We start from the raw sequence: 144,179 nt of genomic DNA on the forward strand, positions 1-144,179 counted from the left end.
ACAATTTCTGAGGCTTCAATTTATTTTATAAAATGAGTAAAACTATTAACTACATTTATTTCTCCAGTGTCAAATATCATTGCATTGGTATAGTTCACAAACAAAGTTTCAGCCAAAACAGCAATAAGACCTAGTGCTCCTTCAATAATGTGCACAGAGAAATGCAACGTTTTAGAAAGAATTAATTTTGATTTCATCAAAAATTGTTTATACTCTATCAGATACTTCTTAGTGATAGCTTTGACTGCATTTGGACAAGAGAAAGAGAGAAAGGAAGAAAAAGAGACAGCAAAAAAAGAGACTCACAAACATAATCGTAAATATCAAAACAGAAATTTGTTGGAAAAACCCAGCAGGTCTGGCAGCAGCTGTGGAGAGAAATCAGAGTTAATGTTTCAAATCTAATGACCCTTCCTCAGAATTCAGTTCATTGGACCCCAAGGGTCACTGGACCTGAAACGTTAACCCTGATTTCTCTCCATGGATGCTGGCAGACCTGCTGAGTTTTTCCAGCAATTTCCATTTTTAGTTTCCGATCGACAAAATTGGAGGTGTAGAGGACAGCGAAGAGATTTACCTCAGATTACAAAAGGATCTGGACCAGATGGGCCAATGGACTGAGAAGTGGCAGATGGAGTTTAATTCAGATAAATGTGAGGTGCTGCATTTTAGGAAAGCAAATCTTAGCAGGACTTATGGTAGGGTCCTAGGGAGTGTTGCTGAACAAAGAGACCTTGGAGTGCAGGTTCATAGTCCCTTGAAAGTGGAGTCGCAGGTAGATAGGATAATGAAGGCGGCATTTGGTATGCTTTCCTTTATTGATCAGAGTATTGAGTACAGGAGTTGGGAGGTCATGTTGCAACTGTACAGGACATTGGTTAGGCCACTGTTGGAATATTGCATGCAATTCTGGTCTCCTTCCTATCGGAAAGATGTTGCGAAACTTGAAAGGGTTTAGAAAAGATTTACAAGGATGTTGCCAGGGTTGGAGGGTTTGAGCTACAGGGAGAGGCTGAACAGGCTGGGGCTGTTTTCCCTGGAGCGTCGGAGGCTGAGGGGTGACCTTATCGAGATTTACAAAATTATGAAGTGCATGAATAGGACAAAGAGGCAAAGTCTTTTCCCTGGGGTGGGGGAATCCAGAACTAGAGGGCATAGGTTTAGGGTGAAAGGGGAAAGATATAAAAGAGACCTAAGGGGCAACTTTTTCACGCAGAGGGTGGTACGTGTATGGAATGAGCTGCCAGAGGGAGTGGTGGAGGCTGGTACAATTGCACCATTTAAGAGGCATTTGGATGGATATATGAATAGGAAGGGTTTGGAGGGATATGGGCCGGGTGCTGGCAGGTGGGACTAGATTGGGTCGGGATATCTGGTCAGCATGGACGGGTTGGACCGAAGGGTCTTTTTCCATGCTGTACATCTCTGACTCTACGACAGCATTTGCAGTTCTGTTTTCACAATCATTTATAATATAGGTTGTAATGTTATGTTGCTGTGATGCTCCGTCTCTAGAATACAATCAACAGAAAAAAAGACAACTATTCTCAATACCCAACTTGCATATATCAAGTAGTAAAGACCCTGTCTCCCAAACCTGCTATCTAAGCACTCACTTAAACATGACAGGATTCAAATTATGCAGGAACCATATAATTAATAAATCCCAACTTCCAGCAACAGTTTAGCCCAGATATTTCTAAGAAGCAAAATCTGCCTGGAATAACTTTGTGCACAGGTACTGTCAATCTACACACACTTTTTTAAAAGATATCTCCAATCTGGTTGCTATTCAGGTGGCACTCACTGCACAAATTATTGTGTAAAACAGTCCAACCATTCACTGGCAGAATCCAGCCCAGCCTTTTGTTTCTATATTCACTCCTGCATCCACCTCTGCATTACCCTCAAACATTCTCCTCCGACGTCAAAATCATTTCTGGTCCAGGGTAGCTGTCCAACAAGGAAAGACACAATTTGGCTTTGGTTACAAAGACATCAGATACCCCCACCCCCAAATTCTCATTTATTCAAGCACAGGAGGAGGGTGTTGCTGGTTATGCAGCATTTACTGCCCACCCCCGATCGCCCAGAAGGTAGTTAAGAGTCAATCACATTACTGTGGGTCTGGAGTCACATGTAGGCCAGATCAGGTAAGGATGGCAGTTTCCTTCTCTCAAGGACATCAGTGAACCCAGATGGGCTTCCCTGACATTAGCAATGGATTTACGGTCATTATTAGATTCTTAATTCCAGATATTTATTGAATTCAAATTCCAAAATCTGCCGGAGCAGGATTTGAACCCGGGTCCCCCGAACATTACCCGAGTCTCTGAATTAACAGACTGACGATAATACCACTAGGCCATTGCCTTGCCTTTAATGGAGTAATTCCATCTCAAGGCATGTCACAGGTACATTGACAAAGTGCGACACAAACAGGCAGGTGTTGGACAAAGAGTTTAATGGAGTGTTTTAAAAAAGGAAGACAGAGATTTAAGGAGGCGTACTAAATTATAAAAATCAGGGATAGGCAGGATACCAGAATGTGCATCTCAGGTTACAGAGATACCAAACAGACAAGGGCCTGGACCATCTTGAACATGAGCGTGAGAACTATAACAGAGGCATTGTCAGATCTGGCAGCAAGGTAAGTGGAAGCATGGGACTTGGTGTGATCCAGAAGATGAGTGTACCTTCAGGTGGATGAAAAAAGGTGGGTGAGGTGGTGGTAGGTGGGGGTAACTGGGCTGGTTAGGAGAGCATTAAAGTAGGCTATAGACAAATGGCAGCAAACACGATGCAGGTTTGTATGCTGACGGAATGGAAAGAGCACCCACTTCCCAGGGCAAAAAAAAAACTTATCACTAACAAAAGCCATGCAACAACTTATCCAATTCAATATATACACAGCTTTCAACAGCGAATATGAAGAAACATTAAGAGTCTACAAGTGAATTTGCCCCTGGTGTAATCCTGCATGGCACTAAAAATGGCAGTTATCCAGGAAATGTTGCAATAATGTTCTCTGGAGAAATCCATAAATGCATGGTAATGGATAGGTCGCAGGAACACATGCAAACATTGAACTGTTACAGCACGGGCCTCAAAACAGCACACCAGTCAAAATGGACTCTCGGAGTCCCAATGTCCCAAACATTCACATTTCCCCAAAACAAAAACCAACCAGTCACCCAGTTATTATTACAATCCAGCATTGAATATCAGTCTTTTTTTTTGCTGAAACAGGATATGTACCGGTTACAAAGGCATGCTTTAATCAAGTTTAGACCCTCCCTGTTCTGTTCTGGATCCTGCTCAGAAGGCTAGTTCCACATTAAAACAAGGTTATCAAGATGTTCTTCTGTGTAAAAGTTTGTGCAGACTGCAGGGACTGCATTGTAAGAGAGTTGGGGCCAGAGGGGTGTTTACACCGAAATACTGCATCTGTTTTGAACCTTGCTAAAAAAAAATACTTAGGTTAAGTTAAAGATAGTGAAATACTACAAGGAGAAGAGAAGCTGCCAAGGACACTTGATTGTAAAAACGCAACGATGGCTCACCTTTGATCTTAACAGTTGGTGAATTGGGACCAGCAGACTGCTTCCTCCACCCTCGCCAGTTCTGACACAAGCTCTCTGCCTCAGATATGAAGGAGCAGAGGGAATCCTCCTCAAACCGGTCACTGTCTTCAAAGGAAAATCTCTCGCCATCCTCCCACTCTGCAAACATTAGTTCCATCACATTGACAGCGGCAGGAATGATCCAAAGAAAGCAGTCAAGGTGTGTAAAGGAATCCAAGCTCGTAGGCACTTGGGAACAATAGACTTGTACACAATTCCTTGGGTTCAGGGGCCTTCTAATTGACTCAACTTCCTCACATTTAAGTCGATTTCCGAAACAGCCCTGGTGTCCCCTTAAGGTGGAAATGGCCTCTTGTCATTCATTCGGGTCTCCAACCCTTTGGATAAATGAGTCAAGCAAATTCTGCATTCCAAATTTCCCACTGAAATAAACAAAACCTCCAAAAGAGAATTTAAAACATCCTTCAGGAGACAGATCCTTTTTTTTGATGTTGTGGCAATCACTTTGGTGTCCCTTTTGTTCCCTTTACATGCACACTCTCTCTCTCTCGGCTGGTTGGAGGGGGTGGGAGGGATGGTGGAGTTGGGGAAGAGAAGAGAGATACAAAAGTCACCTCCAGTCAATCCTCGGAACCTGAAACAACAAAAGGGTAGATTTCAAAATAAAATAACTCATATTTTCTCCCCCTCCCCTCAGGGGAAATGATGGTTAGAGGGAGGGCATGCACAGAGCCTGAAATTTTGCTGTTGCCTCTCTCCTTCTGGGCAAAATTGTCCTTGACCAGTGAATGTGGTTTGGAAAAGAGAGACAGAGAGACAGAGGGAGACACAGAGGGAAGGGGAATCCCACCCCCTTCCCATGAAATGGCAACAATAAGGGCGCTGGCAACAAATGTGTCAATTTCAGCTGCAAATAGAACGGGGAACCCCCCTCCCCCCCTTTCATGTAGCAAACTTCAAACCCAGCCAGATCCCCTCTCCCCTCTGGGGGAACAGGGGCAGGCACACACATAAAAAGAAAGTTGACACACGGAAACAATTACGAAGCAAAATTTAAAATAAAAATCTCCGACGGTGACGATAGGAATCACCAAAACGCGGAGAGCCGGGAGCTGTTTCTCACAGTTTCTGTTATTGTTTGAGAACACCCTCTCTCTCTCTCTCTGAGTGTCCTCTCTAAACATGGATACTTCACCTGGGTCAGTCATCAGCTGTTGGCTACTTCCGTTTCTATCACATGATTTCTCTCTCTCTCTCTTTTTTGCACAGGCTGAGAATTGAATGGCTCTGAAATTGATCAGCCCCTTCTCTGTGTGTGTGTGTGTGTGTTCTGTCAATCCTTTGTTGCAAAGACAAGGAGTAGCGCAGCAGCATACAGACAAAAAAAACACCCCTCACCAACCTCTTTAGATCCTGATCTTCCTTTCTCTTTGCTAAGATTGTATGTGTGTGTATATATATATATATATATAAACGACCTCTAACCCGGGTACTTCCTATACGTAAAAGGAAATGAGAGTCTGACGTTTGGACACTTTTGACAGCACGCTTTCTCTGTCTCTCTCTCTCTCTAAGTAATGCAGCCTTGCAAAAGTGGGAGGGAGCAGAAAGAGAGAAAAAAAATAAAGGACTCCCCCCACCCCAGTCACCTCTCCTTTCTTACTGAAGCCTGCTTTACAACACAACAACAAAAAAAATTAGCTAGGGGAAAGCCAATGCTATGCTCCCACCCACTCCCCCAATCTTGTCATGAGCTGAATGGTTCATGGTTAGAGGTGACCACATTAGAGTCATAGAGATTTACAAGCGCGGAAACAGACCTTTCGGTCCAACCCGTCCATGCTGACCAGATATCCCACCCCAATCTAGTCCCACCTGCCATAACCTGGTCCCTATCCCTCCAAACCCTTCCTATTCATATACCCATGTTGCAAATTTACCCTCCACCACAGCTCCTACAGTTTCAGTCTTGGTACCATCAAATCTCCATTCATTTTTTTTTCTTAATGGAGAAGTTTTGTTTGACCTTACGTCTCCACCCCCCACCCCCCATTCTGGCTGCACATTCCTGAGCAACATACTTTTTTTTGTTATTTAGGAAGTTATAGATAGGAAAGTACAGAATCAGAAACTGCCTGAAAAACACAGCAGGTGTGGAGAGAAATCAGATTAAGAAATATGAATAAGGTTTCGGGTCCAGTGACCCTTATCGACTTGAAACGTTAATTCTGATTTCTCTTCATAGATGCTGACAGACCTGCCGAGCTTTTCCAGCAATTTCTGCCTTTGTTTCTGATTTACAGCATCCACAGTTCTTTCAGTTTTTTTAAAGTGCTCTAGATGCAGCATGGAGATCTGAAAGATTAACATCTTCAGCTGCATTGGCAGCATCTGTAGAGAGTTATGGTTTAAAGTCTCACTATGAGTGATCTCTGGTTGTAGGGGGGGCAAGCAATACAAGTTTTAAAAATGTTTTCACTGTTTTAGGGGAAATGGTTGTCTTTCTGGCCGGGAGGAGGTTAAAACAAAGTAATAAAACTGAGGAACAGGACATTGGGGTCTGACCAGAACCAAAAGCAGAAATTTCTGGGGAAGCTCAGCAGGCGGCACAGTGGCACAGTGGTTAGCACTGCTGCCTCACAGCTCCAGAGACCTGGGTTCAATTCCCGCCTCAGGTGACTGACTGTGTGGAGTTTGCACATTCTCCCCGTGTCTGCGTGGGTTTCCTCCAGTTTCCTCCCACACTCCAAAAATGTGCAGGTCAGGTGAATTGGCACCCGTAGTGTTAGGTTCAGGGGTGAATGGGTCTGGGTGGGTGCGCTTCGGCGGGTCGGTGTGGACTTGTTGGGCCGAAGGGCCTGTTTCCACACTGTAAGTAATCTAATCTAATCGGTCTGGCAGAGTCTGTGGAGAGAAATCAGAGTTAAGGTTTTGAGTCCAGTGACCTTCCTCTCTGGTGTGACCAGATTTGTTTAATTGACCTGTTTAGGCACTTTTCAAGAGCAGGTGAGGCTTGAACCCAGGCCTTCAGGCCCTGAAGTAGGGACAGTATCATCCCTAATCTACCACAAATGAGGGTGAAGCAATGGCCTGGTGGTATTGTGAATCCAGAGACCCAGGTCACGTTCTGGGGGCCGTGATAGATGGTGCAATTTGAATCCAACAATAATCTGGGATTAAGAGTTGAATGATGACCATGAATCCATTGTTGATTGTCAGGGGTTAAAAAAAACCCATCTTGTTCACTAATGTCCTCCAGAGAAGGAAATTTGTCATCCTTACCTGGTTTGGTCTACATGTGATTCCAGACCCACAGCAATGTCGTTGACTCTTAACCACCATCTGGACAATTAAGGCTGATGCAGCCGGTGATGCCCTCATCCTGTGAATGAATAAAAAAATTCAGAATTTGTCTTGTATACTTGAAAATAGAGGTGTAGTATATAAGCAGTGTGTATATTTCCAAGTATTACTGTTTAACTTGTTTCCCCTCTGGAAAATATGTTTGTTGTAGCATCTCTATACTTTATGTGAGGGGGAACGGCCACTTTTAACTGGGATTGAACCTAAGATTAAGCTCATGGGGAGTAATGAGGGGTGTTGGAGTGAGTCCTGGGGATCTGGTTGACTGGAAGCTGGAGAGGTGGTGCTCAGATTTGGGAAGGGTTCTGTTTTCTGGTCATTCTAGGTCCATCTTCACCTGACACCCCATGCAGCTGGGGAAGGGCCTATTAACTGACTGTGAGGCTATACGAGTGGTAGGTGGGATTAATCACTGCATGCCAGTTGCTAGGTTACACCTCCAGGTCACTAAATACCAGACTAATGCCATTTATAAGTTCACTGATGGCACCATCATAGTCAGTTGAATCTCAGATGGCGATGAAACAGATTACAGATGGGAGGTGGAAGACCTGGAAAAATGGTGCACTGAGAACAACCTAGCTCTCAATGCCGGCAAAGCCAAGGAACTCATTATTGACTTTCGGTGGGATGTTACTCATGCCCCACTACACATTAACACACAGAGGTGGAATGAGCAGAGTGTCAAGCTCCTGGGAATGGTCATTCACAACAAGCTTTCTTGGAATCTTCATGTGGATGCACTTGTTCCAAAGGCTCAACGTCTCTCCTTCCTCAGGCAGCTGAGGAAATTTGGCATGACGGTAAATACCCTTGCCAACTTTTATAGGTGCACCATCGAGTGCATTCTGTCTGGATGTATCACTGCCTGGTATGGCAACTGTACCATTCAAGATCGGAGACGGTTACAGAGAGTGGTGAACTCAGCCTGAACAATCACAAAGGCCAACCTCCCATCCATAGATATGGGAATATTGGAGAGGATGAAAATAGATAAGTCTCCTGGGCCTGATGGCATTTACCCTAGGATCCTATGGGAAGCTAGGGAGGAGATAGCAGAGCCATTGGCCTGGATTTTTATGTCGTCATTGTCAACGGGAATAGTACCAGAGGACTGGAGGATAGCGAATGTGGTCCCCTTGTTCAAGAAAGGGAGTAGGGATAGCCCTAGTAACTATAGGCCAGTGAGTCTGACTTCAGTGGTGGGCAAAGTCTTAGAGAGAATGGTAAGGGTTAAGATTTATGAACATCTGGATAGGAATAACGTGATCAAGGATAGCCAGCATGGTTTTGTGAAGGGCAGGTCGTGCCTCACAAACCTTATTGAGTTCTTTGAGAAGGTGACTAAGGAAGTGGACGAGGGTAAAGCAGTAGATGTTGTGTATATGGATTTTAGTAAGGCGTTCGATAAGGTTCCCCATGGTAGGCTAATGCTAAAACTACGGAGGTATGGCATTGAGGATACATTAGAGGTTTGGATTAGGAATTGGCTGGCTGGAAGGAGACAGAGGGTAGTAGTTGATGGACTATGTTCATCTTGGAGTGCAGTTACTAGCGGTGTACCACAAGGATCTGTTTTGGGACCATTGCTTTTTGTTATCTTTATAAATGATCTAGAGGAAGGGCTTGAAAGCTGGGTAAGCAAGTTTGCGGATGACACAAAAGTCGGTGGAGTTGTGGATAGTGAGGAAGGAAGTGGTAGGTTACAGCGGGATATAGATAAGTTGCAGAGCTGGGCAGAAATGTGGCAAATGGAATTCAATGTAGCTAAGTGTGAAGTCATTCACTTTGGTAGGAGTAACAAGAAGATGGATTACTGGGCTAATGGTAGGCTACTTGGTAGTGTGGATGAGCAGAGGGATCTTGGTTTCCATGTACACAGATCTCTGAAAGTTGCCACCCAGGTAAATAGTGCTGTGAGGAAAGCATATGGTGTACTGGGCTTTATTGGTAGAGGAATTGAGTTCCGGAGTCCTGAGGTCATGTTGCAACTGTATAAGACTCTGGTGCGGCCTCATCTGGAGTATTGTGTGCAGTTTTGGTCGCCATACTATAGGAAGGATGTGGAGGCATTGGAACGAGTGCAGAGGAGGTTTACCAGGATGTTGCCTGGCATGGTAGGAAAATCTTATGAGGAAAGGCTGAGGCACTTGGGGCTGTTCTCATTGGAGAAGAGAAGGTTTAGGGGAGATTTGATAGAGGTGTATAAGATGATTAGGGGTTTAGATCGGGTCGACACTGAGAACCTTTACCGCTAATGGAGTCAGGTGTTACTAGGGGACACAGCTTTAAATTAAGGGGTGGTAGGTATAGGACAGATGTTAGGGGTAGATTCTTTACACAGCGGGTTGTGAGTTCATGGAATGCCCTGCCAGTAGCAGTGGTGAACTCTCCTTCTTTATGGTCATTTAAGCGGGCATTGGATAGGCATTTGGAAGTTATTGGGCTAGTGTAGGTTAGGTAGGATTCGGTCGGCGCAACATCGAGGGCCGAAGGGCCTGTACTGCGCTGTATCTTTCTATGTTCTATGTTCTATGTTCTATAGAATCCATCTTCCAGGCCCGCTGTCAAGGAAAGGCCACCAGCATTCTCAAAGATCCATCCCACTCTGGGAATGTTTTTCTACAACCTCTACCATCGGTGAGAAGGTACAGAAGCCTGAACACATGCACCAGCCAGTTTTGCAACAGTGTCTACTTTACTATTGTTAGAATACTGAATGGACTCACAAACTCTTAACATTTGCCTGTTTTTGTTTTTGCCACTGTTTGCCTATTGAGGAGAAAGTGAGGACTGCAGATGCTGGAGATCAGAGCTGAAAATGTGTTGCTGGTTAAAGCGCAGCAGGTCAGGCAGCATCCAAGGAACACGAAATTCGACGTTTCGGGCATAAGCCTGATGAAGGGCTTTTGCCCGAAACGTCGAATTTCCTGTTCCTTGGATGCTGCCTGACCTGCTGTGCTTTAACCAGCAACACATTTTCAGAACCGTTTGCCTATTATTTACTTATCTATGCTACTTATCTCTGTGATCTGCCTGTATTGCTCACAAGACAAAGCTTTTCACTGTGCCTTGATACAAGTGACAATAAATTCAATTCAATTCAATTCAATTCAGGTGATGTTAGATTCTTCCTGACTGAAAAAAGTTCTCATGATGTTCAGCATGATGCTATACCATTACATAGTATGGTGGCTCAGTGGTTAGCACTGCTGCTCCACAGCACTGTGGACCCGGGTTTGATTCCAGTCTCGGGCGACTGTCGTGTGGAGTTTGCACATTCTCCCCGTATCTGCATGGGTTTCCTCCCACAATCCAAAGATGTGCAGCTTAGGTGAATTGGTCGTGTTAAATTGCCCATTGTGTTCTGGGACGTGTAGGTTAGGTGCAATAATCAGGAGTAAATGTAGAGTAATAGGGAGTGGGTTTGGGTGGGGTAAACTTTGGACGGTCAGTGTGAGTTTGTTGGGCTGAAGGGCATGTTTCCACAATGTAGGGATTCTATTCTATGATTATATTTCTCCTCTGTACCTGGAGTGAACAATTTGTAAGTGTTCATCACTCTTTAGGAGAGTGTTGGAGTTCAGCCCTCATCTACCGAAATGTCAGCGTTACTGATATGGGAGAATATCACAGTTATATCGAGGGAGGACAATGTAGAAGGCTCATCCAGCAAGGCCATGGGGTAGAGCTCAGGTACAGGAAGAGCACAATTGCTTTGATGGGCCAGTGGATGATAGAGGAATAGATAGATTATAAAATAATGTATAAACAACAGGATTGTTGTGGTGGGTGATTTTAACTTCCCAATAATGACTGGGGCTCCCTTCACACCAGGGTCTTGGCAGAATCTGTGTGTCCAGATGATTTCTTTGAAGCAATATGTAAATAATCCAACTAGGGAAGTGGCCATATGAGACCTGGTATTGGGGAATAAGCCTGGTCACGTGAGCAAATTTTCAATGAGAGAGCATTTTGGGAACAGTGACCATTAGATTAGATTACTTACAGTGTGGAAACAGGCCCTTCGGCCCAACAAGTCCACACCGACCCGCCGAAGCACAACCCACCCATACCCCTACATTTACCCACTACCTAAACTACAGGCAATTTAGCATGGCCAATTCACCTAACCCACACATCTTTGGACTGTGGGAGGAAACCGGAGCACCCGGAGGAAACCCACACAGACACGGGGAGAACGTGCAAACTCAATATGGTCCCCATATTTCCCCTGAGGCGGGAATTGAACCTGGGTCTCTGGCGCTGTGAGGCAGCAGTGCTAACCACTGTGCCACCGTGCTGCCCACTGTGCCGCCCATTATTCTGTAAGTTTTAGATTACTTATGGATAAGGATAAGAGTAGGCCTCAGGTGAAAATATTTAATTGAGGGAAGACTAACTACATTAACCTGACCTCCTAGTCGCCGCCCATTTTAATTCTCCTTCCCTTTCCGACATGACCATCCTCGGCCTCTTCCATTGCCACAATGAATCAGGCTGCAATTTTGAGGAACAACGCCTCGTCTTCCGCCTGGGCAGCCTACAGCCCAGAGGACTTAACTTTGAGTTCTCCAATTTCAAATGACCTCCATTTCCGATCCTCGACTCCCTTGAAAGCCATTCCCCCTCCCTTCCCCTCCTCTCATTAACTCTTCCTTCCAGCTACCAACCGGATTCATTCCTTGCAACAACCAACCAGCTCATACCCTCTACGTATCCCCCTATCTTCTTTATCTGCAGCTCCCCTTACACTCACCCCTAGTCCTGAAGAAGGGTAACACCTGAAACATTGACTTCTCCATTTCCTGATTCTGCCTGGCTTGCTGTGTTCTTCCAGACCTCCTACTTCTCTACCTTGGATTCCAGCATCTGCAGTTTCTTTGTCTCTTACTACAACATTAGACAGGAACTGGGGAATGTAGGTTCGGGACCAGCTGTTTCAGGGTGATTCCACATCCAGCATGTGGAAATCTTTTGATTAGAGTTCAGGACCAGCATGTCTCTGTGAAAATGATGAATAAGGATCGCAAGATTTGGGAACGTTGGATGACAAATGAAATTGAGAACTCAGTTAAAAAGAAAAATAGGCATATATAAGGTTTAGGATTAGAGTGGTGCTGGAAAAGCACAGCAGTTCAGGCAGCATCCGAGGAGCAGGAGCAGGAAAAGGAGCAGGCAAAGGCCCTTCATCAGGAATACAGGCAGAGTATCTGCAGCATCTGCAGTAATTGTTTTTACCTATATATAAAGTTTAGGAAAATGAAGACAAATAATGCCCTCAAAGAATACAAAGATAGCAGCAATGAACTGAGAAAAGGAATTAGGAAGGCTGAAAGTGGACACACAGGCCACCCAGATGGATAGTGCTGTTAAGAAGGCATACGGTGTGTTAGGTTTCATTCATAGAGGGATTGAGTTCTGGAGCCGCAATATCAAGCTGCAACTATACAAAACACTGGTGCGGCCACTTTTGGAATATTATGTACAGTTCTGGTCCCCATATTTCGGGAAGGATGTGGAAGCATTGGAAAAGGTGCAGAGGAGATTTACCAGGATGTTGCCTGGTCTGGAGGGAAGGTCTTATGAGGAAAGACTGAGAGACTTGGGTCTGTTCTCATTGGAAAGAAGAAGACTATGGGGGGATTTGATAGAGACGTACAAGATGATCAGAGGATTAGATAGGGTGAAAGTCTTTTTCCTAGGATGCTGACGTCAGTGTGTATGAGGGAGCATAACTACAAACTGAGGGGTGATAGATTTAAGACAGATGTCAGAGGCAGGTTCTTTATGCAGTGAGTGGTAAGGGTGTGGAATGCCCTACCTGCTAATGGAGTCAATTCAGCCACATTAGGGAGATTTAAACAATCCTTAGATAAGCACATGGATGATGATGGGATAGTGTAGGGGGACGAGCTGAGAATAGTTCACAGTTCAACGCAACATCGAGGGCCAAAGGGCCTGTTCTGTGCTGTATTGTTCTATCTTCTATGTTCTATATGGAGAATAATAGAAGGTGTATGTTAGATGGGCATCAGATTATTTTCACTGTTTGGCACAACATTGACGGCCAAAGGGTCTGTACTGCTCTGTAATGTTCAATGTACTATGTACTAAATATGAAATGTCCTTGGCAAACAGGATTAAGGAACATCCGGAGATATTTTATACACAATTAAGGAGCGAGAGGGTAGCTAAAAAAAGGGCAAGGACAAAGAAAGGAATTTATGTAGGGAGCTGGAGTAAGTGGGTGAGGTCCTTAATGAATGTTTTGCATTGGTATTCACCCAGGAGAAGGGTGTGGTGGATGGTGAGTCTCTAAGGCACATCAATAGAAAAAAAGGAAGACATGTGGGCAGCACGGTGGCACAGTGGTTAGCACTGCTGCCTCACAGTGCCTGAGACCCGGGTTCAATTCCCAACTCAGGCGATTGACTGTGTGGAGTTTGCACGTTCTCCCCGTGTCTGCGTGGGTTTCCTCCGGGTGCTCCGGTTTCCTCCCACAGTCCAAAGATGTGCAGGTCAGGTGAATTGGCCATGCTAAATTGCCCGTAGTGTTAGGTAATGGGGTAAATGTAGGGGTATGGGTGGGTTGCGCTTCGGCGGGTCGGTGTGGACTTGTTGGGCCGAAGGGCCTGTTTCCACACTGTAAGTCTAATCTAATCTTGGATGTTTTGAAATCATTAAGGTGAACAAGTCGCCCAGGATCTGTCGGGATCTATCCCAATATACCAAGAGAGGCAGGTCTGGCAATTGCTGGGATCTTGTACAAACAAGATCTTGTATTTTTATCCTTTTTAGTCACAGGATTTGTTTCTTTCTTTAAGAACGGAACTTACAGGTCAGTGAGCCTTACGCCAGTGGTAGGGAATTTATTGGAGAAGATTCTTAAGAATAGGATTTACTCACTTTTCGAAAAATATGGACTCACCAGCGATTGACAGCATGGCTTTGTGTGGGGAAGGTCATGTCTCACAAACTTGATTGAGTTTTTTGCGGGAGTGACAAAGATGGTTGATGAGGACAGGGCAACGGTTGTTGTGTGCATGGACTTCAACAAGACCTTTGGCAAGGTCCCCCATAGCAGGCTGATAAAAAGGTGAGGTCACATGGGATCTGTGGTGAGCTGGTAAGATGGAATTGGCTGAGTCACAGTAGACAAAGAGTTGCAGTGGAAGGGTGTTTTTCTGACTGGAGATCTATGATAATGTTCTGCAAGGATCAGTACTGGGATCCCTGTCATTTGTAATGTACGTAAATGAATTGGAGAATAATATAGGTAATCTGATTAGTAAGTGTGTCAATGACACAGACAGGGGGAGCTTTGCAAATTGGAGAGGATAAAGCAGAATATAGATAGGCTATAGACTTGGATGGAGAAGTGGCAGATGAGTTAAATCCAGACAAGTGCGAGCAGTTGCATTTTGGAAGATTTAATGCAGGAGGGAAACATATATTAAATGGCAGCACTGTTAGATTAGGTTAGATTAGATTAGATTACTTTCAGTGTGGAAACAGGCCCTTCGGCCCAACAAGTCCACACCAACCCGTCGAAGCGTAACCCACCCGGACCCATTCCCCTAACACTACGGGCAATTTAGCGTGGCCAACTCACCTAACCTGCACATTTTTGGATTGTGGGAGGAAACTGGAGCACCCGGAGGAAACCCACACAGACATGGGGAGAATGTGCAAACTCCACACAGAGAGTCGCCTGAAGTGGGAATTGAACCCGGGTCTCTGGAGCTGTGAGGCTGCAGTGCTAACCACTAGAAGATTAACATACAAAACGGATCTAGGCATGAAGGTTCACAGATGCCTGAAGCTGGCAACACAAGTGAATAAGTTGGTCAAGAAGGTATGTGGTATGTTTGTCTTCATCGGTTGAGGCATTGAGTATAAAAATTGGCAAGTCATGTTGCGGCTGTATGGAACGTGGTGAGGCAGTATTTGGAAGATCATGTACAGTTCTGGTCACCACACTGTCAAAAGGATGTGGGGGCTTTGGAGCTAGTACAGAAACAGTTTACCAGGATGTTGCCTGGATTGGAGCATATTATCTCTGAGGAGAGATTGGACAAACCTGGTCTGCTTTCACTTAAACATCAAAGGCAATGTGAAAGAAGTTTAGAAAATAGGAGAGGCATGGATAGAATGGATAGTTGGAGTCTTTTTCCCAGGCTAGAAATGTCAATAACAAGGGGACAAAAGTTTATGGTAAAGAGGGATAAGTTTAAAGGAGATATGAGAGGCAAGGTTTTTTTTTAACAGAGGATAGTGCGTGCTTGGAAGGCACTCCCAAAGGAAGTGGTAGAAGCAGATACAATAGCAATATATAAGAGGCACCTTGACAGATATAGGAGTAGAGGGATATTGTCCATATAGAGGCAAAAGTTTTACAGTTTAGAAAGAGGTCATGTGTCAAGCGCAGTCTTGGTGGGCCGAATGGCCTATTCAAAGTGTTCTACAGTTCTCTGTTCTTTAAAAAAAATTGAAAAGCCTATGGCGTTCACATCTGGTGAGCCTGTCCGAATAGCCAAGGAAGAAATTTGGCATTTGAAGAGAGAACAGGATCTGTACATTATTTGCATGTAACCAGGATTAGGATCTTTGAAGAGGATGGTGGACGGGACAGGTCAGGCTAGAAACCTGGGATTCTCAGGTTGAAAAGGATCAGTATTGTCAACCATTAGGTCTGATGACAATTCTCTAATTCATTTTCGAAAGATTACCTTACAGTTATATCCTGCATGCCTACCTTCTCATCAAGGGTCAGTATTCAGTTTGCATTTTCAACTGCTCTTCAGGTTGATCATGGTAGTTGCCAGGAGTATTGATTTTGTTATCAAGAAGAATATTAATTGTTATTCATAAAGAAGAGTTGTAAGAACTTAAATCACTGATTTTGAAAGTTCTCTCCTATTAAGAAGACTGGAAAGCATGAAGTCAGAATAAAACTTGAAGAAAATGATATTGAAGATAGACAACATTACAATTTATTTTGCTTGCATATGAGATGGATACATTTTGATAGTGCTCATTGGAAATTAGTTAGTTGAAAATATAATGATATTGTTACAGGCATGATATGTACTGCTATTGCAAATGAGCAGTAAGCTGACTGAAGCATCTATTGCAAGCATTTCCTGACATGTTAAACAAGAGCATAAGAGGTGTAGTTAGTAAGTTTGCAGATGACACCAAAATTGGAGGTGTAGTGGACAGTGAAGAGGGTTACCTCAGATTACAACAGGATCTTAACCAGATGGGCTAATGGACTGAGAAGTGGCAGATGGAGTTTAATTTAGATAAATGCAAGGTGCTGCATTTTGGTAAAGCAAATCTTAGCAGGACTTATACACCAAATGTTAAGGTCCTAGGGAGCACTGCTGAAAAAAAAAGACCTTGGAGTGCAGGTTCATAGTCCCTTGAAAGTGGAGTTGCAGGTAGCTAGGATAGTGAAGAAGGCATTTGGTATGCTTTCCTTTATTGGTCAGAGTATTGAGTACAGGAATTGGGAGGTCATGTTGCAGCTGTACAGGACATTGGTTAGGCCATTGTTGGAATATTGTGTGCAATTCTTGTCTCCTTCCTATTGGAAGGACATTGTGAATCTTGAAAGCATTCAGAAAACATACAAGGATGTTGCCAGGGTTGGAGGATTTGAGCTATAGGGAGAGGTTGAATAGGCTAGGGCTATTTTCCCTGGAGTGTTGGAGGTTGAGGGGTGACCTTATAGAGGTTTATAAAATCATGAGGGGCATGGATAATAGGATAAATAGACAAAGATTTTTTCCCTGGGGTGGGGGAGTCCAGAACTAGAGAATATAGGTTTAGGGTGAGAGGGGCAAGATATAAAATAGACCTAATGGGCAACGTTTTCACGCAGAGGATGGTACGTGTATGGAATGAATTGCCAGAGGAAGTGGTGGAGGGAATTACAATTGCAACATTTTTAAGGCATCTGGATGGGTATTTGAATAGGAAGGGTTTGGAGGGATATGGGCCGGATACTGGCAGGTGGCATTAGATTGGATTGGGATATCTGGTCGACATGGACGGGTTGGACCGAAGGGTCTGTTTCTGTGCTGTACATCTCTCTATGAGTATGTTTCCCAGCATGTTGGGGCTGAGTGAGCTGTTAACCAGGGGTCTGAAACAAAAACAAAAATTGCTGGAGAAACTCATCAGACCTGGCAGCATCTGTGGAGAGAAAGCAGAGTTAATATTTCGGGGCCAGTAACCTTTTTTCTCAGAACAACTTTTCTGTTCACCAGAGTTACTAGTGTCATAGAGATTGGAAGGAAATCTGTTGGGTTGGGGGGTAGGGGGGTGGGGTGGAGGGGGCTAGTTATTTTTGCGGGTGTAGTGAGTAGTTTTTGGGGTGATTGATTCCTCTAGTAAGGGGTATATTTTGTGACTTTCCTGACAATGCTGGGTTTCATTTTGGAGGGTTTTACTCATGTGCTGTAACGAAGTGGGGCTCCTTTACGAAGAATAAGAGCTGTGACCAAGATGTTCCTTAAGGGATTCTCAAGGGATGAAGTGGTGGGGTTAAAGGGCAGCACGATAGCTCAGTGGTTAGCACTGCTACCCCACAGGGCCAGACACCTGGGTTCAATTCCACCCTTAGGCGACTGTCTATGTGGAGTTTGCACGTTCTCCTCATATCTGCATGGGTTTTCTCTGGGTGCTCTGGTTTCCTCTCACAGTCCAAAGAGGTGTGGGTTAATCATGGGAATTACAGGGATAAGATAGGAGACAGTTGGGTCTGGATGGGATGCTTTTCAGAGGGTTGGTGTGGACTTGATAGGTCAAACAGCCTGCTTCTACATGCAGGGATTCTATGAAGTGTTATGTTGGAGCTATGAGGAAGACTTTGTGGTGTAGTAGGGTCCTTGTTTAATGAGGATTGTGGTTATTGCTGTAATTGGCCCTGCACCCTCACAGTTCGGTTTTTGAATGATTCCTCACTATCTTGACATTGACCTTCCTACAAGGAGATGCTCCCAGTCCATTTTGGCCAGGTCCTGTCTTAATTGAATTTAAAGTGATCACATCTCATGGGTTCTTACTTTAAGCCTCTGAATCACTATCTATTAACATATTCACAATGCTATCGTCCCACTGTATAAAATATTCTGAGATACCTCAGAGTCCAAACCAGCTTCATATAGCTATAAACAGCTGCTTATTCATCTCTCTGACATCCAGCTACCTAATGTGCTTTAGCTTTGAAATGTGGATTTTACTGTGGAGGTTAAGCTGTTGTGATGAGTCGGTGTTGTTATGTGCAGGGTTTTAATTTAACTTGTGATGTTGGACCAGGCTGAATTACACTGAGTGATTGGTAATGGTGATGATGGGGATAGCCAGGGAGAGAAAAAAGCCACCATGAGTGAGGCCAAGGGAATGCTACACTTGGAGGGCAAGGTCACATCCATATCAGTGACATTCTGGTTGCCCTGAGAATTGGTGCTCAAGTACAACAACAGCATCAAACATTATTGACTGAGGGAGTGAACCCAGCATGGAGGAGTCCCCTTATGCCATTGATGATTCCCTCAAATTAGTATCTTCTGATGAATCCTGCAACTAACTGAGCTGGCAGACTACAGGCTTTCATCTAGATACTTGCCTCTGAGATTGAGATGACAGGCAAGTCTGCACATGGAAAGGACGATGGAGGAAGACTTGCCATCTGAGGTAGTTTGGGCTGAGGTTAGAAATAGGAAAGGTGAGGTCACCCTGTTAGGTGTTTTCTACAGGCCTCCTAATAGTCCGAGAGAAGTAGAGGATAGTATTGCAAGGATGATTCAGGAGAAGAGTGAAAGTAGCAGGGTGGTTGTTATGGGGGACTTTAACTTCCCAGATATTGACTGGGAAAGCTATAGCTCGAGATCGTTAGATGGGTTGGTGTTTGTCCAGTGTGTGCAGGAGGGTTTCCTGACACAATATGTAGACAGGCCAACAAGAGGTGAGGCTATACTGGATTTGGTTCTAGGTAATGAACCAGGCCAGGTGTTAGACTTGGAGGTAGGTGAGCACTTCGGGGACAGTGACCAAAACTCGGTGACTTTTACTTTAGTGATGGAGAGGGATAAGTGTGCACTGCAGGGCAAGAGTTATAGCTGGGGGCAGGGAAATTATGATGCGGTGAGGCATGACTTAGGATGTGTGGATTGGAAAAACAGGCTTCAAGAGAAGAATACTAATGATATGTGGAGATTGTTCAAGGAACAGCTACTGAGTGTCCTTGATAAGTGTGTACCAGTCAGGCATGGAGTTAAGGGTCTTGTGAGGGAGCCGTGGTTTAATAAGGAATTGGAATCCCTTGTGAAAGGGAAGAAGGCGGCATATGTAAAGATGAGGCGTGAAGGTTCAGTTGGGGCGATTGAGAGTTATAAGGTAGCCAGGAAGGATCTAAAGAGAGAGCTAAGAGCAGCGAGAAGGGGACATGAAAAGTCCTTAGCTGGTAGGATTAGGGAAAATCCAAAGGCTTTCTATAGGTATGTCAGGAATAAAAGGATGACTAGGGTAGGTATCGGTCCAGTCAAGGATAGTAGTGGGAAGTTGTGCGTGGAGGCGGAGGAGATTGGAGAGACACTAAATCAATATTTTTCGTCAGTATTCACTCAGGAACAGGACACTGTTGCTGGTGTGAATATTGAGTCACAAGTGATTAGAATGGATGGCATTGAAGTATGTAGGGAAGAGGTTTTGGGAATACTGGAAAGGATGAAAATAGATAAGTCTCCTGGGCCTGATGGCATTTATCCTAGGATCCTCTGGGAAGCTAGGGAGGAGATAGCAGAGCCATTGGCCTGGATTTTTATGTTGTCATTGTCAACGGGAATAGTACCAGAAGACTGGAGGATGGCGAATGTGGTCCCCTTGTTCAAGAAGGGGAGTAGGGATAGCCCGAGTAACTATAGGCCAGTGAGTCTGACTTCTGTGGTGGGCAAAGTCTTAGAGAGAATTGTAAGGGATAAGAGTTATGAACATCTGGATAGGAATAACGTGATCAAGGATAGTCAGCATGGTTTTGTGAAGGGCAGGTCATGCCTCACAAACCTTATTGAGTTCTTTGAGCAGGTGACTAAGGAGGTGGACGAGGGTAAAGCAGTAGATGTTGTGTATATGGATTTTAGTAAGGCGTTCGATAAGGTACCCCATGGTAGGCTAATGCAAAAACTACAGAGGTATGGCATTGAGGGTGCATTAGAGGTTTGGATTAGAAATTGGCTGGCTGGAAGGAGACAGAGGATAGTAGTTGATGGTATAGGTTCATCTTGGAGTGCAGTTACTAGCGGTGTACCTCAAGGATCTGTTTTGGGACCATTGCTTTTTGTCATCTTTATAAATGAGCTAGAGGAGGGGCTTGAAAGCTGGGTGAGTAAGTTTGCGGATGACACTAAAGTCGGTGGAGTTGTGGATAGTGAGGAAGGATGTGGCAGGTTACAGCGGGATATAGACAAGTTGCAGAGCTGGGCAGAAAGGTGGCAAATGGAATTCAATGTAGCTAAGTGTGAAGTCATTCACTTTGGTAGGAGTAACAAGAAGATGGATTACTGGGCTAATGGTAGGCTACTTGGTAGTGTGGATGAGCAGAGGGATCTTGGTGTCCATGTACACAGATCTCTGAAAGTTGTCACCCAGGTAAATAGTGCTGTGAGGAAGGCATATGGTGTACTGGGCTTTATTGGCAGAGGAATTGAGTTCCGGAGTCCTGAGGTCATGTTGCAGTTGTATAAGACTCTGGTGCGGCCTCATCTGGAGTATTGTGTGCAGTTTTGGTCGCCATACTATAGGAAGGATGTGGAGGCATTGGAACGAGTGCAGAGGAGGTTTACCAGGATGTTGCCTGGTATGGTAGGAAAATCGTATGAGGAAAGGCTGAGGCACTTGGGGCTGTTCTCATTGGAGAAAAGAAGGTTTAGGGGAGATTTGATAGAGGTGTACAAGATGATTAGGGGTTTAGATAGGGTAGACACTGAGAACCTTTTACCGCTAATGGAGTCAGCTGTTACAAGGGGACACAGCTTTAAATTAAGGGGTGGAAGGTATAGGACAGATGTTAGGGGTAGATTCTTTACACAGCGGGTTGTGAGTTCATGGAATGCCCTGCCAGTAGCAGTGGTGAACTCTCCCTCTTTATGGTCATTTAAGCGGGCATTGGATAGGCATTTGGAAGTTATTGGGCTAGTGTAGGTTAGGTAGGATTCGGTCGGCACAACATTGAGGGCCGAAGGGCCTGTACTGCGCTGTATTTTTCTATGTTCTATGTTCTATTCTATCTGGATGCATCACGGCAACTGCTCTGCCCAGGACCATAAGAAACTACATAGGGTGTGAACATCATGCAAGCCAACCTTCCATCCATTGACCCTATCTACACTTCCCACTGTCTCAGAAAGATAATCAACCTCATCAAAGACCCCTTCCATCCTGGTTATAATCTCTTCCAACCTCTTCCATCAGGCAGAAGATACAGAAGCTTAAACACACGTACCAACTGATTCAAGAGCAGCTTCTTCTCTGCCGTTACTAGACTTCTGAATGGGCCCCTCAAATTTCAAATTTAATGTTGACCTCACTCTTTGTGCACCTTTTCTGCAGCAGTAACACTGTATTCCTCACTCTGTTTTATCGTCCTGATGCACTTTGTATGGTAGGATCTACCCTTACTGCATGCAAAACAAAACCTTTCACTGTACCTAGGTACGATGCAACAATAATAAATCAAATTCAATCACATCAAAACAAATCTGCAGCTTGTAAGCTCAGTCCATGCAGCAAACAGGGAAAGGTAACCTAACACAGAAACACACACCACATTAAATAGACACTGGAATAGGCCATTCGACCCTTTAACCATGTTCTGCCATTCCATATGGCTAATCATGCTACTCAGTACCCTTTCCCATTTCATTTCATACCCTTTGATCTTTTTATTTGCATTTATATTTTGAAAATATTAAACGTTTTTACCTCAATTGCATCCCCATTCTCTGGATGAAGAAATTTCTCCTCATCTCTGTCTCACCCCATATCCTTAGGGTGTGTCCCTTGATTCTGGACTCCCAGGTTATCAGGAATATGTTTCCTGTGTTTGCCCCATCTAGAGGAACCTTTCGCCCTGAAAGCTGAGTGTGAGGAGCATATGCCCTGGTACAAACAACGAGCTGTAATCCACACCCCTGACCACTTGGGAGCTGTCCAAGTTGGTGTTAATGTTGCCATTTCAATGCCACAATGTCTTTGACACATACAGAAAGAGCACTGAATGCTGCACACTGTAGGTGTGGTGTAGCTTTTGCAGTAAGATCTTGGTTAGCACAGTACACTGAGTTGCCAGTAGCAACATCAAAGGGCCACATCTCCTGTGATTGTCATCTGATGGGAGTACACTCAATGTTCTAGGCACCCATATACCCAGCTCTGTCTGTCAGCTTCTCAGACAAAGAACATTCCAACGATTCCTTAGGTAACGGTCTGAGGAGCATTTAAAATGGCCAGAAACAATTCAACCTATGTGACTTTGGCTCACATCGGGCAGACATACCGACCCGCCTCAGTCAACATGACATGGGTAAGGGCAATGCCTTCTTGAACTTTGTGCCCTAGATCAACTCTGTGCCGTCATCACTCTCCATCAGGGCAGTCATCACCCCGAGGCATCAAGGCCTAATTACTGGCACCTTGTCATCATGAAAAGTTGAGATTTGTCCTGCGTAATATCTACAAGATGCACTGCATCAACTTTCCAAGGCTCCTTTGACAGCACCTTCCAAACTTGCAACGTTTTGAAGATCTGCTGCTTGGTTTTAGACCAGCCAGGTACCTTGCAACGTAGGTATGAAGTGTTAAGTTATTATTAACTGGCATTACTCACAGTGAATGACAAGAAACAAGCGTGAAACTGAGAGGCTGTGTGAGGTGGAAACATCATTTTCAATAATGCAATATACGTGAGAAATTGTATTTTTGTTTGTGTATTAATAAGGGTGTGTAATACAATCTCATTCTGTATGCATCACACTTTAATCATCATGTTTTGAACTGAGATTGAACAGCATTAACCTGGGATTGGAGATGTGAAGTAGACATGAGTCAGGGAAGTCAATAGCTACGGTCACACATCATTCATTTTATGGCAGAACAATGTCTTGCTGTTTGTCACCTGCATCTTGACTTACACCGTGTTCAGGTCACCCACTAACCTGCACTCACTGACCTACATTGGCTCCTAGTCCATATTGCCAGGTATGGAAGCTTTGAGTTATATAGAAAGACTGGGACTTTTTTCACTGGAGAGTAGGAGATTGAGGGGTGGCCTTATAGAGGTTTATAAAGTCATGAGCCATATAGATAAGGTGAGTGGCAGGTGTCTTTTCCCTAGGGTGGGGGATTTCGAGACTAGGGGGTATACTTTTAAGATGAGAGGAGACAGATTTAAAAAAGACATGAGGGACAATGTTTTTACACAGGGGATGATTCACATGTAGAATGAACTGCCAGAGGAAGTGATGAATGTGCACACAGTTACAATGTTTAAAAGATACTTAGATAAGTACAAGAATAGGAAAAGTTTGGAGGCATATGGGCCAGGAGCAGGCAGGTGGGAGTAGTTTAGTTTGAGATTATGTTCGACGTGGACTGGTTGAACCTGTTTCTGTGCTGTCTGACTCTATAACATTTTGGTTTAATTTATGAAAAGAAAATTCTTTAAAGTTTACATTGTGGTGTTAGCTGTTTAAGAGTGATAGATTGCTAAAGGCTAAATGTGTCAAGGGTTATATGGACAGAGTGGGACTATGATTATATTGAAGGGTACATCAGGATCAATCAGTCTATTCCTGCTCCTATTTTCTATGTTTCTATGAACACAAAATGTGCATCTGTTGGGGTTTAGAAGAGTTAGAGGTGTCTTGATGGAAACATATCCAATTTTAAGAGGCCTTGATGGAGTTGATACAGAGACAATATTTCATCTTGCAGGAGACCCTAGAACTAGGACTCACTGTTGACATATAAGGGTTTGCTCATGAAGACAAGATGGAGAGAATTATTTTTTTCTCTCAAAAGAGTCATGAATCTTTGGAATTCCCTTCGTGGAAAGGTAGTGTAAACAGAGTCCTTCAATATTTTTCAGGTGAAGGTAGATTCTTGTTAAGGTGGAGCAAGTGAAGACTGCAGATGCTGGAGATCAGAGTTGAGAGTCTGGTGCCAGAAAAGCACAGCAGGTCAGGCAACATCCGATGAGCAGGAGAATGGACGTTTCAGGCATAAGCCCTTCATCAGGAATGAGGCTTGTGGGCCAGGGGGATGCTGGGAGATAAATGGGTTCCAAACCCTTATGACCTGACGCCTGGAGGAAGAGTTCCTCATATTCTGCCTTGGGACCCTGCAACCACACGGGGATCAATGTGGATTTCACCAATTTCCTCATTTCCTTTCCCTCACATTATCCCAACCCCAAGCCTCCAACGTGGCTCCGCCCTCCTGACCTACTCATCACCTTTCCCATTAATCTGCTCCACTCTCCTCTCCAACCTGCTGTGCTTTTCCAGCACCACACTCTCAACCCTAGATTTTTGTTAGGCAAGGGGTGAAAGGTTATCTGAGGTAGGTGAGAGATTTACAGTCAGATTGGCTATGAACTCATTGACAGTCAGAGAGCACGGTCAAAGGGCTGAATGGCCTACTCCTGTTCCTATTTGCTATATTATATTTCGGTGTAAGGTCATTATTACATCAGTTTTTATCTCTGGTATTTAGAATTCAAATATTAAAACCTTTCCCAGTGGGATTTTGAACCCATGTTCTCCAAATGTTAAGCTGAAGTTTTAATCTGTGACATTACCACTGTGCCACCACCTCTATAAACATCCACCCAGCACTTTTAAACAAACTTCATTTATCTTGTCGTTTGATATCCAATTAAGTGGGTCAACATTCTGCATAGAAACGTGCAACTTTATAATGTTAATGCTTTGAGGCAGTTTGGTGGCTTAGTTGCCAATTCCCTTCCTTTCTTACTTTGATAGGAAATATACCTCATTCAACTTTTAATGAAAATTGAAGAATACCTGTGTCAAAGCCAGGTGGCAATTAATTATAATCCCCTGGGGTTTAGTCAGCAAACATTCATGTCAGGTGGAATGAGTTGAGAAATCCATGTTTATATTATCTCCATTTCCTGTGAATTATGGATGACCCTGTTTTCTTTCCTTTAAAAGCTGCCTGAGCTAATCCAGTACTCCCATGTTGCAGTGGTAGTGTCCTGGGTTGGGAGATCCAGGTTGAGGATGACAGACATCGGTTAGAACATGTCTGAACAGGTCGATCATAAACATTAAGGAGCCAGTTGACGCTGCCAGTCGCAGCAGTGCAGCACAGCAGTTCTGGTGTTGGAACCACGCTCCCTCAAACGATAAACACTGCCATTCCCCTCGCTGAATCCTTACAAGGGAAAGGCAGAAACTGGAGGCTGAGGATTTACAATTGAGGAATGTCTGCTGGAGAAAACAGCAAGGCGGCACTCTCTGTTCGCCATGAGGTATCAGCCACTCCTAGACCTGAGGCAACACTGGGCCTCAGCAGCACTCCTGCAAAATAGGCCGCACTGTCCTGATCTCCCTACCCATCAGGGCTGCCATCCCTCATTGGAAGGTGAAAGCACTAGCTTTCGGAGCGCCACTTCTTCATCAGGTGGTTGTCACCTAGCTAGTGTGCTTCCAATTAAACCTGTTGGACTACAGCCTGGTGTTGTGTGATTTTTAACTTTGCATTTATATAGTTACTTTCAAAATTGTTGGATGTGTCAAACAGCTCTACCAGCAACAGAATAGTTCAGACGTGTGTAAAATTGCACGCACAGCAAGTTCCCACAGACAGTAATGTGGGTGTTACCCAAAAGGAGTACTCGAAGCTTTTACCCAGTGTTGTTTCCTTGTGTGACAGACAACAGGCACGTGAGACTTTAACTAAACAAAACCCTTCTTTATTTAACTATTTAGGTACCAATGCTCAATATAAAACATGCATTGATTGCAACATTTACTTTACCAAACTTAACTTCAACTCCTACAGTCCCCACCTTGTGGAAGCAGGCCATTTGGCCCATCAAGTTCACACTGACCCACCGAGACCCAACCCCATAACCCTGTATCTCCCAAGGCCAATCCACCTCGCCTGCACAGTGTGGGCATTTAGCATGGCCAATCCACCTAGGCTGCACAGTATGGGCATTTTAGCATGGCCAATCCACCTAGCCTGCACAGTATGGGCATTTTAGCATGGCCAATCCAACTAGCCTGCACAGTGTGGGCATTTCAACAAGGCCAATCCAACTAGCCTGGAAAAAGTGAGGTCTGCAGTTGCTGGAGATCAGAGCTGAAAACATGTTGCTGGTTAAAGCGCAGCAGGTCAGGCAGCATCCAAGGAGCAGGAAATTCGACATTTCGGACATAAGCCCTTCATCAGGAATGAGGAAAGTGTGCACACTTTCCTCATTCCTGATGAAAGGCTTATGCCCGAAACGTCGAATTTCCTGCTCCTTGGATGCTGCCTGACCTGCTGCGCTTTAACCAGCAACACATTTTCAATCCAACCAGCCTGCACAGTGTGGGCATTAGCAAGTCCGATCCACCTAGTCTGCACACTATGGGTATTGTAGCAATGTCAATGCACCAAGCCTGCATATCATTGGACTTGGGAGGATAGCAGAGGAAGCCCATGCAGACACAGGGAGAATGTGCAAACTCCACACAGTCACTTGGGGGTAGAATCAAACTGGGGGTCCCTGGTGCTGTGAGGCAGCAGTGCTAACCACTGAGCCACCGTGCCACCCCATTTCATTTCACTTCACTATACCATACTTTAAGTTAATGCACATTTAACTCTATAAGTTTGGCTTGAAATAAATCCCACCCCGATTCGAATGAACTGGCCAACTCTTGCTCTCAGTGTAGATTCTGCCCCGTAGTGTGATGGTCTTGTCCCAGTATGGAGATCTTCGTATGTGGTGTCTGGGTATTGCAGCTGCCCTGCAGGCGTTCCTGTCCCCATTTGGGTCTTCAGAGTATTCCATCGTTCCTTACTTGGCTTTCCCCTAGCCCGGGAGCCATTAACTGAACTATGATGAACTTTGTCTTAATTTAATTATTATTTTATTATTATTATGCATGATTTCTGTCATTGACATAGGCACTGTGGAGGAACGAGTTATTAAACTTTTCATTGTACTTTTCATTTAAAACTACACGTGACAATAAATTTATATTCTATTCTAGTTATTGTCTTCTCTTTAAATTAGCTTCAGGGCACCTGCTTTATGAATATTGGTCGCGAGGGCTCCCTCCTGCAAATTCCTCTTGTTTTGGCAACTTTTATCCCAAAGTGCGTTCACTTTCCAGAAACTTCTCTGACACTCAGCCAATGAATTGACCCAACCCAATCACAATGTTCGATCCCAATGGGTTTATTGGTAAACAACTCCCAAATGTTCATACAGGGTTGTAAGGAGTTACATACCGTATTCCATACAAGGGAATATGTCCAATATGTCTAGGAGACACCCCGTGAATCAATGAGGGAAACTGCAGATCACAGCTTACAGGATTGGTCTCAACATTGTAGAAGTTTATAAAATAATGAGGGATATAGATGGGGTGAATAGTAGTTGTCCTTTCCCTAGGATGGGAGATTTCAAGATTAGAGGACACACTTTAAAGGTGAGAGGAGAGAGATTCAATAAAGACATGTAGGGAAAAGGTTTTACACAGAGAGTGGTTTGTGAATGGAATGAACTTCCTGAGGAAGTGGTGGACGTGAGTACAATTAGAATACTTAAAAGGCATTTGGATAAATACATGATTAGGAAAGGTTTGGGGATATGGGCCAGAAGCAGGCAGGTGGGACTAGCTTAGCTTGGGATTATGTTAGGCATGAGCTGGTTGGACCGAACGGTCTGTTTCTGTGCTGAATGAGTCTATAATTCTCTGTCTTAACCTCTGTTTTAACAGGGTTCAGAGTTTAAACTAGCTTGATCTAGGTTCCCAGCATGCTTGGTTATAGCTTTGAACCAGTCTCATAGCCATTTCTCCTGTTGGACTCCTGACTACATGATAATGACCAGACGATCTATTTTTACAATGCTGAGGTTGGGGGGTATATATTGACCAGAACACTGAGTATAACTTCCTTGCTCACCTTCAAGATTTTGCCATGGATTTTTTTGTTGTTGTTGTTGCAATTGCAACAGTCATGCCCTTGCTTTTGACATTTCATCCAAAGGTTGAACCCTCCAACAGGGCGGCACTGTCCTGGAATGTGGGATTGAATTTTGAGCTTGAGACAATGAATATGTTATTAGTTAATGAATTGATGAGTTAATTCCTCGAACGTAATTTTAACTCAGAAGTTTCCTGACTCAGCAGTAAGAGATGCTGTTAACTCAGTCACAGCTGAAACTTAATATACCTGCCATTTCTGAATCCTGCACAAACTGGGCTCCAAATGCATCAATTTTGAATGAGGCACAACAAAGGAAATTGCGTTTGAAAAGGATAAACCTTGAACTGTAAACCGGCCTCACTTTACTCAAATGTTGCATGACCTTTCAGCTTTCCTACCTACCATATGAGCTCATGACTTCAGCACATGATGAGTTTGCAAATGCACACATGAACGTATTTCAGACGAGCACGTGAAGTCGGAAATGCACATGACTTCCATCCCAGGCCTGATGAGAAGCTTTGACTTTGGGTCCCTTCCTCGCAATGTTTAAATTTTATACTAACAAACAATTACTGCATATGTACAATATCGATATGCGGGGGCTTGTAGCAACTGGTTTTGACCAAACAAAATATCTCTGGCACACTGTTAGGGAAGACTTTGCTTACAATTGTTTAACACCAAATTCATTCTCAAGTTATAGAGATGTACAGCACAGAAACTGACCCTTCGGTCCAACTCGTCCATGCCGACCAGATATCCTGAATTAACCTAATCCCATTTGCCAGCACTTGGCCCATATCCCTCTAAGCCCTCCCTTTGTATATTCCAATCCAGATGCCTTTTAAATGTTGAAAGTGTACCAACCTTCTCCACTGCCTCTGGCAGCTCATTCCATACATGCACCACCCTCTGTGTGAAAAAGTGACCCCTTAGTTCTCTTTTAAATCTTTCCCCTCTCCCTTTAAACCTGTGCCCGCTAGTTCTGGACCCCCCTATCTTGGGGAAAAAAGATCTTGACTATTCATTCTATCCTTGTCCCTCATGACTTAAGTTCAGACATTGCTATGGGCTGTACCATTCCTTTAGTATGTTGCCCGTGTGAATTTTAATGGTTGAGATCCCCCACCAGACTGTTTTGTAGCTTTGTCACTGATTAAATATGTACACAGTGCCAATCCAGTATTAATATCCATCTGCCACTAGTAATTAATGGTGTATAGGCATCAATTGATCATTAAAAACCCGTGTCATATGTTTCAGTCTTTTGAGGCCCCAGTTTATCAGTAGATAGTCACTTTGTGTTCTCAGCTTCTGGGTATCATTCTTAGTTACAATAAATATGCTGGCAGATCACATTAACTGTGATTTTGAGCAGTAATGATTATTTATGTTTATTATAAAACTGTTCAGCTGCTCCTCTATTTCAGACAACAATAACTTGTATTCACACAACCTTTTTAAATGGTGAAACAAGCCAAAGTGTTGCTTAGCACTCTTATAAATAACATCTTGCAACAAGCAAGTCATGGAAGGAGTGGTGGAGAGATTTGTGGAAGGTTTTCCCAGAGTTCAGCCCTTGGTACCTGAAGGCACTGCTCCTTCATCTGGTGTTCACAACTACCACCTGATGATGGTCGTAACCACTTGATGAAGGAGCAGCACTCTGAAAGCTAGTGTTTCCAAATAAACCTGTTGGACTATAACCTGGTGTTGTGTGATTTTTAAACTTTGTCCACCCGAGTCCAACACCAGCACCTCTAAATCATGAAGTTTAACACTGGCTGGAAAAATCAGATACAATAGATTGCCACCAGGACATTCGGTCCCTTCCGGCTATGATCAAGTCAAACACGTTTTATGAGCTATTCCCAGCCTCACACGCTTCTGATATTTTTTTCAAACATTTAAGAGTAAGAAGTTGGTGTTGATTGTGCCTCTTCTGGGAGTGCTCCAAATATCCTCAGAACTCCAACATGTTTTCTGTAGTCTGCGCACAAATTTCTGGGTCAAATTACGTGGAATGCCACGTTGGTGATGGTTTGAATGCTTGCAGTGAAGGTTCCCGAGAGTAGACGTGCAAGGGCATCAAGTTGTGTGTGACATGGAGTTGACATCAGTACAACAATTTTTGACAGCTCGGTACTCCAACAAAAGCCATCTCTACATCTTCCACAGCTGAGCACATGCTCTGAGCAGCAACACCCTCCCTCCCACAGCCAGTGCTATTTGAAGGGATCACCAACCACCTACACACTCATAGCTAATTGATTTCTTTTGGGTTATTCTATTTCCAAGACATCTATAGTAGCTCAACATGAATGAAAACAACAGCGAGTCTCATGGTACAGTGGTAGTGTCCCTACCTCTAAGCCAGGAGGCATGGCTTCAAGTCTTACCTGCTCCAGATGCATGTAATAGCACAAAACCTTGAGGTATAGGAGCAGATGAGACCATTTGGCCCACTGAATCCACTCTGCCATTTGATCATGGCTGATACGTTTCTCAAACTTCCCTCTCCCAACTGTCACTACCTCCATGGCTTACGGACTGGAAATCAAAGGCAGGATATCCTTCAGATATGGGATAACAGTAAAAGAAAAAAGCCAGCATCAGCTCAGTGGGCAGAATGGCCTGCTGCTGTGCTGGATCATTCTGATATTCCTGCTAGAGGTTATTAGCCCAGACGCTAAATACGAACGTCACCTCCAGTGTCATAAAACACCATTTTCCTTGCTTAACTGACCCAGGTACAGTCTTTCCTAATTTGCTGTCTACCTTTCCACAGCCCTTGAGGAAATCCACTGACAGAACCTCCACTCCACTGCAGGAGCATCTGCTACTGAGTCCTCGCCTGTGTCTTAGTCACCTCGATCAAAGGCACTGTCGGTGTCAAACATTTATGAGATTCTGCCCCCGTTCCGCTAATCTTGAATGCATAATCAATTTAACTTTCTATTTCTATTCCTGCCTTAATCCCACTCTTGCCTCAGTTGAGGTGTGACATTTAAGAGTTCCCATTGCTTCCCACACAATCCATTTCCATTCAGTTTGTCGTTCTCCTTCCGTACGTGGGCTGATAGGATTTCACCAGGCTCAGCCAAGATCAGATTTACTTCCTCAATGCAAAATGGGATTCTAATCAAACTTTTGCTCAGTTAATCCAGTCTGTTCTATACTTTGTAAACCAGTGCAGGCATGTAGACAGTACCGGACATCAACCTTTAACTTTACACAATTTATTCTGCCACAGTTTGTTTGTCCATTCTGATAAAAGTCTGCAATGTTGTGCTTGCTTGCATTGATTGATTAAATTAATACAGAATGGAGAGAAATCAGATTTTGGAGGGTATTTTATTTATTTTTGTCCCTCTCCCCATCAACCGTGGTCAGCTGATAGGCCTCCACGATCACAAAGTATCTTTGCATTCCTAATTAGATTAGATTAGATTACTTACAATGTGGAAACAGGCCCTTCGGCCCAACAAGTCCACACCGACCCGCCACCCAGACCCCCTATATTTACCACTTACCAAACACTACGGGCAATTTAGCATGGCCAATTCACCTGACCAGCACATCTTTGGACTGTGGGAGGAAACTGGAGCTCCCGGAGGAAACCCACGCAGACACGGGGAGAACGTGCAAACTCCACACAGTCAGTCGCCTGAGGCGGGAATTGAACCCAGGTCCCTGGCGCTGTGAGGCAGCAGTGCTAACCACTGTGCCACCATGCCACCTAATGAAGGGCTTATGCCCGAAATGCCGACTCTCCTGCTCCTCGGATGCTGCCTGACCGGCTGTGCTTTTCCAGCACTACACTCTCGACTCTGATCCCCAGCATCTGTGGTCCTCACTTTCTCCTATTGCCCCATTATCCCTTTTGTTTGTGGGAGTTTCCCGTGTCTAAGTTGGTTGCCATATGTCCTATATCATAACAGTGATTGCACTTCAACATGAGGTTGATCTGCTCAGTTGGCTAGTGATACTGACAGCATGGGTTCAATCCCCACACCGGAAGAGGTTACCATGAGGGACTGTCCTTCTCAACCTCTCCCCTCGCCTGAGGTATGGTGACCCTCAGGTTAAACCACCACCAGACACCTCTCTCTGTTATGAGAGAGCAGCCCTATGGTCCACTGGGACTATACTGGCTTTACCTTTACCCTTCAGAAGTAGTTAATTGGTTAGCTGATGTAGAGGAAGGTGCAATATAAATGCGAGACTTTTCTTGTTTTACTTCTTTGACTTTTCGATCTGTCACTTTGTTGGAGTCATGTCACTTTAGTGTCCTCTCTCCTTGGCACTTTCAATGGGTTTTATTTTCTCTCAATTCTCATTCCATTAATTTGTGAGAGGAGGATGGAGGAGGAATAACGTAATCGAGGATTGGTCAAGGGTGAGAGGAGAGGAAGAGGGATAAGTCATAGAATTGTAACACTGTCATAGTGCAGAAGAAGGCCATTTGGCCCATTGTGTCTGCAGCAACTGCCTGAGCATTTTAACAGCACCTATCACCTGCCTTTACTCCTAGCCTTGTATATCGTGACTATTTAACTAACCATTCAATGCCCCTTTGAATGCCTCAACTGAACCTGGTTCCAACTCACTTCCACACATTGTGTTCAAGATCCTAACTATTCAATGGATGAAAAAGATTTTTCTTACCTCTCTTTTGCTTCCTTTATAAAATACTTTAAACTTATAGTGAGTTTTGAAAAGATTTGTCACTCAGGCTGAGGTTCTGGATGTGAGTTTGCTCACTGAGCTGGAAGGTTCGGTTTCAGATGTTTCGTCACCATACTCAGTAATGTCATCAGTGACCCTCCAGTGAAGGCTCTAGACTTAGTATGGTGATGAAACATCTGAAACTGAACCTTCCAGCTCAACGAGCAAACTCACATCCAGAACTTGAAACTTTCGTCCTCTGGATCTTGATCTGTTTCTTCGTACTCACTCCATCCAGCCCCCTCATAATTCTGAGAGCTTCTGTCAAATCTCCTCACGATCTCCGTCGAGAATAGTCTAACTTCCCTGATTGTTCCTTATAACTGTGGGCGGCACGGTGGCACAGTGGTTAGCACTGCTGTCTCACAGCGCCAGAGACCCGGGTTCAATTCCCGACTCAGGCGACTGACTGTGTGGAGTTTGCACGTTCTCCCCGTGTCTGCGTGGGTTTCCTCCGGGTGCTCCGGTTTCCTCCCACAGTCCAAAGATGTGCGGGTCAGGTGAATTGGCCATGCTAAATTGCCCGTAGTGTTAGGTAAGGGGTAATGTAGGGGTATGGGTGGGTTTCGCTTCGGCGGGTCGGTGTGGACTTGTTGGGCCGAAGGGCCTGTTTCCACACTGTAAGTCTAATCTAAAAAACTGAAACATCTCATCTCTGGAACAATTTCTCATTAACCCATTTTGCACTCTCTCCAAGGCATCCACAACCTTCATATAGTGTGGTACCCAGACCTGTACACAGAGATCCACCTGTGGTGTGACCAGTGTTACCAGTTATCACAATCTCCTTCTATTGTACCCTGTGCCCTATTAATGAAGCTACAATACCGTATCCTTTATTAATTGGTCTCTCTGCCTGTCCCACCATCTTTAATGATTAGTGGACATATACACCCTGCTCCTGCACACTCTTTAGAATATTACCCTTAATTTTATACTTTCTCTCCACGCTCTTTACACCAAAGTATTTCATCTCACACTTTGCTGTATTTTCTGCCACATATCCACCCATTCCCACCAACATGTCAATACCCTTTTAAAGTTCAACAGTGTCCTCCTTACAGTTTCCAAGTCTCCTAAGTTCTGTCATGCAATTGTCCGCTGCACACCAAGATCTAGTTCATTAATCTGAGTTAGGAAAAGCAAGGGATCCCAATACTAACCCCCTGGGGAACTCCACCACAAATCTAATTTCAGCCTGAAAAATACACATCATAGAATCATATAGCACGGAAACAGACCCTTCAATCCAACCAGACCATACCGATCATAATCCCCAGCTAAATCTAGTCCCAGCTGCCTACTCCTGGCCTATGTCCTTGTAAACCTTTCTTATTCATGTACTTATCTAAGTGTATTTTAAATGTTGTAATTGTACCCACATCCATCACTTCCTCAGAAAGTTCATCCTACATATGAACCATCCTCTGTGTAAAACATTTGCCCCTCATGTCTTTTTTGAATCTCTCTCCCCACACCTTAAAAATGTGCCCCTTAGTCTTGAAATCCCCCAACCTGGGGAAAAGACAACCACCATTAACTCTATCTATAGCCCTCATTATTTTATAAACTTGTATCAGGTTGCCTCTCAACCTCCTATGTTCCAGTTATAAAGTCCCAGCCGTCCATACCCACTGCTGTCTGTTTGTTATCCCTCTGCCAATCTTATACCTACCTTGCTACCTCTCCTTTTATTCCATGTTCTATAACTTACCGGAAAAGACTGTTGTGTGGCACTGCATTGAACACTTTCTGGAAGTCCTTATTGTTTAGATTAGAATCGCTACAGTGTGGAAACAGGACCGACAGCCCAACAAGTCCACACCGACCATCTGAATAGTAACCTACCCAGACCCATTCACCTACATTTACCTGATTAATGCACCTAACACTATGGGCAATTTAGCATGACCAAATCACCTGACCTGCACTATCTCTTCAAAAAAACTCCAGCGAGTTAGTTACTCACAATCGTCTGAATCAATTTTTCACGTGACCGAATGATTGTTTTCTAAACGTTTTCCCACCAAAGAAGTCAAACTGACTGATCTGTAATTGCAATCTTTATAAACATTTTTCGAACATATGGTGTCGGGGAGGGGAAAGGTGTGAAGGTGAGAAAGTAATGAATAACTGGAAAAGAAGAGGAACAAAAGACAACTAAAACACACCAGAGACATCAATAGTGACACAAGACACGGGAGAATGTATTTGGCAACTTCTTGTGAGAAACAAAGAGTCAAAATGGCACAGAGGAAGTCTATCTGCAAGATATCTTTTAGAAATGTAATTTAACAATTAAAATTACCTAACAGCTGATGCAGCACATCTACAAATATCTATTTTTCAGATCTTTGTTATATAATAGTGGACATCTATACATTTTCTAAAGTGACAGGTTTTAGTTTCGCAGTGGAATTCAAGCTGGCATCTGGATGACACAGGGAAGCAACTGCAGCTGTAGGAACATTGTTATATCAAACAATTCAACTTACAGACAGAAGAAACCGAAGGAACTGCAGATACTGGGAATCAGAAACAAAAACAGAAATTGCTGGAAAAGCTCAGCAGGTCTGGCAGCTTCTGTGAAGAGAAATCAGGGTCAACATTTCAGGTGGACCAGAAACGTGAACTCTGATTTCTCTCCACAGATGCTGCCAGACATGCTGAGCTTTTCCAGCAATTTAGAGGCAGCTGCTTGGTCGTACGGAGCTTGAATTTTACTGAGAAGGAGATACATGCTGGTGAAGCCTTTCATCTGGCATTCTTCAGGTCAGATGCAAGAATGCCAAATTTCAAATGATCACAAATGTATATCCCTTTTCTCCTTTGGTATAAATGAGATTAATTCTCATCCTTGAGTTTAATTGAAGGTTTGTCAATAAGGTTTCAAGGATGCAGGTCTCACAGGTTGATGAAAGAAATGGTTTCCAATTGTAATAAATCCATCATTGGTGCCATTGTTTGAATGTTTATTCCTAGTATGTGGTGTCACTGGCTAATCCAGCATTCACTGGCCATCCCTAATTGCCCAGATGGCAGTTAAGAGTCCATCATATTGCTAGGAGTTGGAGTCACATGTAGGTCAGTTAAGGATGGCATTCTCTTTCTCTTAAGGATACGACTGAACAAGATGGATTTTTGGAGAGAGTGAGGATTGCGGATGCAGAGTCATGAGTGTGGTGCTGGAAAACCACAGCAGGTCAGGCAGCATCCGAGGATCAGGAGAGTCGACGTTTCAGGCGTAAGGCCTTCATCAGGACCCATCAAGATGGGTCTTTCCTAACAATTAGCAATGGTTCCATGGTCAGCATTAATTCGAGACGTTTTAATTGATTTTAAATTGCAGGATAAGTGCATGGCAGGATTTGAATGTGGGCTGTCAAACGTCAACTGGGTCTCTGAAGTTAATAGTCTAGTGATTGTACCATTAGGCCAGCACTACCTCTGATCACATTGCCATTTGAGAGAGCTTTCTCTGTGTAAATCAGCTGCTGTTTTTGCTACCTTCCACCAGTGACTGTACTCCAAATGAAATTGAAAGGCTGCAAAGGGCTTTGTGACATGCAGTTATTTTGAAAGGCACTAGAGAAATGTAAATATATTTCTTTCCATCATGTGACTCACCAGCCCACATCTGACCAAAGGTAATAACAGATGATTCACCGATATCTTTACATAAGAGTTCCATTTTCAATTTTCCATTCCCAACTCAGGCGACTGACTGTGTGGAGTTTGCACATTCTCCCCGTGTCTGCGTGGGTTTCCTCCGGGTGCTCCGGTTTACTCCCACAGTCCAAAGATGTGCGGGTCAGGTGAATTGGCCATGCTAAATTGCCCGTAGTGTTAGGTAAGGGGTAAATGTAGGGGTATGGGTGGGTTGTGCTTCGGCGAGTCGGTGTGGACTTGTTGGGCCGAAGGGCCTGTTTCCACACTGTAAGCAATCTAATCTAATCTAATCTAATGACTGCATTGTGTGAGCCAACTAGAATGACATAACAAGCCTTAAAGTAAGAGGAAGTGATGGCCTAGTGGTATTATTCAATGGTAAGACTGGATAATTAGTGTTTGAATATTAATCCAGGCAGAAACTGGTATTAAATTTTCCTGTGGAGATTGTGGTAGGATTCACAGAATGATAATTAACCTCTTTGGTCAGGTAATGGACACACTTTCTTTAGCTATCAAGTCCTGAGGTGGGATTTGAAAGCTGGGACTTCTAGTTTAGAGACAGCAATTCTTCCCAGTGTGCCACAAGACCTTGTCTTTAGAAATTGTGCCACTTGGTTTTTTACCTCGTGCAGTTAGGGTATTGAATGCACTACTTATTGGAGGCAAGTTCAGTTGAGCCATTTAAGAGGACACTGGGTGATGATTCTGATAGAAATGGTTTGTAGGAGTATGGGGAAAAGGCAAGGGGTTGGCACTGAGTAATAGAACCGGTGCAGGTATGATGGGCTGAATGGCCTCCTGTGCTTTTACAATTCTATGATTCTGATTCTGCAGCACCTACCTCAAGAACATGCAATGGTTCAGATTTCATATCTTAACAGAGGGTCAGCATCAGTGACAGTGCAGCACTCCCTGAACACCGCACTATTCCAGGTTATTCTATACTCAAGTTCCTGAGGAGGAATCAAACCTGGAACATTGTGACTTTATCGTAAGCTGAGCCACGTCTCACCAAGATGAAAGTGTTTCGTTTACATTAAACAAGTTGAACACCTGTTTTTAAACATTGATGCATTTGAGGTTAATATATTTATGTGCTTTAATGTGAGTAATTTCCAGTCCAAACTATTTTTAGTGAAATCTCTTCCCACACAGAAAATAAGCACTTGGATGCACTGTTTTTTTGGAAAATGTGAGTTAGACATGAGTGGAGTGGAGGTAATTAGGTTTCAGAATGCAGTGGCTCGGTGAGGCAAGGAGGTGTGTGGATGTGAATTCCCACTCTAGAGTCTGATCCAGGCTGTACACTTCAGGGTGAGGCTGTGGGAGCGCTGCAGTGTCAGAGGTGCTGTTTCCAGATGAGATGTTCAACTGAGGCACTTCCTCAAGTGGACTGGAAAGATCAGAGAGCCACAATTTCAGTGTTCGCTGAGGAACGTCAATACTTATCCCTTGAGCAGAGACCACAATTGCTAGCCTTCACCAGATGAACGGGAGCAATTTACAACAATTACTGTCACTGCATTCATATTATTGTCAACATTGAAAAGAAAGAGCTGTGTTTGAGCAGCACCCTTCTCAACCCCAGGAACCCCTAACCCCAACAAGCCAATTCCATACTTCTGTAGTGCAGCAGGACACCTATACAAAGCATGATCGCACTAATAGCAACCATATAGAATCATAGGGAAGTATGGAATTGGATGCTGTTCAAAGTGGAAGGTCCTGAGGTTGAGAAAAGTGCGACTGAAAGGGCAACTCGTTCTTTTCGATGTTCACAATCTGAATGCAGTGACAGTAATTGTTGTAAATTGCCCCCACTCGTGTTGTGAGTTATGTGACAGATTTTTTGCTGTTGAGCAATGTGAAACATTAGTTTGAGGTCAGTAGCAAAATGGTTATTACCCTCAATGTAGTCACTCTCCCCTCAAAGTCATTGATCCTGAGGTGGTGAAAATTCATAAAAATGTGTTAGATCGTCACCTGTTGGTGTTTCTGCAGAACTGCACTCCATCCAGGGACTCTCTTCAGTATGCAGATGAACACAACGGAACCTATCAATATTAAATGAGCACTTCATATTCACTCCCGCTGCTGGTTGGGAGATGCAGCATTTCAAAAGCTCATTACAACACTTCCATCAATAAATGAAGGAAACGTGGTCTCTAGCATTCTTTGTACCGTTTATAGGTGGAGACAGGGATATTTATTGTTGATGACTGCAGGCAAAGACAGCTTGCTTACTGCAACAATTCACAGGATTAGCAAAGAGCCCCTTAAAATTCAAAAGCAGAACTGTTACACAGTACAGTGCTCACAAAACCAATAGAGTTTGCACATTTTTCTTTGATTTAAATATTAATACATTGGCGAAAACATGGCCATAGGTGGCACCGTAAATCTACAAGGGTGTGCAGAGGATTGTGCCACATGCCATGAGATTTAGGAGGCTCAGTCCATACAGAAGTGACTGAGATCTGTTCATCCGAATGCCCCGTGAACTGTGACATCCAACTCATGGTGTGCTGTGTCTCTCTCACAACCAATCCCATTTTGTAAAAACATCTCACACCCTTTCCAGGAGTGGCTCGATAAGTGGTGACCCGCCAACCAGCTAGAAACGAAGTTAATTAGTTATCGATAATTTTAGGTTGAAAATTCCTGTTTTAACCTCCTCGGGGCGGAGCCTGCCCAGGGCAGTTGGTTTAGCCGGATATCGGACATCACAGTGCCACAAGGTGCACCACAGCATGTACACAGTGCCATCACTGTCAATGCGGCAGCTGCTGGACTGACTACCAATGGAGGATTCTCAGGCAGGTTCACAGGAGTGGCATGCCTGTGTGTACTGGGAGCTACATGAACGAATCCACAGGGACCCTGTTCTATGCCATGCACTGCACCTAAACAAAATACATAGCAGCTATTCGCTGGTTCATTTCTCAGGGCAGTGCCTTGACCAATCAGAGTCAACCTATCCAGTTTAAATTTAAACAAACGTTGGCAGTTAACTGTCAGTCATCAGCAAACTGGTGCAATCCCCCCAGCAGAGTCTCTATCAATGAGAATCTATCTGCCAACCAGTCAGAACTCCTTTTTTATTGTTTGTGGAAGAGAGCTCTGAATTTCCCCCATCCTTCGAATGTTTCCCAGTGTCACTTCCGAGAGGTCTCACTTTGATTACTAGACACTCCCCTCCAGTCCTGGACTCACAACCAATAGAAACAATTTACCTTTATCTATCCTATCTGCTCTGTTTAACATTTTGAAAGTAAAATTACAAAATGATGTTGCCCTTTACATCGGTACTTGCGAATTCTCCTCTGAGCGCACAATGTAAAAAATGCGATTTATTTCTGTCAGCAATACTAAAATCCTGCACCATCTAATGGCCATGCAAACACTGAAATTAATGAATTTATTTATGCCAAGTATTGTTTATTGAAGTGTTCAGGTCTAGTGCATAGGGTGTTGGTTGGTGGAAGGTGGGGTTTGAGACTGGGGACCGTGAAGGCTTCAGTGAGTAAGACAGTGAAGGAAGCCATGAACAGTGTGGCAAGGGAGGTGGTGAGTGCAGTGGAAAGCAAAGCAGCCAGGCAAGTGGAGGACCAAGGGGAACAGTGAAGGGACTGACCAGGGGAATAACAGCGTTGAATCTCTAGAGTGTAGAAGTAGACCATTTGGCCGATTCAGTCCACACTGACCCTCTGAACAGTATTTCACCAGACCCACTCCATCCCTGTAACCCTGCATTTCCCACGACTAATCCACTTACATATTGCTGAACACTATGGGGCAATTTCCCATAGCCCATCCACCTAACCTGCACATCTTTGGACTGTCGGAGGAAACGAGAGCACCTGAAGTAAACCCACGCAGACACAGGGAGAATGTGCAAACTCCACACAGTCATAGAGTCATAGAGATGTACAGCATGAAAACAGACCCTTCGGTCCAACCCGTCCATGCTGACCAGATATCCCAACCCAATCTAGTCCCACCTGGCCCAGTCGCCCAGGGCTGGAATCAGACCAGGTCCCTGGTGCTGTGAGGCAGCAGTGCTAACCACTGAGCCACCATTTAACCCGCCATGCAGACCTTTACAAAATCCAAATAATCAGAAATAATCAATAACCAGAAAGACTATGGGAATACTAGTCTTTGTATTGAGAGGACTAGGATGCAATGAGGTAGAAGACGTGCATCAACTATCCAAAGCACTAGTTACAGCACAGAGAGTCATCGTGAGCTGTTCTGGGCACCATACCATTAAAAGGATGTTTTGGGGAGATGGAACAACATAGATTCATCAAAATAGTCTCCAAGAGCTATGTTACAAGGAGAGATTACATAAACTATCATAGTTAAAAATCACACACCACCAGGTTATGGTCCAACAGGGTTAATTGGAAGCAAATTTCAAATTGGAAGCAAAACCAATTAAACCTGTTGGACTATAACCTGGTGTTGTGAGATTTTTTACTTTTGTACACCTCAGTCCAACACCAGCATCTCCAAATCATGACAAACTAACATGGCATTCTCTGCAATTTCTATGGTTCAGGGAAATTTTACTTTGAAAATGTTAAACAGAACAGATAGGATAGAGAAAGTTAAATAGTTTCTATTGGCTGTGAGTCCAGGACTGGAGGGGAGTGTCTAACAATCAAAGCGAGACCTCTCAGAAGTGACGCTGGGAAACATTCGAAGGATGGGGGAAATTCAGAGCTCTCTTCCAAAAACAATAATTGAAGCTGGGCCAGTTGTTAATCTGGAAGCAGGTAAATCTTTGTTAATCAAAGACATTGACGGGTACAGGGAAAGGGCTGGTCTATGGATTTAGCTGACAGATTAGCTGTAATCTCACTGAATGTTGCAGACGGTGAATATTCACTGCTCACACCTCCATTCATATATTCCAGGCCACTTATACCATCGCTCTATCCCCTGCTATCCCATTGGGTAGAATGTTGGCACCCAGTGCTTCTGTAGACACATGCCCAGGCTAGGGTAAAGTCATGATTCACTTGTCACTCCCCTCACTACTCTGGGGTGGCGCGGTGGCTCAGTGGTTAGCACTGTTGCCTCACAGCACCAGGGACCTGGTTCGATTCCAGCCTCTGGTGACTGTGTGGAGTTTGCAGATGCTCCCCGTGTCTGCATGGATTTCCTCTGGGTACTCTGATCTCCTCCCACAATCCAAAAATATGCAGGTTAGGGTGGATTGGCAGTGCTAAATTGCCCATAGTGTCCAGGGATGTGCAGGTTAGGTGAGCTAGCCATGTGGAACGTAGGAGTACAGGGATAAGGTAGGGGAGTGAGTCTAGGTGGGCTGCTTTTCAGAGGCTTGGTGTGGATGTGATGGGCTGAATGGCCTGCTTCTACACTATAAGGTTTCTATGATTCTCCTTGTGATGCAGGGGATAGTGCTCTTGCCTCTGTGCCTGACCTTCCAGGTTAAAGTCCTGGAGCAATAGTTTGATAGTCAGCTGGAGGAAGCCTTCCAATGTACTTGCGGAAGGCACTTAGAGTGGGAGACTCACACTGATCTGCCATGTCTGATGTGAAGTAGTGTCCCTTAGGTTTAAGACTCCGTTACAAGTTACTAACTTATTATCAGGAGAAAAAAACTAGCCATGGATGGTATACGTGAATGTGTACCTCATCCACAACGCTGTGTGTGTTGGAAAAGAATTATTTGTGCAGAAGACAAGTGCTGCAAAGCAGGATGGCCCACACTACCGCACCTCCACCTCCCTTTTTCACCACACCTTCCCCTCCTCAAACTCCACAGGAAAATGAAATGTCCACTCAAGCCCAGTGAGCTCAACTTGAACAGTTCCTCATCCAAGCCCGTGTTTCTAGTTCACCAAACAAGGAGGAACTATCTGGGTCACAGTTACCGATATCAACTTTAGGAAATGATCTTCACTAGAAAAGAAAGTTGAGGCAATCTTTCCCCGTCAATTAAATCATGAAATAAAATAATGAGAAAGAAGATGCCATTCTGTATTTAAATAACCGTCAATGGAATTGCAAAATGCAAGTTGCAATTCGGCAAAGCGATATTATCACTGGACTATTAATCCAGCGACCTGGGGTTAATTTAAAAAAAATAATATATATAAAAAATATATAACCAGGAGGCCCCCTTCACTGTTTGATTTAAAAAAAACAGGAATGTTTCACACAGCATTAAAATTAATCCAGCGACCCAGGTAATGTTCTGGGACCAGGGTTCGAATCAGCAGATGATGGAATTTGAACTTAATTAAAATCAAATCTGGGGTTAAGAGTCTAATGATGACCACAGGACCATTGCTCATTTTCAGGAATAAACCCATCTGGTACAATAATGTCCTTTTGAGAAGGAAACTGCCGTCCTTACCTGGTCTGGCCTACATGTGACTCCAGACCCACAACGACATTGCTGACTCTTAACTGCCCTCTGCACCATTAGGGATGGGCAATAAATGACGACACTGAAAGTGATACCCTCAGCCTAATCCTGTCGTAGGTTGGTGGTCAGAGTTGGTTCGAACACTGTGTTTGTTGACAGCTGTCAAACTCCTGACACACAGAGAGGGGTTATAACACAGTTATCACTCTGAGAGATCTTTGGTTCATTTGTGTAAGAAATGAATTTGGCAGCTTATTGTTTTTCAGCCCACCATACCCCTCCCCACCCTCACCCCTTTCCCGCACACGTTTATTCCTTCTGAGCTCGCTAGCTCACTGGCTTTCTGTGTCCTTTCGCTTTGGTTTCCGTCATTTTCTTGATCCAAGAGACGAATTTGGCCACTTTTGTGTAAACGCCAGGGGAGTCCTTCCGTCCACATCCGTAACCCCACGAGGTGATGCCCAAGATGACCCAACGTCCACCCATGCGTTGGCACATCAGAGGGCCACCGCTGTCGCCCTGGCAACTATCAACCCTCTTGTGCTCGGACAGATTGCCCGCACAAATCATACGGGGGGTAAACTTGTCCCTGTAACGGCTTTTGCAAATCCTCTTTGGCAGCAGGGGGACCGCACCTTGCAGTAAAGTCCGTGAGTAGGATCTTCCTAAAAAAAAAGGGTTAGAACAACAACATGTCATTGCATTTACTTGCCTCTTGAGTGGTGACTGCTTGAGATACCTTCAAAAAGAGCTCACTACAGACAAACAATGTTTTCCCCGATATATTTTCAAAGCAGTCAGTTGCTACGGTCCACAATATTGCACAGTTTGTACTTGAAAATTAAAAGTCTTGAAATAGAAGTGGGCTTAACAGATTTTGGTAGCTTTTCCAAAGAGAAATTGATATGATGGGCTGAATGGCCTCTCAAGTTGCTACAGTACCATCTGGATGCCAGTTGTACACAGGGGTATTTTAGTTTAACCTGTGTAAGACAGTGTACACAGGTGATGTACTGGATGCAGAGTGACAGCACTCAGACTTTGTCGATGAAAGTCCAGTTCTGATCGTCGCAGTTACCACAACCTCTGATACACAGGCATCTGAGCCTAAAGTGTCAAACCAGGGTGAACCAAGCAAAGGACAGAAATCTCTCCCATCGATGGGGTGTCCCCCAAAGGGGAAAAAGCTGAAGTCTTTGGAGAGTCCCATTGTGAAAAGCCCAAACATTAGTATACTAAAATGGAGCACCGACTTGATCACTGCCACATTGCTGGTTGTAAGTCTTGATTATGGTCAGCCCAAGTTAAATCACCGTGACCAATTCTGGACATCACACTCCAGGAAGGAGGTGAGGACTTTGGTGGGTGGATCGAAGAGGTCTTTTCCCCAGAGTTTCCCCAGAGCTAGAGGGTGCAGGTTTCAGGTGGGTCAGAAATCTGTCAAATCACTTACCTGTATCTCCCCAGCCAGTAATATAGCAGGATTGCTTGTTAATTCTGATCCTTTCCTTCCTGGCTGGCAGACAGACTGGGGTTGCATACTGATTGAATGTCAAACAATGGCCTTCCTTCCCCTTCATTCTGACCAGCGCTATGTCATTGTCACTGCTGTCTGGCTTGTAGTTCTTGTGCGTGACAATCCTTTCAATGGGGATTTCTCGCTCAAACTCATCCTCCACAGCTGTGTGGTAATCTCCGACACGGATGTAGTAATGTCTCGTCTCATTACCAAACCTGTAACGTTTAACAGCTGAGTAAAGGCCATACCCCTCTCTTTGAAATGAATGCTCTCAAAAGTGCGGTCATCCCCTTTTTCTGTTTCATGCACCACATTCACGGAAGAGATCTTTGAGAAGCAGGTGCTGTCATAGAGTCATAGAGATGTACAGCACAGAAACAGACCCTTCGGTCCAACCAGTACATGCTGACCAGACATCCCAACCCAATTTAGTCCCATCTGCCAGCACCCGGCCCATATCCCTCCAAACCCTTCCTATTCATATACCCATCCAGATGCCTTTAAAATGTTGCAATTGTACCAGCCTCCACCACATCCTCTGGCAGTTCATTCCATACATGTACCACCTTGTGCATGAAAATATTGCCCCTTAGGTCTCATTTATATCTTTCCCCTCTCACCCTAAACCTATGCCCCCTAGTTCTGGACTCCCCCACCCCAGGGAAAAGACCTTGCCTATTTATCATATCCATATCCCTCATGATTTTGTAAACCTCTATAAGGTCACCCCTCAGCCTCCGATGCCCCAGGGAAAACAGCCCGAGCACAGTCATAGATTAGAGTGGTGCTGGAAAAGCACAGCAGGATGCTGCCTGACCTGCTGTGCTTTTCCAGCACCACCTAACCTTGATTCTAATCTCCAGCATCTGCAGTACCCACTTCTGCCTAGTGTAGTAATAGGCTAGTCATAGTCATAGAGTCATACAGCGCATAGAAACAGACCCTTTGGTCCAACCAGTAAAAAGTAAGGTCTGCAGATGCTGGAGATCAGAGCTGAAAATGTGTTGCTGGTTAAAGCACAGCAGGTCAAGCAGCATCCAAGGAACAGGAAATTCGACATTTCAGGCATAAGCCCTTCATCAGGAATGAGGAAAGTGTGTCCAGCAGGCTAAGATAAAAGGTAGGGAGGAGGGACTTGGGGGAGTGGCGATGAAGATGTGATAGGTGGAAGGAGGTCAAGGTGAGGGTGATAGGCTGAAGTGGGGTGGGGGCGGAGAGGTCAGGAAGAAGATTGCAAGTTAGGAGGGCGGTGCTGAGTTCGAGTGAATCGACTGAGACAAGGTGGGGGGAGGGGAAATGAGGAAACTGGAGAAATCTGAGTTCATCCCTTGTGGTTGGAGGGTTCCCAGGCGGAAGAGAGCGCCTCATCTCCATCGCCCCTCCCCCCAAGTCCCTCCTCCCTACCTTTTATCTTAGCCTGCTGGACACACTCTCCTCATTCCTGATGAAGGGCTTATGCCCGAAATGTCGAATCTCCTGTTCCTTGGATGCTGCCTGACCTGCTGCGCTTTTCGAGCAACACATTTTCAGCTTTGGTCCAACCAGTCCATGCTAACCATAATCCCAAACGAAAAAGTCCCACCTGCCTATGTATGGCTTATATCCCTTCAAATGTTTCTCACGCATCTACATATCTAATTAATCTTTTAAACATTATCCACTACTTCCTCTGGAAGTTCATTCCACAGATGAGCCACTGTGTAAAATGAATTGCCCCTCAAGTTCTTTATAAATCATTCTCATCTCACCTTAGAAATATACCCACTAGTCTTAAGTTCCCCACCTTAGGGAAAAGACACCTACTGTTCCCCTTATCTATACCCTTCATTGTTTTATATACCTCTGTAAGGTTATCCCACAACCTCCTATGCTCCAGTTAAAAAAAGTTCCAACCTAAGGTAAATCTCTTCTGAATCCTCTCCAGTTTAATCATATCCTTCCTATCACAGAGCGACCAACAGTGAAGAAGATTACCTCAGAGTACGATGGGAACTTGATCAGTTGGGCCAGTGCACCAAGGAGTAGCAGATGGAGTTTAATTCAGTTAAATGGTGAGGTCCTGCATTTTGGAAAAGCAAATCAGAGCAGGACTTATACACTTAATGGCTGAACAAAGAGACCTTGGAGTGCAGGTTCATAGTTAGTTGAAAGTGGAGTCACAGGTAGATAGGACTGTGAAGGCGGTGTTTGGTATGCTTTCCTTTATTGGTCACAGCATTGAGTATTGGATTCAGGAGGTCACGTTGCGGCTGTATATGACATTGGTTAGGCCACTTTTGGGATACTGTGTGCGATTCTGGTCTCCCTCCAATAGGAGAAAGTGAGGACTGCAGATGCTGGAGATCAGAGCTGAAAATGTGTTGCTGGAAAAGCGCAGCAGGTCAGGCAGCATCCAAGGAACAGGAGAATTGATGTTTCGGGCATGAGCCCTTCTTCAGGAATGAGGAAAGTGCACCAAGCAGGCTAAGATAAAAGGTAGGGAGGAGGGACTTGGGGGAGGGGAGTTGGAAATGCGATAGGTGGAAGGAAGTTAAAGTGAGGGTGATAGGTCGGAGTGGGGGTGGGGGCGGAGAGGTCAGGAAGAAGATTGCAGGTTAGGAGGGCGGTGCTGAGTTCGAGGGTTGGGACTGAGACAAAGTGGGGGGAGGGGAAATGAGAAACTTCAAAGACTGCAATTTCCCCCCGACATGGTCGACGATGCTCTCCACCGCATCATCTCCACTTCCTGTTCCACCGCCCTTAAGCCCCGCCCCTCCAATCGCTACCAGGATAGAACCCCACTGGTCCTGACCTACCACCCCACCAACCTCCACATACATCGTATCATCCATCGTCATTTCCGCCACCTCCAAACGGACCCCACCATCAGGGATATATTTCCCTCCCCTCCCCTATCAGCGTTCTGAAAATACCACTCTCTCCGTGACTCCCTCGTCAGGTCCACATCCCCCACCAACCCAACCTCCACTCCCGATACCTTCCCCTGCAACCGCAAGAAATGCAAAACTTGCGCCCACAGCTCCCCCCTTACTTCCCCCAAAGGCCCCAAGGGATCCTTCCACATCCGCCACAAATTCACCTGCACCTCCACACACATCATTTACTGCATCCGCTGCACACGATGTGGCCTCCTCTATATTGGGGAGACAGGCCGCCTACTTGTGGAATGTTTCAGAGAACACCTCTGGGACACCTGGACCAACCAACCCAACCACCCCGTGGCTCAACACTTCAACTCTCCCTCCCACTCCACCAAGGACATGCAGGTCCTTGGACTCCTCCATCGCCAGACCATAGCAACACGACGGCTGGAGGAAGAGCGCCTCATCTTCCGCCTAGGAACCCTCCAACCACAAGGGATGAACCAAGATTTCTCCAGTTTCCTCATTTCCCTTCCCCCCACCATGACTCAGTCCCAACCCTCGAACTCAGCACCACCTTCCTAACCTGCAAACTTCTTCCTGACCTCTCCGCCCTCACCCCCATTCCAGCCTATCACCCTCACCTTATCACCCTCACCTTAACCACCTTCCACCTATCGCATTTCCAATGCCCCTCTCCCAAGTCCCTCCTCCCTACTTTTTATCTTAGCCTGCTTGGCACACTTTCCTCATTCCTGAAGAAGGGCTCATGCCTGAAACATCGATTCTCCTGCTCCTTGGATGCTGCCTGACCTGCTGCGCTTTTCCAGCAACATATTTTCAGCTCCCTCCAATAGGAAACATGTTGTGAAACCTGAATGGATTCAGAAAAGATTTACAACCATGTTGCTTGTCAAGAAGAGTTTGAGCTACAGGGAGAGACTGAATAGGCTGGGGCTGTTTTACCTGGAGTGTCAGACGCGGAGGGGTGACCTTATAAAATCATGAGGTGCATGGATCCGGTAAATAGACAAGGTATTTTCCCTGGAATGGGGGACTACAAAACTAGAGGACATAAGTTTAAGGTGAGAGGGGAAAGATTTAAAAGCAACCTAAGGGGCAACATTTCTCACACAGAGGGTGGTGTGTGTATGGAATCAGCTGCCAGAGGAATTGGTGGAGGCTGATACAATTACAACATTTAAAAGGCATCGGGATGGTATATCAATAGGAAGGGTTTAGAGGGATATGGGCCAACTGCTGGCAAATGGGACTAGATTAATTTACAAAAACTAGTCAGCATAGACAAGTTGGACTGAAGGTTCTGTTCTGGTAGCCAATTGGCAAAAATAAGGCCCTTTAGATGAAATGTGAATCTGAGGCCTTTCCTGCACCTATCCATTGTTCTCAGGTGGATGCAGAAGACCCTGTGGTACGATTTCTATAGAGAACAGGGCATTTTCCCTCACTGTCCTGCCCAATGTTACTCCTTCAATCAACAAAATAATCCAGTTGTTACCATATTGCTGTCTCTGAGAGCTTGCTATGCCAATTGGCGGCCATGTTTCCTCACTGTAGCATTGACAACCTACGGAAAGTGCTTCATTTGCTACAAACCATTTGTCAAGGTTGGATCACTAGGTACATCCAATACTGAGAGAGATTTTCAATCAGGAAGGAAAACAAGGGTTATGGGGAAAAGACAGGAGGGTGGGGGAAGGATTATCAGATTCCTAGAATCCCTAGTTTGGAAACAGGCCATTCAGCCCAACAAGTTCACACCGACAGTCCAAACAGCATTCCACCCAGACTCACCACCATCCTGCCCCCCCACCCAATGCTTGTAACTCTGCATTTCCCATGGCTAATGCACCTACCTACACATCCATGCTGTGGGTAGAGTCACATGTAGGCCAGACCAGGTAAGGATGGCAGATTTCCCTCCCTCAAGGACATTAGTTTTAGAATTATCTCAAAATCCCTACAGCGTGGAAACAAGCCGATTAGCTTAACAATTCCACACTGACCCTCTAAAGAGAATCCCACCCAGACCCTGTATAACCCTACATTATTCCCACGGCTAATGTACCTAACCTACACATCGCTGAATACTACTGGGCGATTTCCCATGGCCAATTCACCTGACCTGCACATCTTTGGCCTGTGGGAGGAAACCAGAGCAAACCCAAACAGTCACAGGGAGAATGTGCAAACTCCACACGGACAGTCGCCCGAGGCTGGGATTGAACCCGGGTCCCTGGTGCTGTGAGGCAGCAGTGCTAACCACTGAGCTGCCCTAGTCATGATGTCATTGATAGGTGGGGCACACTTGAGGGGCTGAATGGCCTACTTCTGATTCGATGAGTACTGCATACAATTCTGGTTGCTGTGCCATAAGAAGGATGTCATTAAATTGGGAAGGGTGCAACAAACATTTAGAGGGTGTTACCGAGACTGGAGAGTTTGACATATAAGGAGATGCTGGATAGGCTTTTTTCCCTCAAGTATCAGAGGCTGAGGGGTGACCTCATAGAGGTTTAAAAATCATGAGGGGCATGGATAGGGCAAATAGACAGGTCTTTTCCCCAGGGTGGGGTAGTCCAAAACAAGAGGGCATAGGTTTAAGGTGAGAGGGAAACTCAGGGGCAACTTTTTCACACAGTGGGTGGTACATGTATGGAATGAGCTGCCAGAGGAAGTGGTGGAGGTTAGTACAATTGCAACATTTAAAAGACATTTGGACAGGTATATGGATAGGAAAGGTTTAGGGGGAAATGGGCTAAATGCAGGGTCTGTTTCCATGCTGTACATCTCTATGACTCTATGACTATAAATGAGACTCATTCAGCCTAGGAACCCTGGTCAGCATGGACGAGTTGGGCCAAAGGGTCTGTTTCCCTGCTACATGACTCTATGGCTATCTGACTTTGGGGCATTCTGGAGTCATATTAGGTGCTATATAAATGCAAGCCACCCTTCCCACAGTAGCTGTTTTTCACTGAATGCTCCCCCCTTTTGTTCCCTCTGTTTGTGATAATGCTGAGGTGTAGTCCAGGCACCCGCCCACTGTCCTCTGTAACATGAAGCAGACTCTAACCAAGTGGTTATGAAATGCTGCTGTCTCTCACCACAGGAAGATGGCAGAGGGGAAACACCAGCCTACAATCAGGCACAGGAAGCAGTGTTAGGAAATGAAAGCTGATTTCATTGTTCACTCCCAGTTACCAGGCCAAACACGCGAGGGAGTTCAATTAAGATTAACCAGGATATTGCTGGGAATGGAGGGGTTTCAGATATAAAAATTGACAGCAAAGACAGGAACCTCTTCCACAGGGGCATAGCAGGTTGAGGGATGACCTTATTAAGGTTTATAAAATGATGATAAGGTGAATGACAAGGGTCTTTTCCTGAGGGTGGGGAAGTTTGAAACTAAGCAGTATACTTTTAAGGTGAGGGGGGAAAGGACACGAGGGGCAATGTTTTTACATAGAGAGTGGTTCGTGTATGGAATGAACTTCCTGGGGAAGTGATGGATATGGATACATTTACAATGTTTAAAAGACATTGGATAAGGACATGAATAGGAAAGTTTGGAGGGTTATGGGCCAAGCAGGTGGGAATCGTTTAGTTTGGAAACATGGTTGGCAATAGACTGGTTGGACCGAAGGGTCTGTTTCCATGTTGCACAATCCTATGAGTCGAGAGTGTGGTGCTGCGGGAGCGCAGCAGGTCAGACAGCACCTGAGGAGCAGGAGAATTGTCAGTTTCTGATGAAGGGCTTATGCCCGAAATGGCGATTCTCCTGCTCCTCCGATGCTGCCTGACCTGCTGCGTTTTTCCAGCACCACACTCTTGACTCTGATCTCCAGCACCTGCAGTCCTCACTTTCCCCGAGTACAATTCTATGACTCTAAGACTGAACATTAGATCATCACAGCACTTTGTCGGAGGTGATTAAGTTCAGTTGTTGCTATTTCTGTCACCTTCCAGAATATCAGCTGATGAAACCATGGCAAGGATTTTCACGTATCGTGCAAAGCCTCCATTTTCAAATTCTCCTTCTTGTTTTCAAAGCCCTCCGTGGTCTCAATCCCTCCGTCCCCCCCGTGGCCTCTTCCATCCCAACCCATTCCTTGGACACTTCTCCAATCCTGGCCTCCTGCACATTCACAACTCCCACTGCTCCGTCACCGACTGCGTAAGCCCTGGAACTCCCTTCAGAAAAATCTCTACCTTCTTCAGCGATGTTCGATAATGGGACTGTGAAGTCACTTGGGCCACTTAAAGGTATTAAAGGCACTATATGAATGCAGACATTGGATTGAGGAGTGGGAAATGTGGGAAGTCACCAACAAGACTTTCTTTGTGATGACTGGCAATGTTTTTCTACAACCTCTACCATCAGGGAGAAGGTACAGAAGCCTGAACACACGTACCAGCCAGTTTCAAAACAGTTCCTACCCTGCTGTTGTTAGAATACTGAATGGACTCACAAATTCTGAACATTTGCCTGTACCTGTGTTTTTGTTTTTGCCACTGATTACCTATTATTTACTTATCTATGCTACTTAACTCTGTGATCTGCCTCTATTGCTCACAAGACAAGTTTTTCACTGTGCCTCGGTACATGTGACAATAAATTCAATTCAATTCAATTCAATAAACCCCATCAGTCAAAGGGCAAGCTTTGAACTATCACAGCGAGCATGGTCCTTGCCAAACAAGGTCAGGATAAGCCAGGGCCCCTGAACAGATAACTTCACCACAGAGACCTTACGTACTTGTGGAGAGAAATACAAACATTACCGCACATTACAGAGCAGTGTCTCCTTATACACACTCCGAAATTGGGAGCCTGTTGTTAGACTCCAACAATTTGCATTCATTAAGGAAATAATTCACATTGTTGTACTGTTCGATGTCACTCACCAAAAATCGTTTTAAAATATTTTTTTTTAAATGATTTTGGAGGGATAGGCAGAGAGAAAATAAGAGGTAAAGATTGTCACTAACTGGAGAAAGGAGATAACACGCTGAAAATGTGTTACTGGAAAAGCGCAGCAGGTCAGGCAGCATCCAAGGAACAGGAAATTCGACATTTTGGGCATAAGTCCTTCTTCAGGAATTCCTAAAGAAGGGCTTATGCCCAAAACGTTGAATCTCCTGTTTCTTGGATGCTGCCTGACCTGCTGTGCTTTTCCAGCAACACATTTTCAGCTCTGATCTCCAGCATCTGCAGATCTCACTTTCTCCCCAAAGGAGATAACACTAAAAGATAGACCCTGAGAACTGGCACAACATGATACGTCGAAACAAAAAACCGAAAAAACTGCAGATGCTGGAAATCAGAAACAAGAACAGAAATTGCTGGAAAAGCTCAGCAGCAGCTGTGGAGAGAAATCAGAGTTAACGTTTCGGGTCCAGTGACCCTTCTCCAGAACTGTTCCATCAGATGATCATCCCTTATTAATACGGCATTTCCCGAGTGTTTCATTGGCTGCAAAGTGCTCTGGGACATCCTCAGATTGGGAAAAGTGCTTTTTAAATGAAAGTCTGCTATTCATTCTTTATGTAATGATTACATTCGTATTATTGACAGCATGAGAGTTCCTACGCCGTCTTTAGACTTTGCCAAGTATACACTGCAATCTGTGAATCTGAAATTTCCCTTTTTATCACATTAAATCCAGACCCACTGATACTGATATTATCATTCAGAATAATTATATTTCTTATACATAATTCAAACAGAAAAGGCTGGAAGTACCCAACAGTCAGGCTGAATGCATGGAGAGAGAAACAGCTAACAATTGAGGTGATGACCTTTCGTCAGATCGATGACATAGTCTTCTGTCTTTCTTTAATGTTTCCAGTATTCACGGTATTTTGTTAAGAGTCATCGTCATAGAGATCTACAGCTTAGGAAATGCCCCTTCAGCCCGTTGAGTCTGTGATAGTCAAAAACGATGCCCAATTCTAATCCCATTTTCCAGTACTTGCCCCATAACCTTAGCATTGCAAGTGTACATCGAAACTCTTCTTCAATGTTCTGAGGGGTTCTGCCCTCCAACATGTTACTTTCAGATTCCATCTAATGTGTGCGAAGTGTTTTCCGAGCACTGAGGTGTGCCATGAGTCACTGGGATCTAGCTGTAGCTTTACTGTCCACGGGACATGAGCATTGCCGGCCAGATCAGTCTTTGTTGCTCATCCCTAGTTGCCCTGGAAAAGGTGGCAGTGAGTTACCTCCTTAAATCACTGCTGCCCATGTGCTGTAGTTACAGCCACAATGTTGTTAGGGAGGGAATTCCAGGACTGTGACCCAGTGACACTGAAGGAACAGTGATGTCTAGACCATGAGTGGCTTGGAGGGGAATTTGGTGGTAGTGGTACTCAATCTGAGTACTCAGCCCTTGTCTTTTCAGTGATAGAAGGAATGAGTTTGGGAGATTCTACTCTTTCATGATGACTTTGGTGATTTTTCTTTTCAATTAACTAATGGTATGAGAGCTTTCCTGGTTAGGTCAGAATAGTATGTCCCTAACCATCCTTAAGATACCCGTAAAGCATATCGAATATTAAAGCAATTCCAATACCTATCCGAATAGTACAAGATACTGCAGATACTGGACACCTGAAACAAACACAGGGAATTCTGAGAAAGTGTTGTACTAGAAACATTAACTCAGTTTTTCTCTTCACAGATCCTGCCAGACAGAATACTCATCCTCGTGCACTAAGACTTAAAACATCTTGAGCAATTGAATTGCGCCTAAGTCCGCCATGAGCCAGTGTAATCCATCTGAGTTGGTTTATGGAGGATGGTTAAAGTTCCTCACAGTATTATAATGAAATATCCCCGTAATGAATACTGGGAGGGTTTCGTTTATGGAGGTTAGATATCTTCCAGTACCTTCACACATGAGCAAAGACACAAAGGCCGCGCCATTCAATTCATGTGGAATACTCTGTGAGAATATTAGACTCAAAGCACCTTAGTGCTCAATTCCTTTACCAATCGTGTGATGATAGTTTAGTACCGTGCATATATATTTCATATCCATATGACTAGAAAGAAAGACTGGCATTTACAAAGCCCCAAGGTGTTCCAGAATGCTTGATAGTCAAGGAAGCATTGTAGTGTAGTCAATGCTGCAATCTGGGAAACGCAGTGGCTAAACTGGGTACAGCAAGATCCCATAAATGGCAATGCGATAATGAGCAGACTATCTGCTTCTGTGATGGTTTACTGAGGGATAAATGTTAGCTTGGACCACAGCTCTCCAATGTGGAGATGTGAGATCGTTTACAGCGAGCTGCTCAAATTTAACTGGGTGGTACGGTGGCTCAATGGTTAGCACTGCTGCCTTACAGTGCCAGGGACCTGGATTCAATTCCAGCCTCGGGTGGCTGTCTGTGTGGAGTTTGTACATTCTCCCCGTGTCTGTGTGGGTTTCCTCCGGGTGCTCCGGTTTCCTCCCACAGTCCAAAGATGTGCAGGTCAGGTGAATTGGCCATACTAAATTGCCCGTAGTGTTAGATGCATTAGTTAATGGGTCGGGGTGGGTAACTCTTCGGAGGGTCGGTGTGGACTTGTTGGGCTGAAGGGCCTGTTTTCACACTGTAGGGAATCTAATCTTAACAGCTCCTCTCAAACACAGCCTCAACGGTGTGTCACTCTGGAGGTCACACTCAGGGGCTGGAAGGGGACTTGACCCCTCAACTTTTGGACTCCAAGGCGAGAGTGCAATCCAGCTGACACTTCACAATCCTCAGCCTCACCACAACCAATAGGCCCCAGGTTTTACATTGTTACTGCACCGGGCACCGTGCTGGGCACTGGCATACGGCTCACGCATAAAACAAAAACTAAATGTTAACCACGCCGATAAATCTGAAGGGAATGAGAAAATGGGTCTTTTACAATGAAAGCGACAGACAATGCTCCCCTTCACCAACCTCTTGAAGCAGTGAGCTGCCGTCAGCACCCAGCAGTTACTGATTAATGTCGCTCCGCACAGTAAACGACTCTCTCGGTGAAACGTCTTGAGCCTCAGTGAAACTTGCCATGGCCAGCCACCTCTGGAATCAGAGTCCAAAAATATTGTCACACCAGACAGGGAGCAAACTCACCCAAATAGATAAACAACAAGCGACACATTGTGTTTTTGTATGAGAGGAGTGTGGCTCACATTGGGCCCACCCACTCAAGCCTGTTTCTCCTATCACAATGGGATCCAAGACATAAATAGAGAACACAGTCAAGGAGGTTATGCTAAACCTTCAGGAAACCACCAAACATGGTCCTCTGAGCGCCTCAGTTATAGAGTCATAGAGATGTCCACGCCGACCATATCCCAAATCAATCTAGTCCCACCTGCCAGCACTCAGCCCAAATCCCTCCAAACCCTTCCTATTCATATACCCATCCAAATGCCTCTTAAATGATGCAATTGTACCAGCCTCCAGCACTCCCTCTGGCTGCTTATTCCATACACGTACCACCCTCTGTGTGAAAAGTTTGTCCCTTAGGTCCCTTGTATATCTTTCCCCTCTCACCCTAAACCTGTGCCCTCTAGTTCTGGACTATCCTCACCCCACCCCCCCAACCCCACCCCCTCCACCCCACCACTCCCCCCACCCCACCCCCTCCAACCCCCAACCCCACCCCACCACCCTACCCCCCTCCCCCCTTCCAGGAAAAATACCTTGTCTATTTACCTATCCATGCCCCTCATGATTTTATAAACCTCTATAAGGTCACCCCTCAGCCGCTGACGCTCCAGAGAAAACAGCCCCAGCCTGTTCAATCTCTCACTATAGCTCAAACCCTCTAACCCTGGCAACATCCTTGTAAATCTTTTCTGAACCCTTTCAAGTTTCAGAACATCCTTCCTATAGGAGGGAAACCGGAATTGCACGCAATATTCCAAAACTTGAAGAATGTCAAGGCCTTAGAGTGAGAGACGGAGGAGATTTCCTCGAGTGGTCCCAGCAGGTAGAGAGTAGCTAGGATTGTTCCCCTTGTTCGGGAGAGAGCTGATGGGTGGTTTAATAGAGGGCTTGAAAATGATAAAGAATTTTATTAGCTTGCACCTATAAGCAGAGTGAAACCAAGCAGCTCTACCTTAGCAGTACAAATATTAGGAATGGTTATGCAGAGTGGTGATGCAGCTGTAAAAGCAGTGGGTGTGCAGTAGGGGTGGGAGTCCAGAACTAGAGAGCACAGGTTTAGGGTGAGAGGGGAAAGATATACAAGGGACCTAAGGGGCAAACTTTTCACACAGAGGGTGGTACATGTATGGAATAAACAGCCAGAGGAAGTGGTGGAGGCTGGTACAATTGCAACATTTAAAAGGCATCTGGATGGGTATATGAATAGGAAGGGTTTAGAGGGATATGGGCTGAGTGCTGGCAGGTGGGACTAGATTGGTTTGGGATATAGTTGGCATGGACATCTCTATGACTCTGTAAGCAGAGAATGTACAAAATGTAGAATATTTTATACAGGTCAGAATTCCAGGTCCAACAGGTTTACTTGAAGTCACAAGCTTTTGGAGTGCTGCTCTTTCATCAGGTGGAATAGAATCTACTTGTTGGACTATAATCTGGTGTTGTCTGACGTCTAGAGCTGAAAATGTGTGTTGCTGGAAAAGCGCAGCAGGTCAGGCAGCATCCAAGGAGCAGGACAATCGACGTTTCGGGCATGAGCCCTTGTCTGACTTCTAACCAGGTCCACCCCAGTCCAACACCAGTACCTCCACATCATGGCTTCTGATCGAACTGTTCAGAAATGTAATGACACAGCTCTGGAGCAGGTGGACTGTGAGCCCTCGCTTGCTAGCTCAGACGTAGGGACACTACCATTGTACCACAAGATCCTTAGTCATTGAACTCAAGATATTTTCTAATCAACCTGTTCAGAGATATAACGATACACCTCTGCAGCAGGTGGGACCTGAAACTCAGCTTCATGGCTTAGAGGTAGGGACATTATCACAAGAGGTCTTAGGAACTTAGGGCAGCACAGAGGCACAGTAGTTAGCGCTGCTGCCTCATAGTGCCAGAGAACCGGGTTCAATTCCTGCCTCAGGCAACTGTCTGTGTGGAGTTTGCACATTCTTCGGGTGCTCTGGTTTCCTCCCACAGTCCAAAAATATGCAGGTTAGGTGAATTGGCCATGCTCAATTGCCCGTAGTGTTAGGTGAAGGGGTAAATGTAGGGGAATGGGTCTGGGTGGTTGCTCTTCGGAGGGTCGGTGTGGACTTGTTGGGCCGAAGGGCCTGTTTCCACACTGAAAGTCATCTAAACTGAAGGCAATTTTTAAAAGAATTATCCTACTTTTGTAATCAACCTGTTCAGAAATGTTATTACACAACTCTGCAGCAAGTGAGACTTAAAGCTGACCCTCCCAGCCCAGGTGTAGGGCACTACCACTATACCACAAGAGGGCCTAGGCAATGAATGTGATAGCAGCAAGTGTTTATATGCAACATCTTTTTTTCATTCATTCACAGGATGAGGGGGTTGCTGACTAGGCCAGCATTTATTGCCCATCCCTAATTGCCTAGAGGGCAGTTAAGAGTCAATGACATTGTTGTGTGTCTGGAGTCACATGTAGGCCAGACCAGGTAAGGACGGCAGTTGCCTTCCCTAAAGGTCATGAACCTGGGCTCACTTTGAATACCTGCTGCACTGGTCAATACAGAAATGCAAAGAATCAGGTTCCAGTTTCATTTAGATGTTCTTTTAAACTAAGTAGCCCACAAGACAAATTCTAAGTGCTTTATTAAAAATACTTTATTCAATCTTTCCACCACTAGGAAAACATCCACATGGCCCAGAAAACCAGTAACTTCCTTATTGAACACAATGTCAAGCAGATTCTGTGTGACTGAGAACAATGAAAATTACAGGTTATGGCTGTATTGGCAGTGGGCAATGAGATGTAATTAAACAATCTATCCACTTAATGTGACTTCAGTGTCAATTTAACCTGTAAATTTAATCCCTGGGTTTGCTTTTCAGTATTTGATGGATGCAGTTACCCACTGCAAACATGTCTTTTCCAGATAGAGTTCTCACTTATTGAAAGCTCTTGTATTTTTACACTTAGTTTCGACTGATAAGAACATGAACAGGCAAAGATACACTGGACACATTGTGGAAATCCTCCCACACATGTCAAATTCAGAAGAGGACTTCAGATAACACTGAGTATGTTCAATCGTGAACTTCATTAACCTTGGAGCTAGCATTTAAGAATTGCCAACTTGTTGGTCAAATTGTTGGGAAGTCAATTTTAAAATTGGAAACACTTGGAGATGGGGAACCGCTCTAAACCTCTCTCCCTAGGTCTCTCTTTCTTAAATTCATTCCAGGTATGTGGGTAGCGCTGGTGGGCCAATACTTATTGCCTGGGTCTACTTGCCCCTTGAGAGCTGCCTTCTTGAACGGCTGTAATCCATTTGATGTGGGTAGGTCCACAATGCTGTTAGGGAGGGAGTTCCATGTTTTTGACCCAATGACACTGAAGGAATGGTGATATATTTCCAAGGCAGCATAGTAAGTGGCTTAGAGAGGTAAGGCCATTCTGTCCTGAAATTGTTTGAGCTACACTCATCCAAACAAGTGGTATTCCATTGACTCTCCCAACTGTGCCTTGTAGATGGTGGACATGCTTTTGGGAGTCAGGAGGTGAATAACTCACTGCAGTATTCCTAGCTTCTGACTTGATCATGTGGCCACAGTACTTACATGGCTGGTCAATGGTAACCCCAGGATGTCAATAATAGGGAATTCAGTGATGATAATGTCATTGAATTTGAAAGGGCAATAGTTAGATTCTCTCAGGTTGGAGATGCTTAGAGCATGGCATTTGCTTGGCATGCTATAGCCATTTTGCCACTTATTAGCCTGCTCCTTGATGTTGTCAAGGTCTTGCTGCATTTGTTGAGCTGTGTCAGTATCTGAGAAGTTGAAAATGGTGCTGAACATTGTGCAATCATCAGCAAGATACTCACTTCTGACTTTATGATGGAGGGGGAGTCCATTGATGAAGCAGCTGAAGATGGTTAGACCTGGGATACGGCCCTGAGGAACTCCTGCAGAGATGGCCTGAGACTGACACGATGAACCTCCGACAACTACAACCACCTTCCTGTATGCGAGGTATGTGTCCAACCAATGAAGAGTTTTCCCTCTAATTTCCTTTGACTCTAGTTTCACTTGGGGGCCACTGATGCAATATTCGAGCAAAGGCGACCTTCATATCAAGGATGGTCACTCCCACCTCACTGTCAAACAAGTTGCTAAGGCTGGGAGTTAGTGAGCCAAGGTTCTTGTGTTTTATGAAGCAGAGACTCATACAGTTATCTTATTGTACATTTTGGTCACTAAATAAAAAAGACCTATGAGCTTCCTTCTCTGAGGGTATGGTCTACACTCTATTTCCTATATCTTCAGGCTATCTGATGGCACAGTGGCTCAGTGGTTAGCACTGCTGCCTCACAGCGCCAGGGACCCGGGTTTGATTGTAGCCTCAGGTGACTATCTGTGTGGAGTTTGCAAATTCTTACTGTGTCTATGTGGGTTTCCTCCCACAATCCAAAGATGTGCAGGTTAGGTGGATTGGCTGTGCTAAATTGCCCATAGTGTTCAGGGATGCATAGGTTAGGTATATTAGTCAGGGGCAAGGATGCGTAGGTTAGCTGCATTAGTCAGGGGCAAATATAGGGTAGGGAATGGGTCTGAGTGAGTTACTCCCCAGAGGGTCGGTGTGGACGTGATGGGTCAAAGGGCCTGTTTCCACACTGTAGGGATTATATGACCGAAATTAGGAGCGTCAGTGTCTTGGGAATTAGAGCTAGGAATGCTTGCTGGTTAAAAACAACACAGTTTGCCATTAGCTGAATATTTTGAATGAAGGAGCGTGTGAAGATGATCCCAAGGAAACGTAAGGAGGATTGACAGACGCAGAAAGGAGAAATCATGTTATTACGTAGATAGAAAGAACAGAAGAAGCCTGAGATAGACAAAGGGTTAATTGATGGATCAAGGTATCATGTTGCTACCCATCAATGTGCACTTAAATCCCTCTACCTCTCTAATTTCTTCATAAATCATAATAAGACATCTCTAATTTCTTCATAAATCCGGTGAGAATCAACCTCATCTATTAATAATTCCATAACAGCCTCGATCCTGAAACTTTCTCCACAGACAATGATTCCAATCAGTTAAAACTTCATCAAGCAAGCACAGAATTAATTATATTTTCTGGTGATCTAGTAGGAAGGCGAAATAATCTACAGAATTATTCATTTCCCTTGATTGAAAGTTTATCAAGAATTGAAAACCATTCCGTTCTAAACTCAGGTAATCAGTGGCTTCCTGAGCTCAGCAAAGTGTTGATTTAAATATTATTTTCAATTCCTACCTGATGGATTTATTTCCACCAATAATTCGCTTTCTGCGATGGTTCATCAAACGGAGTCCACAGACTGCAAGCAAAGGACCGAAAACATCCCCAAACAAAGTTGATTAAAATTTAAGCTTAACCACTGAATGACATTTCTCTGTGTCAAACTTCCACCAAAACCAATTGTGGACTGACTGAAACATCTTGATCAAAGTTACCAAGAAATACATCTTAGTGTTTCTTTCAAATTTCAAAAATACACTTTATTCACAAAAAATATATATATATCGGCACACACATAGTCACAAACGCAGTTCAATTCTGGACAGTAGCTTATCGAAGAAGTAAACAAACATTGGAGTTTGACTCTACCCTCTTACTTGAACCAGACTATATTTACATGCATTGGAGGCACTAGGAGGGTCCAATAACTGAACAGATCCCCATTTACCTTAAGCAGGAAGCCCTCAGACTGTGGTCTTTCCCCTCTACGCCTTGGCAGCAGCTGCCCCAACCTTTAGTGCGTCCCTCAGCACGTAGTCCTGGACCTTGGAATGTGCAAGTCTGTGCCACTCATTTGAGGTCAGCTCCTTGCCCTGGAAGACCAACAACTTTAGGCAGACCAAAGTGTGTCTTTCACTGAGTTGAGGCCCTCCAGGCGCAGACAATGTTTGTGCGTCCCAGGGAACAGACCATAGAGAACAGAGTCCCGCGTCACGGAACTGCTTGGGACAAGCCTCCACAAAAACCACTGCATCTCTCTCTCTCTCTCCAGACTTTACATAACCGTACCCCTCTTACCCATCAGTCTCGGTCAGTACTCACCGCCGCTGCTCAGTTCCTCGAGTGCATCCTCCTTATAATCACAGATAACTCCTGCATCTTCCCCGTGCCAGCAGTTATGGATTCCAAAACCAGGTGTGCCACACTCATTCAGGGAGTTCTCATGGCCGGTGCACCTTACATTGTCCAAATGGATAGGTCCGTGGCCCTCCCCGAAATAGGCCATTGTTCTGGCTTTGGATTGGCCGCTGTAAGAGAAGGAGTCCTCTCATTGCCGGTCTTTCCCTCTGCAACTAATGGCTGGGGTCTTGAGATGGCAGAAATCCTTTGGCCTCAGTGTGGATGCTTACCCCAAACATACAAGAAAGATTTCCATGCAGGAGATCTTCTATTGATGTTTCTGACTGTATCAGCACATAGCGATTAGGGAAACATCTACACATGGTGGAAAATGTCTCTGCAGTTGGGTGGGTGGGGAGCAGTAGAATATTAAGATTTAAACTCAGCCTTTCTTAATTGATTTTCTTTTATACAAATGCGGAAAACTGGAATACCCTCAACTCCTCCAAAAAAAGCTGCAGTCATTACAGAGGCTGGGGCTGAGGGGCTTTTGAAATTTTTAAAACTGGGCTCAATAGATTTTCGTTATCATGTGTTGTAGAAACAAGGAGTCAAAATCCAGATCAGGCAGTGTCTCATTGAACGCTGAACAGATTTAAAGAGATAAATGATGCAGGACCTTTAAAATATATTTGTTCATGGGATGTGGATGACGTGAGCTAGGGCAACATTTACTGCCTGTCCTGGATTTCCTAGAGGGTCGTTAAAAATCAAGCACATTGCTGGAGGGTCTGGAGTTACATGTAGGCTAATAGATTTCCTTCCCTAACAGGATTTCTGTGAACTATGTAGGTACTGATGGCAATTAACACCATGAGGTGAGCTCTTTGGTGAACTCAAATTTAACCATATATCATAGTGGGACTCAAACCCGTACACCCATGGTGTCATGATTTGGAGATGACCATGTTGGTCTGGGGTGCGCAAAGTTAAAAATCACCAGGTTATAACCCAACAGATTTATTTGGAAGCACTAGCTTTCAGAGTGCTTCTACTTCCTGATGAATCACCTGACATTCTGGTTCACTAGCCCAGTTACCAATACACCAATACGTTGCCAGTGGAGGTGATAGGGGCAGGAATGATAGTGTCATTTAAGATGTATCTAGACAGATACATGAATAGGCAGGGAGCAGAGGGATACAGATCCTTAGAAAATAGGGGTCAGGTTTGGATAGAGGATCTGGATCGGCGCAGACTTAGAGGACCAAAGGGCCTGTTCCTGTGCTGTAAGGTTCTTTGCTCTTAATACATCACCACAACCTTGCCTTCAGACAGACAATTGTGATCAGTTTAGACAAAGGAAAAATGAGACTTTTCTTGTTGGAACTGAGGACTTTAAGGGGTGATAAAGGGGATAGATTGAGGGAGATAGAAGATGTCACTTGCTTTTTCTCTCCAGGAGTGTGGTGGGGTGCCAACTTCAACAGAAATCCCAAACGAGCAATCTAATAAAAATGGTTTCCACTGGTTGGTATCCAATCAGGGACAAGGGATCAGTTAGCTCATTTCTAACACAGAGGAACGCCAACTTCATTTGTTCAATTCCTGCTCTACCTGAGGTTACCATGAATGACTCTCTTCCTCAACCTCTCCCCTTTGTTTGAGGCATGGTAATCCCCAGGTTAAACTACCACCAGTCATTTTACTATGGTGACTTTAACTTTAATGGGAGAGACCCTGAGGAAATTCCAGTTATTAAGTATTCAGAAGCAGGAGATCAAAGAAAAAATCAGAAGCAAGGTGAGGTTGTTTGTTAACTTGCCAAGCTGCTGGGTTATTGTGCAGATGATTCATTACCATGCTGGGTAACGTCAGAGCGACTTCTGTAAGACACGGTTGTTCTGTCCCGCTTGGTTTTTATGGGTCCAGTCTGTTGGGGTGAGTGTCACTTTGGGTCTTCTATGCAGCGGTCTGTACACTGGGTCTATCTCTATGTGTTATGGTAACACACCAAACAACAGCCACACTATGCCAACTATTTACCAGGACTAAGGACCCCAGACCCACAGCACACAGGACCAAGGTTCTACACAAAATCCCTTGTGACAACTGCAAAAAGCATTACATCAGACAAACAGGAAGAAAATAGCCACCTGACTTCACAAACACCAACTGGCTACTGAACAACATGATCCACTGTCACTCATCTCCGTACACAATTCAACTATGACAAAGTTACTATCCTAGGAAAATCCAACCAGAGACATGCCAGAGAGCTCTTGGAAGCCTAGTTTTCAACCAAAAAGGCCATCAACAAACACAGAGAGATAGACCCCGTGTACAATCTACACCACCACTCAGCAGCTCAGTAAGCCAACCAACTACCTCATCCACAACCCCAGCCACAGATCTTCACAAAAACCTCAGAAGCAAGGTATTTCCCTCCCTCTAGGGACTGCAGCTGACTTTATGCCACTAGGATTGCATGCAGTTCAAAATGTCATTCACTACCACCTTCTTTGGGGAATTAGGGATAGATGGAGGCCTAGTTAACACCAGCCACATCTTATACAAGTGAAGATATAGGAAAAAGTGCAGGTGAAGCTTTGAGAATGAGAGTTATGAGGAACAGTTAGTCAGGGAAGCAGAGATGAATGTCAACATATAGGACTAAGTTTGATGGGTGTTTAAATAGATGGGATTCAAGGAATTTAGGAATATAGGGATTATCAAGGATGACGTGGAATGGGTTTATACTCATTGGAATTTTGAAAAATGAGAAGTGATTTCATTGAAACATAGAAAATTGCTCAAGGGTTTGACAGGGTCAATAAGGAGGTGCTGTTATTCCCTCGGCAGGGAATCTCAGACAAGGGAGTCATGGCTGTAGTGTAAAGGGTTGTCTATTTAGCCCTCAGCTAAGGTGAACCTTCCTCATTCAGGATCTTCAAAAATCATTTCCCAGAGAGCCGTGGATCAATATATTCAAGTGAAGATTGACTTGTGGATTCTAAAGGCAAAGGGGAATATGAGGACTAGGTGAGAAAGTAAAACTCCAGGACAGGATCAGCTATGATGGTATTAAATGACAGAGGAGGTTTAAGGGGCCAAAATCTTCTTTCAGGTTCCTCTGGAATAGGATAGCTATTTGAGAATTAGGGCTATGGCCAAATGTGAAGGATAAACATCAACATGAACCAATTGGGCTGAAATAGCTGTGTTCTAGTTCCATGGCAGTGATCTTAACTTCTCCACCATCAACAAGGACCCAGCCAACAGAGAGAATCTTCCCCAACAGTTATACAAAATAGAACCTGAAACAATGACTCCTTCGTCAGAGGTTCCCTACCAAGGGAGAAACAGCCTCTCCCTACTGACCCTGTCAAACCCTTCAACAATTTTAGATGGTTCAATGAAACCATTGCACATTGTTCGATGTCTCTATGTAATGTGAGTGAAATATCTTTCTCTGGATCTGTTATAGAGTCGTTTTAAAGTTGCTGGAGAAATGAAGACAATTATAAAACATGTAGCACAATTATTGTGTAAAGGATCCATGGAATTGGACAGTGTGGACACATTGCCACAAATTTCTGGTCAATTAGGACCAGGTCAACTCAGTATCATTCTTGACAATCCCTTTATTCCTGAATTCCTTGAATCCCATCTATTTAAAACCCATCAAACTTAGTCCTATATGTTGACATTCATCTCTGCTTCCCTGACTAACTGATCCTCATAACCGTCACTCTCAAAGTTTCACCTGCATTTTATCCCCTATCTTCACTTGTATTAATATATATAGGATGTGGATGACTATGATACCATTTATCCCTGACGTCTGCTTGTACACGACCCTCAACTTTTACTCAGTCTATCACAGATGTGACATGTTGAGTTACATAACACAAAGTGATGGTCCCAGTTTGAGTGTCACTTATCAGAAAAACAGAATAAAGAATGGGACACAGAATGGTACAATTGCAATATTTAAAAGACATCTGGATGGGTATATGACTAGGAAGGGTTTAGAGGGATATGGGACAAGTGCTGCCAAATGGGACTAGATTAGGTTGGGATATCTGGTCGGCATGGGCGAGTGAGACCAAAGGGTCTGTTTCCGTGCTGTACATCTCTATGACTTCATAAATATTGTTCAATAATGCAGCTAAACATTAGACACAATTCTTAGGACTGAAGGGATCGAAGGTTATGGGGAGAAAGCAGGAACAGGATATTAAGTTATGATCATATTGTATGGCTCAAAGGAATGGCCTACTCCTGCACCTATTTTCAATGTCTCTGTGGGAATGTAACTGAAATATCTTTCTCTGGATCTATCTGTTATAGAACAGTTTGGAACTTGCTGGGGAAATGAAGACAATTACAACAATGTGGCACCATTACTGTGTAAAGGAGCCAGGGATTTATGGTATGGAATTGGAGAGTGTGCATGACACATTGCCACAGATTTCTGAGTAGTTGGGGGCCAGCCAATGATTCGTCTCCTGAAAACTACAGCTTGCTGTCAAGCTTCCCAGTAGTTTTAGGGAATTGTCGGATTTGCGATAGAAGTGTTGTTTCGTGTCAAAGTGCTCTTGCTAATTATTGGATTTATTGACCTAATATGGGAGTCAGCCTTCAAGGTCCAGAAAATAAATGATTGAAATTGTGAAATCTCATTCCAGCAGGCAGTAAGTTGTTACTAGAGTTTATGAATCATTTATTAAATCTTTCTTACTTTTCTTTCCTGGTCTGCCTCTCCGTTGCTTCAATCCTTCTCCTCTTTCCTATATCTAACTTGACTTTATTTCCTCTCCAATGTTGCTTCATCCTTAGGTTCTGACATTCCCTGGATTGCTGGTCTTCCTGTTAGCAATTTAATATTTTCAGTCATTTGCAGCGATGAACACAAAGGCCCACCTTGGTCCACAAGATGTCCTGCTCAAGGAATGCAATCGAGGGAAGGAAATCTGCCACCCTAACCCAGTCTGACCTACATCTGACTCCAGACCAATGGCAACATGGGTTGACACTCAACTATCCCCTGAAGTGAACCAATCAAGCCCTGCATTTCAAGGGCAATTAGGGATGGACAATAAATGCTGGTTTTGCCCGTGACACCCACATCCAGAGAAAGAATGAGGAAAGAAAGAGTCATAGCTGAACAATATTCCCCCATTGGCATGCTGACTACTGGTTCTGGAACTATGGATCACCAAGATCCACAAAGCAGCAATTGTAATTCCAGGATAATTACTCTGGCAGTGGAACATAATTCAATTGTCAATGCATTACTTAGATTTCTGAACTTAGCCATGTCTTGGATTCAAACATTTGGAGAGCTCATTGACTGTTGACTAACACTCATGCTCTTTGACTCACCTGTAACCCAGCTGCCTGCAGACAACTCTCGCATCCCTGTCTGTCCAACCATCATCACAGACGCTTCCCCACTCTCCGTCCAGGTACACCTCCACACGCCCCTCTTTGCTGTTCTCTCCATCCACAAGGCGGATAGCTGGCCCTGTGAACACACCGTAAACAGTCACAGAACGAGCATGGCTGTAAATGGAATCCACCAGGCGGTTCCGAGGAGCTCCGCATAGGGAGCCTTCACATCGTGTTTGCCACCTTCCTTCAGGGCATCTGCGATATTTCACCACCGCTTTGCCCTATACCTATGATCCCCTCTAAATCAGGGCAGTGTGGTGGATCATCGGTTAGCACAGCTGCCTCACAGCGCCATGAAATAGGGTTCAGTTCCAGCCTTGGATGACACTGTGTGGAGTTTGCACATTCTCCCAGTTTCTGTGTGGATTTCCTCCCACAGTCCAAAGATGTGCATAATTAGGTGATCGGCCATGCTAAATTATGCAGGATTGGGGAATGGGTCTGGATGGGATGTTCCTCGGGGATTGGTGTGGCCTGATGGGCCAAATGGCCTGTTTCTACACAGTAGGGATTCAAGGGTAAATAGAGACAGGTAACAAATATCTCCATCCTATTAAAGAAAAAAAAGTTCTCTCAATATGCATTGAACCATCGTCCCTGTCGAAGTGCTTAATGGGAAACAGTTTGTTGCTTACCTATACTGGACTCGCTTATTTTGTTGGTCTCTTGCTGTGCACACATCACGCCCACATCTTCGTGGTGTGAGCAGTCATGTTGACCCCAGTTGCTCCGAGCACAATCCAGGAGGTTCAGTTCAGTCCCTGTACAAACCACCTCATCCAGGAGTATGAAGCCAGTCCCTTGACCAAACCTGGCCTCTGGTGCCACAATCCCTGGGCCACTGGTCAATGATAACCACAAGTCACCGAGAGCTGCAAAGTACAATCTCAACAAAGGCAATAGCAAAAGGGGAGCAGGGTTCACTGCAGTCAAATCCTAAAATGTTTAAAAACCATTTGGTGGTGGAAAAAAAAATCAGATTACCGTGCACAAATTAATCCATTTCAGTTCATTTGTTTTCTAACATGACTTCAGTTAAAGTTCATTTTAAATGAGCAACTTTGGATCCCTTCAAGATACCAAGATGTCACTACAGGAGTTCACCTCTCTCTGTTATAAACCACCAGTCAGTTCTTTAAAGCTTTGGACAGTTCTGTACTCTCCCATGTGACGCTGTTAAAATATTTTAGTGTGTACAGTTGAAGTTGGTTTCAAGAGTGTTACTTCTGAACCTATCGACAACATAGAGGTTCATAAAATAATGAGGGGTTAATGGTAGCTGTCTTTCTCTCGGATGGGGGATTTCAAGACTCAGGTGAAAGGAGAGAGATTTAAAAAAGACACCAGGCAACATGTTCACACAGAGGGAGGTTCAGGTGTAGAATGAACTTCCTGAGGAAGTGGTGGATGCAGGCACAATTAGAACATTTAAAAGATATTTGGATAAGAACATGAATAGGAAAGGTTTGGAGGGATATGGATTAGGAGCTGGCAACTGGGACTAGTTTAGTTTGGGATTATGTTCAGCACGGACTGGTCGGGCCAAAGCGTCTGTTTTTGTGTTATATGGCTCTATGGCTCTTTGTCAAATCCCTTCAATTTCTTTTTCAGGATTTTCTTTCCTCCTTCGCTGGTCTCATGCCTTCTCTGACCAACCTACCTGGCTGTTATACATGGTATTTGAGTGAAGTAGAGGATGTGTATACTGTTATACATAAGATATCACAAGGCCAGTAACTAAAACCTGTCCACCACTTTCTATGTGTTTGTGGTACCCTTCTTATAAAAGAAAGGAGTTTCACTTACCCAGCACTTCTTACAGGAGAGCAATTATTTACCGGTCAATGGAGAATTCTAGAGCAGTCACAGTTGTAGTGTAGCAAAGTTGGAAACCAATTAGCCTACTGCAAACTCCCACAAATACCATGATCATCTATTTTGAGTGATGCTAATTTTCCAGATACTTACTGGCCAAGACACCTGAGAACACTATTTTGTTCTTCTTCAAAGCCACAACATCTTTTATGTCTATCTCAGACAGCAGATGGAGTGTTCGTTTAATAGTTTTATATAAAAGATGTTACTTATAGAGTCATGGAGATGTACAGCACGGAAACAGACCCTTTGGTCCAACTCATCCATGCCGACCAGATATCCTACATTAAACTAGTCCCATTTGCCAGCATTTGGCTCATATCCCTCTAAACCCTTCCTATTTATATACTCACTCAGATGCCTTTCAAATGTTGTAACTGTACCAGCCTCCATCACTTCCTCATTCCATACACACCCTCAATGTGAAAAAGTTGCCCCGTTAGGTAGCCCAAACCTCCAACCCTGGTGACATCTTTGTAAATCTTTTTCTGAACTCTTTCAAGTTTTTTTAAGGATTTATAGTGACATGCAAAAGAAGGAAGGGCGAAGTGATGCTTTTTCATACAGTGTGTGTGGTTCGGGTCTGGAATGCACTGCCTGGATCTGTGGTGGAGGTAGCTTCAATTCAGCCATTCAAGAGGGTTAAGCATTCAATAGAAATGATGTGTAAGGCTATGAGGAACAAGCAGAGATTGGAACGAGTTAATGATGTCCAATGACCAAGACAGGGCAGACCAGGACTTTTGGCACTATAACATGTTTTGTGATTCTGGCAGTGCACAGAATAAGCCTAGGTGCTTTGGAACTTGGTGAGGGATTTGAAAGCACAACCTCAGAAGTGAAAAGATGAACCTCAGAGTGATCAAGTGAGCTACCATCGAGACAACAGTAAGGGCAGGGTTCTTTCCAAGAACTAGCACAAGCACAGTGGGCTGAATGGCCTCCTCCCGTGCTGTATCACTGTATGAAATAAGGCCTGCAGAAAGTTACCTGAATCCAAGCTGCCTGCAAACCACCCGAGCGTTCATGTCAGTCCATCTGTCATCACACACTGTACCCCAGGCTTCATTGCGATAGATTTCCAACCTCCCCTCGCTGGTGTCCCGGCCTCCAACCAGTCGGATGGCACCATCTGCAGAGATCATCCAGTGAACACATCATTTAGTTTAAACAGAAAGGGACGCAGACCAAGAGTGGAGGAGTGGGGAAAAGGACTAGAGCTTGCACTCACGTTGACACATCTCTTACATATTTCATTACTTTGGAAGTAAAGGTCCATTACAATGTAGCAGCAACCATCCTGAGCTGCAGAAATCTCAACATGATGAATGGCCAGCTAACATGACCTGGTTGTGACAGTGGACACTAATGGATAAGTTGGAGGTTTTATTATTTTTTTTTAATAGATATTTTTATTGGAAATTTAACATTTTTGCAAATTTACAAAAATAAACAAAACTCTCAAATACAAACATTGATGTACAATTAAATCATATATACAATAGTCAAAATTTAACAAAGAGAAGAAAAAGAGAAAAAAAAGGAGAAAAGAAAAAAAAACACAACTCAACTTTCTACTAATCTAACCTATAACTAACCAGAGTGTATACCTAAGTCTCTTACATGCTCGGAATGTATTAACATCAAATATAATAAAACCCGTATTCGTGCGGGATTCCTCTCCCAAGGGGCCCCGGAGCAGCCAGGTCTGAAATCTTCACTAAATAAAAGCCCTTGTTAGGATGGCCGAAATATCTGCATTTATATAATTCAAAAAGGGCTGAGGTTTTATTATTTGATGGGGGCCAAGCAACCACTCCTTCCTCTTGATTGAAACTTTGAAAGTAGCGCAAGAAACACTGGGATAGTCTACCTGCGTATGGGTTGCAGGAGACACCAGCGTCTTCTGCATGCTCACAGTTGTGCTGTCTCCAGTTGCTTTTCTTACATTCGTCCAAATGCAGCTCATTGCCAGTGCACTCAACATCATCCAATAGGATTACACCAGAGCCATGACCAAAGTGGGACAACATCCAGGACTTGGCAGTGCCACTATGGAGAGAAAGAAACAAAGATTCACCTGGGTACAAGAGGCACAAAGTTTGTAACATTCCCATCTGCACCTCCCGGGTGTTTAGCTGTTCTGTAGTTTCGGTTATCGTTTGGGGTGGCATGATGGCTCAGTGGTTGGCACTGCTGCCTCATAGCACCGGGGACCTGGGTTTAAATCCTCCTCTGGGCGACTGTCTGTGTGGAATTTGCACACTGCCCAGGTGGGTTTCCTCCCACAGTCCAATGATGTGTAGCCTAGGTGGATTGCCCATTGTGGCGAGGGATGTGCAGGCTTATGTGGATTAGCCATGGGAAATGTTGGGTAGGGGGTGGGATGCCCTTCAGAAGGTCAGTGTGGACTTGATGGGCCAAATGGCCTGCTTACACAGTGTCGCGATTCTGTGAATTACATAGTAAAAGTAAAATCACCACTCGAGAGAGACAACTGGTGATGGTTTAACCTAGGGGTCACCACACCTCAGATGAGGGGAGAGGTTGAGATGGAGACTCCTTCATGGCTACCTCAGTCAGTGTGGGGATTGAACCCACTCTGTTAACATCACTCTACATTGCACACCAGCCATCCAGTCAACTGAGCGAACCAAGCTAGGCCCCATACAAAGAGGGGTCACAGGACCCAAGATGTTAACTCTGCTTTCTCTCCACAGATGCTGCCAGACCTGTTGAGTTTCTCCAGAAGTTTCTGATTAAAGAGCTTGATTTGACTTGAACCCTGATCAAAGGTGTGAATGACACAATAGAAGAGACCAATTAAAATGGCAGCCACGTAGAGTCCACTTCATTTATTAGCATTCCCACCCTCCTGACATCTGAACCGCTAATATATTTGGAAGGTGGAGATATTGGGGTCCAACAGCACTATTCAATTATGAAAAGCTTCACCCAGAGATGCGCCAAAAGTGTCCAGTACCTAAGTGTCCAGCAAAAATTGGAGTCAGTAAACGCCCAGGTGAATAAATCATTATTTTATTTCTTTGGATGATCCTCTGTGAATGAAATTGCACCTGGGGAGTACTGTGTAAAGTGTTTACCTCCCCACTTAAGGAAGGCTTAACTGGATCGGAAGCAGTTCTGAGAAGATTCACTTGCCTGGTTCCTGGGATGCAAGTGGTGCCTTATCAGGCCAGGTTAAGCAGGTGACCTGTACTCACTGAAGTTTCGAAGTGTGAGGGGTGATCTTATTGAGACATAGAAGGTTCTGACAGGGTTTGAAGGTGTAGATGCTCAGATGATGCCCCCTATCCTGGGGGAATCTAGAACTAGTAGATGCAGCTTCAGAGAATAAAGGGTCTGCCATTCAAGATGAAAATGAGAAGGAATTTCTTCCTGTGGAAGGTCACGTAGCTTTGGAATTCTCTTCCTTAGCCAGCAGTCATTGAGTATGTTCAAGATTAAGATAGACAGCTTTCTGAAGTATAGGGGACTCCAGGAGTATGTTGAAAGTTTGGAAAATGGAAGCAAGGACAACAGCAGCATCCTACTGGTTGGTACAGCATTTTCAAAGGGCTGAATAGCCTGCTCCTGCTACTAGTTCTTAGGTTCTTGAAGGTCAAGAGGAGAAAGAACATAACTCCTAGCCAACAAAATAAACTTTGTGTTTCCGACTCCCAGTGGCAATAGCCTGTCCCCTGCCACTGCACAATGCAAGGGACTGGAGAGAGTTTCATTTGGATTCCACCAGCATTCAGATCCTGACCATCAAGTGACACATCATTGCTGCCATCTCTCTGGGACAGACAGGTTTATAACCCAGGTCGCCAAGAATGGTAGTAGAATCAAGCTTACCTAATGTAATGTTAAGCTTAGCTTAGTTGACTGGATGGTTAGATTGCACTGTGGAGTAATTCCAACAGTTTTGGGTTCAATTCCCATACTGACTGAGGTAACCCTGAAGGATTCTCCTTCTCAGCCCCTCTCCTTACCTGAGACGTTGTGACCCCAGGTTAAACCACTATCTCTGCCAAGGGACTATGGTGACTTTACCTTTTCATTTACTAACAGAATGATACACAGCACATACACACCTCCCAATTTAACCACATACAGTTCCACAAAGTGTCTTTTTTTTTAGATTAGATTAGATTAGATTACTTACAATGTGGAAACAGGCCCTTCGGCCCAACAAGTCCACACCGATCCGCAACCCACTCATACCCCTACATTTACCCCTTACCTAACACTACGGGCAATTTAGCATGGCCAATTCACCTGACCCGCACATCTTTGGACTGTGGGAGGAAACCGGAGCACCCGGAGGAAACCCACGCAGACACGGGGAGAACGTGCAAACTCCACACAGTCTGAGTCGGGAATTGAACCCGGCTCTCAGGCGCTGGGAGGCAGCAGTGCTAACCACTGTGCCACCGTGCCGCCCCACTGTGCCACCGTGCCGCCCAAGTAAGTACTGAAACAAAACCCAAGTAATGCCCTTGACATGTACATACTTAACCATAATCCACATACAATTCACAGACAGAAAGATGCTCCTGAGAGGTGGTTATGTAGGCCGGGCTTTGTGAGAAGGTTGTAGTGGGATTCTCAACTGCCTGAAGCCACCCCTGAGTTAAATCTTTCTGAATCATCAAACAGGAACTGCCAATGCTGGTGACCCTCTTGTTATTTCATCCGTTTTGTTGTTGAGATGTTAGTTTTAAACAACTCCACAGTGAACATTACATGAATGTTATCCAGTGAGTATGCATCATTAATTTTACTGCAAATCTTGAGAAACTATTATGGGTTTTTTTAAAATAGATGAATAGATCGAGAAAATAAATACTTATTGGTTTTACGCATCAGTAGTCTAGAAAATCCATTATGATTCTAACCACTTTCTGTAGTTGCTTCTGTATCATAGCCCACCGTTCATATCATTTTAATATTTAGTTATTGAAAAGTAGATAGGTGACAGAATTCTGCTGAGGATAGATCAACTGAAGTACAGGGACAATAAAACTAGCAGACTGCCATAATGGGTCAGTGAAGTTCAAGTACAGACCAACCGCAATGAATCGAGCCTGAAAGACTGACACTACCTCACTTTTGTAGTTTCTAAGACAGTTGCACATTGCGGCACAGAGCAAATTGAGAGAAACTGCTTCGTTGTCCTGTCGTAGATGATATGGAGGTGCTGGTGTTGCACTGGGGTGTAACAGGTCAGAACCCACTTAGCCCTCACACTTTCCCACAGTCAATTCACCTAACCTGCATATCTTCAGACTGTGGGAGGAAACCCACTCAGCCATAGGAGGGGCTGTGCAAACCCCACACAGATGGTCACCTGAGGCTGGAATCAAACCCAGGACCCAGGCGTCGTGAGGCAGCAGTGCTAACCACTGTGCCACCCACAGATGGCTGGGTGTGGTTTAGCCCGAGGGTCATCCCACCTCAGGTGAGGGGAGAGGTTGAGAGAGAGAGTCCTTCATGGTCACCTCAGTGGGTGCGGGAATTGATCTCATGCTGCACTGCAGACCAGCCATCCAGCTGACTGAGCCAACCAACTCAAAACGTTAACTCTCTCCTCCAGTGCTGCCAGACCTGCTGAGTTTCTGCAGCACTTCCTGTTTTATATTTTGGATTACCACACCTGCAGTATTTTGCTTTCATTTGGACAAAGGTAATACTTCTACTGCTGCGGTGATCCTACCTTAAACCTAACTGTCTACAGACAACTTCTGCGTCCAAATCATCCCAGTGGTCATCACACACAGTGCCCCACTCCCCACCATGGAAGACCTCCAGACGGCCCTCATTGTCCTCTTTCCCTCCAACCAGACGGATGGGCGTTACTGAACCTGCACTTGAAAGAAACAAGACAAGAGTATGTAAAGTGATACTTCAGTATCAGTCCATTCTGCAATGACTATTGTCTGACATTTGCACTGAAACACCATGATAAGAAGGCTAGGCTGCTCCAGTTCCAAGCCACGTTGGTGGTTATGGCTTAGAAAGGTGAGTATTGTATGCCCAATTACGCCACCCAATGGGCCCTGAGTTGGAGAAGTGCCACCGAATGTTATGCTATGCTGGGGAACGGCCAGTCCACTTTTCCAAACTCTCACAAAATTCTTTTGAGTTCAATGAACGGCAATACACTAGCAACCTCAGAATCCCTACAGTGTGGAAACAGGCCATTCAGCCCATCAAGTCTACACCGACCCTTCAAAGGGCATTCCCACCCAGACTCAGCCCCCTACCGTATCCTTGTAACTCTGCACTTCCTGTGGCCCATCCATCTAACCTGCACATCTTTGGATTGTGGGAGGAAACCCACGTAGAGGTGGTCTTTACAGCAATAAGGTAGGGACCTGGGGTTGGGTCTGAGTGACAGCGCACTTCAGTGGATCACTATGGACTTGATGGGCTGAATGGTCTGTTTCCACACTGTCCAGATTCTACGATACCTCTGAGCTTCCTAGTGTCTTGCCATTCATTGAGTACTCCTTTGAACTCAAAAGAGTGTGAAAAAGTGGGCTAACTGTCCTTCAGCGCAGGATATAATTCAGCAACATCTCTCCAACGCAAGGCTTGTCGGGTGGAGAATGTGCAAACTCCACACAGACATTCACCTGAGGCTGAAATCAGACCTGGGTCCCTAGCATTGTAAGGCAGCAGCGCTAACCATTGAGCCATCATGCCACCCACAGGGGACTAGAGGGGTCTTTGGGTACTTGTCCACAGATCCCTGGAGGCAGCTGGACAGGTTAGTAGCATAGTTAAGAGGGCATACAGATCACACCTTTACCAGTTGAGGCACAGATTATAAGAGCAGGGTGGTCATGTTGGAGTTGTAGAGGACCTTGGTTCGGTTACAACTGGAGATCTGCACTATAGGAAGGATGTGCTTGCACTGGAGTGGGTGCAGAAGAGATTCACCAGAACGTTGCCTGGAATGAAACAGTTTAGCAATGAAGAGAGACTGAATCAGCTTGGGTTGTATTCTTTGGAGCAGAGAAAGTTGAGGGGGGACTTGATAGAGGTGTTTAAGGTTATAAAGGGCATGGGCAGGGTGGATAGAAAACAGCTGTTACCCATAGTTGAAGGATCAAACAAGGGAAGGGAGCATTGTTTTAAAGTGGAAAACGGAAAGTTTAGAGAGGATTTGAGGAAAAAAATCGTTTATCAGAAGGTGTTGGAGCTCTGAAATGCACTGCCTGGTAGGAGCATTGAGACAGAAATCTCCATAGCCTTTAGAAGTTCTTGGATGTGCATTTGAAATGTTGTAACATTCAAGGTTATGTGTCTCGTGTTGGAAAGTGGATCAAATGTAAGTGATAGCATACCTTTGGCAGTACAGACTTGTTGGGCCAAAGGGCATCTTCTGTGCTGTATGATTCTATAATTCATGCAACTTCATTGCTACATTTTGTGACACTGCAGACAACATGGGCGTATGAGGCTTAATTGTTCCTTAAAGAGACATTTCCATTTATAGAGTCACAGAACCATTGAGATAAACAGCATGGAAACAGACCCTTCCATCCAACTCATTCATGCCAACCTTAATTAATCTAGCCCCATTTGCCAACATGTGGCGCATATCCCTCCAAACCCTTCCTATTCATATATCCATCCAGATGCCTTTTAAATATTGTAACTGTACCAGCCTCCGCCACTTCCTCTGGCAGCTCATTCCATACACGCACCACCCTCTGCGTGAAAAAGTTGCCCCTTAGGTCCATTTTATATCTTTCCCCTCTCACCCTAACCTATGCCCTCTAGTTCTGGACTCCCCGACCTCGGGGAAAAGGCTTTGTCTATTTACCATATCCTTGCCCCTCATGATTTGATAAACTTCTATAAGGTCACCCCTCAGCCTTCGACGCTCCAGGGAAAACAGCCCCAGCCTTTTCAGCCTGTCCCTATAGCTCTAACTCTTAACTCTGGCAGGATACTTGTAAAAGCTTTCTGAAGCTAAACTGAAGATTTTATATGAAAGGGTCTCTGGATTTATAATGTTGGCAAGTCATGTTGCTGGGGAACAGATGTGGCCTTGTTTTGATATGTGTGTTTTAAGATCTATCAAACTGCATTTCTACATTTAGTTCATTAGGTTTGTTTTATTTCAATTTTTTTGTAAAGAACTTCTGTTTTATTGTTAAAGAAAATCTACAGCCTCATGTGCCCATGTTTCACTGAATGACCATCATGTTAAGTTAGAAAAAAGATCTATCAAGTCAGATTTCATCTGAGATCTGACTTGTTGAGTAGTGACACCAGCTGGGCGTACAATAGACATTGAACAATAATCATGGCATTCTTCATTTGCAAATTCCTTGCTGAAGAGTTTACTTCTGACTTTTACCTTCTGGAAGTCCACACACAACCCCTGCATCATTGTCGTGTCTGCAAGTTCCAGGCGCTAATGTGCTGTTTCGACATTGTAACAAGGCCGCTTCGTCACCTCGACAGTGAACCCCGTCCATATGAATGGGACCTGATCCAGGGCCGAACAATGAGTTCTTCTTGGTCACACCTATTTCACTGTGGACGCAAGTGACCAAAGAGGAGGGGGTGGGGGAGGAAAGGAAGAGATACGAGGTTGCCGTGGGAAAAGGAGAGAATGGAAGGAGGAGTCGGAAGAGTGGGAAGGAGGAGAAAGAAGATTGGGAAGAAGGAGAAGGAAAACAGGAAGGAGAAAGTTGACAAGAGGGTTATTTCATAAGTGGAATTACTCATGGCACATGTTTTGAAGATGAATTTCCTGTGTGAATTATTATTAGTTTGCAAGTAAGCACATTTGTGGAATTTTAATGCAGTCATTACATTTCTAAAAATAAACAGATTAATGACTGACAAAATGGTGTAGAAATTTAACCAGATGTTAATCAACGAGCAAAAAATATCGTCCAATGCAAATTAAGTTCCTTATGTAGATTTGATAAATAAATAGACTGCTCCTTGATGCATCAGATAACATTTCCTCAGATTATTGTGATCCTGGAGACAATCACAGGGCAGCTAACAGAATCTCATCCAGACAAAATTACCTGCTTGTGTCCCTCAAGTATGTTTAGATTAGATCCCCTACAGTGAGGAAAAAGGCCCTTCAGTCCAACCCAACCCTCCGAAGAGTAACCCACCCAGAACCATTTCCCTCTGAGCAATTTAGCCTGACCTGCACATCTTAGGACTGTGGGAGCACCCAGAGGAAACCCACACAGACAATGGGAGAACGTGCAAACTCCACACAGGCAGTCACCTGAGGCTGGAATTGAACCTGGGACCCTGGTGCTGTGAGGCAGCAGTGCTAACCACTGAGCCACCGTGCCACCCTGCTCACTTTCCCCCATAATGCCAAGACAAAGAGCAAGAGAGAACTCCTTAATGCGTGTTCAGGTTCCTCTAACCCAAGTACACGTAGGAACTGGAAAGGGCTATTCAGCTGCTCTGGCCTGTACTGACATTTCATGAGGATCCCACACTGATATGTGACACGCTCCAATCACCCACCTTTACTACCTACCCATTCGGAGAGTTAATAGATATGTCTAAAGCAATTAAAAATGAACCATTGACATAACTAGAGCAACCGGATTTACATAAGTCAGCCCTGAGAACCGCTGAGCAAGGGGAGCTACACAAAGATTGACACATTAAACACACTAAAGACAGGAGCTGAGAGGAGGGGCAGGTGAAGGTCAGGGGTCGTCTCCCAGAATACCTCCAGCCAGAGCTGGCGACCGTTTTCAGTAGATTGTGTTTTTTAATTCACTTGAGGGACGTGGGTATCGCTGGCTGGGCTAGCATTAATTGTTCTGTCCCTAATTACCCTTGATAAGTTGGGAGTGAACCACTGCAGTCCCTGTGCCTGTAGGTAGACCCATAATTAGAGAGGGACTTTCAGGATTTTGACCCAGTGACACTGAAGGAATGGCGATATATTTCCAAGAGAACTTGCAGGTGGGCATATTCCTTCCAGGACAGGCTTGTGGAATTATCACTAGACTATTAATTCAGAAATTCAGCTAATGTTCCAGGTTCAAATCCCACCATGGCAGATGGTGGCATTTGAGGGTGTAATTATGTTCACTGAGCTGGAAGATTTGTTTTCAGATGTTTCGTCACCATTATAGGTAACATTATCAGTGAGCCTCCAGATGAAGCACTGGTGGTATGGCCCACTTTCTATTTATGTGTTTGGGTTTTCCTTGTGTTGGTGATGTCATTTCCTGTGGTGGTGATGTCATTTCCTATAGTGATGCCTTTCCTGTTCTTTTTCTCAGGGGGTGGTAAATGGGATCCAAGTCTATGTGTTTGTTGATAGAGTTCCAGTTGGAATGTCATGCTTCCAATCATGACCGTCTCTCACTAGTATCCTTACATATGGATGACGAAGGAGACCACTTCGACTGGTACAACACATCCATCCTAGGACAAGCCAAACAGAGACACGTGCTAGAATTCCTAGAAGCATGGCATTCCAACTGGAACTGTCAACAAACACATTGACTTGGATCCCATTTACCACCCCCTGAGAAAAAGAACAGGAAATGACACCACAGGAAATGATGACACCACAGAAAATGACATCATCCACCTTTGGAAACCCAAACACATAAATAGAAAGTGGGCCACACTACCAGTGCTTCAACCAGAGGCTCACTGATGATGTTACCAAATATGGTGACGAAATGTCTGAAAACAAATCTTCCAGCTCAGCAAGCAAACTTACATCCAGAACCTCAACCTGAGCTACAAATCTTCTCAAAACTCAGTGGTATTCGCATTCAATAAAAGACTGGAAATAGGGGTCTAAGGCTAATGATGAAACCAAGGCTGACTTTCATTAAAACCCTTTGAGTAAAAAGTGAGGGCTGCAGATGCTGGAGATCAGAGCTGAAAATATGTTGCTGGTTAAAGCGCAGCAGGTCAGGCAGCATCCAAGGAACAGGAAATTCGACGTTTCGGTGATTCCAGATGAAGGGCTTGTGCCCGAAACGTTGAATTTCCTGTTCCTTGGATGCTGCCTGACCTGCTGCGCTTTAACCAGCAACACATTTTCAGCTTTCATTAAAACCCATCTGGTTCACTAATGCCCTTCAGGGAAGGAAACTGCCATCCTTATCCTGGTCTGGCCTACATGTGACTCCAGACCCTCAGCAATGGCGTCAAAAAGCTCATGACAACTTTCTTGTAAACGCCAAGGGGGAGGAGTACAGGTTCCAATGCAGGCATGGTAATGCAATGGGGGATGACTGGAAGAGGGAGGAAATTTCTTGCAAATTTTTCATTCCCTTCCCCCACTGCCCCAACCATCCAATCCCAAATGGGAAAAGGCCAAAACCAGGGCACTTAAACTAACCTTAGGAAATTGTCAGGACACCTAATGGAAAACCAGGACTGTCCTGGTCAAACGCTAATTCACCCAAGAGCTAGCAGGAATTGCCATAGCTCTTTGCTGAATTGTTAGCTTTAACGTGTATAACTTGAGTGGGACCTGAACCCTCAACTTTATGGGTCAGAGGTAAGAGGTGCTGCCAGCTAAGCCCTTCAATGCGTGCACAACATCATTATTTCGCTGGGCAAACTATTTTCTCATCATCACCAGGCGGCAAGATCCTGACTTTGGTATGAAGTGTGATTCCACAGCTCCAGGCTGCTGAGTGCAGTTTTTGCTTACGGGTAAGTTTTGTGAATATAGACGAGAAGAAACTTTCTTTGAGCGGCCCACAGCATTCACAAATCTCTGTGGACTGTTAGAGTGAGGAGAAAGGTACGGTGGCACAATGGTTAGTACTGCTGCCTCACAGCGCCTGAGACCTGGGTTCAACTCCCGACTCAGGTGACTGTGTGGAGTTTGCACGTTCTCCCCGTGTCTGCGTGGGTTTCCTCTGGGTGCTCCGGTTTCCTCCCACAGTCCAAAGATGTGCGGGTCAGGTGAATTGGCCATGCTAAATTGCCCATAGTGTTAGGTAAGGGGTAAATGTAGGGGTATGGGTGGGTTGCGCTTCGGCGGGTCGGTGTGGACTTGTTGGGCCGAAGGGCCTGTAATCTAATCTAAAAAAGCAGAGGGGGAGGGAATGGGTCCTTTGTGTCACTAAGATGTACAGGAGGTGGGGGGTCAGTACTGAGATTAACTGCAGATTTTCGTTCCTGCCATCTCAGAGAGGCAGGAGAAAATTAGATACCTTGACCCAATTGTGGAACTGATTAAATTTTGCCTCAAAAGGCAGGTTTGAGGTTTATGTTAGGCGAGAGTAACAGGGTAGGGGAATGGGTCTGGGTGGGATACTCTTTGGAGGGGTGTCAGTGTGGGACTTGTTGGGCCAAATGGCCTGTTTCCGCACTGTAGGGATTTTATGATTCTTTGAAGAGTGGGTCAGGGGGTGTGGTAGGCAACTCTCAATTGTAGTCTGGTTAATCTACAATTGTAGAAATGTAACTCCATTCTTTGTATTTTAAGTCTATGAAAATATAAATGGTCAAATCTGATATAATCATGTGCACGTAATAGGGCCAGAAATTCCAATAACACCTCAAACAGGGGGATATGATGAATCATGGGTTAAATTTGTTGGCCAACTGCAGATCAGAAGATGATTGGTAACACAGAGTGAACAAAATATGACAAACACCACAAGAGTTAGTGTATCGTCGAATCCCACAGCATGAAAGAGAGGACATTCAGCCTATCACGTGCTTGTGAGATATCCCATTTGACTTCCATTCCAACTCTTTTCCCACAGCCAGATAAATGGTCTGATGGTATTATCACTAGACAATTAATCCAGAAACTCAGTTATGTGTTCCGGGGACCGGAGTTCAAATCCTGCCACGGCATTGAATTCAATAAAAAAATCTGGAATTAAGAGTCTACCAAAGAATAAAGAAAATTTACAGCCCAGGAACAGGCCCTTCGGCCTTCCAAGCCTGAGCTGATCCAAATGCACTGTCTAAACCTGTCGGTCAATTCCTAAGCATCTATATTCCTCTGCTCCCCACCTACTCATACATCCATCCAGACGCATTTTAAACGAATCTACCTCTTACCATCTCTGCTGGCAACGTTCCAAGCGCCCACCACCCTCTGTGTGAACTAACGATGACCATGAAACCATTGTCAATTGTTGGAACAACCCATCTGGTTCACTAATGTCCTTCAGGGAAGGAAACTGCCATCCTTACCTGGTCTGGCCTACATGTGACTCCAGACACATGAGCAATGTGGTTGACTCTTAACTGACCTCTGGGTAATTAGGGATAGGCTGTTACTGCTGGCCCAGCCTGGGATGCCCACATAACATGGATGAATTAAAAAGAAACCACTTCACATATGTTTCTTATGTTTCTGCCAAGCCTTAAGGGCAGTACAGAATGTAACAACCTGTCAAGTTCAATAAATTCTCCCAATCTTCCTTCTGATCTAATTAAATTCAGTCAGAATATCAACCTCAGGCCTACTTCACCATTTAATGAGATCACCGTTATTCCTGACTATTCCCGAAAACCTTTCATCTCCTTGTTTATCAAGGTTCGAGTCACTGTTTTGAAGAGTTAGGACTGTCTGGTAGGAAGGACTGTGGTAAAGTATTTATACTTCTTCCCTTCTAGTCCCTGCCCATGCTGTCTCATAGCTTTGCGCCAAAAGATAGGCCTGTTCCCAGGCCTCAGCTCTTCTGCTCTGGTAATGTGCAATGAACAGCCTCCTTTCTTAGTCTTCAGTTTTCACACTGCTGTCATTTGGCTAATGCAATGCGAGGCCAGTTGCCTGCGCCACTGCGTTCACCTAACTTCAAGAAGCTTTTGTCATTTCAAACCGTGGACGTGTGAACGGGACAAATCCTCAACCAACCAGCAATGAAATCTTTCTGTGAACAACTCTTGCAGTGGTAGAATAAAATTATTGGGTGTAAAGTGATTAAATATTGAGCAGCAGGGTGCCAAGAGCTATCCGTGGCATAATAAAACCTTGGGAACAATCGTAATGACTACATTCGGAATAATTGCTGGATGTTTCGCTCCAACATTTCATACCTCAAGCTTAGCTGACGACAGACCACACTGGCATCTCGATCATCCCAGGTTTTATCACAGACAGTGCCCCATTGTCCATTGTACAGTAACTCCACCCTTCCCTCATGTTGACCAGCTCCTCCACTCAGTCGGATGGCACCTGAGAGAGCCAGGAAAACTATGAATAGCCTTTTGTCCTTTGCAGAGTAATTATTCTTTCATCAAAATAAATTGGTGCATATTACATTAATCAAAAATACTTTGAACCTGTTTAAGTAAGTGTTTGAAAGCCAAGTGTCCAAAATACCTGACCAATTTGCTAGAATTGAGCATCTTAACCCACCACCGCTCTAACGTGTCAATTTTGTCTTTGCATTCATGGGTGTCCGGTATTTCTGGACCACATTGCGAATTTCCTCAAGCCAGCTAAAAGGCACCTCCACAAGCACCACTGCAGCTCCACTCCGGTGACCTTGTGGAGGTGACCTCTAGTCACTGAAGCATTGTTGCCGGCACTACATAAATGCAGTCACCGCAGAACTCAGTGTTTTTGATATTTAGGCCGAAGGCATTTGTAGAATTAACTCGGAGGCAGTTCAGAAAATGTTCACTAGGGTGATCCCCAGTATGGAGGTATTGACGTATAACCAAAGATTAAACAGACTGGGACTCCACTAACTGGAGTTTAGAAAAGTGAGAGGTGACCTCATTGAATTATATAGGATTCTTAAGGGTCAATGCTGAGAGGATGTCTCCGCTCATGGGAGAGTAAAGGGACTCCAGTTTAAGACTGAGGTGAGGAGGAATTTCTTTTCTCAGAGGGTTGAGTGTCTTTGGAACTCCTTACCACAGAGAGCTGGAGTGGGGAGAGTCCTTTTGTATATTTAGGGCTGAGACAGATAGATTCTTCATCAGTTGGGGAATCACATGCTATGGGGAAAAGGCGGGAAATTTGACACGAGGAATGTCGGATCAGCCATGATCCTTCCGAATGTTAGAGGGACCGAACAATGACTGCAGATGCTGGAAACCAGATTCTGGATTAGTGGTGCTGGAAGAGCACAGCAGTTCTTTGGATGCTGCCTGAACTGCTGTGCTCTTCCAGCACCACTGGGAAAAGAGGGACCGAACAGCCTACCGTTCTTGTTTCTCATGGTCTTATGGGATCGAAAATGCTGGTTCTGACCCACATATAGGTGTGAGTAACAGGATATCCTGGATGGTAGTGGGATCTGGAGAGTGGGATTTTCTTCCTTTTCATTCCTTCTCTACCTCATCATTAAGCCAAGTAGCCTTTACTCATGTAACTTGCCTGTGAATTTTAATTGTTTTCATCAAGAATATTTTGAGGCCTCTTTCAGCTATCCACAGCTAGCATTCCCACTTCTTTACAAGTCCCTGCATGGAGAACTGGGAGTCCTAGACCCAGCTGTCCTTTTCATAATATTTTCCAGTCTTGCCCAGATTTGCATGTGTGCGATCCCACAGAAATCCCTGAAACCCCCATCGAACTGGCAGTAATGAACATCAAGAACAATGCAAACAGTTTACCGTGATTGCAGTCACATTCTGACCAACTAATGGACCCCGTTTTCTTCCTGTAAAAACACCACGGAACTGGTTCACCATCCGGGCTGCGGCAAAAGTTGTGGTCACCAAGACCCTTGTTGGGATACTGCTGGACATAGTCTGGGAATTCTGTCCATTTCAGGCACTCCTCCCCGGTCACAGTGTACGTTACTGACCCAGTGTAATAACCCAACTTGGTAAAAACGCCCAAACACCAGCTAACAGCTGTTGGAACAAAAGGCAAAATAAAAATTGAGTTTATTCCTCACTGTTGGGAAATTCCGCTCAGAATAAAAGCCAATGCCATGTCTCATTCAAACACAAAGCAGCGTTTGGGAATCTATTACTTTCTGCTAACCACTTCCACTTACCTGTGAGAATTTCAAAGCCTCACTCAATGTGCATAATGTCTATTGTATCAACTCATTCAGAAAAGACTTGTATTTATAATTCAAGACCCCAGGACAATCCAGAGCACTTAACAGCCAAGGAAATACTTTTGGAGTGGACTTACTGTTGAAATGTTAAGGAATAAAGCAGCCAATTTACACACAGCAAGCTCCCACAAATAGTAATGTGATAATAAACTATTTTTAATTGTTACTTCAGGGATGGGTATTGCCAAGAAGACCAGGAATAATCCCCGTATCTTCTCCAAGTAAATGTCATGGGATCTTCTACATCCACCCAACTAAACATAAGACTTCCACTTACTATTACACCTTAGAGACATCAGCTCAGGCAGTACAGCACTCACTCAGTGTTACTACACCAACCATGAGTTTTGGGTTCGAATCTTGAGAGAGGGACTTAATCCCACCAGCTGACCCAAAGGCAAGAGTGACTCAAGAATGAGTCAGCGCTAATAGAGTATGTTGGTGACAGAGACAAGATTTAAAACAAACTGTTCATTTTCCAGCAAATAAAGGTTTATCCAGCCCTCACCATGTGGAAAGGACACAGAGCTAAAAGTGTCAAGAATTATAAACATTAGTCTGCCTCTCATCACCCATTGGTTTAGCATTTTGGACCATCTACCTTCTTGATATATATCTGATTGAGAAAAATATTGACAGAACTTCCTCATAGCTTCAAAAAAAAATTTGTCTCACAAAATCAATGAGTTTTAAGAGTTACAAGAAATGCGAATCAATATCCAAGCTGAAATGTATTGGATCTAACAGTTTCCATAGCAAAGGCACCAGGCCATCCAGCCTGCCATGTCCATTCTGGTTCTCTGAAGGAGCAATACACTGAATGACACTCCTTTGCCTTTCTCCTTGTATTTATTTTTCAGATATAGGTTCAGTTTTCTTTTTAAAATGTCAATTAGAATCATAGAGATGAACAGCATGAAAACAGACATTTCTGTCCAACTTGTCCATGCTGACCAAATATCCTAAATTAATCTAGTCCCATTTGCCAGCATTTGGCCCATATCCCTCTAAACCCTTCCTATTCATATACCCATCCAGATGCCTTTTAAATGTTGTCATTGTACCAGCCTCCACCACTTCCTCTGGCAGCTCAATCCATACACGCACCACCCTCTGTGTGAAAAAGTTGCCGCTTAGGTCCCTTTTAAATCTTTCCCATCTCACCCTCAAACTATACCCTCCAGTTTTGGACTCCACTACCCTGGGAAAAAGACCTTGTCTATTTACCCTATCAAAGCCCCTCATGATTTTATAAACCTCCCTAGGTCACCCCTCGGGCTCTGACATTTGAGCCTTACACCATTCCATTTCAGAGAGTGCAGCCTCATCCTGAACACTCACTTGGTGAAAATGTTTCTCCTCATGTGACCATTACTTCTGTCACTAATTGCCTTTGGGTCTTGCCCATTCCACCAACGGAAACAGTTTTTCCCTTTCTACTTCCGATCACCTTCAGCAAATTTCCTTCCAACTCACCTATTCCAAATTCTCCAATCTATCTATGCAACAGAAGTTCCTCATCCCTGGAACCATTCTGATGAATCCCTTCTCCACTCACTTTAGATTCTTCTTAAAGCATGGTATCCAGATCTATATGCAATACTCGAGCGTTTTACACCAAATGTTCAGTAGAGACATGCATCTTGAAGAACAGTCGATTCAATAGCAACAATGCAAGAAGACATTAAAGTACAGCATAAGATATTTTGGAAGGAAAATTTACATTTACGTTGCTTTCTCACATCCTCAGGATGTTTTGAAAGAGCTTGACAACTAAATGATTGCTTTTTGAAATGCCGATCAGTGTTTTTACGTGGATTAATACCGCAGCCAATTTGCTGAAATCAAAACCCTTGGGAAATGAATGGATAACCAGGCAATCAATTTTGATTGAAAGAGAAACATTGACTCTCCTTTGAACAGTGCCTCTGGGTCTTTGACATTCATCTGATTGGGCAGTCAGCATAACATCTTATCCCAGAGATGACAATCTGACAGTACTGGATCAGTGGTGCTGGAAGAGCACAGCAATTGTACTGCCAGAGGAAGTGGTGGAGGCTGGTAGAACTACAACATTTAAAAGGCATCTGGATGAATAGGAAGGGTTTAGAGGGATATGGGCCAAGTGCTGGCAAATGGGACTAGATTAATGTAGGATATCTAGTCGGCACGGATGAGTTGGATGGAAAGCTCTGTTTTGGTGCTGTACATCTCTATGACTCTAAATCATCCATTTTAGTTGCAGGATGGAAACCTCCATTTTAGCCCCAGGAAGAAGTGACCTTAGTTCTGGCTGCAAAATAGTGGAACACCTTCCATCAAGCAACTCTGGAATGCAAGAATGGGAGTAAGGCATTCAGCCCATCAAACTGATCTGCCATCCCAGTAGATCACGGCTGAACATCCACATGGATGCCACTTTCCTGCCCTAAATCCGTATCACCTGATGTGAGCAGAGCTGACAGAGTTGATGAAATTTGCCTCACTTGGCAACTACAGCTGAGAGAAAGTGAGGACTGCAGACGCTGGAGATCAGAGTCAAAAGGCGTGGCTCTGGAGAAGCACAGCAGGTCAGGCAGCATCCGAGGAGCAGGAGAATCGACGTTTCAAGCATAAGCCCTTCATCAACTACGGCTGAACCCTTGAGGCAGCTTGTCAAAAAGACACAAGGAGAGGAGAATGGTTTCCAAAATCAGGCAGATATCCATTCTGAAGGGGTTGAAAATCACACAACACCAGGTTATAGTCCAACAAGTTTATTTGGAAGAACCTGGTCACAATTACCCGATGAAGGAGCGGCGCTCCGAAAGTTAGTGCTTCCAGACAAACCTGTTGGACTATAACCTGGCGTTGTGTGATTTGTCCAACACTGGCTTCTCCACATCATTCTGAAGAAGGATCACTGAATTTGAAACATCAACTTTACTTTCTTTCTCCACAGACCTTCTGGGTTCTCCAGCGATTTGACTTTTTTTCAATGATATCCACAGATCTCCTGTCCCACAACAATCCAAACTTACTGAATGTTATCGCTGCCCATGTATCAGCTACAAGCACATGGAGCAATACTCTCTCAGGACCAACCCGATGAAGGTCCCTGAGGCACTACAGTACTTCTGGATTTGGAAAAAGAGACAGGAGTCTTCCCCATCCAACTCCATTTTGGTTTAGCTCCCTCTCCCTACTTCACCCTCATTTCTGATGGTCTATACTGCTCTCAATGGGCCTTGAATGCAAATTAATCAATCAGAAAACATTGGTGGTGATTGATAGATGAAAAGAATACCATGGCGATATGGTGATGGGGAGAAAATAGGTCAGCTGTGTGTCAGACAGGGAGATATTGAATCGACTGGGGTTCTTTTCCCTAGAGTGTGGAGGCTATGGGGTAACCTTAAAGAAGTTTATAAAATCATGAGGGGAACGCCATGCCTCTCAGACTTCTCGTGCGTGTCTTTGTTTCGCCTGTCCTAGGATGTGTGTGTTGTCCTAGTCAAAGTGGTGTCCTTCTTTGTCTGTAGGTATGGGATCACCAATATCAGGGCCCATATGGAAGGAATAATGTAGAGACTTGAACTGATCTGCCATCCCAGTAGATCACTGCTGAACATCCACATCGATGCCACTTTCCTGCACTAAATCTGTATCGCCTGATGTGAGCAGAGCTGACAGAGTTGATGAAATTTGCCTCACTTGGTAACTACAGCTGAGAGAAAGTGAGGACTGCAGACGCTGGAGATCAGAGTCAAAAAGTGTGGCGCTGGAGAAGCGCTGGTTCTGTAGACACAATGCTACCTAGGAGGCTGGTGGCACTATCTACCCAGGGGTTGCTGCCAACACTGCATGCTGACATGACTTAACACTGTCACAGACAACATAGAGTAGCCACACCTAATTTCACAATGGTACAGTTCAAAGCTTGTCCACTTTGATAGTAAGGTGGGGAAAATACTTTCCCTTGGTGTTTCTCTCAGGAGTATGGGAGCAGTGAAATCCTACTGCAGTTGTATAGGAGCGTGGTTTCATTATCTCAGGAAAGATGTTATTGCCACAGAGAGTGTGCAGCGAAGGTCACTGGCCCTGTTCCTGAGATGGCTGGACCGTCCCATTATAGGGGCATTGGGAAAACTGGGTCTGTGTTCTCTACAGTTTTGAAGCAAGAGAGGTGGTCTCATTAAAACATTCTTAGAGATCGACAGGGCTGATATCTGTTTCCCTGGGTGGGGCTGTCTAGAAAAAGGAGGTGCAATCTAAAAATATAGGAAATGCCACTTTGGTCTGAGATGGGGAGACTTTTATTAAACCCAGAGGATTGTGAACCATTGTAATTCTCGACTAAACAGGGCACTGAAAGCTCAATCTTCAGTATGTTCTAGGTAGAGTTGAAAAGATTCCTGATTATCAATGGCCTATAGGGTTATAGGTTTGGGTCAGTAAAAGGTATTGAAGTGTTCAGTCAGCCATGATTGTATTGAATGACTGGCAAGTTTGATGGGCTGAATGGCCTACTCCTGTTCCAATGTTCCCAAATTGAATCTGTACTGAACGGAAGGTACTGTGAACTTCACCAATGAGAAACACAGGGCCCAGCGCCTGGCTTCCTCCTCTCCCATACAGATAGGATCTTTCTAGATCATTTATTTTGCTACATACAACACCCAGTGTGTGTTGTTCATTCAGCACCATCAGTACAACATCAGCTAAGTGTTAGCTCAAACTTGACTCCAAAGGGTTAACTGCAAGAATCAGGGCTGATGCTGCAGTGTGGTGCTGAGGGAGCTCTGTGCTGTGGGAGGGCTATAATGAGGGAGGGTTATATGGAGGGAAGGCTGTATAAGGGAGGACCGTACTGAGGGAGGACTTTATTAAGGGAGGGCTGTACTGAGGGAGGGCTGTACTGAGGGAGGGTTACATTGAGAGAGGACTGTATTGAGGGAGTGCTGTGCTGTGGGAGGGATGTGCTGTGGGAGGGATGTGCTGTGGGAGGGATGTGCTGTGGAAGGTCTGCACTGAGGGAAGGATGTACTGAGGGAAGGATGTACTGAGGGAGGACTGTACTGAGGGAGGACTGTACTGAGGGAGGGCTGTACTGAGGAAGGTCTGCACTGAGGAAGGTCTGCACTGAGGAAGGTCTGCACTGAGGAAGGTCTGCACTGAGGGAAGGATGTACTGAGGGAGGACTGCACTGAGGGAGGACTGTACTGAGGGAGGACTGTACTGAGGGAGGACTGTACTGAGAGGGTTGTACTGAGGGAGGGTTACATTGAGGGAGGGTTTTACTGAGGGAGGGCTGTACTGAGGGAGGACTGTACTGAGGGAGGACTGTACTGAGAGGGTTACACTGAGGGAGGGTTTTACTGAGGGAGGACTGTACTGAGGGAGGACTGTACTGAGGGAGGACTATACTTGGAGTGTCATGCTGAGGGAGGGCTGTACTGAGGGAGGACTGCACTGAGGGAGGACTGTACTGTGGGAGCACTATACTTGGAGTGTCATGCTGAGGGAGGGCTGTACTGAGGGAGGACTGCACTGAGGGAGGACTGTACTGAGAGGGTTACACTGAGGGAGGGTTTTACTGAGGGAGGACTGTACTGAGGGAGGACTGTACTGAGGGAGGACTGTACTTGGAGTGTCATGCTGAGGGAGGGCTGTACTGAGGGAGAGTTGTACTGAGGGAGGGTTGTACTGAGGGAGGACAGTACTGAGGGAGGGCTGTACTCGGAGTGTCATGCTGAGGGAGGGCTGTACTGAGGGAGGGCTGTACTGAGGAAGGTCTGCACTCAGGGAAGGATGTACTGAGGGAGGACTGCACTGAGGGAGAGCCGTGCTGAGGGAGGGTTCAGATTTGTTGGACATTGGGACCGGTTCTGGGGAAGGTGGGACTATTACAAAATGGGTGGTCTGCGTCTGAACCTGACCGGAACCAATGTCCTTGGGGGAGTTTTTGCTACTGCTGTTGGGGTGGTTTTAAACTAATGAAGCAGGGGGCTGGGAACTAGAGGAGAAAACAAGTAGACAGTGAGGTAGAGACTGGAGACAGTAAGAATCATGAAGAAAGCATTAATAAAGGGAAGAGTAGGCAGAGAGCAGGTGAGTGCAAAAAAACTGGTGGCCTGAAATGCATCTACTTTAATGCAAGGAGTATAGTGTGTAAGGCAGATGAACTTCGGGCTTGGATTGGTACCTGGGAGTGTGACGTTATTGCCATCACAGAGACTTGGTTGAAGGAAGGGCAAGATGATTGGCAACTAAATGCTCCAGGATATAGACATTTCAGACAGGACAGGGAGGGAAGTAAAAGGGTGGTGGAGTTGCATTGCTGGTCAGGGACGATATCACGGCTGTGCTAAAGGAGCACATTATGGAGGTCTTGGGTAGTGAGGCATTATTGGTGGAGCTGAGGAATAAGAAGAGTGCAGTTACATTGTTGGGGCTGTATTACAGACCTCACAACAGAGAGGGTGAGGTAGAAGAACAAAGAGGTAAACAGATTATAGAAAGATGTAGAGGCAATTGGGTAGTGGTGATGGGAGATTTTAATTTTCCCAACATTGACTGGAATACACTTAGCGTCAGTGGTCTGGATGGGGTAGAATTTGTAAGGAACATCCAGGAGAGTTTTCTAGAGCAGTATGTCAATAGTCTGATGAGGGAAGGGGCCATATTGGACCTGGTACTGGGGAATGAGCCAGGACAGGTGGTAGAAGTTACGGTAGGGGATTTCTTTGGGAACAGTGATCACAATTCTGTAAGTTTTAGAATACTCGTAGATAAAGAAGAAAGTGGTCCTAAGGGAAGAGTACTAAACTGGGCCAAGGCCAATTATATCAAAATGAGGCAGGGGCTGGGAAATGTGGATTGGACACAGCTATTTGAAGGGAATTCCACATTTGAGATGTGGGAGGCTTTCAAAGATAGGTTAATGGTAGTGCAGGATAGGCATGTCCCATTGAAGGCAAAGGATAGCAAGGGCAAGATTTGTGAACCATGGATGACAGGAGAAATTGTACGACTAGCCAAGAGAAAAAGGGAAGCATACATAAGGTCTAGGCAGCTAAGAACAGAACGGGCCCTGGAAGAATATCGATAGAGTAGGACAAGTCTTAAGTGAGGAATCAAGCGGGCTAAAAGGGGTCATGAAATAGTTTTAGTGAGCAGAATTAAGGAGAATCCCAAAGCATTTTCTTCTTATATAAGAAGCAAGCAGGTAACTAAAGAAAGGATTGGTCCACTAAAGGATAAGAAAGGAAGGCTGTGTGTCGAACCTGAGAGAATGGGTGAGATTCTGAATGATTACTTTGCATCAGTGTTCACTGAGGAGAGGAACATGATAAATTTTGAGATTAGAGATAAAAGTTTGATTACTCTGGATCACGTTGACATAAGTAGGGAAGATGTGTTGGGTAGGCTAGAGGTGATTAAGGTGGACAAATCCCCAGGACCGGATGGGACCTATCCCAGGTTGCTGAGGGAGATGAGAGAGGGTATAGCTGGGGCCCTGACAGATATCTTTGTGGCATCCTTAAATACAGGCGAGGTGCCAAGGGGCTGGAAGGTTGCTCATGTTGTCCCCTGTACAAGAAGGGTAGTAGGGATATTCCGGGTAACTACAGACCAGTGAGCCTGACGTCAGTGGTGGGAAAGTTGCTGGAGAAGGTACTGAGGGATAGGATCTATTTATATTTAGAAAAGAATGGACTTATCAGTGATAGGCAACATGGTTTTTTGCGGGAAGATCGTGCCTTACCAACTTAATAGAGTTTTTCGAGGAAGTGACCAAGTTGATAGATGAAGGAAGGGCTGTTGACGTCATATACATGAACTTTAGTAAGGCATTTGATAAGATTCCCCATTGTAGACTAATGGAGAAAGTGAAGTCACATGGTGTGCAGGGTGTTCTAGCTAGGTGATAAAGAACTGGTTGACCAACAGGAGACAGAGTAGTAGTTGAAGGGAGTTCCTCCAAATGGAGAAAGGTGACCAGTGGTGTTCCACAGGGGTCAGTATTGGGGTCACTATTGTTTGTAATATACATAAATGATCTGGAAGAGGGCACTGTTGGTATGATCAGCAAGTTTGCAGATGACACAAAGATTGGTGGAGTAGCAGAAAGCATAAGAGACTGCCAGAGAATTCAGGAGGATATAGATAGACTGGAGAGTTGGGCAGAAAAGTGGCAGATAGTTTTCAATCCAGAAAAATGTGAGGTGATGCATTTAGGCAAGTCTAATTCTAGATTGAGTTATACAATGGACGGAAGAGCCTTGGGAAAAGTTGATGGACAGAGAGATCTGGGAGTGCAGGTCCACTGTACCCTGAAGATTGCTGCACAGATGGATAGAGTGGTCAAGAAGGAATAAAGGCTATCCTTCATCAAACGGGATATTGAGTATAAGAGCTGACAAATCATATTAAAATTGTACAAGACATTTGTTCAGCCATATTTAGAATACTGTGTACAGTTCTGATCATCACATTGCCAAAAGGATGTAGACACTTTGGAGAGGGTGCAGAGAAGGTTTACGAGGATGTTGCCTGGTATGGAAGGTGATAGCTACGAAGAGAGGTTGAGTAGGTTAGGTTTATTTTCATTAGAAAAAAGGAGATTGAGGGGGGACCGGATTGAGGTTTACAAAATCATGAAGGGTATAGACAGGGTGGATAGAGACAAGCTTTTTCCCAGGGTGAAGGATTCAATAACGAGAGGTCACGCTTTCAAGGTGAGAGGTGGAAAGTTTAAGGGGGATACACACGGGGGGGGCAAGTACTTCACACAGAGGGTGGTGGGCGTTTGGAACGCGTTGCCAGCAGAGGTGATAGAGGTAGGCACAGTAGATTCATTTAAGATGCGTCTGGATGGATGCATGAGTAGGTGGGGAGCAGAGGGATACAAATGCTTAGGAATTGACCGACAGGTTTAGACAGTGGATTGGATCGGCTCAGGCTTGGAGGGCCGAAGGGCCTGTTCCTAGGCTAGAAATTTTCTTTGTTCTATACTGAGGGAGGACTGCACTGAGCGAGGACTGCACTGAGCGAGGACAATCTTGAGAGAGGACAATCTTGAGGGAGGGCTGTACTGAGGGAGTGCTGTACTGAGGGAGTGCTGTACTGAGGGAGGACTGAATGAGTGAGATCTGTACTGATGTACAGCATAGTTGGAGGTATTGCTGCTCAATATTACAATAGCGGATGTGTGGTTTAGGAAATATATCAATGCACATCTTCCTCTCCTTTTTAAAGCCTCTGACTGAATCAAAAACATCAGCATGTGGGACAGTTTCTTGGAGTAAAGAATACCACCCCCACTTCAGCTAAAAATGGGTGTGTCTGTCTGTCTTTGTGTGTTTGAGCTTGTGTGTAAATGTGTATATATTTAAATCTGTGAACTTATGTGTGTCTTCGTGCAGATGCATTTGTACGTCTTTAAGTACTTATGTATTTGTGTGCGTGTGTGTGAGTATATCTGTGGCACAGTGAAACACAAATGGACCACCCCACCCTGTGAATGTGTTTTGACTATCTGTGAAATCTCACCTCGAAATATATCATATAAATATAAGATATATCAAAATGTATCTTATAAACCTATTGGAACCATTTTTGTCAATTAACTTGTTTGATCTTCTACTTAGAGAGAAATGAAAAATATTGCTCTCAGCAAGAAACCGCCCATGCACTATCCCAGCGTCACTCCACACTGATGGAAGTTCCCAGTAACGTGGAAACATGTTGGATTTCAGAAAAAAAACTATTTATCATTCCAACCAGACATTTAATCATGACAGTAAAGTACAGTCAGGTTGCCAATATACATTTCCCAACTAAACACTTAACAAATCTTGATCCTCCTTTATTTTTAATATAATTACTTTCCATGATACATTGTAGGTTACCATGAAGGACTCTCCTTCACAAACTCTCCCCTTGCCTGTGGCATATAGACCCCCAGGCTAAACCACCATCAGTTGTCTCTCCCTAATGACAGAGCAGCTCTATGGTCCTCTGAGACTATAGGGTGATTTAGAAAAAAAACAACAAACTAATAAAAATGGATCTAAAACGAAGTCAATTTTGCAATGTGAGTGTTTATCTATTTCATACGATTTGGGGACTTGATTTGCTGGGACAATACAGTGGTTAGCACTGCTGCCTCACAGCGCCAGGGACCCAGGTTCGATTCCAGCCTCGGGCAACTGTTTGTGTGGAGTTTGCACATTCTCCCCACATCAGTGTGGATTTCCTCTCACAGTCCAAAGATTTGCAGGCTAGGTGGATTAGCCATGGGAAATACGGAGGGTATAGGTCTGTGGTGGTTGCTCTTTGGACAGTCAGTGTGGACATGATGGGCTGAATGGCTTCCTTTCACACTATAGGGATCCTATGAAATATCTGTAATATTCCCTATCATAATGTATATGTTATTCTTGCAAGACAGTAGTGACTACACCAAACTTATACATTTGATTATATATTTTATATTGAAAAATACTTGCGTCCATGTAGCTCCTTTGATAACCTCAGGCTGTTCCACTGTCGGGGGAATCAAACCCAGTGTCCCAAAGACATTACCTGGTTCTCTGGATTAACAGTCCACTAGGCCATCACCTCAGCTATCAAACAGCAGCTAATTGAAGATGGAGGAGTGTTCCAAACCAGCAGCAAAGTGGTTTGGAACACCCTGAGGTTAGGTAAGGAGCTATAGCAACACAAGTCTTTTATATATAAAGTGCATACAAATATATTATCAAACGTATAAAAAATTGTCTAAACAGGAAAAGATAATACACCAGGGATGTTACCTGACAGGTGATTGTCTTTTGCTGGATGGGTCTCTGCAATCTGGAAATAAAAAGAAACAAACACTATCAAAACCCTGAATTAACCCAAATGCGAGTGGCTGTTTCACCTGTCTGGTTTCTGAGAAGCTGACCCATCTAAACCGACACCTTCTCAAACCCAGTAGTATCCCTGCTACAGACGCCAGCCTACACAACTCCCAAGTTTCAAGCTAGGCTAAATAAACTGGGGGCATTGAAATGTGAGCATTGACAGAACAGTACAGTTTGTCCTGGCGTGCCCTCCCCTTTATATTTGTGAGGCAAGTCTGCAGATGCGGCCGGATTGGTGATTTGATTTGTAAAGGCTGTGACCTTACCTCGACTGCCGCGGAACAGCAATACAGGACCGTGGAGAGAATCGAAGCAAAGAACATTCTGAAATTACATCCTAGTCATGGGCTTCCAAGATGTGGTCCGAGACTGGAAGGAGGGAGGATTGCCAGAACAGATTCCTGGGGAGGGAGGGAGATTGCTACAGGAATAGACAAAACCTTGTCCTGGAGGTAACAGAGACAGAGTGAAACCTGCAGAGAGAGAGAGTGTGTGTATGTAGTGAATGGGGTGGGACTGGTGGGACCCGCCCACGAGTTCATTTCAAACAGAAACATCAGACTGCAGATAATCCAAGCCCATCGGCGTCTTTACCGTCACCGCGAGGATTATTGACAAGAACCAACCTCTCTCTCCTGCCCAGCCTTTTATCAGCATCCACTCCAAGGGTGTGGGCCAAGTCTCACTGATGATTCAACTGCCCTTTGAACACTGGGCTGAGGTGGATGTTGAGTCTTTGGAACAGGACTCGTCCCACATGGGAGCAGGCCATTCTGCCTGTCCAATTCCTGCTGCACTTAACCTTCTCCCACCCTCCCCATTCTAACTGCCAGTAAAAACCAGGTACACTCCTCCATCTTCAATTAACCTCTGTTTGGTAGCTAAGGTGATGGCCGAGTGGGCTGTTAATCCAGAGAACCAGGTAATGTCTTTGGGACACTGGGTTTGAGTTCCCCCACAGTGGAACAGCCTGAAGTTATGAAAGGAGCTACATGGACGCAAGTATTTTTCAATATAAAATGCATACAAATATATAATCAAATGTATAAATATAATTTCTCTAAGCAAGAAAAGATTATACACAAGAGATGTTACCCGACAGGTGATTGTCTTTTGCTGGTTGGGTCTCTCCAGTCTGGAAATAAATGATTGAGGGTAAGAGTTTAATGATGACTGTGAATCTGTTATCAATTGTCGGAAAAACCCATCTGGTTCACTAATGTCCTTTAGGGAGGGAAACAGCCATCGTTACCTGGTCTGGCCTACATGTGACTCCAGACCCACAGCAATGTGGTTGACTCTTTACTTAAGGAATGGCACAGTGACACAGTGGTGAGCACCAGGGACCTGGGTTCAATTCCAGCCTCGGGCAACTGTCTGTGTGGGTTTCCTCCAGGTGCTCCGGTTTCCTCCCACAATCCAAAGATGTGCAGGTTGGGTGAATTGGCCGTGCTAAATTGCCCATAGTGTGAGGTGCATTAGTCAGGGGTAAATATGAGGAATGGGCCTGGGTGGGTTACTCTTTGGAGGGTTTGTGTGGACTTGTTGGGCTGAAGGGCCTGCTTCCATACTGTAGGTGATCTGATCTACCTGCCCTCTGGGGCAGTTGGGGATGGGCAATAGATGTCAGCCTAGCCAGTGACGCCTTCATCCCATGAATTAATGTTATTTTTAAAAGCCAGCTCCACATTTTCCCCCTCTGGGTGAATGGGGCTCCTCTGAAATTCCCACCTGATTTCCTGTTGTTTGCCTGCTATGCCTTTGGACAAAGCCTGTCCATCATTCTGTGAATTAGGAACATAGGAAGTAGGAGCAAGGTGACCATTCGGCCCTCCCACCCCAAGCCTGCTCCATCATTCAACTTATACCATAGCTGACCTTCCAGCTCAATGCCATGTTCCTGCACCCAATCTGTCAACACGTTCGATATCTTATTGGTTCTGTCTTGTTTATGCTCAATTTCTGAGCCCCCACGGTCTCCGAGGGCAGATAATTCCAAAGACTCCCAGCCCCCAAATGTAGAAATTCCTCCTGTTCCTCACTGCTAAATGGTCTGTTCCTTACTCTGAGATTGGGGATACCCCTCAGTCTCCCACCCACCCATCGTTTCTGCATCTGTCATACATTCACTCTGCGTCAATGGTTTGTCATTTTGCTACAACCACCACCACTCTCTTTGCCCTTTGTTCCAGGATGTTTTGCTGTTCAATGCCCCCAACCCCCCTCCCCTCCAGACCCTCACCCCCCACTCCCCCAGGCTCTCCCCCCCCCCCCCCCTCCATGCCCGCCCCTGGTACTGCATTGCTTCCCCTTTTGTGCTTCACATCCAACCCTTGCAATTGAATAAACACTCACATTTCTGTCCTCCTCCATATCTGAAGAACTGCCATGTTCTGATTCTCTCTCTGCTGAGTATTTCCACCATTTTCTGTTCTTATTTCAGTACTTTGCTTTCATTGATTCCCTGTTGACTGTTTTCTATTGATGGCCTCTAGCTCTACCTCCCTCTAAGTGGAAATAGTCTTTCTGTTTTTAATGAAATCTTTTAAAGAAATTAAAAATATACATTTGGTCACTGTCAATCTCCTCTTTCCAAATGGTAGCAAACATACAACAAAAATAAAGTGACCAGCAGGAAAGCGAAGATTGATATTATGTAGAAAGTGATTGATATTATGTAGAAAGTGATTAGTACTTCCCCTTTTACATCTTGTCATAAGGCTGGTTGGATGCAGCAACAGGCACAAAGTAGATAAAATATACAATCAGGATTGGACCATCAAACCAATATCCAGATTACAGAGGAGGAAGTGCTGGATGTCTTGAAACGGTTAAAGGTGGATAAATCCCCAGGATCTGATCAGGTGTACCCGAGAACTCTGTGGGAAGCTAGAGAAGTGATTGCTGGGCTTCTTGCTGAGATATTTGTATCATCGATAGTCACAGGTGAGGTGCCGGAAGACTGGAGGTTGGCAAATGTCAGGGAGTCCAGAACTAGAGGGCATAGATTTAGGGGAAAGGGCAAAGATATAAAAGAGACCTAAGGGGCAACTTTTCATGCAGAGGGTGGTACGTGTATGGAATGAGCTGCCAGAGGAAATGGTGGAGGCTGGTACAACTGCAACATTTAAGAGGCATTTGGATGGGTATATGAATAGGAAGGGTTTAGAGGGATATGGGCCGGCTGCTGGCAGGTGGGACTAGATTGGGTTGGGATATCTGGTCGGCGTGGACGGGTTGGACTGAAGTGTCTGTTTCCATGCTGTACATCTCTATGACTCTAGGAGACCACATTTTAAAATAATAATTAAATAAACTAAAAAGTACTCCCAACGTTCAGATTGTAACAGGAAATCCATCCTGTTGAACAGCGTAAAGTTGTACCAAGTCAATAAATGCCAATCTATATCCCTTGGCATGGATTTTCTCAAAACATCCTGATGTTGTTTCCACACGGTATCCTTACTAATTACATCCCATAGTTTAATCCGGGAGGAAGCTGGACAGGACGAAGTAATGTCCTCCTGAACAATTCACCAATACATATAGTTTTACTCACTTAAACGTTTCTGAATCACTTATCCATGCCAAATCAAATATAAACTCATAGCGATCAGATTCAGAAATGACAGTGCTGCCCACTGAGTCACATCTAACACAATTAATGGATTAAACAATTGAGATATTAAGAATGCAATATTTTAGAACCATCTAAGAGTAAGGCATGCATTGCCTTTCAACTATGGTTCATACTCCATTTGACATTGAAATACAAGTTCCAGGGTTCAGGTGGCACGGTGGCACAGTGGTTAGCACTGCTGCCTCACAGTGCCAGAGACCCGGGTTCAATTCCTGACTCAGGCGACTGACTGTGTGGAGTTTGCACATTCTCCCTGTGTCTGTGTGGGTTTCCTCCGTGTGCTCCGGTTTCCTCCCACAGTCCAAAGATGTGCAGGTCAGGTGAATTGGCCATGCTAAATTGCCCGTAGTGTTAGGGGAATGGGTGGGTTGCGCTTCAGCGGATCGGTGTGGACTTGTTGGGCCGAAGGGCCCGTTTCCACACTGTTAGTAATCTAAAGTAATCTAAACTCAAGTCTCACCTCAGAGCTGGAGCATGAAATTCAGGGCTGACACTTTAATACAGAACTGAGGGAATGCTGCAATGTCAGAGGATCAGTGCTGAGACAGTGCTGCACTGTCAGAGGGTCAGTGCTGAGGGAGTGCTGCACTGTTGGAGGGTCAGTGCTGAGAGAGTGCCGCACTGTCAGAGGGTCAGCACTGCAAGAGTGCTGCATTGTCGGAGGGTCAGTGCTGAGGGAGTGCTGCACTGTTGAAGGGTCAGTGCTGAGAGATTGCCGCACTGTCAGAGAGTCAGTGCTGAGGGAGCACTGCACTGTCAGAGGGTCAGTGCTGAGAAAGTGCTGCACTGTCGGAGGGTCAGTGCTGAGGGAGTGCTGCACTGTCAGAGGGTCAGTGCTGAGAAAGTGCTGCACTGTCGGAGGGTCAGTGCTGAGGGAGTGCTGCACTGTCAGAGGGTCAGTGCTGAGGGAGTGCTGCACTGTCAGAGAGTCAGTGCTGAGGGAGTGCTGCACTGTTGGAGGGTCAGTGCTGATGGAGTGCCACAGTGTTAGGGGTGTTATTGTTTGGATCAGAGAAATTCTAAGGTGCTTATTAATTGAAAGTGGAGAGAAGTTCCCCTTGGTGTTTTGAACAATATTTACAATTCAATTAACATTACAGAATATCTGATCAATATCATATGCTGTTTCTGAGAGGTTGCTCAGTGCAAATTAATTGCAATATTTTGTACAACTGTCACTTTATCTTAAAAAGTCATTAAGTGGTGAGGTAATTACTGAACTTTTCTTTGATGATTATAAGTTCTGAGTGAAAGTCCTGAAACTTCCCGCATTACAGGAATGAAAGAATTCTTTACCACAATGGCGCTGATTTGAGAAGTCTGCTATTGCTGTCATCTTGAGGGCAACTAAGGATGGACAATAGTTTATCCTGAGAATTCATTTTAAGAAGGAAAATGTATATAGTGTAGTTATAAGTTGATTCCTTTTGAATCCACATGACCTATGCTGCTGTCCCTCTCTTTGGGGACATAATTCTCGTAAGCAGACAAAAACATTGCAATTGCTGATAAGATTGGGAGTTTTGAATGTAAACGGAGTGCATTTGTGGAAACCACAAAGGTTATCAGCAGGGCTTGGTGAATGTCCTGCTTACATGGATTAGGTTCCCAGACCAGGTGACACCCGTCTGAGGTTAAGGAAATGGGACTTATTCAAACCCCTTGCCGATAAACATCAGGAATTCTGAATCCAAAAACCTTGGGCCTGACCATTTCTCAGATAAAACATTTGCAATTTTCAGATTCTTACCCCTATAGGTCCATTTGAGTCTTACCAAAGTATTTGTTCCAAAGAGCCCAAACTCATTGGGTCTCCAGGTTCTTTCAGGGGTTCTTTCAGAAAGACCTTCAGTTTTTAGCTCGTTTTGGTTTTCAGACATGTGGGTAAAGGATACTGACTTGTATTCTTGATAATTTGCTAAATTTAGGGATTGTTCACAAAGACTGGAATAATTTTCACATAATGTCAATCTTAAAAATGAGGGATATGGCTGAACGAGGTAACTGAGTGGATTTAATTGACTAAATTTATATTTCCTCTGCTGGGGTGGGATTTGAATTTCCAACCACACAGAACCAGTAATATTGCCGTTTCCTCTGAGGTGGATGCACCATTTGACAATGGAGATAGAGAGTGTTATAACAGGGCATTCATAATGCATCTGCCAGAAAAGAATGATTTGGAGATGCTGGTGTTGGACTGGGGTGTACAAAGTTAAAAATCACACAACACCAGGTTATAATCCAACAGATTTAATTGGAAGCACACTAGCTTTCGGAGTGATGCTCCTTCATCAGGTGATGAAGGAGCGTCGCTCCGAAAGCTAGCCAGAAAAGAAGACAGTTTCTTACAAAATCCATACTTTTTTTTCCCCTGAAGATGTCACCAGGTCAGAGGATGTTACATCCTTTGACTTTCAGGCAGAATAAATAATGTGCACATACTGCGCCAGTTTCAACAAAATAGATGACAGCCACTCACTGACTTGATGCTGAGCTACACATTCTGGAGGAGGATCACAGATCCAGAAACATTAACTGCTTTCTCTCCACAGATGCTGCCAGACATGCTGAGTTTCACCAGTAATTTCTAGTTTTCGGAGTCAACCTGCTGAGTTTAAAATTTAGAGTCGCAGGTAGATAATAGTAAAGGTAGTGTTTGGTATGCTTTCCTTTATTGGTCAGAGTATTGAGTACAGGGGCTGAGACATCATGTTGCGGCTGTACAGGATGTTGGTTAGTCCACTTTTGAAATATTGCGTGTAATTCTGTTCTCCTTTCTTTCAGAAGGATGCTGTAAAACTTGAAAGGGTTCAGAAACGATTTATAAGGATGTTGGAGGATTTGACTTATGGGGAAATAACTCCTCAGATATGAATAGGCTAGAGTTGTTTTACCCACAGCGTTGGAGTCTGAGGGGTGACCTTATAGAGGTTTATAAAATTATGAGGCGCATGAATAGGATAAATAGACAAATGTCTTTTCCCTGGGGTGGGGGGACTCCAGAACTGGAGGGCATAGGTTTAGAGTGAGAGGGGAAAGATATAAAAGAGACCTAAGGGGCAACCTTTTCATACAGCAGTAATATGTGTATGGAATGAGCTGCAACATTTAAAAGGCATTTGGATGGGTATATGAATAGGAAGGATTTGGAGGGATATGGGCTGTGTGCTGCAAATGGGTTGGGATATCTGGTCGGCATGGACAATTTAGACTGAAGGGTCTGTTTCCATGCTGTACATCTCCATGACTAATATCTGGTAATTAACTGCCAATCAGCATTAACAGATGCATTCTCCACAACAATGCCTCCATCATCAAAGTTCACTTGAACCAATCAGCACCCTTCTCTCATGTAGTAATTTTGCTTTTCCATTTGAGTTGGTAATTCTTGTGAAACGTTGAGTGCAAGGTGAAAAACTTCCAAGTATATGCCATTTTCTAGCAATGGTAACTTTTAGAGGTTAACCAATTGAGAGAAAAAAAATGCCTACAAATTTCATAAAATTCTGATGACGGCTCTCAACCTGAAATCTTGGCTTTTTTTTCCTCTCTCTCTCTCTCTCTCTCTGCAGACACTGCAGATTATTTGCAGCAATTTCAGGTTATACCGTTAAATAGAAGAACTTCAAAGTCTATTAACTTGAATATACATTTTCAATTAACTTGAATATTCATTTTGAATGTACATTACTCAAAGAATCAAAGATTTTAAAAAAATTCATTCAAGGGGTCATGAGCATCAAGGTCAGTACTTATTACCCATCCCTAACTGGGAAAAGGTGGTGATGAGCTGTCTGTTCTTTTTCGTCTTTTTAAGGGGGAACTAAAGTAATTCAAAAGAAGGAAACCTTTTCTGATGTGTCCTGAGCAACCGAACACCAACAGAGAACTTTGAACACATTTTGTATACGTATTGGCATCTGTTTGCCGAAGACAGATCAGCACGACTTTATTTCTTATTGAGTGCAGGAACCGTGACATCAAATTCACATACAGGATTGTCTAATTGAATTCAGAATTATATTATGATGAGTTTACATTGCTTATGCACTAATGGGGCAGGAAGGAAAAAGCTGCTGATACAACAATCTCCCTTGTTGATATTTTACAAATAGTCAAACAATCCCCCATTGTTCAAGACTAAAATTAATTAAGATTCAACTACATCAGTGAACAGAGACTGGCCCTACAGTGTAAAGTTATTGCAAAACTTTGGCAAAATACTTCCTCACTGTGTAACAAAATCACTGTTGGTCTATTAACAAATATTGTAAGTAAACATCAGAATTTATTCATTAAATTGAGCTCAGTAACACAAGATGTTTTCTCCTGTGATTAGAAGGTCTGGTATGATTTTATACAACTCTGAGACAACCTCAAGTAACACTTCAAAGAGAGTTACTTTGATATCACCTTCACTGTTATCTTAAAGCATTTTTCACTATTTGCAAACAACTGAAACACAAGCCACATACCTGACCTTTATAAAGAAACTGATTCCCACTGACTTGTGAAAAAGGAGTAACTTTTAACTGAGATAGATGATACTGTCATAAAGGACATAGAGATCATTGTCATTTAAAGAGGTGCAAGACAGATTGGACCTAGAATATCCCACAATGGAATCCTTTATATCGATGTGACCACCATTAAGATAGGGGACTCTGAGGTGCATTTTTGATTTGTTCATGGCATTTGGGAGGCACCAGCTAGGCCACCTATTAATGGCCACCTCAAACACGCTTTTTTGAAATAACAGGTATATTATTTTATTGAATTTAAATTTCACTATTGCCATGGTAGGATTCAAACTCATGCTCATAAAACATTAGCCTGGAGTTATTACTGCTACAGCACTGCAGAAAAGGAAGAACCAACAGGGGAAACCTGTTCGAGTGTACCTTCTCACATCACAGATCAGAGACCAGGGACGGGACTGTGATGAAGAGAAGTCAAAGTGACAGAATAAAGTGCACCTCGACCCAAAATCACAGACAATAAGAAAGATGAACTAAAAAGCACTCCTCACGTCTGCATTCAAAACAACTGCCGGTTATGAAATATTTCAACATATGGTTCATAAAATGCAACAAATTGCAATTCGTTCTAAATTACTGAGAGCCCCAGTCTTAGATATTCGTGAATTTCAGCTAAGGACATATGTCTCTGTTCTATCCAGTTTTACTGTCAATGATGAGTATTACAGTCCTGCAATTTCCAGGGCATTTGTATCCACCAGGAACTGAACATCTCAGCCACAAGAAGAGGAGGTAATCAGCAGCCTTTTAAATCCAAATAGTAATTCCACACGCAGGCTGCTATCGCACTTGTGTTTTGTTGGGATATCTCTGCAGCAACTTTGTGGCTTGTTGGGGAGTCAAAGTATTGGTTTGTCCCACACTCAGCAAACTTGCCCTTGCTCTCCGCTCAGCCTGCAAGACAGAAATTCCTATTAAAATATCAACTTTAGGGGGGGGGGGGGGGAAGGTGTACTTTATTTGTAAACATTACAAAAGTACATTACACAACAGTTAAATATTAAATGACTATTACTAAAGTGCAAATTAGATTAGCTCTTTTCAACACCTATGTTATATTCCACCTAAAGTTAGAGCTTATACCCATCATATTCACAGCCCCAATGGGTTTTGCAGTTTCCATTACCGGCAGGGCCTTAGAGAATGGCCTTTCACCAGCTCACCTCCGTGGTTGTTACATGGAATAAAACAGCTTTTACTGCATCCATTAGCATTCAGTCCTGAACCACTCTGCAACAGCAGATGACGCACAACTCTTTGCACTTGGGAAAATCAAAGTGTATTTTGCCGAGTTGCTGGTCCTGCAGCTGCAGTCGATGTTTATCTCGGTGTCCATCTCTGGGAACTGCCCATCGAGCACAAAACTTTACTGCTCAGTGCAAACCCTAACAAAAGGTCACTGTGTCCCTATTCCAGACCTGTTCGCAAAGGTATATTCGAGGAAGTTCCTCGTCACACCAGGCTGTCATGCAGAGGCAGCAGGGAGGATGTGACCAGGGTTGGTGGGCAGGTGCTTCTCATAACCAGCCACTGGGGTAACTACACTGGGAGCTCTGAGCTGCACCAATGGAATGTCAGCAATAAAGCCTCATCCGTGGCAGAAACTACAGTCTTGAGAGCGTGGCCTTAGCAGCAGCGTGTCGCTAGCTGGCCCAGCGTTTATGGCCCTGGAGAAGGTGGTAGTGAGCTGCCTTCTAGAACTGCTGCAGTTCCCAGCAGTTAGGAACATCCACAGGGCCACTAGAAGGGAGCTCCTAGGTTTTGACTCAGTGACAGTAACATGTTTCCAAGTCAGGGTGGTGTGTGACACAAGAGGGGAACTGGCAGCTGGCGACATTCCCATACATCGGCCATCCTTGTCCTTCTAGGTGGTAGAAGTCACTGCAATCAATGGACCTTTGGTCGGTTTCTGCAGTGCATCTTGGTAGATGGTACACACTGCTGCTACTGGACGTCAGTGGTGAATGTTGAAGGTGGTGGATGGGGTGGCATTTCAACAGGTTCTTTGTCCTTGATGGTATTGAGCTTCTGGAGTGTTCGGAGCTGCCCCCATCCACACAAGTGGGGAGTATTCCATTACATCCCTGACTTGTGTCTTGCAGGTGCTGGACAGGGCTTGGGAAATAAGTGGCAAGTTTGTTAGCCTTCTTCAGATCTTGAAATTTTAGGAAACAGAAGAAATTCAAATAAGTCTTTCAAATAAATCTGAGAACACTATGCAATACATAAATGGAAGTTTCTTTAATTGGAGCCGTACTCAAATGCATTACATTTCTTGATAAGCACAGGGATAAAAAGATAATGGGTGGGGGAGGCAGGAATGTAGACTAATCAAATCAGCTGTGATCTTACTGAATGATGGAGCATGCTTGAGGGGCCAAGTGGCCTAATTCTGCGCTGAATATATGTGCACATAATCGAATCACAGGACTAGACAAAGTACAACAGTATAGTGCAGAAATTGGCATATGCCGACAGAATGACATCCCAGACTCTTAAAAAGGTTCTTTTCAAACTGAAAAATATGGTAGAACTGTGATACAGATCTCAGTGGAATAGCATATTTACATAACTCGTGGAAATGACGGAATAAACACACACTGTCCTTTGTTGGTTATTAAATACCTTCATTGTTTGTGATGCCGGCCTTGCTACAGGAGTTCCTCTCAGTTTCCCTAACTTGCTCGGATACCCATATCTACCTAAGACTTGGAACATATTCCCAAATCTTAGGCAGCCATGCTTTTCAAAATTCCACACAAGCGAATGTTTGGATGTGATCGGCGTGCCTCCCTTCTCCCACTGCTCCTCCTCCTTTCTCCAAGCAATGTAAAAACCACAAACCCACCAACAAAAAGGAAATGTAGATCAGTTAAATCTTTCTCCACCACCTTTATTACTTCTGCCAAATGCATTCTTGTGAAATCGATAATTATGGCCAATTATTTTCACAACAAATTAGTCTAGGAACGCCAGCATTATCTACAGTTGCAGTGCAGCTTCTCCATTATTGTTACCTCTGCCTTGGCTGTGCAAGCGTAGAACGCCTGGATCTCTTTGGCACAGGCTCTCTCACTGAACTCATTTTGTTTCCAGCAAGCCAACATCACGGACATCTCTGTGATACACGTTGCCTCTGTGAATCATTGAAACAATTGGTAAGACTAATAGCTATAAAAGGTTTAATACAGAAATAGAAGAGACTCTTTATTTTAGCTGCTGAAATGTAGGTGATAGGCTGCCAGGCATAAGCTAGTCTCAGCTTGAGAACTGAAACTAAAAACATAATAAATCAGAAGGTAGCATCAAGTTCGAATTTCGAAAGTTTGATTACAGACGTAATGGAAGACCGCCAGAGATAAGAAGAAAAAGAACTTGGATTTAGAGAGATTTCAGGAATTCCCAAAACACAGAAACATAGAATATCAAACTATGTCACTGAGCTATTCAATATGATTGTGGCTAATCACTGAACTCAGTACCGTCATCCTGCCCTCTTCCAATATCCCCAAACACTTTAGCAACAAGAGCTATATCTACCTCCTCTTGAAAACACATGAATTCACTTTTTGTGGGAGTGAATTCCACTGGCTTACAGTGCACATAATCGAATGCACATGAACTCCTACAGTGGGATAACAATTCCTTGAAGTTTATTCCTTTAATATTTAGTCTGTGACTAAAGAGGGGAGAGCAGCACCCACCACTGAGACAGAGTTGGGGGCGAAGAAAAGTATAAAAGGCTGCTCAGGGTGCCAGGTGAAAAGGGAAATAGGTTAGCACGGATTGGCTGAACCAAATGGCTTGTCACTAATGCTTCCCCACCCCCTCCGTCCTCCCACTCCCCAGCACTCCATCCCCTTCCCCCTCCCACCCCTCCCCCCCATCTCCCCTTCCCACCACCCCCTCCCCCCCACCTCCCCTTCCTCTCCCACCACCCCTTCCCCCCCACCCCTCCCCCTTCCTCCTCACCCCTCCCCCTTCCCCCCCACCTCCCCTTGCCCCTTCCTCTCCCACCTCCCCTCCCCTTGCCCCTTCCTCTCCCCCCACCTCCCCTTCCCCTCCCCCCACCTCCCCCTTCCCCCCACTTCCCCCCTCCCCCCCACTTCCCCCCCCCCCCCACTTCCCCCCTCCCCCCTTCCCCTTCCCCTCCCCCCACTTCCCCATCCCCCTCCCCTCCCCCCACTTCCCCCTCCCCCTCCCCCTCCCCTTCCCCCGCTTCCCCTTCCCCCTCCCCCCACTTACCCTTCCCCTTCCCCCTCCCCCCCGCTTCCCCTTCCCCCTCCCCCCTCCCTCCCCCCCCACCCCTTCCCTCCCCCCCCCACCCACCCCCACACCCCCCCCCACCCCCACACCCCCCCCCCACCCACCCCCACACCCCCCCCCCCCCCCCCACCCCCACACCCCCCCCCCCACCCACCCACCCCCACACCCCCCCCCCCACCCACCCCCACACCCCCCCCCACACCCACCCCACCCACCCACCCCACCCCACCCCCCCCACCCCACCCACCCCCTCCCCTCCCCCCCCACCCCCCCACCCACCCCACCCCCCCCCTCCCCCCCCCACCCCCCCTCCCCCCCCCCTCCCCTCCCCCCCCACCCCCCCTCCCCCCCCCCCCCCTCCCCCCCCCACACCCCCCTCCCCCCCACTTCCCCTCCCCTCCCCCCCCCCACTTCCCCCCCCCTCCCCCCCACTTCCCCTTCCCCTCCCCCCCACTTCCCCTTCCCCCCCCCCCCCCACTTCCCCTTCCCCCCTCCCCCCCCCACTTCCCCTTCCCCCCTCCCCCCCCACTTCCCCCTCCCCTCCCCCCTACTTCCCCCTCCCCCCTACTTCCCCTCTCCCCACCACCGACCTCCCAGCCGCATTTTCCTGTTCGCCACCCTGTCGGCCAGCACCAGGGCCTTGTTGGGTTTGAGCACCGGCCTGCCGTGCTGCCTGCTGACCAGGCGGGACACCTTGGCCTGGAGAGCGGACCCGGACAGCGCCATCACCGCCACTGGCCTCCGGGGCACCACTGCGCCTGCGCCACCCTGCCCCGCTACCGTAAAGGAGCAGCACCAGCGGGGACGCTGACCTGCTGCCGTCAAGCAAGAGCGCCGGCCGTAAACTCTACAGTCGTAAAGACCCAGCTGCAACAAACTCCAAGCTGTCAAGATGTGTTTTGTACATATGATTTTTGTGGAGTCTTATTTAAAAAAAGCTACATCTTTAGTGAAAATAATACACACCCCTTCATCATCAATGCAAAATGAGCTCTATGTTTTAAAATATAACTAATGGAATAAAGTGGTTAGCACTACTGTCTCATAGCACTGGGTGCCTGGGTTCAATTCCCACCTCGGGCGACTGTCTGTGTGGAGTTTGCATATTCTCCCCATGTCTGCGTGGGTTTCCTCCGGGTCCTCTGGTTTCCTCTCACAGTCCAAAGATGTGCAGATCAGGTGAATTGGCCATGCTAAATTGCCCATCGTGTTAGGTGCATTCATCAGGGGGAAGTAGGTCTGGGTGGGTTACTGTTCAGGTGGTCGGTGTGGGCTTGTTGTGTCAAAATGTCTGTTTGCACACTGTAGGGAATCAAATCAAACTAGCCATTTGGATACAGAACTGGGTCAAAGGTAGAAGATAGAGGGTGGTGGTGGTGGAGGGTTGCTTTTCAGACTGGAGGCCTGGGACCAGTGGAGTGCCACATGGATCAGTGCTGGGTCCATTGCTTTTCATCATTTATATAAGTGATTTGGATATGAACATAGGAGGTATAGTTAGGAACTTTGCAGATGACACCAAAATTGGAGATGTAGTGGACAGCAAAGAAGGTTGTTTCAGAGTCCAATGGGATCTTGATCAGATGAGCCAATGGGCTGAGGAGTGGCAGATGAAGTTTAATTTACTTAAATGTGAGGTGCTGTATTTTGGAAAGGCAAATCAGAGCAAAGATGTGCAGGTTAGATGAATTGGCCATGCTAAATTGCTCATAGTGTTCAGTGATGTGTCGATTAGGTGTATTAGGGGTAAATGTAGAGTAGTAGGAGAATGGGAATGGGAATGGGAATGGGTCTGGGTGGGTTACTCTTTGGAGGGGCAGTGTGGAGTTGTTGAGCCAAAAGATCTGCTTCCGCAATGTAGGGATTCTATGATTCGATGAGAGCAGGACTTAGATACTTAATGATAATCCTGGGGAGTGTTGCTGAACAAAGAGACCTCGGAGTGCAGGTTCATAATTCATTGAAAATTGAGTTGTTGGTAGATAGGATAGTGAGGAAGGTGTTTGGTATGCTTTCCTTTATTGGTCAGAGTATTGAGTACAGGAGTTGGGAGGTCATGTTGCAGCTGTACAGGACATTGATTAGGCCACTGTTAGAATATTGCATGCAATTCTGGTCTCCTTCCTATCAGAAAGATGTGGTGAAACTTGAAAGGGTTCAGGAAAGATATACAAGGATGTTGCCAGTGATGGAGGGGTTGAACCAAAGGGAGAGGCTGAATAGTCTGGGAATGTTTTCCCTGGAGCATCGGAGGCTGAGGGTTGACCTTATAGTGGTGTATAAAATCATGAGGGGCATGGATAGGATGAACAGACAAGGTATTTTTTATGGAGTGGGGGAGTCCAAAACTAGAGGGCATAGGTTTAAGGTGACAGAGGTAAAATTTAAAAGGGACAACATTTTCACACAGAGGGGTTTGCGTGTATGGAATGTGGTCCCAGAGGAGTTGGTGGAGGTTGGTACAATGACAACATTTAAAAGACATCTGGATGGGTATATGAATAGGAAGGGTTTAGAAGATATTGGCCAGATGCTGGCACATGGGACTAGATTAGGTTAGGATAATTGGTTGGCATGGACGGGTTGGACAAAAGGCTCAGTTTCTATGTTGTACATTTCTATGACTCTATAAAGAACTGTGGATGCTAGAAATCTGAAACCATAACAAAATTACTGGAGAAACTCAGCAGATCTGGCAGCATCTATGGAAAGAAAGCAGAATTAATATTTCATGACCAGCAACCCTCCACAATGCTTTACATTTGTTCCCTTATGATTTAATTTAATTTCGGCACTACAAATTACTTAAAAAGTAATCGAAGTATGTTGCAAAATCCAGAGCTCTGAAAGGCACTATATAATTGCAAGTCTTGCAAACAGCATGGCATTAGTGCTTGGTTCAAGTGAGATAATCTGATAATTTGTGACTTATTTCTGCAAATACATAGGGTGGAATTTTCCCTTCTCTGATGCCTCTTGTAGATGGCACTGTGCATCGGACATGGAGGGGGTGAAGGTTGGAATTAGTGGATATGGTGACAGTCAGTCAGATTGCTCTGACATGGATGGTGTCCAGGAGTGTTGTTGGAGCTGCACTCATCCAGGCCAGTGGGGATTATTCCATTACACTCCTGACTTGGGCCTTGGAGGTTGTGGACAGGCTTTGGGGGATCAGGAAGTGAGTACTCGCTGCAGGATTAGATTACTTACAGTGTGGAAACAGGCCCTTTGGCCCAACAAGTCCACACCGACCCGCCGAAGCGCAACCCACCCATACTCCTACATTTACCCCTTACCTAACACTACGGGCAATTTAGCATGGCCAATTCACCTGACCAGCACATCTTTGGACTGTGGGAGGAAACCGGAGCACCCGGAGGAAACCCACGCAGACACGGGGAGAACGTGCAAACTCCACACAGTCAGTCGCCTGAGTCAGGAATTGAACCCAGGTCTCTGGCGCTGTGAGGCAGCAGTACTAACCACTGTGCCACCATGCCGCCCACAGATTCTGACCCTGTGAGCAGGTCTTGTTACTACCATATGAGCAGGAGGAAATATAATTGCTACAGAATTCTGGGTTTTCCTCAAGGATCTCAGGAACTCCAAATGGAACTGCTGATGTCTCAGTGACACCCATTCATTAGACTGCATACATCATAGAGTCAAAGAGCCATACAGCATGGAAACAGACCCTTTGGTCCAACCAGTCCACACCGACCATAATCCCAAACTAAACAAGTCCCACTTGCTTGTTCCGAGCCTATATCCCTCCAAACCTTTCCTATTCATGTCCAAATCCAAATGCCTTTTAAGCATTGTAACTGTACCTGCCTCTTGTCACTTCCTCTGGCAGTTCATTCCACGCACGAACCACCCTCTGTTTAAAAAGTTTGCCTCTCATGTCTTTTTTAAATCTCTCTCCTGTCACCTTCAAAATATGGCCTGAGTCTTGAAACCCCCCTCCATCCTAGGGAAAAGACAACGACCATTAACTCTATCTATATCTCTCACTAATGGCTGGTCCAGTTCAGTTTCTGGTCAATGCTAACCTCAAGGATATTGAGAATGGGAGATTCACAAACTCTTAGCATTCGCCTGTACCTGTGTTTTGGTATTTGCCACTGTTTACCAATTATTTACTTATCTATGCTACTTAACTCTGTGATCTGCCCTGTGTTGCTCACAAGGCAAAACTGTGCTTCGGTACACATGACAATAAATTCAATAAATAAATAAATACTTTGAATAAATAAATAAAACCACCTTTCGCTTATTACACTGACTGGATAAATGTGGATGATACCCCAGACGTGTACGGAGCTAAAATTTAATTTGTATTCTGACATGTTCCAACTTCTGTTAATTATTAACAGTTCCACTTAGAGTACGATCTGGAGATACAGTAATGCAAAACGGCACAAATGAACTGCTTCTTGGCTTCTGTGTTTGTATTCAATTATAACTATGACAGCCAAGGGACAAGCTAATTTTCTCCATCATAATTCCAGGCTGAGCTGATGTGTGCCTTCTATGTTACGTTATAGCTCATGCTTGCAGATGACAATTAACACTTTGTTTTCTCATGTCGAAGGCACCACAGCTACTCAGCTCGTTGTTTTGAAACACAGCTGGATGAATTTCGAGCTCCGCAAAAAAACAACACTGCCGCAACCAGAATGGGGAAAAGATGTAGACCATTTGGCCCCTCCAGCCTTTGATAAAATGTGACACTGCTGCCTCACAGCGCTGGGGACATGGGTTCGATTCCAATCTCAGGCAACTGTCTGTGTGGAGTTTGCACATTCTCCCCGTCTCTGCTCCCTGGTTTCCTCCGGGAGATCTGGTTTCCTCCCACAGTCCAAAGATGTGCAGGTTAGGTGACTAGGCCATGCTAAATTGCCCATAGTGTTCAGGGATGTGCAGGTTAGGTGACTAGGCCATGCTAAATTGCCCATAGTGTTCAGGGATGTGCAGATTAGGTGACTAGGCCATGCTAAATTGCCCATAGTGTTCAGGGATGTGCAGGTTAGGCGCATTAGTCAGCGTAAATATAGCGGAATAGGATAGGGGAATGGATTTGGGTGGGTTACTCTCAGTGTAGACTTGTTGGGCCAAAAGGCCTGTTTCCAACTGTAGGGTTTCTATGAAGGCCATGACTCGAATGCTCTGATTGCGATCTCAATGTTACTTTCCTGTCAGTCTCTATGTCTCAAAATAGGCGACATTTCGAGTCCGATGCAACTCTTCCAAAGAAAAGTCTGCTCACTATTTTGTAATGTAAACGCTGCAGTGATATTTACTTTCTCTTGTATTAGTGAGTTCAGTCAACCAGCGGCTTAAATGGACCGGATAGTCTAGCATTGGAGAATGTTGGATTAACCACACTGAGGTTGTGGGAGTTCATACATCTCACAATAGCAGGTTGTGAGACTGAATTCAATAAATCTCACCACATGCAGCTGGTAAAAGGAAAATACCTACATCACTGCTTTTAGACCCTCTTTCTGCTTCCTCCCAAGTCATTACTGCTTTTCCCTTCCCTCCTAATCAGCACTCACAATAAGATTAGATTACTTACAGTGTGGAAACAGGCCCTTCGGCCCAACAAGTCCACACCGACCCGCCACCCACCCATACCCCTACACCTAACACTAGGGGCAATTTAGCATGGCCAATTCACCTGGCCTGCACATCTTTGGACTTTGGGAGGAAACCCATGCAGAGAACATCAACCTCCACACAGTCAGTTGCCTGAGGCGGGAAATGAACCCGGGTCTCTGGTGCTGTGAGGCAGCAGTGCTAACCACTGTGCCACCGTGCCGCCCACGCTTAAGTTAGGCTTAAGCTATTGGGATAAGTTTTATTATTAAGATTTACTTAAGGTTTATCATATAATTAATGGATTTGATAGAGTGAAAACAGAGAGAGATGCTATTTCCTCTGATAGCAGATCTCACAACATTGGCACATTACTGTGTATTGGCTGGTTTGTTGTTTTTTTTAATGTTTGATTGGACTCAGGGTAATGCAGTGATTATATTGGTTTCTGAGGTTTATTGACAAGATATCCCTGTAATCATAGAATCCTTATAGTGTGGAAGCAGACCATTCAGCCCATCGAATCCACACCAACCCTCCGACAGCACCCCACCCAGACCCTCTCCCCTACCCTATCCCTGTAATTCCCAGAGCTAATCCACCTAGCCCGTACATTCATAGACACTACAGCTTAATTTACCATTGCCAATCCACCTAACCTGCACATCTTTGGAGTGTGGGAGGAAACCAGAGCACCCATAAGAAACCCACGCAGACACAGGGAGAACATGCAAACTCCACACAGTCAGTCGCCTGAAATTGAACCTGAGTCCCTGGTGCTGTAAGGCAGCAGTGCTAACCACTGAACTAATGTGCTGCCCCAAAATATATCCACTGTGCTTAATTCAGCTCAGCTTTTGGCAACTTTTCTGTTTCTTTTGCGCAGAGTCAACTCCCAGGTGTAATCAAACAAGCACAGTGAGCATAGATCAGTGACCAGACTAACATAATCAAACTAACTGACATAAAAAAATTAACGGGTACCCAATGAACACAGTCTGCTGATTTCTGAGCAACAAACCCAACCAAGCAGACAAAACCATATCCAGAAACCCTAGCCACTCTCCCCTACATCATAGACATCTTGGAAATGACTGCTAGACTACTCAGACCCCTTGGCATCATGGTAGCCTACAAACCCACTAAAACAGCAGCTAATGTACTTGAAAGACACGACACAGACAACAAGCAAAGCTGATGTCACTTACACAATATCATGCAAGAACTGTAACAAACACTATATTGGATAAGCAGGCAGAAAACTAGCTACCAGGATACATGAACACCAACTGGCCACAAAACGATATGACCTCCTCTTACTAGTATCCTTACATATGGATGAAGAAGGACACCATTTTGACTGGGACAACACATCCATCCTAGGACAAGCCAGATACATGCATAAGAATTCCTAGAAGAATGACATTCCAACCAGAACTCTATCAACAATCACATTGACTCGGATCCCATTTACCACCCCCTGAGAAAAAGCGCAGGAAATTATATCACCATAGGAAATTATGTCACCACAGGAAATGACATTACCAACCCTAGTAAACTCAAACATATAAATAGAAAGTGGACTACACCACCAGTGCTTCATTCGGAGGGTTTCTGATGATGGTGTTGAAACATCTAGAAATGAATCTTCCAGCTCAGTGAGCAAACATACATCCAGAACCTCAACCTGAACTACAAATCTTCTCCAAACTCATTAACACAATCAAATGCAGAACAATTAGACCATTGATCACTATAGGTAACACTATAACGTTAGGTCTAGGCTGTTCATAGGTGATGTTGAGAAGCATTTCTTCAAACATTGGGCTGTTAAATCTAGAACTTTCTCCATCAACAAACCATTGGCGCTAGTTTGGGATCACCAATAGAAAAGTTCAAAACTGAGATTGATGGATTTTTGTTGAACAAATGTATTAAAGCAACAGCATTTAGGCAGGTAGATGGTGTTAACAGAACAGATCAGCCGCACTGTAATAAATTGGAAAACCAACTTAGACGACTTCCCTCTTATTTCCATGTTCCACTGCAGAAGTATTAATTTTAAAAGGTATTCCTAATCTTTATCTAGGCTGGATGGAACCATTGCATTATCCCTCTGCCACACCATTCTGCAACGTTAAAAAATGCTTTTATTTATAGGCATCTGATCTTTAGAACGACTCAGATTAATACAATTAGTGTGTGACTCAGACAGCACTCAGGATAACTGATGAGCATGTCAGGCAGGAGTTAACATTACCTCAGTGTTTGGCAACAGGCCTTTTAGGAGATATTAAAGAATCAATACCTTGGAACTTTTGATTGTGGGAAAGATTAGTCATGGCTATTGCATAGCTCAGTTTTACTTGCTGCTGCACTGTATTGATGGAGAGTGTTAATCTTTATTATATGGAAGAGCAGGCCATTCAGCCCTCCGAGCTTTTCTGACATGCAAAATGCTCATGGCGGATCTGACATTTCATTAGGTTGACATTCCTGACTGCCCTCCCCTTGAGTCACATGGTAATGAAACCTCTGATGAACTCAGCCCTTAATAAATTCCACATCCCACCTTCCACTGGTGTCTGGAGAAAAGAGTTTCAAATGTGAGTGACCCTCTGAAAGAAGAAAGTCCTCTGCATCACCATCTTAAAAGGAAACCTGTCATTCTGAAATGGTGACCTGTAGGTCTGTACTCCCACCTCAGGAGGTACAATCTCTCAGTACCCATCGTATTAAGCCCCCCTGAGAATATAAGACCGTCTCTTCGTGTTCAGAGCTCCAATAAGCACAAACCAAACTGTGCTGGTGAAAGAAAGAATGTGTCGTCATATTGTACCTCTTTGACCTCACAGATGTTTCAGTCTGAGTTACAGCCAATTAAGCCTTCGGAGATGTAGAGCACTGTTACTTGATGTAGCAAGTTGACAATTTAACACCTCCATCTATCTGGTACTATTGCATGACCATTAGCCTCATTGCGACACCTGGTGTGCTAGCTTAGACCATGTGTTTGAAAGTCTGAAGTGTGAGCTGAATCCATAATGATCGAATCGTTTGGTGAGATTGCTACCCAAGGAGCCACACCGAAGTTAAGCGATTGGTCAGGCAGTCAGCACCATGGGTTTTCTCTTCATGGTGGTGTGTTCAAGTTCAGTTGAGGAGTCTGGGTTCTTCTGACAACATGCCCGTTTTCATGCATAATGCAGTAGCTCTGGAGAGTGATGGGTGAAAGAACGACCCTTTAGAGCCGAGATGAGGAGGAATTTCTTCAGCCAGAGAGTGGTGATTCTGTGGAACTATTGCCGTGAAGGCCAAGTCATTTAATGGAGATAGATGGGTTCTTGATTAGTTCCTCAAGGGCAGAAGGCAGGAGAATGGAATTGAGAAACATATCAGTCATGATTGAATAACGGCGCAAACTCAAAGGGCTGAATGATTGAATTCTGCTTAAGTATCTTGGGATAATATGGGGAGGGGGCATGGGGGTTCCAACCTTTATTCCATCACAAAGCTAACCAAGAATCTCCCCTGGTCTCAAAACCTGCCATTTTCCCTTCTTCTGCGAGTCAGGATGATACCTGCCTGGTGCTGGAAGAGCACAGCAGTTCAGGCAGCATCCAAACTGCTGTGCTCTTCCAGCACCACTGATCCAGAATCTGGTTTCCAGCATCTGCAGTCATTGTTTTTACCAGGATGATACCTGCCATAGAGTGTAGCCTGTGTCAAGGAGCTGAGACTGCTGTTGTTCAGGTGAGGAGGTAGTAGCAGTGCAGTGACCACACAGTTCTTGCTGGCCAGGAGCCTCTCCCACATTATAACAAACCGTAGGTATTTTGGTTTGATGCATAGAGAGATGAGCCACCCAGTTGGCAGTGAGGGGCATCCTTGGTCAGCAAGTCCTGGAGTGGGACTGCAATCCAAATCTGTCGCTTCAGGAGCTGCTGCTCTACCCACTGCACTACCTCCTCACCTCATCTATAGACCTGAGGCAACATCAATTGAAATAATTTGCCTGACTTGAGGTGACCATTGTTAATTTCTGGATGCCAGGATCACAATTAGCTCAAAATTTGATGTTTGGGATTTTGTTTTCAGATCAGTTTTTAGTTCCAGAAACTGAGCCGACAGAAACCCCCAGACTATTCTGGATGAAATATGATCCACTGACAGGAGGATCAGTGACCAGGGGACGTGGGCTGGAGATATCTGGCAAAAGAATTAGTGGGACAGTGAGGGGAATTGGTACCTGGAACGCACTGTCTGAAGGATTCAATAGAAGCAGATTGAAAAGTGCCTTTGAAATGTAGTCATTGCTGTAATGGAGGATACACAGCAACCAATGTATACATACATACCAGTAACAGCAAGGTCTGAACATGTCAGATCATCTGTTTTTGTAATGTTGATCTAGGGATAAATATCGACCAGAATACTGGGGATAATACCTCTCCTCTACAAAATAGTATCAAGAGAGCTTTCAAATCCACACAACAGGACTTTGGTTTAATATTTCCTCTAAAAGATGACACCTCCAACACTTCCTCATAGCATTACTCTAGTCTTACGTTCCCAAGAGTTGGATTTGAATGCTCATGCCTGGAGACAAAGACACGAGTGAGACACACTAATCAACAGCCAACTCCAACTTCAGATGGCACAGTGGCTTAGTGGTTAGCACTGCTGCCTCACAGCGCTTAGGGCCCTGGGTTCCACCTGAATTCCAGCTGTGATTGGCTATCTGTGCACATTGTCTCTGTGCCTGTGTGGGTTTCCTCAGGGTGCTCCAGTTTCCCCCACAGTCTGAAGATGTGCACAGTTGGTGGATTGGCCATTGCTAAATTGCCCCATTGTGTCCAAGGATGTGCAGGTTAGGCAGGTTAGCCATGGGAGGTGCAGGGTAACAGGGATTTGGTGCATCTGGGTGAGATGCTTTTTGGAGGGTCAGTGCAGATGCAATGGACAGATTTCATACTGTAGGAATTTTATGATTTTTATTTACGATTCAACATGTTTTCCTTTATTGGTCAGAGTATTGAGTACAGAGTTGGGAGGTCATGTTGTGGTTGTACAAGACATTGGTTAGGCCACTGTTGGAATATTGCGTGCAATTCTGGTCTCCTTCCCATCAGAAAGATGTTGTGAAACTTGAAAGGGGTCAGAAAAGATTTACAAGGATGTTGCCAGGATTGGAGGACTTGAGCTACAGGGAGAGGCTGAACAGGCTGGGGCTTTTTTCCCTGGAGCGTCAGAGGCTGTGGGGTGGCCTTATAGACGTTTATAAAATCATGAGAGGCATGGACAGGATAAAGAGATAAAGTCTTTTCCCTGGGATGGGGGAGTCCAGAACTAGAGGGCATGGAGAGGGGAAAGATATAAAAGAGACTTAAGGGGCAACCTTTTCACACAGAGGGTGGTACATGTATGGAATGAGCTGACAGAGGAAGTGGTGGAGGCTGGTACAATTGCAACATTTAAAAGGCATCTGGATGGGTATATGAATAGGAAGGGTTTGGAGGGATATGGGCTAGGTGCTGACAGGTGGGACTAGATTGGTTTGGGATATCTGGTCGGAACAGACAAGTTGGACCAAAGGGTCTGTTTCTGTGCTGTACATCTCTATGACTCTATGACTTAGAACAGCAGCTTTCAAAAGGGGATTGGATGCATATCTGAAAAAGAACATTTCACAAGCCTAGGCAGAGAAAGCAGGGCAGTCAAACTAATTGATCACCTTTTCTAGAAGCTGTTGGCCATGTTTGACACTGCATCATTAATTGATTCAATGAGAAATACAAGGGCAAGTAAATTGTGTATTGGCTTATATACAAAACATGGGGATGGTGGACTAAAAACAATTGTTCTTTCTAGAACAGGCACAATGGGCAGAATGATCTGATTCTGAACTGTATGTTTCTATGATTCCATTTGTATTTCAGGGACTTTGCTCATTTATCTTTGACTGACTTGATAGGACAACGTTTTGTATTTTGTCCTTTACTGTCTTGAAGCTGTTAGATGACGTCCAATGTCACTGGGAAACACGTTGTGATCTCTGTCATCTCAATGTGAGACGGCAACTTCATTTAATGAGAAGCTTTATATTTCACACACAAGAAGAGGGTTGGCAGATGTCACCTCATTCTGTGACATATTGAGCATCAAGACAGATTCATGTCCCGCAGTCTGTCACCCGATGTGTTGCTGCCAGGCTGAGTTAATCCAGCCAATGGGTCTGACTGATGATCTATAGTCTCATTATTAAGGCCACTGAAAGATGCCAATGAGCAGATTGACAGAGTTGAAGTGGGCATTTCCAGAAACCCATGGGGCAGATTTCTCTTCAACCCTCCCCTTGGCTTGGTGTCTCACCGTCAGTTGTCTCCTGAGTACTGTTCCATACTTCAGTACTAAATATGCAGCTCAAAAAATCATTCTCAAAACATTTGGGAGACTCCTTTTTGAACTGCTCCAGTCTCTGATGTATAAGTTCAAAATAATCAAATGATGATTGATATGAAACAACAAGATACGCTTGGCCAATAACGTTACAGTGTTGATTAGTTTTAAATTTGGCGCGGTGCTTCATCACAACTGTGCAGACTATCTACTCAACACAATGCAGAAAACCATCAAAGTTTTCATAACAGTAACTCCTAGATCGGTGATCTCTATCACCCAGAATTACAAAGACAGTGGATGTGTGGGAATACTGTCACCTCCCAGTTTCCCTCTAAATCACAAGTCATTCTGACTTTGAGTGTAGGAGTGGGGATGTCATGTTGTGGCCGTACAGGATTTTGGTTAGACCACTTTTAGAATGCTGTGTTCAATTCTGGTCCCCATCGCTATAGGGCAAAGGGCTCAGAAAAGATTTAGAATCCCTACAGTGTGGATACGGGCCCTTTGACCCAAGTAGTCCACACCAACCCATTCCCCTACATTTAACCTCTGACTAATGTACGCTATGGGCAATTGAGCATGGCCAATTCTCCTGATCTTGCACATCTTTTGTGATGTGGGAGGAAACCAGAGCACCCGAAGGAAACCCACGCAGACACGAAGGTGAACTGCAAACGTCACACAGACAGTGGTCCGAGGTGGGAATCGAACCTGGATCCCTGGCGCTGTGAGGCAGCAAGGCTAACCACTGAGCCACCATGCCACCCCATTACAATCATGTTGCCAGGGTTGGAATGCTTGAAGTGTCAGGAGAGACTGAATAGGCTGTGGCTCTTTTCCCTGGAGCATCCGAGGTTGAGGGGTTTATAGAGGTTTATAAGATCATGAGGGGCATGGATAGGTGAATAGTCAAGGCCTTTTCCCCAGGGTAGGGGAGTCCAAAACTAGAGGGCATAGGTTTAAGGCAAGAGGGGAAAGATTTAAAAGGGACCTAAGGGGTAATGTTTTCACACAGAGGATGGTGCCTGTGTGGAATGAACTTACAAAGGAAGTGGAGGCTAGTACAATAACAAGCCATCTGGATGGGTATATGAATAGGAAGGGTTTAGAAGGATATCGACCACATGTTGACAAATGGGACTTGATTAATTTAGGATATCCGATCGGCATGGACGAGTTGGACCAAAGGGTCTGTTTCCGTGTTGTACAACTCTGTGAATCTATGACTTGGATGCCATTCCATCATCATCACTGGGTCAAACCCCATACCCAGTCCACATTGTCACTGTCTCCATCATCACTAGGTCAAACCCTATACCCAGTCCACATTGTCACCGTCTCCACCATCACTGGGTCAAATCCTATACCCAGTCCACATTGTCACTGTCTCCATCATCACTGGGTCAAACCCCATACCCAGTCCACATTGTTACTGTCTTCATCATCTCTGGGTCAAACCCTATACCCAGTCCACATTGTCACCGTCTCCACCATCACTGGGTCAAACCCTATACCCAGTCCACATTGTTACTGTCTCCACCATCACTGGGTCAAACCCCATACCCAGTCCACATTGTTACTGTCTCCACCATCACTGGGTCAAACCCTATACCCAGTCCACATTGTCACCGTCTCCACCATCACTGGGTCAAACCCTATACCCAGTCCACATTGTCACCGTCTCCACCATCACTGGTTCCAACCCTATACCCAGTCCACATTGTTACTGTCTCCATCATCACTGGGTCAAACCCATACCCAGTCCACATTGTTACTGTCTCCACCATCACTGGGTCAAACTCCATACCCAGTCCATATTGTCACTGTCTCCATCATCACTGGGTCAAACCCTATACCCAGTCCACATTGTCACTGTCTCCATCATCACTGGGTCAAACCCCATACCCAGTCCACATTGTTACTGTCTTCATCATCTCTGGGTCAAACCCTATACCCAGTCCACATTGTCACCGTCTCCACCATCACTGGGTCAAACCCTATACCCAGGGTAAAAAATGAGGTCTGCAGATGCTGGAGATCACAGTTGAAAATGTGTTGCTGGTTAAAGCACAGCAGGTTAGGCAGCATCCAAGGAATAGGAAATTCGACGTTTCGGGCATAAGCTCTTCATCAGGAATGAGGAGAGTGTGCCAAGCAGGCTAAGATAAAAGGTAGGGAAGAGGCTATAACTCCTTTAGTTTGGAGAAAGTGGGAGGATTGAAAAGAGAAGTTATTCAGGGTGAGGACCAGTTCAGTCAGTCGAAGGAGGGTGCCAGTGGAAGGGTACTGTTTGGTGCGGCAGGAAAGGAAGAAGCGGAGGGGGATGGAGGTGTACAGGGACTGGATGTCCATCGTGAAAATAAGGCGTTGGGGACTGGGGAAGCGAAAGTCCTGGAGGAGGTGGAGGGCGTGGGTGGTGTCCCGAACGTAGGTGGGGAGTTCTTGGACTAAAGGGGACAGAACCGTGTCAAGTTATGCGGAGATGAGTTCGGTGGGGCAGGAGCAGGCTGAGGCAATGGGTCGGCCGGGGCAATCAGGTTTGTGGATTTTGGCCAGGAGGTAGAAACGGGCGGTGCGGGATTGTGGGACTATGAGGTTGGAGGCGGTGGATGGGAGATCCCCTGAGGTGATGAGGTTATGGATGGTCTGGGAGATGATGGTTTGGTGGTGGGAGGTGGGGTCGTGGTCGAGGGGGCGATAAGAGGAGGTGTCCGCGAGCTGGCGTTTGGCCTCAGCGGTATAAAGGTCGGTGCGCCAAACTACTACCGGTTTGATGGTGAGGTTGGGATTGGAGCGGAGGAAGTGGAGGGCTGCACGTTCTGAGGGTGAGAGGTTGGAGTGGGTGAGAGGGGGTGGACAGGTTGAGTCGGTTAATGTCGCGGCAGCAGTTGGCTATAAATAGATCGAGGGCGGGTAAGAGGCCAGCACGGGGTGTCCAGGTGGATGGGGTGCGTTGGAGGCGGGAGAAGGGGTCGTCAGAGGGTGGGCGGGAGTCTTGGTTGTGAAAGGAGGCACGGAGGTGAAGGCAGCGGAAGAATTGTTCAATATCTCGCCGCGTGTTGAACTCATTGATTCGAGGGCGTAGGGGAATGAAGGTGAGGCCTCTGCTGAGGACTGATCTTTCATCCCCAGACAGGGGGAGGTCTGGAGGGATGGTGAAGATCCGGCATGGCTGGGAGCTAGGACCTGGTGTGGGACTGGAGCTGGGGGTGGGGGCGGGGTTAGGGGCGGGGACAGACGTGGTGACGTGGCTTGGTGTGGGGGCGGGGTCAAGCATGGGGGCGGGGTCATGCGTCGTGACGGAAACCCTATACTCAGTCCACACTGTTACTGTCTCCATCATCACTGGGTCAAACCCCACACCCAGTCCATATTGTCACCATCTCCATCATCACTGGGTCAAACCCCATACCCAGACCACATTGTTACTGTCTCCACCATCACTGGGTCAAACTCTATACACAGTCCACATTGTTACTGTCTCCACCATCACTGGGTCAAACTCCATACACAGTCCACATTGTTACTGTCTCCACCATCACTGGGTCAAACCCCGTACCCAGTCCACATTGTTACTGTCTCCACCATCACAGGGTCAAACCCCATACCCAGTCCACATTGTTACTGTCTCCACCATCACTGGGTCAAACCCCATACCCAGTCCACATTGTCACAGTCTCCACCATCACTGGGTCAAACTCCATACACAGTCCACATTGTCACCGTCTCCACCATCACTGGGTCAAACCCCGTACCCAGTCCACATTGTCACTGTCTCCATAACTGGGTCAAACCCCATACCCAGTCCACATTGTTACTGTCTCCATCATCACTGGGTCAAACTCCATACACAGTCCACATTGTCACCTTCTCCATCATCACTGGGTCAAACCCCATACCTAGTCCACATTGTCACCGTCTCCATCATCACTGGGTCAAACCCCATACCCAGACCACATTGTTACTGTCTCCACCATCACAGGGTCAAACCCTATACCCAGTCCACATTGTTACTGTCTCCACCATCACTGGGTCAAACCCCATACCCAGTCCACATTGTTACTGTCTCCACCATCACTGGGTCAAACCCTATACCCAGTCCACATTGTCACCGTCTCCACCATCACTGGGTCAAACCCCATACCCAGTCCACATTGTCACTGTCTCCATCACTGGGTCAAACCCCATACCCAATCCACATTGTCACCGTCTCCATCATCACTGGTTCCAACCCCATACCCAGTCCACATTGTCACCGTCTCCACCATCACTGGGTCAAACCCCATACCCAGTCCACATTGTCACTGTCTCCATCAGTGGGTCAAACCCCATACCCAGTCCACATTGTCACCGTCTCCACCATCACTGGGTCAAACCCCATACCCAGACCACATTGTTACTGTCTCCATCATCACTGGGTCAAACCCCATACCCAGTCCACATTGTCACTGTCTCCATCATCTCTGGGTCAAACTCCATACACAGTCCACATTGTTACTGTCTCCATCATCACTGGGTCAAACCCCATACCCAGTCCACATTGTCACCGTCTCCACCATCACTGGGTCAAACCCTATACCCAGTCCACATTGTTACTGTCTCCACCATCACTGGGTCAAACCCCATACCCAGTCCACATTGTTACTGTCTCCACCATCACTGGGTCAAACCCTATACCCAGTCCACATTGTCACCGTCTCCACCATCACTGGGTCAAACCCTATACCCAGTCCACATTGTCACCGTCTCCACCATCACTGGTTCCAACCCTATACCCAGTCCACATTGTTACTGTCTCCATCATCACTGGGTCAAACCCATACCCAGTCCACATTGTTACTGTCTCCACCATCACTGGGTCAAACTCCATACCCAGTCCATATTGTCACTGTCTCCATCATCACTGGGTCAAACCCTATACCCAGTCCACATTGTCACTGTCTCCATCATCACTGGGTCAAACCCCATACCCAGTCCACATTGTTACTGTCTTCATCATCTCTGGGTCAAACCCTATACCCAGTCCACATTGTCACCGTCTCCACCATCACTGGGTCAAACCCTATACCCAGGGTAAAAAATGAGGTCTGCAGATGCTGGAGATCACAGTTGAAAATGTGTTGCTGGTTAAAGCACAGCAGGTTAGGCAGCATCCAAGGAATAGGAAATTCGACGTTTCGGGCATAAGCTCTTCATCAGGAATGAGGAGAGTGTGCCAAGCAGGCTAAGATAAAAGGTAGGGAAGAGGCTATAACTCCTTTAGTTTGGAGAAAGTGGGAGGATTGAAAAGAGAAGTTATTCAGGGTGAGGACCAGTTCAGTCAGTCGAAGGAGGGTGCCAGTGGAAGGGTACTGTTTGGTGCGGCAGGAAAGGAAGAAGCGGAGGGGGATGGAGGTGTACAGGGACTGGATGTCCATCGTGAAAATAAGGCGTTGGGGACTGGGGAAGCGAAAGTCCTGGAGGAGGTGGAGGGCGTGGGTGGTGTCCCGAACGTAGGTGGGGAGTTCTTGGACTAAAGGGGACAGAACCGTGTCAAGTTATGCGGAGATGAGTTCGGTGGGGCAGGAGCAGGCTGAGGCAATGGGTCGGCCGGGGCAATCAGGTTTGTGGATTTTGGCCAGGAGGTAGAAACGGGCGGTGCGGGATTGTGGGACTATGAGGTTGGAGGCGGTGGATGGGAGATCCCCTGAGGTGATGAGGTTATGGATGGTCTGGGAGATGATGGTTTGGTGGTGGGAGGTGGGGTCGTGGTCGAGGGGGCGATAAGAGGAGGTGTCCGCGAGCTGGCGTTTGGCCTCAGCGGTATAAAGGTCGGTGCGCCAAACTACTACCGGTTTGATGGTGAGGTTGGGATTGGAGCGGAGGAAGTGGAGGGCTGCACGTTCTGAGGGTGAGAGGTTGGAGTGGGTGAGAGGGGGTGGACAGGTTGAGTCGGTTAATGTCGCGGCAGCAGTTGGCTATAAATAGATCGAGGGCGGGTAAGAGGCCAGCACGGGGTGTCCAGGTGGATGGGGTGCGTTGGAGGCGGGAGAAGGGGTCGTCAGAGGGTGGGCGGGAGTCTTGGTTGTGAAAGGAGGCACGGAGGTGAAGGCAGCGGAAGAATTGTTCAATATCTCGCCGCGTGTTGAACTCATTGATTCGAGGGCGTAGGGGAATGAAGGTGAGGCCTCTGCTGAGGACTGATCTTTCATCCCCAGACAGGGGGAGGTCTGGAGGGATGGTGAAGATCCGGCATGGCTGGGAGCTAGGACCTGGTGTGGGACTGGAGCTGGGGGTGGGGGCGGGGTTAGGGGCGGGGACAGACGTGGTGACGTGGCTTGGTGTGGGGGCGGGGTCAAGCATGGGGGCGGGGTCATGCGTCGTGACGGAAACCCTATACTCAGTCCACACTGTTACTGTCTCCATCATCACTGGGTCAAACCCCACACCCAGTCCATATTGTCACCATCTCCATCATCACTGGGTCAAACCCCATACCCAGACCACATTGTTACTGTCTCCACCATCACTGGGTCAAACTCTATACACAGTCCACATTGTTACTGTCTCCACCATCACTGGGTCAAACTCCATACACAGTCCACATTGTTACTGTCTCCACCATCACTGGGTCAAACCCCGTACCCAGTCCACATTGTTACTGTCTCCACCATCACAGGGTCAAACCCCATACCCAGTCCACATTGTTACTGTCTCCACCATCACTGGGTCAAACCCCATACCCAGTCCACATTGTCACAGTCTCCACCATCACTGGGTCAAACTCCATACACAGTCCACATTGTCACCGTCTCCACCATCACTGGGTCAAACCCCGTACCCAGTCCACATTGTCACTGTCTCCATAACTGGGTCAAACCCCATACCCAGTCCACATTGTTACTGTCTCCATCATCACTGGGTCAAACTCCATACACAGTCCACATTGTCACCTTCTCCATCATCACTGGGTCAAACCCCATACCTAGTCCACATTGTCACCGTCTCCATCATCACTGGGTCAAACCCCATACCCAGACCACATTGTTACTGTCTCCACCATCACAGGGTCAAACCCTATACCCAGTCCACATTGTTACTGTCTCCACCATCACTGGGTCAAACCCCATACCCAGTCCACATTGTTACTGTCTCCACCATCACTGGGTCAAACCCTATACCCAGTCCACATTGTCACCGTCTCCACCATCACTGGGTCAAACCCCATACCCAGTCCACATTGTCACTGTCTCCATCACTGGGTCAAACCCCATACCCAATCCACATTGTCACCGTCTCCATCATCACTGGTTCCAACCCCATACCCAGTCCACATTGTCACCGTCTCCACCATCACTGGGTCAAACCCCATACCCAGTCCACATTGTCACTGTCTCCATCAGTGGGTCAAACCCCATACCCAGTCCACATTGTCACCGTCTCCACCATCACTGGGTCAAACCCCATACCCAGACCACATTGTTACTGTCTCCATCATCACTGGGTCAAACCCCATACCCAGTCCACATTGTCACTGTCTCCATCATCTCTGGGTCAAACTCCATACACAGTCCACATTGTTACTGTCTCCATCATCACTGGGTCAAACCCCATACCCAGTCCACATTGTCACCGTCTCCACCATCACTGGGTCAAACCCTATACCCAGTCCGCATTGTCACCGTCTCCATCATCACTGGGTCAAACCCCATACCCAGACCACATTGTCACAGTCTCCACCATGACTGGGTCAAACCCTATACCCAGTCCGCATTGTCACCGTCTCCATCATCACTGGGTCAAACCCCATACACAGTCCACATTGTTACTGTCTCCACCATCACTGGGTCAAACCCCATACACAGTCCACATTGTCACCGTCTCCACCATCACTGGGTCAAACCCCATACCCAGTCCACATTGTCACCGTCTCCACCATCACTGGGTCAAACTCCATACACAGTCCACATTGTTACTGTCTCCACCATCACTGGGTCAAACCCCGTACCCAGTCCACATTGTTACTGTCTCCATCATCACTGGGTCAAACCCTATACCCAGTCCACATTGTCACTGTCTCCATAACTGGGTCAAACCCCATACCCAGTCCACATTGTCACCGTCTCCATCACTGGGTCAAACCCCATACCCAGTCCACATTGTCACCGTCGCCATCATCACTGGGTCAAACCCCATACCTAGTCCACATTGTCACCGTCGCCATCATCACTGGGTCAAACCCCATACCTAGTCCACATTGTCACCGTCTCCATCACTGGGTCAAACCTCATACCCAGTCCACATTGTCACCGTCGCCATCATCACTGGGTCAAACCCCATACCTAGTCCACATTGTCACTGTCTCCATCATCACTGGGTCAAACCCTATACCCAGTCCACATTGTCACCGTCTCCACCATCACTGGGTCAAACTCCATACACAGTCCACATTGTCACCGTCTCCACCATCACTGGTTCCAACCCCATACCCAGTCCACATTGTCACCGTCTCCACCATCACTGGGTCAAACCCCATACCCAGACCACATTGTTACTGTCTCCACCATCACTGGGTCAAACCCCTTACCCAGTCCACATTGTCACAGTCTCCATCATCTCGGTCAAACTCCATACACAGTCCACATTGTTACTGTCTCCATCATCACTGGGTCAAACCCTATACCCAGTCCGCATTGTCACCGTCTCCATCATCACTGGGTCAAACCCCATACCCAGACCACATTGTCACAGTCTCCACCATCACTGGGTCAAACCCTATACCCAGTCCACATTGTCACCGTCTCCACCATCACTGGGTCAAACCCCATACCCAGTCCACATTGTCACCGTCTCCACCATCACTGGGTCAAACTCCATAGACAGTCCACATTGTTACTGTCTCCACCATCACTGGGTCAAACCCCGTACCCAGTCCACATTGTTACTGTCTCCATCATCACTGGGTCAAACCCCATACCCAGTCCACATTGTCACTGTCTCCATCAGTGGGTCAAACCCCATACCCAGTCCACATTGTCACTGTCTCCATCATCACTGGGTCAAAACCCATACCCAGTCCACATTGTTACTGTCTCCATCATCACTGGGTCAAACCCCATACCCAGTCCACATTGTCACCGTCTCCATCACTGGGTCAAACCCCATACCCAGTCCACATTGTCACCGTCGCCATCATCACTGGGTCAAACCCCATACCTAGTCCACATTGTCACTGTCTCCATCATCACTGGGTCAAACCCTATACCCAGTCCACATTGTCACCGTCTCCACCATCACTGGGTCAAACTCCATACCCAGTCAACATTGTCACCGTCTCCACCATCACTGGGTCAAACCCTATACCCAGTCCACATTGTTACTGTCTCCACCATCACTGGGTCAAACCCCATACCCAGTCCACATTGTCACTGTTTCCATCACTGGGTCAAACTCCATACCCAGTCCACATTGTCACCGTCTCCACCATCACTGGGTCAAACCCCATACCCAGTCCACATTGTTACTGTCTCCACCATCACTGGGTCAAACCCTATACCCAGTCCACATTGTCACCGTCTCCACCATCACTGGGTCAAACCCTATACACAGTCCACATTGTTACTGTCTCCATCATCACTGGGTCAAACCCTATACACAGTCCACATTGTTACCGTCTCCATCATCACTGGGTCAAACCCTATACACAGTCCACATTGTTACTGTCTCCATCATCACTGGGTCAAACCCTATACACAGTCCACATTGTTACTGTCTCCACCATCACTGGATCAAACCCTATACCCAGTCCACATTGTCACTGTCTCCACCATCACTGGGTCAAACCCCATACACAGTCCACATTGTTACTGTCTCCATCATCACTGGGTCAAACCCCATACCCAGTCCACATTGTTACTGTCTCCATCATCACTGGGTCAAACCCCATAGCCAGTCCACATTGTTACTGTCTCCATCATCACTGGGTCAAACCCTATACACAGTCCACATTGTCACTGTCTCCACCATCACTGGGTCAAACCCCATACCCAGTCCACATTGTTACTGTCTCCACCATCACTGGGTCAAACCCTATACCCAGTCCACATTGTCACTGTCTCCATGTAGACATCCAGGAAGAAAGCCCAACCCCAACTTTATCAATGGCAGCATAGATTGAGCAACAAACAAGGGTTTTATTCGTGAGAGAGTCATAGAGAATGCTGGAATGAAAGCACTCTAGTGATGGAACATAAAATGGGAATTTGAGCATTAAATCCAAAATTCTCAAACTTTCGTTACAAAAACACAGGTTTGCATTTACATAGATATCCCAAAGGGCATGGATATCCCAAAGGGCACTACAGCCAATTAAACCTTTTTGAAGTTAAAATGAATGAGGAACATTAATGAGGAACACGCTCTATGGGTGTTCAATGTTAGTGCCTTAAACAAAAAAAAAGACAAGATCAATGCATGCTGGAACTCAGAAATAGCTGGCAAAACTCAGTAGGTCAGGCAGCATCTGTAGAGAGAAAGCAGAGATGACATTAACTGTACTTTCTCTCCACAAACGCTGCCAGATATGCTGAGTTTTTCCAGAAATGTCTGATTCTGACACATGGCCTCACTTGATCCAACGCTCCTGTAGCCGTAGTAGGTCAAAGTTCACACAGCTCCCACACAAAACACAAGTCTCAGTGCATGACCATCGAGGGAGGTGATGACGTAGTGGCAATGGCAATAGGTTAGTAATGCAGCACCCCAGGCTATCTTGTAAGGACTTTGGTTTGAATTCCACATAGTAGCACTTGAATTGGATATAATAACCACGGCTGATTGTTGTAAAAACCCACTTGGTTCACTAATATACTTCAAGGGCAGAAAAATCTACCATTGTCACCTGGTCTGCTGTCCAGGTGTCTGCTTACCTTGCTGACCCTTAACTGCTCTCTGGGGAAATTAGGGATGGGCAAAAGACATTGGTTGAGCTAGCAACAGCCATGTGCTATGAATGAAAAAAGCAAACTGTTCAAAATTTGCAGTCATGCACAAATAGTTAAAGTAAAGTATGGACTTGGTGCAGTATGAAATGGATGGCCAGCAGCAACAAGTGTTTGCCCTGGGGCATGTGTAAACCTGGTTATACTGTCTCCGACTGAAATCGTTTGAACAAAATCTCGCACCATAAGAAATAAGATCTTCTTCCTGTGGATAATGGTTCTGTATCAATATTTTTATGACAGCTGTTCTCTTTTGAGTGCAAACGTATTCATTCGGTTGTTAATTCAATACTGGCAAACCTGTATAAAGGGATGGGTTTGTACAGATGTCCTTACTTGGATACACCCAGTTCAGGCTCACACACGTTCCATGTGGCAAGACTTGAGTTGCAACACTTCGCATCATGTTGCATCAGCAAGTTGCGAATAATGAGATATTAAACCCTACATTAACCTAATGAGCAATTGTGCAAATATTTGGCACCCCACCAAACTCTGACACGGTAGTAGTTGTCACCATTAGGGTGCTTTCTCTCACTTGGCAGTCATTTAGCGGTGCAGAATTTGAGCATTACTGACAAAAAAAAGACACATTTTATTGAAGCTTCTCATGTCGTGCTCAACTCACAAGAATACTAATTCAAAGGCAAAAGCAATGTTTCTCCTGCATGGTGCTGCCTAACAACTGTGCTGCCTGTGCCCAAGCCTTGTTCACCTACCCCACCACAATGAGCTGACCTACAATTCTGGGGTCAACGTCTCAACTCTAACATTCTCATTCATTGCTCAGTGGTTAGCACTACTGCCTTAAACCACCCAAGAACTCGGCTTCCATTCCATCCGTGGGCAACAGTCTGTGTGGAATTTGCACATTCTCCCCGTGTCTGCATGGGTTTCCTCCGGGTGCTCCGATTTCCTCCCAGAATCCAAAGATGTGCCATTTAGGTGGCTTGGCCACGCTAAATTGTCTGTAGTGTGCAGGGATGTGCCGGCTAAGTGGATTAGTCATGGGAAATGCAGGGGTAGGGTGGAATGTTCTTCAAAGTGTTGGTGTGGACCCGATGGGCCAAATGGCCTGTTTCCACACTGTAGGGATTCAGTTCTGTTCTACGATTCTCACTTACAAATCACTCCATGGTTTTGTATCCCCCACACCCCTAACAATATGCCTACCCTCCTTAAGCCCTCTCTGAGATCCCTGCTCCAATTCAAACTCATTGGGAATGTTTCCAATGTCCTTTGCTATGACTTTGAAACTGTGCCTTCAGCTAGCTGGTGCCTAATCTCTGGGATTCTCTTGCTAAATCTTTCTCTCTCTTCTCTTTTAAAACAGTCTACATAAGAACTGGAGAAGCAGGTTATCTGGTCTCTCAAACATGCTCTGCCAGTCAGTGAGATCATGGCGTGTTCTGTTGAGGCCTTACTTTTACTTTCTTACTTGTTCCTATCGCGCTTGACCCTCAAGGATCTGTCTGGAATAAACTGCGGAGGCTGGAAATCTGAAACAAAAACAGAAACTGCTGGAGAAACTCAGCAGGTCTGGCAGTATCTGTGGAGAGAGAAACAGAATGAATGTTTTGAGTCCTAGCACACTGTGTTCTGAAGAAGCATCAACTTTACTTTCTCTCCACAGATGCTGCCAGACCCACTGCGTTTTTCCAGCAATTGCTGGTTCTGTTAAGAATTTGACTTGAATGATTCAGCAAGCCAGGCAGCATCACGAGGTGGGGAAGTCAATGTTTCCTGAGAGAAGATTCCTGGAGAAGAGTTACAGCCAAAATGTTGACTTCTCCATCTCCTGATGACAATAGACAATAGACAATAGGTGCAGGAGTAGGCCATTCAGCCCTTTGAGCCTACACCGCCATTCAATATGATCATGGTTGATCATTCCTAACTAGTATCCTCTTCCTGCTTTATCTCCATAACCCTTGATTCCGCTAATTTGAGAGCTCTATCCAACTCTTTCTTAAATGAATCCAGAGACTGGGCCTCCACTGCCCTCTGGGGCAGAGCATTCCACACAGCCAGCACTCTCTGGGTGAAGAAGTTTCTCCTCATCCCTGTCCTAAATGGTCTACCCTGTATTTTTAAGTTGTGTCCTCTGGTTCGGCACTCACCCATCAGCGGAAACATGTTTCCTGCTGCCAGAGTGTCCAATCCTTTCATAATCTTATATGTCTCAATCAGATCCCCTCTCAGTCTTCTAAACTCAAGGGTATACAAGCCCAGTCGCTTCAGTCTTTCAGTGATGCTGCCTGGCTTGCTGTGTCCTTCCAGCCTCCTGCCTGTCCACCTTGGATTCCATCATCTGCAGCTTTTTTTCTTGTCTCTTGAATGATTCTCCGATGTGGAAGGGAATTCCAAACACCAACAATCCTCAACAAGGCATTTGTGAGCCAGATGAGTTTATTTATACAGCAATCAATAATGGTTGACGTGGACACCTTTATTAAAATTAGTTTTGTGATCCAGATTTTTACTAATTGAATTCAAATTCCTTCAGCTACCATGGTGAGATTTGAACCCATGTTCTCTCAGTATTAATTTGGACCTTGGGATTACTAGTTTAGTAACAATACTGAAACATCATCATAGCCCTTAACATTTCCATGGAAGCCTAGTGGAAAGTAAATGTCTCTAGTCTGTACCTTTTACCAGAAAGAATTGTGGTCTGCACATTGACAACTGTTGAACCACTAGTGTAAACTGTTTAATGCCCTTTAAATGCCACTTTATTTGCACCACGTCCACTTAATGCCACCCCCATCCTCACTGATCTAGTTGCTTCCTACCTGAGCAATGCCCCAATTTAAAGTTCTCATCACTCCTTCCATGGCAGCACCCTTTCCTGGCTGTACATTTGGTGAGGCCACATTTGGAGTATTCTGGTTGCCCCGCGGTGGGAAGGATGTTATTAAACTAGAGAGGGTGCAAAAAACGATTTACCAGGATGTTACCAGGACTGGAGGGTTTGAGATATCAGGAGAGGCTGGACTTTTTTCCCTGGAGTGTAGAAGGCTGAGGGGTGACCTTTTAGAAGTTTATAAAATCATGAGGGGCATAGATTAGGTGAATATCCAACTTTTTTTTTGTCTCTAAGGTAGGGGGGAGTCCAAAACTAGAGGGCATATGTTTAAGGTGAGGGGGGAATGATTTAAAAGGGACCTGAGGGGCAACTTATTCACACACATAGTGGGTGTATGTGGAATGAGCTGCTAGAGGAAGTGGTAGATGCAGGTACAGTTACAACATTCAAAACACATTAGACAGGTACACGGATAGGAAAAGTTCAGAGGGATATGAGCCAAATGCAGGCAAATGGGACTAGTTTAGGAAACCTGTTTGGCATGAACAAATTGGGCCGAAGGGCCTGTTTCAGTACTATATACCTCTATGACTCTATCTCTGTAACCTCCTACAGACTTTGCAACCTTCCTTAAACTCTGGCCTCTAGCACAGCTTCAGTTTTCATTACTCTGCCACTGGGAGTCATGCCTTATGCTGCTAATCCTCTCCCTAAACCTTAGTGATTCTCCATGCTTCTTCAGGACAATGTTTGAAATCTATATTCCCACCAATGTTTTTGGTAAACTAAAATAATGTCCCCCCAACATAGAAAATAGGTGCAGGAGGAGGACCTTTGACCCTTTGAGCCTGCCACCACCATTCAATATGATCATGGCTGACCATGCAATCTCAGTATTCCATTTCCGCGCTCTCCCCCTACCCATGATCCCTTTAGCTGCAACGGCCACATCCAGTTGCCTCTTGAATATATCTAACGAACTGACCCCCAACAGCTTCCTGACGGAGAGAATTCCACAGGTTCACAATTCTCTGAGTGAAGAAATTCTTCCTCCTCTCAGTCCAGAATGTCCCACCCCTTATTCTTAAACTGTGACCCCTAGTTCTGGACTTGGCCAACCTCAGGAACATTCTTCCCACATCCAGCTTGTCCAGTCCCATCAGGGTTTTATATGTTTCCATGAGATAACCCCTCATTCTTCAAAATTATTGTAACAGCTTGATATCAAACTCCAGAACCTTTAGAAAGTGCTTAGATGAGCACTTAAAATGCCATAACAATCAAAGCTATGAGCCTAGTGCTGGGAAGGGGGACTCGTGTAGATTTATTGTAGTTTTTGTCAGTTCAGATCTGATGGGCCGAAGAGCCTCCTCTGTACTGTATGATTTGTTCAATAACGCTCCTGCAAAATGCCTTGGGACACTTTCTACTTCAAACGTCCTATGTAAATGTTGATGTTGTTCAAGTAACGAGTATAAAATATCTATTTATCTCTCTATAAATACCTATTTTTGTTTATGTATTCCACACAGTGTGTCGCGGATGTTTAGCACACTGTCTCTATTAAAATGGATGGTTTTATTGACCGAATTAAGCAGTTGGCTTTATCCAGCCCAGACTGCAGGGTTCAATTCCATTGTAATTCAGGTGTTAGAAAATGCATCTGTGAACTTGAATGTTCTAAAGAGCTAGGCAAAAGTGAGGACTGCAGATGCTGGAAACCAGAGTTTAGATCAGAGTGATGCTGGAAAAGCACAGCAGGTCAGGCAGCATCCGAGGAGCAGGAAAATCGATGTTTCAGGCAGAAGCCCTTCATCAGGAATAGAGCTGCAGATAAATTATAGCTGCATGGTGAGTTATTGTTTATCCTTTTCAAATTCAATTCACTGTGTTTACATCAAAAGGCAAGATTTTAGTTCCATATAATCCTGCTAATTTTCAATGGCCCCTTGTTCAAAGAGAGCCAAATCGTCAACAGGTTTGAGTTAAGTCAACTGCCCTACAATACATGGGGTTGGTGTACCATTTTAACAGAGAACTTGAAGCAAGCAACTTCGAGTCAAGAGAAGCTGACTGTATTCATGATAAAAGCAAGTGAATACCAAGGATTGGAGTTTCTAATCCACTCACTCCCTGTTGGATTGAGCACGTTGGTCAGGGAGGATGGAGGAGTATGCAAGCAATATGCAACAACCAACAAGGCCAGTGTAGTCTGGACCAAACCCAACCAGATCTGCATTAGACAGTACCTGGGGTGCAGAGGCACAGGATTATTTTCCAAATTTGAATTTTTTAACATCGTTGCCTAAAAAAAAAGAACATCAATTGACTTGTTAACAAACCATTGGTCCCTGTAGTGTGATGGAATTGGTATCCTGGAGCCAAGCCTTGCGATGATGATTCGGAACTGCACCTCACACCCTTTTTCTTTTGATTATAGAAGAACTAAAAATGAATCAAAATAAAAATCTTACACTATTGAAATTGCAAGAAATCTAGAAGTAATTGTGAAACTTGAAAGGATTCAGAAAAGACTCACAAGGATGTTGCCAGAGTTGGAGGACTTGAGCTATAGGGAGAGGTTGAAGAGGCTGAGGCTGTTTTCCCTGGAGCGTCGGAGGCTGAGGGGTAACCTTATAGAGGTTTATAAAATCATGACGGGCATGGATAGGATAAATAGACAAGATTTTCTTTCCCTGGGATGGGGAGTCCAGACCTAGAGGGCATAGGTTTAGGGTGAGAGGGGAAAGATATAAAAGCGACCTCAGGGGCAATTTTTTCACACAAAGGGTGGTGAGTGTGAGGAATGGGCTGCCAGAGGAAGTGGTGGAGGCTGGTACAATTACAGCATTTAAAAGGCATCTGGATGGGTATATGATTAGGACAGGTTGAGAAGGATATGGGTCAAATGCTGGCAAATGGGACTAATTAATGATATTAGTTATTTATTTGACATCTGATCAGCATGGATGAGATGGACCGAATGGTCTGTTTCCATGCTGTACAACTCTGAGTCTAAATCTAGAAATAAGCCTCAATCACAGGAGCAGCTGCAAGATTCACTCTAATCTCAGTCCACCGTCTTAAAGCTACCCACAGTGTGTCACAACTGGGGCTGCAGATGGTTAAGATTGGCCATCAGCCCCACGTTATCCCATGCCCTGGGAAATCCAGCCCACACCTTAAAATGTAACCTTGGCAATCAGTGCACAAATTAATCCACAATTTTTCTCTTAGCCTTTAATTGCATGCTTTAACTAACAGAAAAAAACAGGTGGAGGTTGGGTGGGGGTGGAGAAGGCTGTTAGGCAAGCATGCGAAACTATAGCACAGGAAAAGGCCATTTGGTCCATCAACCCTGTGATAGCTAAAGCTTCACAACAATACATCTCCCTATCTTGCAATCCCCTGGGGACAAAGAAAACAGTAGAAAACCAGAGCCTAATACTATTCTGGAAAATATTCTAGAAAGTTCCTCAGCAACCATCTTAGACAATCCAAACCCAGTCCAGGAGATCAGCTCAAGCAATTGTAAACTGACACCCACCCTGTTAGATTTCAGGACATAGAATCCTTAATGTGTAGGAGCAGGCCATTCAGCTCATCAAGTCCACGCCAATCCTCCAAAAAGAATCCCACCCTATATTTGTCATGGCTAACCTACCCAGCCTGATAACCTTGGGGCAATTTAACACGGCAAACCCATCTAACCAGCACACCTTTGGATTGTGGGAGGAAATGGGAGCACCTGGAGAAAGCTGCAGTTGCCTGAGTGTGCATTTGAACCCCCTGATCCCTGGTGCTGTGAGGCAGCATTGCTAACTACTCAGCCACTTCGCCGCCACCTCAAACTCAAGAGCATCAAAAGAAGTGATGAGGACAGCGAGTTGTAGTTTTTCCAATGATGAACTAGAGAAGGATTTTTTTGCAAAGACCACCACCTAATAAGGAACCAATGTCACTCAATTGCACTTTAAATAACATCTGATGAACATCAATGCATCAGTTGCTATAATTAAACCACGTAAAGGCCATGGTTGATTTAATAATGGACTTACATTTCCTAATTACTTTTCCTTAAGAATTCTGTTGACTGAGTTAATTTTTTTTCTCAAAGCAATTAACTGTTGGTTTAATTAAACAATTATATGGTTGTAGTCCTGAATTTTAAAAAATCTAATACATAGTGTATTTAACGTAATCATTGATAAAATAAAAGTGGAATTAAAAAAAAATTCATTCATTGAATGTGGACTTTGCTGACTGGCCAGCATTTATTTCCCATCCGTAATTGTTCTTCAGACAGTGAGCTGCTATCTTGACCCGCTGCAGTCCACATGCTGTGGGTAGACCCATAATGCCCATAGGAAGGGAATTTCAGGATTTTGACCCAGTGACACTAAAGGAACTGCGATATATTTCCTAGTTGGGATAGTGAGTGGCTTGGAGGGGACCTTGCAAGTGGTGATATGCCCGCTGCCCTTGTCCTTCTAGATAGAGTGATCCAGCACGGAAACAGACCCTTCAGTCCAACTAGTCAACATCAACCAGGTTCCCAAACTAAACTAGTCCCCTTGCCTGTGTCTGGCCTTTATCTCGCCAAACCTTTCCTATTCATGGACTCATCCAAATGTCTTTTAAAACTGTACCTGCATCCACCACTTCCTCTAGCAGTTCATTCCACACACAAACCACCCTCTGTGTAAAAACATTGTCTGTTATGCCCTTTTTCAAACTTTCTCCTCTTACCTTAAAAATATGCCCTCCAGTTTTGAACTCCCCCACCCCAGTGAAAAGACCCTTGCTATTTACCCAATCTAGGGTGCTCATGATTTTATAAACTTCTATAAGCCCCTCAACCTCCTATGCTCCAGTGAAAAATGTCCCAGCCTCTCCAGCCTATTTTTACAATTCGAACATTTCATTTTCAGCAATAATGTGGTAAATCTTTTCTGAAACCTCTCCAGTTTAATAATATCCTTCCTATAGCAGAGCAACCAGAACTGGACACCGTACTCCAGAAAAGGCCTCACCAACGTTCTGTATAACCTCAACATGATGGTGGTGGTCATGGGTTTGGAAAGTGTTGCTTTCAACGCCTTTGTGATTTCTGCAGTGCATCTTATAGATAGTACACACTGCTGCTACTGAGCGTCGGTGGTGGAGGGAGTGAACATTTGTGGACGTGGTGCTGGTCAAGCAGGTTGCTTTGTCAAGGATGGTGTAGAATGTCTTGAGTGTTATTGGAGTTACACCCATCCAGGCAAGTGATGAGTATTCCATTACAGTCCTGTCTTGTGCCTTGTAGATGGTGGACACGCTTTGAGTCAGAAGGTGAGTTACTTGCTTCACGATTCCTAACCTCTAACCTGCTCTGTGGCCACAGTAGAGACATTAGAGTCATAGAATTGCACAGCAAAGTAAAAGGTCCTTTGGTTCAACTCATCCACGCCGACCAGATGTCCTTAATTAATCTAGTCTCATTTACCAACATTCATATCCCTCTAAACCCTTCCTATTCATATACACAGCCAGCTGCCCTTTAAATGTCGTAATTGTACCAGCCTCCACCACTCCCTCTGGCAGCTCATTCTATACATACATCACCCTCTGTGTGAAAAAGTTGCCTGTTAGATCCCTTTAAGATCTTTCCCCATCAAGCAAAAGACATAAAAGTTTGTATACATGCACTTGTATAGTGTGATCTACTTGTAAAGCGCATAAGACAGCACTTTTCACTGTACCTCGGTACATGTGACAGTAATAAATCAAATCAATTATCACTGTTCCCCAGCTCTGTCTACTGCCAGGATATTTTGGACAAGAAACATTTATATGCCTTTAAAGCTGTAATGTATCAACACTATTCATATTAATGACTCCCGTCCCACAACCCGAGATGGGTTTGGCTATCTCTCAGCACTGCACTGATGTGTCAGCCAAGATGATGTGCAAAGTGATGATGATTAATTCCAAAATGGACCAACTGAGGTGATTCCAATATAACGTGGAGAACAACTCTGTAACTGATTTTGAGAAGAAAGGCAGTCAAACAGCAGAGCCCTCTTCCAAGCCAACATGGCCAGCACCAAGACCCCAACTGCACAGAGCCAGACCTGGGGGTGGCAAGGCAACCCAGTGGTTTGCACTCTACTACTACCCGTGCACACGCCACTCTCTGCATAAAGAACCTATCTCTGATATCTCTCTCCTAAATCGTCCATGAATCACCTTAAAATTATGCCCGCTCATGATAGCCATTTCCACCCTGGGAAATAGTCTCTGACCATCCACTCTATGCCTCTCATCATCTCATCAATCTTGGCCTTGGAAATCCAGTTCACTCAGCGTCCCTCCTAGCTCTTTGGGGGACATAGAACATAGAAAAATACAGCGCAGTACAGGTCCTTCGGCCCTTGATATTGCGCCGACCAAAGTCTACCTAACCTACACTAGCCCAGTAACCTCCATATGCTTATCCAATGCCCGCTTAAATGACCATAAAGAGTGAGAGTTCACCACTGCTACTGGCAGGGCATTCCATGAACTCACAACCCGCTGAGTAAAGAATCTACCCCTAACATCTGTCCTATACCTACCACCCCTTAATTTAAAACTGTGTCCCCTAGTAACAGCTGACTCCATTAACAGAAAAAGGTTCTCAGTGTCTACCCTATCTAAACCCCTAATCATCTTGTACACCTCTATCAAATCTCCCCTAAACCTTCTTTTCTCCAGTGAAAACAGCCCCAAGTGCTTCAGCCTTTCCTCATACGATCTTCCTACCATACCAGGCAACATCCTGGTAAACTTCCTCTGCACTCATTCCAATGCCTCCACATCCTTCCTATAGTATGGCGACCAAAACTGCACACAATACTCCAGATGAGGCCGCACCAGAGTCTTATACAACTGCAACATGACTTCAGGACTCTGGAACTCAATTCCTCTACCAATAAAACCCAGTACACTATATGCCTTCTTCACAGCTCTATTTACCTGGGTGGCAACTTTCAGAGATCTGTGTACATGGACACCAAGATCCCTCTGCTCATCCACACTACCAAGTAGCCTACCATTAGCCCAGTAATCCATCTTCTTGTTACTCCTACCAAAGTGAATGACTTCACACTTAGCTACATTTGCCACCTTTCTGCCCAGCTCTGCAACTTATCTATCTACAGAGTTCCAGATTTCCATTGCCTTTTGTTTGAAAAATACATTCCCAATAACAGTCCTCAGATTTTATTTTGAGATTGTACTTTGCTTTCCACAGCAGGGGAGATATTTTTGCTGTACCTAACTGCACGGTGGCTCAAACTTCTCTGCTGCTTCACAGCACCAGGGACCAGGGTTCAATTCCAGTCTCGGGAAACTGTCCGTGTGGAGTTTGCACATTCTCCCCGTGGCTGTGTAGGTTTCTTTAGGGTGCTCTGGTTTCTTCCCACAATCTAAAGATGTGCAGGTTAGGGTGGATTGGCCATGGGAAATTGCCCACAGTGCCCAGGGATGTGCAGGCGAAATAGATTAGCCATGGGAAATGCCAGAGATAGGATGGGTCTGGTTGGGATGCTATTCAGAGGGTCGGTGTGGACTCAATGGGTTCAACGTCCTGCTCCCACTTTGTAGGGATTCGATGGTGGGCAGGACATGTTCCCAACACCAGATTCCTGCAGCAGGTGCTCTGCTTGGAGACATCCAGGAGGACAGTGGAAATACTTTATGGATATCCTCAGAGCCCTCCTGAAGAGGTCAGCCATCCCCAGCAGCTCAGGAATGACCTCAGCTTGAATTCAACCAGAAGGAGAAAAGCTCACTTGAGAGGGCACACTGGACATTGAGAATCCGTATTCGTGGTGCTGGAAAAGCAAAGCAGTTCAGGCAGCATCCAAAGTGCAGCGAAATCGACATTTTGGGCAAAAGCCCTTCATCAGGAATAAAGTGTTAAGGATTTCAAAGTTTGTGAGAAGATTTGTAGCTCGGGTGCTCGTTGTTGTGGTTCTGTTCGCCGAGCTGGGAGTTTTTGTTGCAAACGTTTCGTCCCCTTTCTAGGTGACATCTTCAGTGCTTGGGAGTCTCTTGTGAAGCGCTTCTGTGCTGATTCCTCCGGCATTTATACTGGCTTGAATCTGCCGCTTCCGGTTGTCAGTTGCTGTCCGCTGCAGTGGCCGGTATATAGGGTCTAGTTCGATGTGTCTGTTGATGGAAGCATGGCACTCACCCACGAATTCTATCAACAGACACATCGACCTAGACCCTATATACCGGCCACTGCAGCGGACAGCAACTGACAACCGGAAGCGGCAGATTCAAACCACTATAAATGCCGGAGGAATCAGCACAGAAGCGCTTCACAGGAGGCTCCCAAGCACTGAAGATGTCACCTAGAAAGGGGATGAAACGTTTGCAACAAAAACTCCCAGCTCGGCCAACAGAACCACAACAGTGTTAAGGATGTGCAGAGGTGCAGTTGACTTCAGGAAAGATCACTAACCACTCCTGAGAACCACCCGCTGGCTTTATTGTTTTGGGCTCTGCAATATTCCCTACTCCACATTGTAGCTTCTTTTACAGCTTCTGAAGGGATCATTAAGAAGAAAGATTATGGCGATTAGAGAGAAATGCAAACAAATTGGCATTCAGAATATCGCTGGATAGACTAATGCTTTTGGAAAGGAAGTAAATCTTAAAACATTTGAAAAATATCCAGTAGTATCTGTCTTCATTTGGAATAATACCCCATTATTATTGCATGATCAGAGCTAATTTCAATATAAATTTGCTACATTCCTAAAGAGAACAGGCATTGATATATGGTGTTAGAACATGCAAGAATTACACAGTATTGTGAAAACCTGTGATTCAGTTTTATATCTGTACACTCCTTAATGTAGAGTGTCAAGGCATTGCAACATTTTAATTAATTTACGGTAGTCTGTATTATTTACTGTTTTAACCAGGTGTACTTCTGCCTCTATAATGCATCTCCAATAATCAGAACTAGAATTTAACACAGAGCTACAATTAACTCTTCCTGTCTAGACTGTGAATATAATCTATTTTAGTTCCTTCAATTCTCTTTGTGAATGTTATTATATGCTGGTGTCTATTGCTTCTACATTTCAATATAACCTCCTGATAAAAAGGTCAAAGTAGAGAGTCATCTTCTAAGACGTCAGAAATTGTGACAGGAGACATAGCTTTTCTGTTTTCAAAAGTTATATTTTTATTCATTAAAAATATTAATGTTCATTACTTGGTGGTTCCAATTTGATGTCAGAAAGTGCAATTCAGTTTAAACTCTCCCAGTTCAGTCTCTGACACTCGGAGCTATGTTGATATTCTTCCAAACATGTTAGATTTACAACATGCATTTCATTGTCATCCAGACCCTGGGTGCATTAACTGCGGGAAAAAAAGTTAAGTGACAACAGATAAAGGACCTTGTACAAATATTGTGTGAAACTAGATACTGATTAACTGCACTGAAGCCAGTTTCATCTACCTAGGTCTGTTCTCCTGTACAGCCCCCTCTCTCCTTCACTCTGTGTGAACCTTGCTTTGCTACCTTGAGGACCCCTAGAGACACCACACACGCACGACCTTCACTAATCCAGGAGCTGTTGCTGCTGACAATCACGGAACTATGAACTAGGCAGAAGGTACAAAACCTTAAACACGGGCACCAACATGTTCAAGAACAGCTTCTTTCCTGTCGCTATCAGACTGCAGAATGGACCTCTCTAACTTCAAATAATGTTGGGCTTCCTCTGTGCACCTCAGTTATAACCTGGATATCTTGCTGTATCTAAGCACCCAATAATCTGTATGTCCTTGTTTGCTATGATCTGCCTGTACTGCTGGTAAAAACAAAGCTTTTCACTGTACTTAGGTACATGTGACTACAGTAAATCAAATCAAATCAAGAATTGTGCCTGCTAAGTGTACTTGTGATTGTTGGAAGTGTTATCTGGAAGACGAGGCCACACACTCACTGATATACTTGATAAATGCTCAGGCACCTTTCTATGTAGCACCAGTGTCTTGCTGGTC

The 144,179-nt window shown here is 45.1% G+C and overlaps 3 protein-coding genes across 5 annotated transcripts in view; all 3 read right to left on the minus strand.

Annotated features, from left to right (window-relative positions):
- The window catches only part of zswim8 (zinc finger, SWIM-type containing 8), a 183,809-nt gene extending 178,755 nt beyond the window's left edge, over nucleotides 1-5,054 (minus strand). Inside the window, exons 1-2 of one of the 3 annotated variants that reach the window (XM_060854349.1) lie at nucleotides 4,987-5,054; nucleotides 3,564-4,218 (exon numbers count right to left, since the gene is read on the minus strand). In XM_060854349.1, the coding sequence (XP_060710332.1) occupies nucleotides 3,564-3,741 (178 nt within the window). In that variant the 5' untranslated portion in view covers nucleotides 3,742-4,218; nucleotides 4,987-5,054. Of the gene's footprint in view, nucleotides 1-3,563; nucleotides 4,219-4,707; nucleotides 4,799-4,986 lie in introns of those variants that run through there. The other 2 variants (XM_060854348.1, XM_060854351.1) reach the window with 2 other exon arrangements.
- Nucleotides 5,055-38,179: 33,125 nt separating this feature from the next.
- si:ch211-51a6.2 (neurotrypsin) lies at nucleotides 38,180-96,455 on the minus strand. Its single transcript, XM_060854165.1, has 15 exons — nucleotides 96,155-96,455; nucleotides 95,799-95,838; nucleotides 84,545-84,787; nucleotides 83,015-83,153; nucleotides 77,343-77,521; nucleotides 74,685-74,832; nucleotides 70,839-71,017; nucleotides 69,956-70,097; nucleotides 67,726-67,931; nucleotides 67,022-67,163; nucleotides 61,616-61,821; nucleotides 60,809-60,872; nucleotides 55,330-55,452; nucleotides 44,444-44,724; nucleotides 38,180-43,655 (listed from the first exon to the last, which is right to left on the minus strand). The coding sequence occupies exons 1-15, from the start codon at nucleotides 96,209-96,211 to the stop codon at nucleotides 43,318-43,320; spliced, it is 2,487 nt and encodes an 828-aa protein (XP_060710148.1). The 5' UTR covers nucleotides 96,212-96,455; the 3' UTR covers nucleotides 38,180-43,317.
- Nucleotides 96,456-101,765: 5,310 nt separating this feature from the next.
- On the minus strand, nucleotides 101,766-109,088 carry chchd1 (coiled-coil-helix-coiled-coil-helix domain containing 1). Its single transcript, XM_060854080.1, has 3 exons — nucleotides 108,926-109,088; nucleotides 107,087-107,205; nucleotides 101,766-104,963 (listed from the first exon to the last, which is right to left on the minus strand). The coding sequence occupies exons 1-3, from the start codon at nucleotides 109,059-109,061 to the stop codon at nucleotides 104,850-104,852; spliced, it is 369 nt and encodes a 122-aa protein (XP_060710063.1). The 5' UTR covers nucleotides 109,062-109,088; the 3' UTR covers nucleotides 101,766-104,849.
- Nucleotides 109,089-144,179: the final 35,091 nt, after the last annotated feature.

Source organism: Hemiscyllium ocellatum, chromosome 43, assembly GCF_020745735.1.
Source record: "Hemiscyllium ocellatum isolate sHemOce1 chromosome 43, sHemOce1.pat.X.cur, whole genome shotgun sequence".
In the NCBI taxonomy this organism is placed as follows: Eukaryota; Metazoa; Chordata; class Chondrichthyes; order Orectolobiformes; family Hemiscylliidae; genus Hemiscyllium; species Hemiscyllium ocellatum.

Bases quoted from the DNA above. Each gene is read 5' to 3' on its own strand.
- chchd1 (XM_060854080.1), bottom strand. From the start codon at position 109,061: ATGGCGCTGTCCGGGTCCGCTCTCCAGGCCAAGGTGTCCCGCCTGGTC. The intron at 107,206-108,925 runs GTCGGTGGTGGG...AATGATTCACAG, and splicing joins CAGGAAAATGCGGCTGGGAG to AGGCAACGTGTATCACAGAG. The intron at 104,964-107,086 runs GTAACAATAATG...TCTGTCTTGCAG, and splicing joins CTTGCACAGCCAAGGCAGAG to GCTGAGCGGAGAGCAAGGGC.
- si:ch211-51a6.2 (XM_060854165.1), bottom strand. From the start codon at position 96,211: ATGTTCTTTGCTTCGATTCTCTCCACGGTCCTGTATTGCTGTTCCGCG. The intron at 83,154-84,544 runs GTAAACTGTTTG...TGGCTCTCTCAG, and splicing joins AGAATGTGACTGCAATCACG to GTGCCATCCGACTGAGTGGA. The intron at 55,453-60,808 runs GTAGGAATTGAA...CTCTGATTCCAG, and splicing joins GGTGGAAATAAATCCATCAG to AGGTGGCTGGCCATGGCAAG.